Below are 144,179 nucleotides of genomic sequence, written 5' to 3'. Positions count from 1 at the left end.
CGAGAGGGCCGCTATCTGGACCCGAAGGGTACTGACTTTTAGTCCCATGTCTACCCCATCCTGGAGGAAGTCCAGGATAACCGGGATAGAAGTTAAGGATACTTGTTTTTTCTTACCCCAGGAACAGAAGGTCTTCCACACCTTAAGGTAAATCTTTTGAGTTACTGATTTCCTGCTCATGAGGAGAGTACTAATGACCCTCTCTGAGCAGCCTTTGCGTTCTAAGATCTGGCGCTCACTAACCAGGCCGCTAGTTGAAAAAATTCCGGCTTGGGGTGAAGTACTGGGCCCTGCCTGAGGAGATCTGCCCTGTACGGGAGTTTTATTGGTTCCCTTATCGCCATGGATCTTAGGTTTGCGAACCAAGTTCTTCTTGGCCACCATGGTGCTATCAGAAGAATCTGGCCCGGGGACCTGCTGAGTTTTTGGAGAACTCGCGGGATAAGTATCACCGGCGGAAAAGCATAGGCCAGCCCGAAGTCCCAGGTCTGGGATAGTGCATCCAGACCCTCCGACTGTGGTTCCCTGGAAATCGAGAAGTACCTTCCCACCTTCCTGTTTTGTCGGTTGGCAAATAGGTCTATCTCTGGATTTCCGAAGAGCTGGACCAAAGTTTGAAAGACCTCTGGGTTCAGTTCCCATTCCTCCTGCCTCAACTGGTAACGGCTGAGGAAGTCCGCTTCTGTATTGTTCGTCCCCTTTATGTGTATGGCTGAAATGGAGACTACTCTTCCTTCTGCCCATTCCAAGATCTCCTTGGATAATTCTAATAGGGGGCTGGATCTGGTCCCTCCCTGGTGGCCTAGGTACGCTACCACTGTGGAATTGTCGGAGCTTACTAGGACTTCTCTGCCCCTGATGTCTTCCTGGAAGGCTATTAGGGCTTCCCCCACTGCTCTGAGTTCCCTGTAGTTGGATGACCTGCGAGCTAGTGAGCTGTCCCATTGCCCCTGAGCTTTTTTCTTTTCCAGGTGGGCGCCCCACCCCCAGGAACTGGCATCGGTGGTAACCTTCACTGGGTTCCACTGTGCCCATGGTCGCCCTTCCTTCAGGTTTTGGTGAAACGTCCACCACTCCAGGGAGGTCAGAACCTGGGGGGTGAGCAGAATGTCCTGGTCCAGGGACTCCCTCTTTTTGTCCCATGAGGACAGGAAGAAGAAATGCAGTGTCCTGGCATGAAGCTGCGCCCAGACCACTGCTGGAATGCTGGCTGACATAAGGCCTAAGACTCTCAGAACACTTCTTCTGGAGAGTCTGGGGTTCTTTTTTAGGGCCCCTGCCGCTGAGGCTAGCTTTAACACCTTGTCTTCTGGTAAGAAGAGCTTCTGCTGCCGAGTGTCCACTATATATCCCAGGAAGGTCTTGACCTGCTCTGGTTTGAGGGAGGATTTTTCTTTGTTGACTATCCACCCTAGACCCTCCAGGACTGCTATTACCCTGTTGGTGTCCAACGAGACCTGAATGGCAGACTTTCCTGATATCAGTAAGTCGTCCAGATAGGGTATAAGGGATATGCCCTGTAGGTGTAGGAATGCCGTAGCTTCCGCTAGGATTTTTGTGAATATTCTTGGGCTGGAAGTTAGCCCAAAGGGTAGTGCCCTGAACTGCCAGTGGAGGATTTCTCCTTCCACTACAACCGCAAACCTCAGGTATGCCTGGTGATCCACATGAATTGGCACGTGAAGGTAGGCATCTTTGAGGTCTAGGGTCACCATGAAGGCTTCCTTCATGAGGTTCTTTCTTACCGAATAAATACTTTCCATAGTGAATTTTTTGTATTCCAGAAACTTGTTCAGGTTTCTCAGATTCACTATTAAACGGTATTTTCCAGAAGGTTTGCGAACCACGAATACATGGGAATAAAATCCCCGGTATTGCTGATCCTTTGGTACCGGCACTATCACTAGTTGTTCTGCTAACTCCCTTATGCCCTGTAAGAGGGCAGATCTCTTCAGAGCATCCCTGGGAAGATGTGTAAGCGTGACCATAGAGGGGGGTGTCGTCAGAAATTCTAGACGATAGCCCTTTTGAATTATTAGGCGAATGTAGGGACTGTTCGAAATTTTTTCCCCATTGGGGAAGGAAATGGGACAGTCGACCCCCCACTTTGATCTCGACGTCACTTGGATTGCTTGTCGCCGGCTTTTGGAGGAGGGAAAAGCAGGTTGTTCCTCTTATTCCCTTTACCAAAGTTCCAGCGCCTGCAAGGTTCCTTTTTGGATTTTTGTTTACCCTGCCCCTGGGGGCCTCGAAAAGTTTTTTTGAAAACTTCTTTTTTGGGTTTAACTGGAAATTTTTTGCCTTTTTCTGATGACCTGGCCAGGACATCATCTAGGTCTTTGCCAAACAACAGGGAACCCTGAAAGGGGATACCACATAATTTACCCTTGGATGTTACATCTCCTTCCCAGGCTTTAATCCAAACTGCCCTCCTGGCTGAGTTAATGAGGGCTGCTGTTTTAGCTGATGCTCGTGCAGATTCAATTGCTGCATCTGCTAGGTAAGCAATCGCTTTCCTTATCACTGTAAGTGATTCAACTATTTCTTCTGCATCAGTATTCTGAGCCATGTGCTCGGTGAGCGTTTCCACCCATATATCGGTGTTCCTAGCTACGCATGCTGCTGCTAGAGCTGGACTCAGTGCTGCCGAGTTGGCCTCCCAAGCTTTTCTAAGGAGAGATTCTGCTCTACGGTCCATCAGATCCTTGATGTTACCCGCATCCTCAAAGGAGAGATCAGACAATTTAGTGACTTGCGACAAAGCCGCATCAAGTCTAGGGAGTTTAAAAAAGACCTCCTCGTCTTCCTGGGAGAAGGGAAACCTTCTTTTCCAGGTTTTTTGTTTGATAATCCTCCTTTCAGGATCTCTCCACTCCTGTAGGACTAATTCCTTGAGGGACTGGTGTAGGGGAAATACTTTAGATTGGGTGTCGCCCAAACCCCTATAGACCTTATCCTGTGCTGATGCTGCTTTAGGGGTCTCTGGTATCTCCTCTGTGGCGTAAATTGCCTGGAGGAGACCCTCCAGATCTTCCACGGCAAAGAGGTGTCTCCTAAGACGTGCGTCTTCCTGAGACCGACTAATTGGGTCCCCTTCTACCTCTCCTGAGCTGTGCCGGGACCTGGGTAAGCTTGCTACCTCACTTTCTTCACCCTCTATCTCCCCCAGAGGGGGAATTTGCGGTGATGTGAAGAAGGCACTTGGGCCCCTAGAAAAGGGGTTTTCTTGTGAGGAAGTGCCTTCCCTGGGGGTAAGATCCTCTGTCCCAGTCTGAGCTGTCTGACCAGCTGCCTCCTGGAAAGCTTTTACTGTTGCTAACATTTCTGTTTGCATAGATGTAAGAAAATTCTTCATCATTGCAGCAGCCTCCTTCCCTGCTAAAGTATTAATACATTTGTAGCAGAAAGGCTTAGAGTAAGATTTGGGGAGTTTCTCTCTGCAATTCCCACATTTCTTAGAGGAACTATGCCCTGTAGCGGCAGGAGACTGAGCTGAGGCCTCCTGGGCTCCGCTGGGGGATTCTGAAAGACATGAGGTATACACACATTACTCTGTCTTTTTTTTTTCCCCAAAGACTGCTGGCTGTACTGGGGAGGAGAGAAAGCAGAGTAGAAGAAGGGCCAGATCCTGCACTGGTCGTTCCCTAAAAGTTTGGGAAATCTTCACTGCTTCCCTCCTCCCTTTCCAGGGGGATTCGTACTTACCGACCCCCGACCTGGATCTGCCAGCGGTCGCATCTGTCTTTCCGTCCTCTTCCATGAGGAGGGTGACTTGGTCCTGGCTGTCGATACTCCTACACGAGTCGTCCACAAGCCGACCTGCCCACCGCTCAGCGCTGTGTCACGTTGCCGACAGGAACTTCCGGGTTACGCCGCCGGGAACCGCCCACTTCCTGTGATGCGGTTCCTGTTCCCAGAACGAGGCTTGGAACGCAGCGTTTGAATTTTGAAGACCCGGGAACAGCCTTTTCGATGGCGGTGGTTTCAACAGCACTCAGTGATGGCTCACCTCCCCGCAGCTCAGAGCACTGGTGTGTATAGGGGGCGACCTGTGAGTTTGGACCGAAGTCTACAGGTTAGTTCAGCCCTCCCCGGCCTCCCTAAAACCTGTCTCACAGGGGTACCTTCGACCCTCCCCGGTCTCTAGGTTTTCTTAAAACAAATAAACGTGTCGCTGTGTTCGGAGAAACACAATCAATACTGGGGAGCAAGGGGAAGGGTGGGGCTTTTTAAACTGTCATGTGATTGTGTTTCCTGCAGGGAGGAGCCATCATCTCTCGGGTGCCGTCCTGGAAGGTGATAAGAGAAATTTACTTTTCAGGTGAACCTCCACTTTAAATGAGAACACAGAAGAACAGAGGTGAGTAGGTCTGACACTCCTTAACAGCCTGCTTGTTCCAGGTGTGTAAAACACCCCGTCTGTTTCAGATATAGGCCAGTAATGGCAGCCCCCCTACTTCTCTCCTGACACTTATTTCAAGCTACACCATAATATCAGATTTTACCAGCATAGGGAATTCTGATCCTATGGATACAATCCAGCTGTGACAGGGTGGCTCTGGTTTATTCTTCTGAAAACCGATGTGCTACTTCAAAGAAGTTCCACAATTCCACAAGAGAATTAAACAAATGATTGCAGGAAAATCCACATTTTAAATGTCATCTCTTTAGGGCAGCAGGCTGCAGAGAAGACGGCTCTAGTGACAAGCACCCAACACAGCAAGACCTAAAGCGGAGGAAGCCTTCTGATGCTTCTCATGTTGGTTCAGATTCTACTGCAGATGACTGAAAACCTCTAGATAGGTTACAGTTCGTATATAGTAGAATAAGTGGAAAGCTATACTGCCCAAAGAGTAAAAACCACAACAGGTGTAATCTCAAAAAGTCTCTGCCACCAATTGGGTTATTTTAGGTCCACAAGTGCCAAGAATAGGTTTGTGGATGGAGAGGAAGACCAGAGATGACAGATGATTAGACAAGGTCATATCCTCACACCTACCTCATCATCTTTTGCTTCTTGGCTGCATCCTGGAAACTGCGGAATTCCTCCCCTGCTTTTATCTCATAAAACTGAGGCTTGAGGGTTGTTTGTTGATCTTCTATCTCCCTTTCCTGCCTCCTGACTTTTTCCTCTTGGCGTAGGAGCTTGCGCTGTTTCCTGACCTCTTCGACCCAAGCCTTTTCATCATCGGAAGATTCAGAGCTCTCTGCATCACTTGGTTTTCCTTCTGGCTCTTCCTCTTCCTCCTGGTGACAAAATTAGAAACCAATGACAACTATGCAAGTGGCTTCACGCGCTTTAGACTATTTATATTCCAAGTAGGATAGAGATATAAAAAACCTCTTCCTCAAAGGAGGCAACACCTGCACCACACTTTTCTTTGGATATAAAACATGAACTACCATACAAAACAGAAATTACGTTCAGTGTATATGAAAAACCCAAGCTCTAAAATCTCATATAAGTGTTAACATAGAAAAGTAACTTCAAAATGTGAGTTTCAATATGTTTAAATCTGCAGCTTTCATTAAAATACTACTTCCTATTCCAGTTGCTGTGTTTTCACCCTGTTACCTGTTCTCCCAATGGAGTCTACAAACAGGTGCTCCAGGAAAAAGTGTACAGGCCTAGTGCACAGTTAAATAACATTGTGTGCTAGTATAAAGTATCTCAAGCCACTTGCATATAGAATGCTAGCCCCTGATGGTGGCGGTCCCTTCTGACAAAACGCGTTTGTGGAGTTTTGAGCGTGCAGACGTCACACACTGCTAGTGATGACACAAGTGCACATGTGAGTTATATTTCAGCTTATAATGTATTTCCAAATATTTTAATAAAAGGATAATGCACCAGTAGCAGTGTTCTTTCTCATCTATAGTTTGCCCAGTACGAGATTACTTATTTTTCCAAAATAATTCCAAGTGCAGTTTTACTGATCTTGTAAACGCTTACTGACCTCTCAAATGCTGTGAGGTCTGGCAATACAGTGAGATTTCACTTGGAGGTGACAGTGGTGGTCCCTTCATAGTAGTAGTTTTAATCGGCACACAGTATTGGAGGCCACTAATTTCTCGTACTTTCCACTGAGCGGATCGGTTCGGGTTGGTTCGGTACGCCATTTTGAGTGTTTCCATTATGAAAGCGCCCCATACAACCGAACCATACCGCACTATTCAGGGTCCTGCTTCAGATGTGGGGGCCATAGAAAATGGTAAGGTTAGGGCGGAGCTACTGGCGTCACACAATACATTGAAACGTATTGGTGCACACTAAAACGTCAATGCTCACGTCAAAGGAAAGCGCAAAACAAATACCACATTGCCGTTCAGTCCAGATAATAGGAGAAGGATGCCTGCAAACAACAGCAGGGTCTGGTCGTTTCAGGAACTATCTACTTTCCAAACTATAATTAGTCATAGCGTTATTCAGAGTGAGCTTGATGGATCAGTGAGAAATGAAAAGGTGTATAATGAGGCATGGCAGCCAAGGGATTTGAGCGGATGTCGGATCAGTTTAGGGCAGGGATCCCTAAAACTACAGCCCTCCAGCTGTTGCAGAACTACACTTCCCATGAGGCATTGTAAACCTCTGACATTCACAGACATAACTAGACATTATGGGAATTGTAGTTCCTGAACACCTGGAGGGCCGTAGTTTGAAGACCCCTGGTGTAGGGCAAGTAAAGAAAAGATGAGCTGCTGGATGACCTCCATTGTTGTTGTTTGTAGGGTTACTTTTGTTGCACTAGTGCAAAGCCACGCTAGGCATTTTTTCTAAGCCCCGTATGGGCCCTGGCGGTCCAACTTGCAGTGGAAACGCTCACCCGAATAGGCCGGCCATTCTAACCCTTCCAAATTGTACCGACCCGAACCTATATTTTCCTTTTTTATTGATGGCTAGCACAATACAAAATGTGAAGTGATATCAGGCATCTTAGTAAGATATAATAATAATAATAATAAAAAAAGTCTCTGTACTGCACCTGGTCCTTGTTCTGCAACTCCACCATTTCTTTCAGCTTCTTCTTCCTTTTCTGGCTGATTTTAGACACAAGAGGGTTAAGCAGCCGGAACTCCTCGCTCTTCTCATCCACTTGGAAGGCTGGATCCTCAAACATGGCTTTAAATCTGTCATCGTTGAGTAAGTTTGGCATTTTCTAGAGAAAACGATAAAGGTTTAGTCCTGTATCAAATCTGTTATTTTTTTTAGGATTGGTCACAAAAAAGGGATGAGTGTTAGAAAAACTTCAGGCTTTCAGAACGGCTTCTCTCCCTATGCAAGTCTATGGGAATATAAAAGCAAGTCAAGTGCAAGTTAACCTCACATGCAATGAATACCAATTTCAGAAGTATCTCAAAATAATAAAAGCCAACTGCATTTGCCATTTGAAACCCAACACAAGTCTTTAGCCTTACACTAGAACGATAGGTCTCATATGACTGAATTTTAAGCTCTGCCTCTCTTGTATCCCAAGTTTTGCCATGACATACAATTGCATTGACAGGAAACAAGTCAAAATGCTGAAAAATCTGTGCCGTTAGAGTGTCTCAGTTTTCACACTGTCATTCAATGCCATGCCTTCATTTTCCAATTTTTAAAAATGAATGAGCAAAGGAATTAGGTGGACCTTCCACAAAATCATCGGCACGCTCACCAGGCACTGAAAAAAAAAAATCAATACTAAGTGATAGCAATAAAAATTGGGGGGGGGGGGGGGGGGGGGGGGAAGTATAAAGATACATAGACCCCAGCCATTTCTTGTAGGCACCGGTAATGTTAGTAGGCCTCACCACAGGAACCCAAATCTGAGGACCTCACATCCCATTAAAAGATCCGACAACTTCAGCTTTTCTAGGATCCTACGAGAAGTCTCAATGATGTCACATTCGCCTAGCAAAAACTTGCAGGGAGTGCGCAGCGCAAAGTATTTTTTACGTTTTTCTTTCAACTATTTTTTTCTTTACTGGCTTTTCACAAGCAAGGATCATAAAAAAAAAAAAAAATCAATCATTTTGGCAATATGAGAAATGACATTTGAAAAAAGAAATCCTGTGCAACAGTTAAAATTATTCTTCATAACAATAATTCATTCTGAAGTTGGGGGCTCCGAGCTATAGGCACAGAGAAGTGTGCCTGCCAGGAACCCCCCCCCCCCCCCCAAAAAAAAAAACATGAGACCTGGAGGAAGATGACAAAAGACTTTATGGATCACTCGTTTACAATTCCATCTTGAACTGAAGATGGGGTGGGGTTGTGTAAGGGATTCAAAGAACTCCTTTCAAGTTCACAGGGTTAGGGGCAGGTCAAAAGTCACTAAAAGTACCCAATAAGTATAGCTGCCTGAAAATGGAGATTGGTCCAGCTGTGACTCTGCAGCTGATAGTGTAGTATCCCAATGCAAATCCTCATTCACAGTAAGGGCCCTTTCACACGGGCGGATCAGTAATGATCCGCCTCTGTGTGTCCGCAAAAGCTCAGTGGGGATCCTCCGTAAAATCCCCGCTGAGCTGGCAGCTGACAGGGCGGTCCCCGCACACTGTGCAGGGACCGCCCTGTCTTTCCTCCGCTCTCCCCTATGGGGGGATCGGAAGAACACGGACCGTATGTCCGTGTTCATCCGATCCGGCAGACGAAAGAAAAATAGGATTTTCTTCCGTCCGCAAATGCGGATCTTTGCGGAGGCGGACAATTACGGGTGTCAGCGGATGGTCATCCGATGACACCCGTAATTACATAGGGACCCATGTATGTCCTGTTTTCATCCGCAACGGACGGATGCAAATGCGGACATACGGTCCGTACATGTGAATGGGCCCTAGGGGTCAGGAAAACATAGCATGACACGTCCATCATGAGTTCCTTAAAGCGGATGTCCACGTTTCCTTTCACTTTAAATTGTTAGTTTGGACAAAACTGGTTCAAACTAACTATTTCCTTCACTGAGTGCTGCACTGGCTCCAAACACTATGTGCCACAGCTTCATACAGTACACAGTGCTGGGTTCCCCACTGTGAGACAGACTTCCCATCTTACAACCGCAACAAAACACAGTTGGTCTGAGCATTTCTCAGACATTCATAGGCAGCTTTGTATTCTGTGAATTGATACAAAGCTTCCTCTGATTGGCTGAGGCAAAGAGGTGGACTTATGACATTACAATCTGACTCGGCCCATCAGAGGAAGCTTTGTATTTATTCACAGAATACAAAGCTGACTATGGATGTGTGAGTGCCGCTCAGACCGACTCGCTTACTTTGTTCCGGGTGTGTGACAGGAAGTCTCTGTCTCACAGCTGGAATTCAGCGCTGTGTACTGTATGTAGATAAAGTTATATACAGTTCATACAGTGCTCAGAGCCAGCGTAGCACTTAAGGAAATAGTTTGTTTAGACCAGCTTCGTCCAAACTATTTAAAGTGACAGGACAACTGGAAATCAGCTTTAACCGCTTAACATCCGCCCGCCGTCAAATGACAGCGGGCGGAATACCCTGTTCTGACAGGACGTCATATGACGTCCTGTCATTTAAAGCCGCTAGGGGGCGCGCACCCCCGTCACGTTACTGGGAACACAATGCGTGTGCCCAGTAACTGAGCAGGACCGTGGATCTCTGTGTGTAAACACAGAGATCCACGTCCTGTCAGGGAGAGGAGACCGATGCTGCGTCCCTTGTACATAGAGACACAGATCGGTCACCTCCCTCCCCCTACAGTTAGAACACTCACTAGGCTACACATTTAGCCCCTTCTCCGCCAGTCACATTTATACAGTAATCAATGCATATTTATAGCACTGTTCACTGTATAAATGTGAATGGTCCCACAAATGTGTCAAAAGTGTCCGATGTGTCCACTATAATGTCGCAGTCCCGAAAAAAAAAAAAAAAAAAAAAATCGCAGACCGCTGCCATTCCTAGTAAAAAAAACAAAAAAAAGGGGGGGGGGGGGGGGCATTTTGCGATTTTTTTTTTCTTGCCAAAAATATGTAGAATACGTATCAGCATAAACTGATACATTTCTTTTTTTTTTTAAATGGGATATGTTTATAGCCCAAAAAATAAAAACTGCACAGGCGATCAAATACCACCAAAAGAAAGCTCTATTTGTGGGGGAAAAAAGGACGTCAATTTTGTTTGGGAGCCACGTCGCACGACCACGCAATTGTCAGTTAAAGCGACGCAGCGCTGGAAGCTAAAATTTCGTCTGGGCAGGAAGGGGGTGTAGGTGCACAGTAGGCAAGTGGTTAAAGATGAAGTATACATAAAAAATAAAATCAGTAGATCATGGGTGCAATGCACAGGCTCTTGCAGACTCTTCCATCAGCTCCCTGTCAGCACAAAGATAAAATCTTTCAGTTACTGAGATGGAGGAGGTGTCAATGGACTACGGATGTACTTGTCACACTGGTATTCCATTGAGTACTACATGTCTGTGTCGCAGTACCAAATGGATCTTGTGAAAAATAAACGATGCGGCTGTGCGGGGTTCCGGCAATTCTAAAATTGACAGCAGCTGAGGGGGAGAAAGGGGTCATTCTAGGGGTTGGAGAGATAGCGTAACATGTTACATTCTAAATACAATACAATGAACGTGTTGCAAAAGGTGGAGTTAGCCTTCAACACTGCCTGACCCATTGACAGTAACCCTTACCTTCTGTTTCCTCTTCTGCAATGGCCGCTCCTCCTCATCTTCTTCTATTAATTTAAGAGCCAGTTCTTTGTTCACCTTTGGTAGTTTCTAGAAAAGAAAGAGTAAATATGTCAGACTCCAAAGCTGCACCAGGCAGATTTATCAAGTGCTTTTTTTTTTTGACAAACCTCAGCTCACAAATTGTTCAGATAAAAGCATCCACCAGGGTATAATAGAAGCATCACTGACATGTTTACACATTTTTGAAAGTCAAGACCACCTTAAAGGGGAGTTCCAGCCTGTTTTTAAGTTTATTAAAAGTCAGCAGCTACAAAAAGTGTAGCTGCTGGCTTTTAATAAAAAGACACTTACCTTCTCCACGGTTCCAGCGACGTGCCCGCCGGGGCTCCGCTCCTTTGCCCCCCTCTTCATTCCTAGTGTGGGCACCTGGCAGTGACAGCTTTCGGCTTCACGGCCGGGCACCCACTGCGCATGCGCGAGCGGCACTGCACATGTGCGGTGCCGTCCGATTGGACAGGCGCTCGCCTACAGGGAGGGGCTGCAATAAGGCGATTAAGCCATTCGCCTTACCAGCCCCTCGGCGGAAGGAGGAAGTGGGACAGGAAGTCCCACTCCTCCTGAAGTCCCCCCCCCCCCCCCAAAAAAAATTACATGCCAAATGTGGCATGTAAGGGGGCAAGCAGTGGATTAAACGGAAGTTCCATTTTTAGGTGGAACTCCGCTTTAAGCGGATTTTTTCAGCATTGGCTTAAAGCAAGTGAGGTGAAGCACACAACTTCTAGATGAAAATAATCTCATGCTATATCCTATAGATTTACAATACAGGGGTGTTGCATCCTTATGCCACATACAATCAGATCCAGAGAAAGGCCTCTTATAAGTTGTGAAGGTATAATGAAATGGAGAGGTGAGGACCTTCTCACTGCTTTACATTCGGAGCTTCATCTCAACAAACTAAACTGATCATTTGTGCCTTCTCTGCACTACAAGTAAAGGACACATTCATGTGCACAGCACAGAGGGAAGATGGTATGCACCACTGTTATAGCTCTGATAATGGCCTTCAATAACAGCCCCCCTGTTGTTGAAGGCCATTATCACAGATATAACAATGGAGATGAGCACTGTGATAGAAAGCAAAACCAAGCTGCTCCAGGGGAGAGCAATCCCAGGCTTCAACCTCACTGTGCAGGTCCAGTCCTCAATCTGGATAGGAGCCACTGGAACAGGAAAAGGTTTGACTGCACTCACAGGTTTAAAGCAAAGGTGAAAAATGTATTGGTAAAAATAATCAGACAACATCGTAGACATCAATGCAGACCTGGGAGAGATTAACGCGTTTCATGAATTGAAATTCGCTTAGTCATAGTCTGTGCACTGTGTAGGTGGCATGTGACAAACTGAATTCAATCCATTATTTTTCTATAGATATATCTGTATGTTGTTACACTGTCACTGGAAGACCACCTGGCTAAATACAAAACCTGGGAGGGTGGGATTTTTTAAAGCAGGAGTTCCAGCCGTTTCTGTGTATAATAAAAGTCAGCAGCTACAAAAAGTGTGGCTGCTGACTTTTAATACACACTCACTTGTCCCAGGATCCAACGATTGCGGCCGCCTAAAGCCTCGGTTCTGCCCCCCCCCCCCTGTGCACTGCGCGAGTCACGCTGCGCTTCCTGAATGGCCGGGCAATCTTTTGGGACCTGTGACATGTCCCAGAAGATTGCAGGGATTTGGCAAGAGTGGAAGTGCTAAATGTGGCATGTCAGGGTGCAAGGAGTCCTTAAAGCCCTCAAAAGCATCTGTTTGGGATTGGTTTGACCAAATGCTTTACAAACTTTACAGCTTGTAAACATCACACTGAAACCGGAAGCAATGAAATCCTTGGGTCACTGGGATTTAACAGTATTAGCATGTTTTCTATTGTCCTAGCTGGTAACTTACAACCGGCCTACATCTGCAGCACCCCAGAGACAACCAAATGCCAGTGGCTCAGCACACTGTATGGTAGCCAGTATGTGCTTTACTCACCTTGATCTGAACGCGCTGTGCCCGGGTTTCCTCTATCTTCTGCCTGATTTTATCCCTTCTGTAGTCTTCATAGGCAAATGGATTTACCATCGCTTTCACCTGAAAATACAAATATGAATATAACAATACAATTCTACACGTCAAACTCAACCATCTCCATAGATCACAAATATACCTTAATAAAAGAAACTGCGTTACCTTGTGATACAAGCGTATATCAATAAAGTAGCCGTGCATATATGCTCGGAGCAAGGGAGACCCAATCAGATGTGCGAGACCTGGTCAGTGAACAATAAAACATGTCTAGTAAGAGTAACAAGTCTGATGGAATACAATATATAACCACTTACATAGTATGCCAAAAAAAAAAGCAGAGCTAATAAACAATAGAGAGAGAAAAAAAAGGGACAGCTGTAACCTACAAACAACCATAAATTTCATTTTGCATTGGTCATAAACCAAACTAGCGAGACCCACATCATATTCCGTAATAGACTTTCTAGTGTATTTTTTGTTTTGCTGGGACTTACGAAGGTAATTTAACTTTTGTCTTTGATGCTGGTAATGATGTACCAAATACAAGTTGGGTGTTAATTGGCACTGGAATGTGAGCTGAAAAGGGTTTGTGAAGTGCTGTTGAAAGCAAAGAAAGAGAAAGCCTGTGGGGAAGGAGGAGGTAAGTGTGAATCATAAGAACTCCTCAATAAAAGGTGAATGATCCGTGTAAAACCCCCAGTCTGGGAACTACTAGGAAGCGTCTGTCTGCTCTGTCATCTAGCTGGGTGTCTGAAATACCTGAAATCTATTAAAATAAGAACAACCCAAAGCAAAGCTCTATAAATGTATGGACAAAGAATTAATCACTTGCCCTGAAGAAGATTTATCCCCCTTCATGACCAGGCCATTTTTTGCGTTACTTCAATGGACAATTGAGCTGTGCTACAACGCTGTACCCAAATAAAATGTATATCCTCAGACACCAATCACTAAATGCAGGTAACTGCTTGGTGTGCGGCTACTGAACGGCAATGGCTACTGTCAGCCTGTTATTACTTTGTACAGACTGAGCTGCGCCGCTAATCTCATGCACCCGTCTTCCATCCAGAAGAATCTGCTAACTCTTGGAGAGGAATCAAGTGTATACAGGTTAACCCCCATGTGAAGGAAGCCTAAGTCCTGTTGTGGGGTGAAAACACTGAATATTTTGGAGGACTGGGGTCAATGCATTTGATTCATTACCATCAAGTTTTCAAAAAGATTAAAGCGGATGTGCCACTAAAAAAATATATTAAAAGCCAGCAGCTACAAATACTGCAGCTGCTGACTTTTAATATAAGGACACTTACCTGTCCTGGAGTCCAGCGCCATCCGCAGCAGATGACGAGCGATCGCTCGTCACCCTGCTGCTCCCCCCGCCATCCACGCTGAGGGAACCAGGAAGTGAAGCGCTCCGGCTTCACTGCCCGGTTCCCTACGGCGCATGCGCGAGTCGCGCTGCGCCCGCCGATTGCCTCCCGCTGTGTGCTGGGAGCCGAGTGTTCCCAGCATACAACGGGGGACGGACGGGAAGAAAGGAAAAAACATGTCTTTTGCCCGTATCGTGTGGCCGGAAGTGGGTGCAGATACCCGTCTGTAGACAGGTATCTGCACCCCCCTCCCCCCTGAAAGGTGTCCAATGTGACACCGGAGGGGGGAGGGTGCCGATCAGCGCGACTTCACTTTAGAGTGGAGATCTGCTTTAAGAAATATATGTAGCACACCTCCTTAAGGGCTGCAGATAAACTGGGATCCTGCACAGCCAGGAACACCATGTTTTCACAAGCACTTCAGACTCGGAACTGTTTTGTTATTTATTGAGGGACAATAACTTGGATAGGGATGGTAGGCTATGGGATGCCCACTTGACGTCAACAACAAACTTCAGAGACAACTTTCTATATAATCTATATACAGCGTCACTTCTTCCTCCAGCACTCACTCGCTTGCCGAACCCAGCTGGGTCACTGTGTGAAGATCTGACAGTCACTCAGTCAGATGATAGCAATGGCCCATTACAGGCAGGAACCCAAACCCCTAGTGGTGTAGCAGACATTCAGTGTCCATCTTACATTACTCCTGTGGCTACTGACCCCCAACACCAGCTCTTCAGGCACCGACAACCCACCTGGCTGCAGCTTTCCCTTTCACTAGCCCTCCAGGTCAACTTCTCCATACAGTCCTCCAGACTGACACTAACCAGCCCACCCGGCTGACTTTTAGGAGATCTCCCAGTAGTGCGGATCTGCTCCCACTGTCCTCTCCCCGTGTTCCCATTGCCTCCAGGAAGGGCTTCCTCCCTGGGTTATGGAGGATCTTTCCAGCGCCAGAGCCCCGGCCCTAAGTCACACCTCCAGACTAGGTGGCACCCCTGAGGGCCACCAACAGCCTCCTCAGCACTCCATTTGCCACCCGTGCCGTTTCCAGGAGCATTTGCCATAACCGGCGGCTCCCACGTGCATGTGTAGGGGTGACTTCATGAGGCTCTGGCCAGTCACAGAGCCAGAGTCTGCGGCCCCTGCAAAGAAGATGGGCAAAGATGGATGCGGAATGCAGCGGGGACGACACAGGCTTCATTTGCAGGTGTCATATAATGTGCTAGTATGCGATGCATACTAGCACATTATACCTTTACTTTGCAGGGAAGAAGAAAGGAAGGAAAACCCAACAGGGTTTACTTCCTCTTTAAATAATGCATTACAATAAACTAAACCCATAAGTATGTAGTCGACTAAAATACAGCTAAAACAATTCAAAATGACTAAAATATGATTAAAACTAAATTGGCATTTTAGTTAAAAGAATATGAGTAAAACTAAATTTAAATTTGACTTCAAAATAAACATGAGTGGAGTGTGGGGTGCAGTTGCTGCAGGGACGAATGGGCAAGTAACTCTCCTTTTAATTTTCCTCTAGGCCAGTGATGGTGAACCTTGGCGCCCCAGATGTTTTGGAACTACGTTTCCCATGATGCCCAACTACACTGCAGAATGAATAAGCATCATGTGAAATGTAGTTCCAAAACATCTGGGGTTCCAAGGTTTGCCATCACTGCCCTAGGCATAAACAAGCACAGCCCCACTGCAAAGGGATCATTGTTTTATTTGCCTGGAGTTGGGCTTTAAGTTTCCTTGATGTTACTCACCAAGGTCATCCAGATCCTTTTTAGTGACAAACTTGTAATCGTCATACACAGTTGTCTCTGGGTTTTCTTCCAGCTCTTCGGTGAGGTTATCCAAGAATGAACACCACTTCGGAGCAGGGCCCAGGGCCTGCAACCACAAAAATGCATTAAGTTAAAAAAAAAAAATCATTGTCACTACTAAATCATCCACCAATAGAATTCTATTATTCTACCGATACTACCAGCCACACCTGTACAGTACACAAACTGTATTATAAAGACCTCACATGGGAGACTAATCTCTTCTGAAAACAAGGACAATACAAGCATTTGTTCCTATAGTGGAGGGTTGCGGATGGAACATTGCGATCATTAGAGTGCCAGTAGTTCACATAAATGGCAAGCGATGAATCAGTTACGTGTGGAGGTGTTTACACAAATTGGAGGCGACTGCAGCGATGTAGTCCCTGATCTAGCAGTGGGGTCCTGGAAGATTTCATTTTTAAAAAACAAATTACAGCGCGCTCTGTTTACACAGTTCTTCTGCCAGCGATTAGTAAAGACATTAGGTCAATGCATTTATAGAAGACTCAATGTGCGTCTTCTTGAAAGGCTGCAGGAGGAAATCACTAGGATTTCCTGACGTTGGGTCTGACTTACTAATATCTGTTAATCCCCTTGAACATGTTTGGTCTGGCGTAGGATGCACATGTTTCCATTCTGAGCTAGACACAAGCTGTGCAGTCATTAACACATTGACCTATTTCCTCCTGAACTTACCTAACACATCTGTGCTGATCCCATCCAGAGAGACATAAATACCCAACTACTGATCACTTGTGGATGTTGACAAGACACCGTGAAGCAGGCAGGAAAACAATGAGACATCTGCTAAAGTTTATGGTGGAGAGAGCCAAAAGGAACCAGAAAGCCCTCCAAATCGCTAACATTTTATGCACATTTCACTTAAAGTGGTTATAAAAGGTAAATAGTTCATTACCTTCATGCATTCTATACATGAAGGAAAAAAGTCTTCCGTGAACTGCTCCACCCACCCAGCCCTCCCTTTTACTAACCTGAGCCTGATCTTGATCCAGGGCTGTGCACAAGTGCAGCATAGCTGCTCCCTCTCCTTACTGGCTCCTGCTACTGCCAATCACAGCTAGTGAGGAGGAAGCAGAGGACTGGCCCGAGCGGCACTGTGTGTCTATATGAACACACAGAGCCAGCTCGGGAGTGGGCCTGCATGAGTGCCCCCATAGCAAGTGGCTTGCTTTGGGGGCACTAAACAGGGGAGGAGTCAGGAGCACCGGTGGGGGATCTCAGGAGAGGAGGACCAGGGCTGCTTTGTGCAAACCCATTGCACAGAGCAGGTAAATATAGCATGACATTTATAGGTAAAGTTGATCCAGGGTAAATCCGATTGCCTCTCGGGGGATCAGAAAGGAATTTTTTCCCCATGCTGTAGCAAATTGGATCATGCTCTGCTGGGGTTTTTTGCCTTCCTCTGGATCAACTGTGGGTATGGAGTTGGGTGTATGGGATTGTATTGTGTTTTTTATTTTGTTTGTTTATATTTTTTTTTTGTGGTTGAACTTGTGTCTTTTTTCAACCTGACTAACTATAACTATGTTTGCGATTTAAAAAATGTTTCCTTTACAATTACTTTAACCATCTGCCTCTATCTGCACTTTTGTTCAGTTAAAATGTATTGTATAGACTGATTGTGAGATGGCGAGATAAAAAAAAAAAAAAAAAATCTCAATATATAAAACAAAATATGTTTCAGTTAAGTCTTTTTTTTTTTTTTTTAATCATACTTACCTAGGTGGATGCAGCATCAGTCCGATGCTACATCTGTCCGACGGCTCAAACACTGAAAACACCACTGATCGCTCAGTTCTCAGTGAGAGGTGGTGAATGTCAGGCTTGACTGTGGAGTGGGCGGAAGAGCTGCACGATTCTGGCTAAAATGAGAATCACGATTTGTTTGCTTAGAAGATAGATCACAATTCTCTAACGATTGTTGCTGCGTAGCATCATCTTTTACATTAAAAAAAAAAAAAAAATAGGTATATATATATATATATATATATATATATATATATATATATATATATATATATATATATATATATATAATGTTTTCTAGGGGGGGAAAAAATGAAGATTTTAACTTAAAGGGGTTGTAAAGGAAAAAAAGTTTTTCCCCTAAATAGCTTCCTTTCCTTTGTCAGGAAGACGTGTCAGAAGGGACTCATGATAACAAAAGAACTAGGCAGCAGAGAGAAAGCACACTTAAGTATAGACTGAGCAAAATTTGGTTGGATTAGTAGGAAATGGATGAACTTTGATCTGTCTATGGGCTTGAACTTGGCCCTGCCTCTCTTTACAGGATTCAATTGACAGCATCAGGAACCAATAGCTCCCGCTGCTGCTCCATTCTCCTGTGTGACTAAGAAGAGGATAGAGAAGAGATGCAGTCGGGCACCTCGCTGGATCAAGAGAGGACTCGGATGAGTGTTTGAAAGGATGCACAACAAGTGGTAAAATATTTTTACCCTAATGCAGGGAATGCATTAAGATAAAAAAAAGTTATAACTTTAGAACCCCTTTAAGAAACCAGACCAGGACTGCTTTGAGATATATATATATATAAAAAATAATTACAATGCCTTCAGCCCCTTGATGCTTCGCTCAACCGTTTGGCTAGGATGAGAAGTAGCCCAGTGTAAGCTTCAAATTGCAACTTGACATTTTTGCAGAGCTGAGGACAGTGACAGTGCTGGTTGCCTGGGGAGCCAATAACCAAACAGTGTGGTCACATGCTTCTCATACCCAAAAGTACTAAGCAACAAGGGAGCGAAGGGCAAGTACATAAAAATGGATAGTAAATCTGGGCAAAGCACAAGTTCACTTTTTACAGCACTGTATGCCTATGAACAAAACTGAGAGCAGCAAGTGTGTATGTGTAAGTGTGTTACTGTATGTGTATTATTAAGGGGTTAAAAAAAAAAAAAAAAAGACTCTCACCACTATGCCTGTCAACATTCTATGTGTTAAAGCAACCTGCATTTTTAATATGACAGCCAATTTGGAGATGAAAGGTTTCTGAGTAAATTGCACAATTGCAGGTAACAGGATAATTCCTATATTCCCCGGATGCCACTTATTGTAGTTTGCTGACGTCACCCAGTTTAAATATAGGGCAATGTGCATCATTCCCACATGTCCTTTCATGTTACATCCATGATTATTTCACATCAGAACCCCTACAATGATTAAACATGCATCCTGTCCTGAATTTCCTACACACCCAGAGATCAGCCACCAGCTGAATGGGAACAGACGTCATTTTGCCCAAATTTTCATGAGCTTCCTGCCATGACCAGATCCAACTGGATTTATCTCAGCGGCAGTGTTTGAGGCTCGGCAGGCAGCCTGCAACATTTAAAGGGAATCCATCCTAACATCCAGACTAAAGTCAGAAAGTCCACTCCGTTCAACTCTCTCCTGAATTTTAGTGTGCTTCTGTGCTTTAGTGTGCTTAAAGCGGAGGTTCACCCTAAAAAACATCTATATACCATTACATCCAGCATACTTCCCGGCTTCTCTGGAGTGGGGGGAGACGTCTGTGGATATTACAGAGGGGGGAGATGTCTGTGGATGTTAGAGGGGGGAAGATGTCTGTGGATATTACATTGGGGGGGGGGGGTGGTATTTCCTGGATCAATGATATACAGTATTATTATTATTATACATATTAATAACCACTTATACTTTGTAAACTCAAAAACACATCCAGATCTTTCTTGAAGCAATCTACAGCATTGGCTAGAATTTAGCCCCACACTATATAAGGCCGCCTGCAAGGCAGCCGCGTGTAGTGTAGTGTGTTGCGGCGTTGTTAAAGAAAATAAGTCAGTCAGTCAGTCAGTGAGAGAGTGAGAGAGAGAGAGAGAGAGAGTGAGAGAGTGAGAGAGAGAGAGAGAGAGAGAGAGAGAGAGAGACACACAGTGTCTTTTCTACCAGATAGATAGAGCAGGCAGGCTAGTCAGTTTAGTTAAATTTACAGTGTGTAGAGGATATATATACATCCTAGGCGTTGTACATATATGTATACACTGTATAGCTTAGCTAGATCAGCTATTCCTACTTGTTAGGCAGTAGATTGTGCTAGCTGCAGTGCTCTAACGTGTTGTATTGCCTGTATGCTGTTTAGTTTACACCTAAACATAGTACTCAGTGTTAGTGGACATGTGCTATTTAATTGCACATGAACGCATTAGCTGTTACTGCACGTGTGCTATTTAATTGCACATAAATGCAGTTGCTGTTAGTGCACGTGTGCTATTTAATTGCACATACACGCAGTTGCCGTTACTGCACTTGTGCTATTTAACTGCACATAAACGCAGTTGCTGTTACTGCACGTATGCTATTTAATTGCACATAAACGCATTAGCTGTTACTGCACGTGTGCTGTTTTTTTGCCCATAAACGCAGTCGCTCTTACTGCACGTGTGCTGTTTTTTTGCCCATAAACGCAGTCGCTTACTGCACGTGTGCTGTTTTTTTGCCCATAAACGCAGTCGCTCTTACTGCACGTTTGCTGTTTTTTGCCCATAAACGCAGTCGCTCTTACTGCACGTGTGCTGTTTTTTTGCCCATAAATGCATTAGCTGTTACTGCACGTGGGCTATTTAATTGCACATAAAACACAGTTGCTGTTACTGCACGTGGGCTATTTAATTGCACATGAAACACAGTTCCTGTTACTGCACGTGGGCTATTTAATTGCACATAAACACAGTTGCTGTTACTGCACGTGGGCTATTTAATTGCACATAAACGCATTTGCTCTTACTGCACGTGTGCTGTTTTTTTTGCCCATAAACGCATGTTGTGCAGGGACATTTCTAAACACGTGCCACTACTATAGACACCCAGCAGGTACGAAATTTAAAGGAATTTTTGATTTTTTTTTTTCACTTTAAAAGGGTTGTAAAGACAAACATATTTTCCTCTTAAATTAAAGTCGGATAGTAGCTGATAAAGTAAAAAGTAATGTTTTGCATTATAACTAGTTTGATACCTGTTGAAATCGAGCCGTTTTATTCACTTCCGTCACTCCTGAATCATTATTCTCACTGACTTCCTGTTTTGCGGTGCACATTCATTCTTGCTATATCACGGCCTAATGGGAACTACAGTTCCCATTAGGCTTAGCCTCCACGCCTGTGAGGGATAAGAGAGCATCTTCACACAGGGCTGTAGTCATAGGGAGGGGGTGAGCACATTCTGCTTTCCACCACGCAAAACGGCTCAGATGCTGATGGAAAGCAAGAAGAGGAGTGACAGGAAATGGCATTTTCAAACCTGGATTACTGTATTTTGGAGGTCAAAAGGAAAAACGAGGTAAGTGATATTTAAATGCTCTAGCTTACAGCAATCAATTGATCTAATAAAAAACGAACCTTTAGTGTTCCTTTAAGCATCATTAAAATCGCTGCTCCAGAAAAAAATAGTTTTTAAAACTTTTTTTTTCCATTGATACATGTTCCCTGGGGCAAGACCCGGGTTCTCAAATACGTTTTCCAACAATAACTTGAATATTGGGCTTTAAAATTAGCACTTTTGAATTCGAACGTTCGAGTCCCATAGACTTCAATGAGGTTCTAAATGTTCGATCGATACGTTCGAAAGTTCTGGTGCGAACCGAACGCGGGTATGTTCGGCTCATTCCTACTCATAACCCCTTTAAATTTCCTTGATTTTAAAGGAGAATAAATGACACTGTAGGAAGTCTGATGGGGAAACCATTGTCACAGATGGACTATTTTGAAAATGTGTGATCACCAATTATTTACGTAGTCATGGATTAACTCCTGAATAGATAATCCGTTAATCTTCACATGAACTGCTCTGCGTTGTTCTCACAGTTCAGCTGGGTAGAAGATAGGAAATGGTGGAGTGCTGCAAGTACTCAAGAGCTATATAGTCTTTGTCTAACTGCAGTTTTCAATTGTAGTGGATCAGGGGTTAAAGAGGCGCAGCAATCCTAACTTAAAGTGTTTGTTACCCCACCAAAAAAAATAGATCCTGTCCCTCTTAAGCATAACAGCACAGTGCTTGTGCTGTCTAATTTGGCCCCCTGTATCACCTGAAATACCTGGCTGATCCTGCCTGGTGCTGCCCCTCCCCCTGTAAACTGACCACTGTTTACCATGGCTGCTGAGCCCTGACACCGTGGTCACTTTACGTGCCTCTGTCATCCGCAGCTCTCCTGTCATCCTCTCCCTGCCTGTCAGCTCTCGACAGTGCCGCTCCTGCTGCTATAAAACCACCGTACTATCATGCCACCCCCTCTGTTAAATAAGGACATGTGCCGCACATTATGCGTTTTATAAAAACAATGCAGATTTCTACCTTCTTTCAGAGCGTCTCCCAGCACTCACGTGACTCCTAGGCTTTCTCCTCCTCCTCCTCTTGGCTGATGTCAGCAGGAGTGCTCAGCCCCACCCGCTGGAGCTGTCAGCCCAGAAGAGGAGAGGGAAGAGGAGGTCACATGAGTGCTGGGCGACACTCTAAAAAAGGTAGAAATCTGCATAATTTTTATATAAAAACGCATACTGTGCGGCACGTGTCCTTATTTAACAGAGGTGATGGCATGATAGTGGCTTTACAACCATTTTAAAGTGGAACTACACTGCATCTGAGCACCACAAACCCCCCCCAAAAAAAGCTATTTAAATAATTTTTAATATTCAACAGAAAAAACTCCCCCATCCATATTCACCATGCTGTATTTTGCTGAGAAATCATTTTGAAAAACACCCCCTAGCATTTCTGGCTGTGGCTATTTTGAGTAAGAGCAGATGATTCGCATAGCAGTTACTTCCTGTAATCCATCTGCCCTTAGCTAAGGCATGGGCTGAGCTGAGAACCCCTTCCCCTCCCCTCCTAGGATGTATGACATTATTTGTCTAGGAAAAAAATCAGAAGTAAAGAAATGCAAAAAAACAAGTAAATCTGATATACTTTCCTATATAAATGTTAGCAGCATAAGGATTGGAAACAGTCCATGTTGATTGAGAAAGTGAAGCTCTGCTTTAAACAGCAGTCAGGATTTGCATACAGCAAGCACATATGTTCAGATACATTTAGGCTGACTAGCCACAGCCCGATGAACCCATTTAAGTTGCATTCACACCTGGGCATTTTGAATCGCAGGAAGATTGCATTCACACCTGGGCGTCTTGAATCGCAGGCAGTTTTGCTGCGATTCTGCCTGCCATTTCAAAACGCCCAGGTGTGAATGACAAACACAACGCACATTTCAAGTGTCATTTCGTTTGAATGGCATCTAAAAGCGTAGTGCAGTTCCACGGTGACTGTCCCAATCGTAATCGCGGCAAACTGCATCGCATGTTGCCCAAAAGAAGCTCCTGAACTTTTTTTGGGTGACAAGTTTCACGCGATGCAGTTTGCACGGGACAATCGCACTGCATTTTTAGGTGCCATTCAAATGAATGGCATCTGAAATGTGCGTTTTGAATTGAATTGCGTCAAATCTGCCTGTGATTCAAAAACACCCATGTGTGAAGTTTCAGGCCAAGCAGATATCCTGCCATCACTATTCCTGGTAAGAATTTTGCCCATCTTTTTATGTGCGTAGGGCTACTTTAACAGTCAATGGAAGGCATCATAGTTAAAAAAAAAAAAAAAAACAGCAGCAACAGGTTTACTTTAGTGTCGGCTATATATCACACAGAAGGATCTTTCTAATGAACATACCGGAATGTAGTAGACGTTCATTTTTGGAGCTTCGTTAGCAGTGAACAGCATTCCTGAGGACACAAACAGCACAAGCCATAAAAACATGTTTATACAAAACACTGGACACCCCTTGCAGCTGTGCTGGGCTGAGCATGGGAAAGGTCCGTGTCACACAGTACATCCACCACCACTGTCAGCAGGGGACACCAACCAGGTACAACCAACATATTAAACATTACAAAAAAAAAAAGTATCGGTAAGTACTTGGGGGGGGAAAAAAAACTAAAAAGATCGGCACTTGTGTCTTAAAGTGGTATTGGTGCAATCCTAGTTTTAGTAAATCTCAAGGAAAAATCTAAATAAAATTGTATCATGTGTAGCCAGCTTTAGGGAGGGTTATAACCCCTGTCAGTTTTTTATTTTGCGCCGTCTGTGTCCCTTTGTGAAGATTTCCCTTCACTTCCTGTCCCATAGCCAAACAAAAAGCGAGAGGAAATCCCAGCAAATTAAGTTAATTCCTTGGGGACCCCCATAGAGTCCCCATTGGAAGATTTCCCCTCTATTACTTTACTGGAGTTTGGGGTTTTCTTTTACTTTCACTTTTAATGATAATGGTACAAATACAGGACAAATGGAGAGGGTGAATCAAAAACTGAGAAACATTCTAATCCATCTTCACTCTATCCAAAACAAAAACAAAAAAAAGATTTGCCTTTAGTTATACTTTAAAGCGGTTCTCCACCCTAAAGTGGAGTCCCGCTGATCGGAACCCTCCCCCCCTCCGGTGTCACATTTGACACCTTTCAGGGGGGAGGGGGGTGCAGATACCTGTCTAAAGACAGGTATTTGCACCCACTTCCGGCCACACGCTACGGGCAAAAGACTGGTTTTTCTGACTTCCAATCGGTGGGCGCAGCGCGACTCGCGCATGCGCCGTAGGGAACCGGGTAGTGTAGCCGGAGCGCTTCACTTCCTGGTTCCCTCACTGAGGATGGCGGGGGGAGCAGCAGAGAGACGAGCGATCGCTCGTCCTCTGCTGCGATTGGCGCGGGACTCCAGGACAGGTAAGTGTCCTAATATTAAAAGTCAGCAGCTGCAGCATTTGTAGCTGCTGGCTTTTAATATTTTTTTCCCATGGCACATCCGCTTTAAGTATAAAGCATACTTCTCAGTTCTGCTGTCAGAAGGTTCAGAGGAAGAAAGAACACATCTCAGTATTCCTGATTGCTCCCTGACCAATTAGAAGATGGCAGCGGGGAGATAACACTGCTCATTCTCTGTGCAATCAGGGGTTTGGGACAGAGGTGAGTGACACTGCTCATTCCCTATGCAAATTAGTAGGCAAGGGCAGGGAGGTGACACTGCTCATTCCCTATGCAAATTAGTAGGTAAGGGCAGGGAGGTGACACTGCTCGTCCCCTATGCAAATTAGTAGGTAAGGGCAGGGAGGTGACACTGCTCGTCCCCTATGCAAATTAGTAGGTAAGGCCAGGGAGGCGACACTGCTCGTCCCCTATGCAAATTAGTAGGTAAGGGCAGGGAGGTGACACTGCTCGTCCCCTATGCAAATTAGTAGGTAAGGGCAGGGAGGTGACACTGCTCATCCCCTATGCAAATTAGTAGGTAAGGGCAGGGAGGTGACACTGCTCATCCCCTATGCAAATTAGTAGGTAAGGGCAGGGAGGTGACACTGCTCGTCCCCTATGCAAATTAGTAGGAAAGGGCAGGGAGGTGACACTGCTCATTCCCTATGCAAATTAGTAGGCAAGGGCAGGGAGGGGACACTGCTCATTGTGCAATTAGTAGGTAAGGGCAGGGAGGTGACACTGCTCGTCCCCTATGCAAATTAGTAGGCAAGGGCAGGGAGGGGACACTGCTCATTGTGCAATTAGTAGGTAAGGGCAGGGAGGTGACACTGCTCGTCCCCTATGCAAATTAGTAGGCAAGGGCAGGGAGGGGACACTGCTCATTGTGCAATTAGTAGGTAAGGGCAGGGAGGTGACACTGCTCATTCTCTGTGCAATTAGTAGGTAAGGGCAGGGAGGTGACACTGCTCATTCTCTGTGCAATTAGTAGGTAAGAGCAGGGAGGCGACAACTATATTCCTGGCCTGTGAAAAAGAACACACAGCCATATTTCTGGTTATACAGAGAGGCAGTGGTGGAATATACTGTAGATATGAATATTTTGGCTGGTAAACATTTCACACATATTTCGACTGCAAATTTGGCAGTTTATCTGGAGCTCAGATTTAACCCTTATGGGGAAGGGGGATCATCATTCAGGCTAGGTTATTCAAGATAAAGTGGTGCGTCTCGCTACTTGCATTAGACCCCCTTGTCTAATGTCATGGTGAGACTGAGGCTGTCCACAACAAGATCTTACAATCCTCAGATGCTCACATGTAATCCTCACAGTGCTGACATGTTCTAACAAACAGGAATCTGACAAAAAAAAAAAATTCTTCTCAGTAAGCCCCACAATCCCATACATGGCGGGATAAAGAGGCTTGAAATGATCATTAGTTGCTCGGGAAATTCAGCCTAAACTATGAACCATATGAAGACAAACTCCCACTTTTGTTTAGTTCTGGATAAGGTGGTAATTGGTTTGTTTGTGTTCAGTTTTTACTTGCAGTCTGTTGTCCCTATTGTGCAGATTTCCCCGGACTTCAAATCTACCCAATGGGAAAAATACTAAATAATTACGTCAAATGGGGAAAGGTAAAACTGGCTACACACTGATTAAAATATGGCCAATTCTGCTGGGAACGTCAACCAGTGTGTGGTCATCATTGCTTGACTTCTGTCACTTGGGTCACAGACTACAGACCTTGTGAATGAACATAACCGAGTTTTACAAATTAAACGGTATGCTGGCAGAGAAAAAAAGGTTATACTTTGTTGAGGGCATAGACTGTATGTTGTCAGTACAAGAGATCCAATGAAAAAGTATGCAGCCTGCAGAGGGAGGGGGAAGAGGGCAGCCTGCAGAGGGAGGGGGGAGAGGGCAGCCTGCAGAGGGAGGGGGGAGAGGGCAGCCTGCAGAGGAAGGGGGGAGAGGGCAGCCTGCAGAGGGAGGGGAGAGGGCAGCCTGCAGAGGGCAGAGGGAGGAGAGAGGGCAGAGGGAGGAGAGAGGGCAGAGGGAGGAGAGAGGGCAGAGGGAGGAGAGAGGGCAGAGGGAGGAGAGAGGGCAGAGGGAGGAGAGAGGGCAGCCTGCCTGCAGAGGGAGGGGGGAGAGGGCAGCCTGCCTGCAGAGGGAGGGGGGAGAGGGCAGCCTGCCTGCAGAGGGGGGGGGGAGAGGGCAGCCTGCCTGCAGAGGGAGGGGGGAGAGGGCAGCCTGCCTGCAGAGGGAGGGGGGAGAGGGCAGCCTGCCTGCAGAGGGAGGGGGGAGAGGGCAGCCTGCCTGCAGAGGGAGGAGGGGGGAGAGGGCAGCCTGCCTGCAGAGGGAGGAGGGGGGAGAGGGCAGCCTGCCTGCAGAGGGAGGAGGGGGGAGAGGGCAGCCTGCCTGCAGAGGGAGGAGGGGGGAGAGGGCAGCCTGCCTGCAGAGGGAGGAGGGGGGAGAGGGCAGCCTGCCTGCAGAGGGAGGTGGGGGAGAGGGCAGCCTGCCTGCAGAGGGAGGTGGGGGAGAGGGCAGCCTGCCTGCAGAGGGAGGTGGGGGAGAGGGCAGCCTGCCTGCAGAGGGAGGTGGGGGAGAGGGCAGCCTGCCTGCAGAGGGAGGGGGGAGAGGGCAGCCTGCCTGCAGAGGGAGGGGGGAGAGGGCAGCCTGCCTGCAGAGGGAGGGGGGAGAGGGCAGCCTGCCTGCAGAGGGAGGGGGGAGAGGGCAGCCTGCCTGCAGAGGGAGGGGGAGAGGGCAGAGGGAGGGGAGAGGGCAGAGGGAGGAGAGAGGGCGGCCTGCAGAGGGAGGGAGGAGAGGGCAGCCTGCAGAGGGAGGGAGGAGAGGGCAGCCTGCAGAGGGAGGGGGGAGAGGGCAGCCTGCCTGCAGAGGGAGGGGAGAGGGCAGCCTGCAGAGGGAGGGGGAAGAGGGGAGAGGGCAGAGGGAGGAGAGAGGGCAGAGGGAGGGGAGAGGGCAGAGGGAGGAGAGAGGGCAGAGGGAGGAGAGAGGGCAGAGGGAGGAGAGAGGGCAGAGGGAGGAGAGAGGGCAGAGGGAGGGGAGAGGGCGGCCTGCAGAGGGAGGGGGGAGAGGGCAGCCTGCAGAGGGAGGGGGGAGAGGGCAGCCTGCAGAGGGAGGGGGGAGAGGGCAGCCTGCCTGCAGAGGGAGGGGAGAGGGCAGCCTGCAGAGGGAGGGGGAAGAGGGGAGAGGGCAGAGGGAGGAGAGAGGGCAGAGGGAGGAGAGAGGGCAGAGGGAGGAGAGAGGGCAGAGGGAGGGGGGAGAGGGCGGCCTGCAGAGGGAGGGGGGAGAGGGCGGCCTGCAGAGGGAGGGGGGAGAGGGCGGCCTGCAGAGGGAGGGGGGAGAGGGCGGCCTGCAGAGGGAGGGGGGAGAGGGCGGCCTGCAGAGGGAGGGGGGAGAGGGCGGCCTGCAGAGGGAGGGGGGAGAGGGCGGCCTGCAGAGGGAGGGGGGAGAGGGCGGCCTGCAGAGGGAGGGGGGAGAGGGCGGCCTGCAGAGGGAGGGGGGAGAGGGCGGCCTGCAGAGGGAGGGGGGAGAGGGCGGCCTGCAGAGGGAGGGGGGAGAGGGCGGCCTGCAGAGGGAGGGGGGAGAGGGCGGCCTGCAGAGGGAGGGGGGAGAGGGCGGCCTGCAGAGGGGGGGGGGAGAGGGCGGCCTGCAGAGGGAGGGGGGAGAGGGCGGCCTGCAGAGGGAGGGGGGAGAGGGCGGCCTGCAGAGGGAGGGGGGAGAGGGCGGCCTGCAGAGGGAGGGGGGAGAGGGCGGCCTGCAGAGGGAGGGGGGAGAGGGCGGCCTGCAGAGGGAGGGGGGAGAGGGCGGCCTGCAGAGGGAGGGGGGAGAGGGCGGCCTGCAGAGGGAGGGGGGAGAGGGCGGCCTGCAGAGGGAGGGGGGAGAGGGCGGCCTGCAGAGGGAGGGGGGAGAGGGCAGCCTGCAGAGGGAGGGGGGAGAGGGCAGCCTGCAGAGGGAGGGGGGAGAGGGCAGCCTGCAGAGGGAGGGGGGAGAGGGCAGCCTGCAGAGGGAGGGGGGAGAGGGCAGCCTGCAGAGGGAGGGGGGAGAGGGCAGCCTGCAGAGGGAGGGGGGAGAGGGCAGCCTGCCTGCAGAGGGAGGGGGAGAGGGCAGCCTGCCTGCAGAGGGAGGGGGGAGAGGGCAGCCTGCCTGCAGAGGGAGGGGGGAGAGGGCAGCCTGCCTGCAGAGGGAGGGGGGAGAGGGCAGCCTGCCTGCAGAGGGAGGGGGAGAGGGCAGCCTGCCTGCAGAGGGAGGGGGAGAGGGCAGCCTGCCTGCAGAGGGAGGGGGAGAGGGCAGCCTGCCTGCAGAGGGAGGGGGAGAGGGCAGCCTGCAGAGGGAGGGGGAGAGGGCAGCCTGCAGAGGGAGGGGAGAGGGCAGCCTGCAGAGGGAGGGGAGAGGGCAGCCTGCAGAGGGAGGGGAGAGGGCAGCCTGCAGAGGGAGCCATGCTCAGCCACAATGTAATTCTATATACACAAGACTTACCCGAATTGGGATACAGGCACACATCATTCAGATCATCCTCTGGTTCAATAGATGTAAAGATTTTGCCCTATGTGAAGGAAAGTTTGGACGTTAGTCTCATGATCTTTACAAATAGCCATGGACGGTGATGGAAGGTCCATGCAGCAGAAAGTGCAGGCACCAAATTCTGACTTCAGAATGTGGGATTTCTATAGACTGGATTTATAGAAAGTACCACAGATATTTTATATTAGAAGGTTGCTGTATTAAAGCACACATATTAATCATCACACTTACATTATCTTTATTCCACATTTTGATGATTCGGGAGTCCGCAGTTATGACCAGCTCTAGGGAATTGTGAAACTGGATGGACTTGATGGGTAACCCGTACTGGTGATCTTTCACAATCACGGGGCGGTTGGACCGGAGATCATACAGCAGCACCTGGACACAAGCAGGAAAAGATTCAAATCAGACAGATTGCGTAAAGTTGGCCATGTGCAGGCCAGCTGAATGAAAAAAAAGAAAAGATTCCTCCATCCATACTACACAGTGCGGATGGACAAATTCCTCCCTGAGGTTATTGTATTTTGTTATCCAGCCCTACCAGCTGTCAAAACAGTCTGGATCCGATTGGATACAGGCACGGTTTGGCCAACAATTTTCCACCTAATTGCTTCTTTTTTTCAATCAAGCGATGTCAGGCAGGAGGCAGCCAGCAGAGCCCCTTTCACACTGAGGCACTTTCCAGGCGCTATAACGCTAAAAATAGCACCTGCAAAGCACCCTGAAAGTGCTCGGGGGCTTTCACACTGGAGACGTGAGCTGGCAGGATGCTAAAAAAAGTCCTGCTAACAGCATCTTTGGAATGGTGAAGAAGTGGTGTGTATACCGCTCCTGACCATTGAAATAAATGGGCAACACGGCTATACCGCCGCTTTGCGGGTGGTTGTAACCCTATTTCGACTGCTAGTGGGGGTTAAAAGCGCCCTGCTAGTGGCCGAAAAAAAAACGCAAATACGATGGTAAAGCACCGCTAAAAAAAGCGGCACGTTACCGCCGACGTCTCGGTGTGAAAGCAGGCCTGCCTTACTGAGCAAATTTAGGCCAGTTTGCTCTTTAATGGTGTACACCTTCTTCTAATATGTGCTGCACAGTCACCAACCCCAGCCTTGCTGTTCTGATATGTGATGGATGTGTTTGGCCGCAGTTGATCTTCTCAGTGACTTGTGCTGTCTAAATAACCTTGCCCCTGTGCCTACTGGTCCTATTAAATGTTTTTCTGCCCTGCATGGCGGCTTTTCTTGTTGTCTGCAAATTTTTATACCACCAAAAAAAAAAAAAAAAAAAAGATAAGCCACTTCCGGAAATGACTAAAATTCGCTCCAAGTTATAAGAATTTATATTTACAAAGCAGAGATAAGAAAACAGATATAACAAGTCATTGCATAGTGTTTAGGTCTGACAGAGAACGAATTACACTGAGGCCGGATTTTAAGGAAAAAAAATTCTGCAATGTGTACCGTATTTGCCGGCGTATAAGACGACCCCCAAATTTTCCAGCTAAAATGTTGGTTTTGGGATATACTCGCCGTATAAGACTACCCCCTTCATACTAGTCTGTCTGGAAGCTGAGGGGTAGACAGAACAACCGCTGACAGGAACAACCGCTGACATAAACAGGATTTTTTCAGATCTCACTGTGCCATTACATGCCTCACGGTGCCATTGCCTACCTCACTGTGCCATTAGGAACATGCCTCGATCTCCCTACCTCCTGTATGCACAGTATGTCAGATGGCGGCCATCCATGATTCAAAAGCCGCGCCTCCTCCTCAGGCTGTTCCGTGATAGGCGGAACACTCGTTTTCCCAGCAGAGCCTCTGTTCAGTGTTCCACCTATCACAGATGTCCTCTCGTCCGAGGCCGAGGAACCTTTTTTATCCAATATCTAATGTAATCTGCATATATTACATTTCACAAATGAGAGCATGCAGGGAGGTAACCTATGTATCACACTGTCTGTACCTGGCCAGTTGAAGTGCCTACAGCCATTTGTAGAGGTCCATTAAATTTCAGAGCAGACACAGATGGTAAGCCATTGATTCTGAAAGAAGGAGATAGCAAAAAAGCATTAGATTTTTTTACCTAGCATAAAGTCATACAAACACATGATACAGTATATTAGAGTCCTTGGCTTAGCAGCTTATTCAGTCTTTAGTGTTAAAAATAACTAAATATGGATCGTGGAGGTCTCCCACAATTGTGTTTGAACTGTTAAAAGCCAAACTGTAATAAATAATGGCTGAAGAAGGCATCGGCTATCTTGCAAGATACATTTTTTGAGGAAAATATGGGGTTCTTGGATCAAATACATATATGATGCCACTTAAATATATCTTATATGTTGTTTTCTATCTCCTATCCCATTTTTTCCTTTCCTCCTCTCACATTTCGACTTGGTACTTACTTTAAATCATTCCCCCACCTACCAGGAGCATTGTCTGACTGTACTTACAGTGGACAAGAGCTTGAGGCCCCGGGGGCCTGGATGCTCCGAGGGGCTTGGGCATCCATAGTTATAGCAAGATTTGCCTGTGTACCAGAAGTGGTTACATTACAATGCCTTCTGCATCACGGAAATGATGTACCGGTAGTCGTTTCTATCCTTCTATTATCTATACTCTTCTGTAATAAGTTGTGGACTGTGATTACCGTATTTATCGGCGTATACCGCGCACTTTTTTGCCCTGAAAATCAGGGCAAAATCGTGGGTGCGCGGTATACGCCAATACCCGAGCCGAGTTTGAATACTGCGCCGACATATACCGAGCGCAGTACACTCGTGTATTGTCGGGCAGTCTCGGCTCCTCCCGCGCTGACGTCCTGGACGTACAGGATGTCAGCGCGAGAGTAGCCGAGCATTGCCGACAATACACGAGTGTACTGCGCTCTGTATATGTCGGCGCAGTATTCAAACTCGGCGCGGGAAACGAGCGGGGAGGATGCCGCAGAAGGACGCCGGACCCAACGAAGAGGACACCAGAAGCCGCAGACGGACGCCGGACGCGACGAGGCCGCCAATGGACGCCGCGCAAGACACCAAAACTGTAAGTACAAAGAAAACTTTTTTTCCACAGGATTCGGGCAACTTTAGGGGTGCGCAGTATACGTGGGAGCGCGCTATACCGCGATAAATACGGTATATGCTATGACATCTGTACTTTTTGAAATACTTATTGAAAATTATTGGAAAGAAAAAAGAATTTAACTATATCCACAAATGAGCATTTATGGAACACTTGGAACCGGAATTAAAGAATAAAATATTAATAAGGATCTGTACTGTGGAAGTTTGCCAAGCAGAAGACAAAGGTCTAGTCACCAGTAAGGACTAAACTAAAGTCTCCCTGCAGTTGATCTTTTCTCCATTATCAACAGACAATGCCTTGTTCTACATTATGCCTCTGTGTGGAGGTGGCCATCTTGGTAGAGAAGCTGTTTTCTTCCACACGCATAGCTCCCAACTGTCCCTGATTTCGAGGGACTGTTCCCGATTTGTCCCTCATTTGGGTCTGATCTATATAGATGTATATAAAATGCACTTTTTATCTATCAAAAAGTGTTTTCTAGTGCTAAATCTTTCATCCAAATTCTAAATTGCTGCATTTGTAAATGTTAGAAGCCAATATAAAGGAGTAGTAGTGGTAAAAAAAAGCCCTTGTATATTTAATTACATTTTTGGGGGGTTAGTTCTCCTTTAAGGGAGTGTGGCAGGGGCGTGTCCTATGCCTGCATACGTTTGGTAGTAGGCGTCCCTCATTCCCATCTCAAAATGTTGAGAGGTATGCACACGTCAGTACTGACCTCCTTGAGGTTGGTGACCCGATGCCTGGTAGGAAATAATTTAAAAGCAGCAGCAGCAAAGGTCGAGGAAGCAAAGATATGCACATTGCATAAAGCAGAAGCAGGGAAAACCTTGCACTGCAGGTCTTCAGGTACAGCTTCCTCTTCAGTAAGGAGAACAGAGAGCAGCACAGTAGTGACATTACCAAACAGAATATAACTTCAAAGCTTGTGAGACTTACAGAGAGAGAGGCTGCAGTGCCTTAGGTGATCTCACACTGCAGATATTAAAGTGGTTGTAAACCCCACTTTTTGACTTTTACCTACAGGTAAGCCTATAATAAGGCTTACCTGTAGGTATAAAGAATATCTCCTAAACCTGTACGGTTTAGGAGATATTCCCCTCGCAATGCGCCGCTGATTGCAGCGGCGCATGCGCAGGGGGGACCCTCGGCTGAAGGGCCGGCCACCGCCGGCCCTTGCCGGAATAAAAACTCCCGTGCGCATGTGACGTCATCGCCGGTCCAGCCAATCACATCGCTGGAGCGCCGATACCCGGAAGACACGCCGAGTCAAGATGACATCTCGCTCGGCGTGGACCAGGTAAGTTCTCTTCTCCTCGTTCCGAGGTAAGTATTTCATAATGAGCTAGTATGCGGTGCATACTAGCTCATTATGGCTTTTGCCTTGCAGGTGTAAAAAAAAATTGTATATGCGGGTTTACAACCGCTTTAAACTATGCTTTAGGCCCAAGCCATTTCAGGAAGTGCACTTCTGTTTTTTCATTAAGAATTCAAGACACAAGATATATTTTTTCAAGGTATTGCTTAGGAACAGTTAACATTCCTAGACATTTTCATATAAAAACAGCAAATTCAGGCCCACTTTAAAAAAAAAAATAAGTCCAAGCCTTAGGCCCCTTTCACACTGGGGCGTATTTCAGGCATTTTAGCACTAAAAATAGCGCATAAATACTGCCTGAAATAATCCTGCCCCAGCATTCTCAATGTGAAAGCCCGAGGGCTTTCACACTGAGGCGATGCGCTGGCGGGAGAAAAAGAAATCTCCTGCAAGCAGCATCTTTGGAGCGGTGAGTATACTGCTCCTTCCCATAGGAAACAATGGGACACCGCCGTAATACCCCCGCCAGTTATCCCTTTTCAGCCAATAGCGGGGGTTAATAGCGCACCGTTATTGGCCAAATACCGCCGCAATTCTGACGGTATAGCGGCGCTAAAAATATCGGCGCTATACCGCCACCACACATACTGCCCAGTGTAAAAGGGGCTTTAATGTGGAGCTTTGGCCAAAACTGTCCTAATGAGTAGAAACAAATGAAAAGAAGTACGTTTTTTTTTTAAACGTTAACACACATGGGAAGGATCATTTACATCTAGCTGATCTCATTCACGTGTTTTTCTGAACTCTCAAGGGGATTTTATATGGAGACCAGTTCAGAAGCTGGTATATGCTCCGATCGAAGATTTAATTTTGTGTGAATAATGGCATCTAAATATAAAAATGTACTTGTTTAACCTACTCTGTATCCTCTGTAACACTGCTCAAGGCGCAGTCCAGAACCCCCACTCGTGTTCTTGTCCGTGGGTCCCAGCATTCCACCTTACCCTAGAGGAGAATAACCCAAAAAATAAAATCAGAGTATTATTTTAGGAAATACATGGCAGGGTAGTAATTTGTAATTCCAAGTGTTGTGGAAATGATTAAACTTATTAAAGAGGATGTTCAGGCAAATTCTAACCAAAGCTAAACCTAGCCCCCCCCCCCCCCATTCTAAAACTATTCTATCTAACCCTGTAAAGAAAAGATCTGTATGCTTACCTATTCTGTAGCCGCTCTGGTCACATGATCTCTCCAGAAGCAGCTTCAATGTAGAGGAGGGACAACGGATGTCCCATAATAAGCCTATGGGTGATGTCATCTCCCAGGCAATCCCTCCTCTACACTGAAGTTTCCGCTCATGTGACCTTAGCGGCTTCATAACAGGTAAGTATATACATCTTTTTTTACAGGGTTAGATAGAATAGTCTTAGAATGGGGTGGGAGTAGGATTTGCCTTCCACTTTATATACTGTATACACAAATTAAAACAGTTCTATGTCCAGTCTGCTTTGTTACTAGCCTCCTACCCGCTCAAACAAAATTAGCTGAAAAAATAAATGAAATGAAGATGTGGAGAAAAAAATAAACCTTACTTTGGTCTTTCAAAGGCTCCAGGGGGCAAAGTATGATGTCACTGCACTTTATTGCTGCCTCCTGGGTGCTTAATGGCATTTCTACAATGGCCTGTGGTGCATTCTTATGGTACTGAGGGCCCAGCTTTCCTAGGATTGAGGAGTTGTAATGTCCACTGTGCTACTTAAAGGGGTTGTAAAGGTAAAAATGTTTCCCCTAAATAGCTTCCTTTACCTTAGTGCAGTCCTCCTTCACTTACCTTATCCTTCCATTTTGCTTTTAAATGTCCTTATTTCTTCTGAGAAATCCTCACTTCCTGTTCTTCTGTCTGTAACTACACACCGTAATGCGAGGCTTTCTCCCTGGTGTGGAGAAAGCCTCTTGAGAGGGGAGGGGGCGAGCAGGAGTGTCAGGACGCCCACCAACACACAGCTCCTTTCTTTATCTGCAAAGTAGAGAGTGTCCTGCCTTGCCTGCTCGTCCCCTCCCCCTCAAGAGGTTTTCTCCACACCAGGGAGAAAGCCTCACATTACGGTGGTGAGTTACAGACAGAAGAACAGGAAGTGAGGAATTCTCAGAAGAAATAAGGACATTTAAAAGCAAAATGGAAGGATGAGGTAAGTGAAGGAGAACTGCACTAAGGTAAAGGAAGCTATTTAGGGGAAAAAAATGTTACCTTTAGAACCCCTTTAAAAGATGGGACCAAGGTAAGTTTTTTACCTTTATTTTTAACCACTAGCCGACCGCGCACCGCCGTTCTACGTCGGCAGGGCTGGGCGAGAGCACGTAGTACAACGTCCTCTCTCTCAGCCGCCACTAGGGGCGCGCGCGCGCCCCCCGCTCGCCCCCGACTCCCGTGCACCCGGCGGGCGCGATCGCCGCCGGGCACACGCGATCACTCGGTACAGAGCGGGGACCGGGAGCTGTGTGTGTAAACACACAGCTCCCGTTCCTGTCAGCGGGGGAAACGCTGATCTTCTGTTCATACAATGTATGAACAGAAGATCAGTGTTTCCCCTGGTGTGGCCACCCCCCCCCCCACAGTAAGAACACACCCAGGCATACTTAACCCCTTCCCCGCCCCCTAGTGTTAACCCCTTCACTGCCAGTGGCATTTTTATAGCACTGATCGCTATAAAAATGCCAATGGTCCCAAAAATGTGTCAAAAGTGTCCGAAGTGTCCGCCATAATGTCGCAATACCGAAAAAAAAAAATCGCTGATCGCCGCCATTACTAGTAAAAAAAATATATTAATAAAAATGACATAAAAATACCCCCTATTTTGTAAACGCTATAACTTTTGCGCAAACCAATCAATAAACGCTTATTGCGATTTTTTTTTACGAAAAATATGTAGAAGAATACGTATCGGCCTAAACTGAGGAAAAAAAATGTTTTTTTATATATTTTTGGGGGATATTTATTAATTACAGCAAAAAGTAAAAAATATAATTTTTTTTCAAAAATGTCACTCTATTTTTGTTTATAGCGCAAAAAATAAAAAACGCAGAGGTGATCAAATACCACCAAAAGAAAGCTCTATTTGTGGGAAAAAAAGGACGCCAATTTTGTTTGGAAGCCACGTCGCACGACCGCGCAATTGTCTGTTAAAGCGACGCAATGCCAAATCGCAAAAAGTACTCTGGTCTTTGGGCAGCAATATGGTCCGGGGGTTAAGTAGTTAAAGTGGTTGTAAAGCTTCATATTTTTTTTTTTAAATAAAACTAACAAACATGCCTATACTTACCAGCTCTATGCAATGGTTCATCGGGTGCCCCCAGGAAAAGCCACTTTCCCTGGGGTCACCCTTTCTTGCTCGCTCCCGAGTCCTGCTGCGGTGTCCATTTACACAGACAGCGGGACTCGGCCCCGCACCCACGTCACCAGATTTGATGGACAGCAGCGAGAACAATCGCTAATTATTACGAATATTATAAAATCGGACTGGACATCAATACTTGAAATATTATGGGAACATCTTGGGAACGTAGACTGAATGTCCTACGACTACAAAACAATCAAGATTAGGATGATTGGTTACATTTTTATTAGAATGAAGGGTTAGGTCTGGTGCCAGTGTAATTTTTAATTGTGGTTTGCGCCCCCTTTGGGGCGATTTTCTCTCACTTTCAGTCCTGGTGATAACTAAGGCATGGATGTGAGTGCAACTTTCTTTTTCTCCTCTATGAAATGTATTCTTGCTGGAAAATGAAAATACACCAGTGGCTGCCAACAATGGGTCTGTGTAAACCATATCATCTGACCCTTTACCATAAAAAGGAAAAAAACAAAAAGTGGCTACAATTCTACGTAAAGCTATACTCTCTCCTATGTAGATGACTAGCCAGGAATAAAATGATTGCAATACAATATCCTGGTAATCTTTATTGCTGCATGTGCAGTATATAATAATTAACACAACATAACAAACATTCTGGTTTAAAGTGAAATTTTAGTCAGAAAATAAGGTCCTGCTAGATCACTTCAGGCTGGCCCCTTTTGCAGGTATAGCTATGTAATACAGTAAAAATGTGTCTATACTGTTTAATATCCAGTAATACACGGTCTCACCCTGCTTTGCTCAGCCTCAGTTGCTCTCCATTTTTAGGCACTGTGCTAAATTTGTAGAGGCTGATTTGCTGACAGCCTTAAGATTTATTGCTGCTCAGGAGCTCTGAGCTTCAGGAAAATGGTAGCCTCCAGCAAGAAGAAACAGGAGCAATGCTGGAGGCACTTTACAGCACACACTCATTTTGGTAGCTTAATTATTAAAGGGGTTGTAAAGGTTCGTCTTATTTTCTAAATTGGTTCCTTTAACCACTTAACCCCCGGACCATATTGCTGGTCAAAGACCAGAGCATTTTTTGCGATTTGGCACTGCGCCGCTTTAACTGACAATTGCGCGGTCGTGCGAAGTGGCTCCCAAACAAAATTGGCGACCTTTTTTCCCCCATAAATAGAGCTTTCTTTTGGTGGTATTTGATCACCTCTGCGGTTTTTAGTTTTTGCACTATAAACAAAAATAGAGCGACAATTTTGAAAAAAAATAATATTTTTAAATTTTTGCTATAATAAATATCCCCCAAAAAAATATATAAGCGTTTATTGATTGGTTTGAGCAAAAGTTATAGCATTTACAAAATAAGGGGTATTTTTCTGGCATTTTTATTAATATTTTTTTTTTACTAGTAATGGCGACGATCAGCAATTTTTTTTCGGTACTGCGACATTATGGCGGACACTTTTGACACATTTTTGGGACCATTGGCATTTTTATAGTGATCAGTGCTATAAAAATGCATTGGATCGCTATAAAAATGCCACTGGTAGTGAAGAGGTTAACACTAGGGGGCGGGGAAGGGGTTAAGTATGTTCCCTGGGTGTGTTCTAACTGTAGGGGGGGGGTGAACTGACATGGGGAAATGACTGATCTTCTGTTCATACATTGTATGAACAGAAGATCAGCATTTCTCTCCCCGACAGGACCGGGAGCTGTGTGTTTACACACACAGCTCCCGGTCCCCGCTCTGTAACGAGAGATCGCGTGTGCCCGGCGGCGATCGCGCCCGCCGGGCACGCGCACGGGAGCCAGCGGGGGGCGCGCGCCCCTAGTGGCCTGTGAGAGCCGACGTAGAGCTATGGGCTCTCGCACAGGGGAGCCGACCTGCCGCCGTAAAATGACGGCGGCTGGTCGGCAACTAGTTAAGCTAGTGCATTGTTGGTTCACTTACCTTTTCTTTGTCTGAATTTCTCACTTCCTGTTTCTCCTCAGTAAGCTTTCCACCATCATCTGAGTGGTGGAAAGTCATTCAGAACAGCTTACTGAGGAGGAACAGGAAGTGAGAAATTCAGACAAAAACAACATTTAGAAGTGACCCAATAATGCACTAGCTTAAAGAAACCCATTTAGAAAATAAAAAATGAACCTTTACAACCCCTTTAATGTGGTATGTTCCTTGCTAAAGAACATATTTGTTTATCAACGTTATGGGTAAAGTTCTGCTTTAAATAATTTCCCTCGCCATTAGACGATTGGGGACAGAACATAAGCTCCAGTATCTAGTGCAGGTGTCTGGATACAGGCTCTGTCTTATAAAGCAGGTAATTCAACCATAAATGTAGAAAAAATTAATTCAAAAATGTTACCTCTGTTGTGCCAGCAGCAAATAAATGGTGTTCAGAATTGATGTCACAGACATTGACCTGTCTGAAAGAGAAGAAATGTTCAAGGCATAGGTTTGTAAACACCTAACAATTTAACCCATAAAGAAAATAAAGAACATACTGAACAACAGAGACACAGGCCAGATCCCATGAAGTGTAAGGCACTGTGATCTAGTGTCCAAGTACTGTACTTCTATTTTATCTGCCACTCTAGCACCATCTAGTGGTTCAAACACAACACTGATAACTTGACGTTCAGAGGACATTTACTTACGAGCCATCAGTCTGGAGGGAATTCAGAAACCGTCCCTGTTCTAAGTTTAGCCGAAAGACCTCAGAGCTGGTGGAAAAAAAAAAAAAGTATATAAACATAACTTCACCAAATATGTTAGCGTGAAACAAAACTGGTACTCGTCTTTAATAAATACATTTCTACAAATTGGTTTAGTCCCTCCTTCCTAAAAAAAAAAAAAGGAGTACGTCATATGTGGCCTTTATGAGCTCTGTGCCTAATATATCAATAAAACTTCACCAATAATGAACAATTCCTAGGCCTATAGTGAGTAAGGCTCATTGGACACAAGCTGTATTTAACTTATTATATATTTTATATAAAATGTTTTCCACTCAAGCATTATCTAAGGATCTTGTTGCTAGTGACAGCTTGCCAATAACAGGATGGCTATACACCAATTGCCACACATCACCCCCTCAATGCCGGATGAGAGAGGCAACAGGCAGGTGACATTCTGCAGAGTTCCCATCAGCCGGAGAATGAGCATGGAAACGGGTATCTTCTCGGTGATCCTGCCACTGACTAGTATCGCCAGCGTGCCCTAGGCCTTAGTCAAGAAATAGATGATTAGGTTGAACTGCCCGAAGCAGCTCTATAAAATTTGCAGGTTTCATATGTCCCATTACAAGTCTTCATATTAGTCTCCTTTTATCTCCTGCACAGCAGTACCCAGAAAAGAAAAAGGAAGTGGAGACCTAGGAGCCAATCAAACTCTGCTGCAATGTACATGTGATAACAGCAAACATTATCATAGGAGAAAAATAGCAAAGTGAACACGCCGATTGGCTCATGCTTGGCGTTGTTGTGAAGGACAAAGGACAAAGTTGTCATATGATGGCTGGATCACAAAATAAAACATTTGGGCAGTTGAACCACTTCAATACTGGGCACTTTTACCCCCTTCCTGCCCAGGCCAATTTTTAGCTTTAAGCGCTGTTGCACTTTGAATGTGCAGGGACATTCAACACTCTACCCCAAATTTTTTTTTATCATTTTGTTCACACAACTATAACATTCTTTAGATGGTATTTTTGCAAGATATCATTTTGAAAAAAAAACAAAAAAAAAAAAAAACATGTTTTTTCTTAAAGTCCAGCCTGAGCTTGTTTTGCTGGGCTTTTCCTATGGCTCACAGGAGTGCAATTTGTTTTGCACTCCTGTGACTCGTTTTCAGCAGAGTGGACTGAAATCCGCTTTGCGCTGAGGTCACAGGAATCAGTCCAGGAAACATGTCGTCCCGACAAAAAAAGTCTGAATCCACCAGCTGCCTGGACTGATACCACTCTCAACCTCTCAGCGAGTCGCCGAGTGCCTGTGATGGCCGTTCCCCGCCCCTCCACAGCTCAACGCTACAATGAGCGTGGAGAAGAGCTGCTGATTGACAGTCACCAGCTCTCTGCTCAGGGAGCCGAGAGAACCGATCCATCGGCGGTGTTCAGTCGCTCAGTGAAGAGGCGGTGGGGGACAGATGCAGCATCGGCCCGAGTATAAAAGGGAAAAAAATTAAATAAAACAAATACCATACTTCTCTTTTAATTTTGCAAATAAATAATTGTTTTAAATTAAAAAAAAAAAAAAAAGATATCTAAATGTAATGTGATTACATTTAATGAAGGTACAACATTTAGCAGCTTATTGCTACACTTAGAGCCGCCTCTCTTCTCTTTTATACCCTGTAAAAAAAATGCTTTGATATACAAGTGCTTTGGATTACAAGCATGTTTCTGGAACTAATTTTGCTCGGAAACCAATGTTTTACTGTATATTATTTAGTCTACAGAATCCACAAACTATGATATATATAATGGGATTTTGAAGGTGCAAAACAACGCAAATAAACACATCAAAAATAATTTTATTTATACAAAAATTAAAATGTACAAACATCAAAAAGAGAACAGTTTCAGAATGTGAAAACAGACAAAACTCGCAACATGTTTCACTACTAACGTAGCTTCTTCAGGATTTATATTTGTTGCGCACTAATTACTGAAATATAAGGAAATAAAGATGAAACTAAATATAATACACAATCATTACAAAAGGTGATAAATGCATATTCACACAAAAGTAAATCCCAAAATCACTGGGTACACTACCAATGAGCAATATACGAGTATGCCAATTACGCAGGTAATTACTGGCTCATATATTGAGCATTGGTAGTGTACCCAGCGATTTTGGGATTGACTTTTGTGTGAACATGCATTTATCACCTTTTGTAATGATTGTGCATTATATTATATTTCATTTTTTTTTCTTTATATTTCAGTAATTAGTGCGCAACAAATATAAATCTCCTGAAGAAGCTACATTGGTAGTGAAACATGTTGAGAGTTGTCTGTTTGCACATTCTGAAACTGTATGTTCTCTTTTTGATAGATGTTTGTCAATTGTAATTTTTGTATAAATACAATTATTTTATATATTTGCGTTATTTTGCACCTTTAAAAATCCAATTTTTCTATCTATCTAAAATATTATTTCAGTTTAGAGCAGCCTTTATGTAATTCTATGTTCTGGAATAACCAAAAAGATAAAGCTGAGGGTGAAAGGAAAAAAGGCACTTCAGGTTCACCACGTTTTGATTAAAGTGGTTGTAAACCCACATTTTTGACTTTTACCTACAGGTGAGCCTATAATAAGGCTTACCTGTAGGTATAAAGAATATCTCCTAAACCTGTACGGTTTAGGAGATATTCCCCCCGCAATGCGCCGCAGGGATCCTCGGCTAAAGGACCGGCAGCCGCCGGACCTTGCCGAATTGAAGTCTCCCGCGCGCATGCGCGGGAGTGACGTCATCCACTGCTCCAGCCAATCACAGCGCTGGAGCGGCGATACCCGGAAGACACGGCGAGTCAAGATGACATCTCGCTCGGCGTGGACCAGGTAAGTTCCTCTCACCTCGTTCTGAGGTAAGTATTTCATAATGAGCCAATATGCGGTGCATACTAGCTCATTCTGACTTTTGCCTTTCAGGTGAAATTTTTTTTTTTATCGCGGGTTTACAACCGCTTAATATTGTTAAGGGAAATAATAGGTACAGACTTATTTAGGGCCAATTCACATCAAAAATGTGGGATGGGAAACCTGTGATCTGTGCGTTTCCCACACTGCGTTCAAAACGCACTGAACTTGTGATCTGAAGCGGGTGTCAGTGCAATGCTAACACCCCAAACGAAGTGCGTTTACCTGCACCGGACTGGAATTCTGTACCATGCGATCCCGTTTTTTGTGCACTTTGTAAAGTAGTGTACGCACTACTCCTGCTGCGGTCCGGTACCATTTCAGCCAAATTCAAATGAATGGGCTGAAATCGCACTGCACCCGGATCGCATGTGAATCGCCACAGCACGTTCCCGTGCAATTCATGGTGTGAACCGGCCCTAAAACAACGTGCAGCCACAGTAACCACGGTTTTAGGAATATTTTACATAATAAAGAATAACTGTATGAAAGCATAGTCCTTAAACTGTATTGCCGCAAAACAGCCCAAGAATACAATATAGGTTGTTATCTCACAAACATTTACCAGTATTTCATTACCTTGCTCCAACAAAATACAGATCACAGGACGGGTAATGATAGGAAAAATCTCTGCCGAATTTGGGTATCCTAAGCCTGTAGTAACGGCCGTGCTGAGAATGGAATTCTACATATCTGTCACTCTGCAGGAAGACGATCTGGGGGGAAAATAAGAAAATTTGTGTTAAACTTGCACCCTACTAAAGAACCAGAGATAGCAAAAACACACGGCCCAAGGGCAACAAAGGAGTGGCTCAAGAAGAAGCACATTAAGGTCCTGGAGTGGCCTAGCCAGTCTCCAGATCTTATGTGGAGAGAGCTGAAGGTTCGAGTTACAAAACGTCAGCCTCAAAACCTTAATGACTTGAAGAGGATCTGCAAAGAGTGGGACAAAATCCCTCCTGAGATGTGTGCGGATCTGATAGCCAACTACAAGAACGTCTGATCTCTGACTGCCAACAAGGGTTGTTTTTTTTTAAATATAATTCTTTATTCAAGGATTTTCCAGTTACAACAAAACATACAAACAGTATCAGCAATATCAAGGGAGGGAATAAGCCCTTGTTACATTTCAAAGAAACAGATCTAGGCATCTGTCCAAACTGGAAAAATAGATACAATCAGCAATTAAGACCTACAACATCAAATTAACACTTCATAGACTTAAATTATGCCCTAGTTAGAGTATTACTACTATTGTTAACCTAAGTAACATTCCCTTCCTTTTTTGCCCATCTCTTTCCTTTTTTCCTCTATTTATTTATATTTTCCAAATGAAAGGCCAGATAAACACAAAAACAAAGGGGCATACAACTAATTTGTTACAATATTTCCCCTTATTTATACACTTATATTCCTCATCCATTCTCGTATTTACCTCGCCCACTTTGCCTAATCCTTCGGTAACGGCTGGCTAGAATCTATGTCCTCCATGTTAAGACTTTAAAATAACCCTCCAATTCTTGCTGGTTAAATATTTAAATATCGGGTCGCCACTTACTCATCCCTTTTTCTTTATATCCCCCCCCCCTATCTCTCTCCCCTCCCCACTCCTCCCTATCCCACCCACAAAAAAAGGAACCCTTTTGCTATAATAAATATCCTAAAAAAGATAAAAAAAACTTTTTTTTCCCTTCAGTTTAGGCCGATACGTATTCTTCTACCTATTTTTGGTAAAAAAAAAAAAAGCACTTACCTGTACATGCGTGAACGGCACACGCGAAAGTGGTTAATTTGGGGAAATGTGACACGCATGTACAGGTAAACAATGATGCATTTTTATTTTTCAGTTACTTCCTGAGTGTTTGGCCTAGGATTAAATAATATCTTACTCCCAGAAGTCTTCATGGGCATTTTTTCCTTTCATCTGGAGGGGGGGTTTTCTCAGCTAAGCACACCCTCCTGCCTGCATTTTTGATGAATTCCAGGAAGTAAATGCTACATGAATCATCTGCCCCTTCTCTTAGATTCCCCATACTTAAAGCGGTCCTCCACCCTAAAGTGAAGTCCCGCTGATCGGACCCTCCCCCCCTCCGGTGTCACATTTGACACCTTTCAGGGGGAGGGGGGTGCAGACACCTGTCTAAAGACAGGTATTTGCACCCACTTCCGGCCACACGCTACGGGCGAAAGACGGGCATTCCGTCACATCCCGTCTGTCGCCCGTTGTGTGCTGGGAACACTCGGCTCCCAGCACACAGCGTGTGAGCCAATCCGTCAGGGCGCAGCGCGACTCGCGCTTGCGCCGTAGGGAACGGGCAGTGAAGCCGCAGCGCTTCACTTCCTGGTTCCCTCACCGTGGATGGAGGGGGGAGCAGCAGGGTGACGAGCGATCGGCTCATCCTCTGCTGCGATCACCGCTGGACTCCAGGACAGGTAAGTTTCCTTATATTAAAAGTCAGCAGCTGCAGTATTTGTAGCTGCTAGCTTTTAATATATTGTTTTAGTGGCACATCCGCTTTAAAGGGGTTGCAAAGGTAATTTTTTCCCCCCCCTAAATAGCTTCCTTTACCTTAGTGCAGTCCTCCTTCACTTACATCATCCTTCCATTTTGCTTTTAAATGTCCTCATTTCTTCTGAGAAATCCTCACTTCCTGTTCTTCTGTCTGTAACTCCACAAAGTAATGCAAGGCTTTCTCCCTGGTGTGAAGAAAGCCTTTTGAGGGGGCGAGCAGGAGTGTCAGGACGCCACTAACACAGCTCCTTTTCTCTATCTGCAAAGTAGAGAGTGTCCTGACTTGCCTGCTCGCCCCCTCCCCCCTCAAGAGGCTTTCTCCACACCAGGGAGAAACGCCTTGCATTACGGTGTGGAGTTACAGACAGAAGAACAGGAAGTGAGGATTTCTCAGAAGAAATAAAGACATTTAAAAGCAAATGGAAGGATGAGGTAAGTGAAGGAGGACTGCACTAAGGTAAAGGAAGCTATTTAGGGATTTTTTTTCTTTTACCATTACAACCCCTTTAATTGCAGGTGCCTTGTCCCACACTCCTGTCTTGGGGTCCAAGAGCCTGGCTCCTTGTGGATCATGGGCTCACCGAAGTGTGTGAAGGGGACATATGGATATACGGGCATTCTGGGGACCACCGGAAGCAAACGTTGTTTTGCAACCCTGGCTTTGCGATACATTTGCACCTTCTCAGTTCTTGAATGGTAATATATCATCAAATGTATAGAGATGTAATTCTTGAAATTATATGCAATGTCAAACAACGTTTTGTATACTGTAAGATATTGTTAATGTTGTCTAAACTAGAATTTTCTAATAATATTTTCCTAGGAAAAAAAAAAAAAAAAAACCTGAAGAGACGATAATGAAAAGGTAGAAATGCATCGGGAGGTATTCATGTGGACGATAATGTTACTAAACAAAATGGAAATCCAGGACTCCTTGGCCAACTGTTTATCATGAGTGATGATTTTTTTTCTGTTATCTGTGTCGTAGACCAGTGATAATACTTAAAATTCTCTGCACATTTGAACTTATATTTTGATAGAACAAGATCAATGTGCGTATTTATCCATTTTAAATTCTTATATTTTGTGTAGGCCACACACTATATATATATATATATATATATATATATTTATATATATATAATATATATATATTATATATATATAAAAAATCATATTTTTATTGGATATACATCCATGTTATGAATTTAATTCTTAACTCATTGTACCTCCGCATTTTAATTGCTTAAAGTCCCAAATTTCCCTTCTTTATTAATTCTCAAGATGGCTATGGCTAGAAATGCTAGGGATGTGATTTCTTAACAAATGGGAGGTAGTTTGCTCTGAGTATTAAAATAATAAATGGCGTTTTCAATTTGTGGTGCTCAGATGCAATTACTTTCCACTTTAAAATCTGGTCACACTAGGTATTGTAGATAAGGCGGGCAATGGATGAAGAGTTGATCAGGGCAATATCTGCCATAGGTGTTTAGGAAAATGGCCTGAGCAACAACTATGGGAGCCAGCTGCAGAGAGACATCCTATAAGAAAAACATTTTCAAGCCTAGGCCCTTTCACACGGGCGGACGTATGTCCATATTTTATCCATCCGTTTACGGAAGAAAAAGGGACATACATGTATCCCTATGAGTTATCGGGTGTCAGCGAACGATCTCATTGGGAATCCGCATGTCTGAAAGGACCCCAAAGAGGCAACTGATATGTTTAATTTTACAGAAACAAAACACAATACCTTTGAGTAGTCCTCAGATAAGATATCAAACTTGACCACTGAAAAACAAAACGCATTAAAGTAAAAAATAAAACAGAAACATACAAAAGTGCATACAATGCAGATTTACCATGACCCCCAAAGACTTTAGGCCCCATTCACACCTCTTGAGCTTGAAGCTCCCAAACCGCATAGAGGAGAAAATAATCAATTCATCTCTATGGAGATGGTTCACATCTCACTACAAGTCGCCTGAAGCCAAACGCCTGAAGCTCCAGGACGTTCTGGAGCTTTTTTTTTGTAGCTCGAATTAGGCAGATTGGTGCATTTTTTTTTTTTAAAGTGTTTTCTTTGTTCCACAGAAATGCTTTATACAAGGTTTTTTTTTTTTGCACGTTTTTTTTGCTCAAAATTGCAATAATTATAAACAGATAAAAAACAACCACCCTAACCTAGGGGGTCTCCAAAATGTTTTAACAAAGAGCAGTTAACTGTCCCTCAAACTTTAGGGGTAGCAATGGGAGTAGAAAATGCCCTGGCATGGACTGGAGTAAACAATGTCAAAGGCTTGGTGGTCAGTGGGAGAAATTTTTTTTTTACATCATTGGTGTCAGTGGGGGAAAATAGTGCCCCACCATTGGTGTCAGTAGAAGGAATAGTGCCCAAGGGCCAGATAAAGGCAAGCAAAGGGTCAAATCTAGCCCACCCGTTATTCCTTAACAAAACTCTATACCCCAATATTAATCCCTAAGCTAATAAATAAGTAAACAAACAAATGAATTAACCCTAGCCCTTTACACAGAAAAAAATAAAAATTAAAGGAAAAAAAAAATAAAAGAACAATAAAGAATAAAAGTGGATCATTAAGCTAAAAAACATAGCAACAAATGACAGATCATATTATTCCCTATAGGTAATAAAAAATGCCAAAGTTTAAAAACACTCAAAAAACGTGCATACAGACGCTTAAAATACGCCAGAAAAAACCCCTCCAAGACATGCTCAGGTGTGAATGCAGCCTTAAAGAGGAAGTAAAAGCCTCTGGAAAAAATAAATAAACCCTGCAAGACAAAGGCATAATGAGCTAGTATGCATAGCATAGACCTCATTCGATCTCAGATCAGATCGAAGCCCCCGCAGCGGTCCTCGTTCGCCGCCATTACTCCCGGAGTGACTTCCGGGTATTGCGGCTCCAGCACTGTGATTGGCCGGAGCCGCGATGACGTCACTCCCACGCATGCGCGGGAGCCGTCAGTCATGGCACGATCGCCTTCACTAACGGCACGCTCCGTGCAGTCTTTTCTGCAAATATCTCAAACCTTGTAGGTTTAGGAGATATTTCTTGTACCTGCAGGTAAACATGGTCTGTTTGGCTATCCTACCGTGTGTACGAGGCCTGAGGACAATGGTCTGAAGGACCGTTTTCATCGGTCAAAACCGATCGTGTGTGGGCCCCATAGGTTAGTTAACCTTAGGTTAAAAAAATAGGAACTTGCTTTAAAATTGAACCGATGGACTGCTAAGGATAGGTCAAAATCGATCGTTAGTAGGCACGACCATCGGTTAAAAAACCCACGTATGCTCAGAATCAAGTCGACGCACGCTTGGAAGAATTGAACTTCGTTTTTTTCAGCACGTCGTTGTGTTTTACGTCATCGCGTTCTGATACGATCGGGTTTTTTTAACCGATGGTGTGTAGGCACATCAGACCATCAGTCAGCTTCATCAGTTAACCTAAGACAACGGTCCTTCAGACCGTTGTCCTCTGGCTAACCTATCGTGTGTACGAGGCCTAAGGGTCTACAACCACTTTAATGCTGATCTCTAGGAAAAGCAAATATTGTTGAAATACAAGAATCCTTTCTACTCTCACATGTGCCTTGGTCTCCTTTGTATTTCCTCCATTCCTGTGCTGTCAATCACACAGCTACTGTGCAGAAGCTTCCTATAAATAAAGACCGGTCACTGCTGCTCTCTCTCCTTGTACAGGATGACTGGTCTCGTCTCCGCCCCCTTCTGTCCTTTTCTGCAGGCAGTCTGTAGTGAGTGGACCAGCTAAGTCCTCCCACTGCTCGCCTCTCTGCACAGGCTACGTGGCACAATCACGACCTCACACTACTTTTACAAGATAACTACATTTGCAAATGTATTGGTGCACAATGACTATATATAATTTTCTTCTTTTTTGGGATACTGAAGAATATATTTAAATAAAAATGTTTTCCCAGGGTCAGTTTTAAAGGTAAAAACCCTCAGCAAGTATTAGAGTGAGTGTTCAGTTCTTATCAAACCCCCTCTATACACAAAAGCACAGCCCACACAATGTTACGCTGCACAGGAAATTACCCATTATATAGATTCTTATGGAACTGGATTTTAAATACACTACTTTGGACATCTCAGGAGTACATTACCACCAGAAATCCCTAACGGACCTCTGGCCGGAGGCAAGCGTTGGACTATATGAATCCAAGCAGTAATAGGAGGAATGGCCATAGCAGAGGCTGAAAGCTTCTGTGATCATTGAGAATTATTCCAACAGAAAATAACCAGTCCTCCAGCAAGATACCACGTTATAGGCGGAGCTTGGGAGAACGGTGACGGGTGGTCCTTATGAGCCGGCAAAAGCGGAAGTCATTGCCAAGCAACATTTAAAATAATCATACTGTTAGTAAATTTGATGAAAGTCCTGCTATGGCCTGGAAAGGAGATTCATCTCTACAAAAGTAAATTATGATCTAGGGTAGTGGTCTCCAAACTGTGGCCCTTTTCTTGCCTTTATTTGCCCCTTGGGGCACTATTCCACCACCTCACATCTATGGGGCACTATTCTTCCCATCGTTACCAACAATGGGGCACTATTTTTCCCATTAAAACCAAAGGATAGAGCACTGATGTTGAGGCATTTTCTACTCCCACTTGCCACAGTCTGAAGGACAGTAAACTGGCCCTTGACTTAAAAAGTTTGGAGACCTCCGATTTAGGGTACAGGGTAAAAAACTAAAAATGTGGTCTTGTTGTAAAGACCTAAATCTCATAACCTTTGACACCTTTACAAATATTTCAAATGTAATTTTTTTTACATTTGCAGCTTGCTTTTAAAGTGATTGTAAAGGCTTCACTTTTTTTTTTACCTTAATGCATTCCCTCTATTAACGTAAAAAATGTCCCTGCATTTGTATCGCCCCCTCATCCTGATCCTCACTCGATCCAGCACTGTGCCCGTCTCTAGTGGCTCTCTCCTCTCACTCCCTTCATTCACTGGACAGAGGCAGCAGTGGATCAGCCAAATGGATCCTGCTGCTGGCAATCAAATCCTCTGAGGGGGGGGCGGGGCCGAGCCGCACTGTGTGTGTCTAAAGATGCACACAGCCCAGCTCAGGATCCAGTCCACAGGTGTGCCACCATAGAAAACAACTTCCAATGGTGGCACACCAAGAAAGTGAGGAGTTAACAGCACCAACAGGGGACCTCAGAAAAGGAGGTTTAGGGCTACTTGGGCAATACCTATTGCAGGGCTCGACAAATAGGGTCCTGGCTTGGCCTGCAAGGGGGGCTGAGCTGGCGCCATCTGGTGGTGAGCCGTTGGTATTACAAGTTATTACCACCAGATGTGTACATTGTATGAACAGAAGATCAGCATTTCCCCCTGCTTCCCCCCGATCCCCGCTCTGTAACGAGCAATCGCGGGTGCCGGCGGCGATCGAGCCCGCCGAGCACACGCACGGGAGTCGGGGGCGAGCACGCGCCCCTAGTGGCCGCTCGAAGAGCGGACGTATAGCTACGGGCTCTCGCCCCTGGAGAGCCGACCTGCCGCCGTATAATGACGCGTGCGCGGTCAGCTAGTAGTTAAAAAATCTACAGGTTGCATGTTTTGAGTTACAGAGAAGGTCTAGGGCTAGAGAATTATTGCTCTCGCTCTAACAATCGCGGCGATACCTCACTTGTTGTGGTTTGAACACCGTTTACATATGCGGTGCGCTGCTCACGTATGTGTTCGCTTCTGCGCGCAAGCTCGTCGGGACGGGGTGCGTTTTCTGGCTCCTAACTTTTTTAGCTGGCTCAGAGATTCCAAGCAAATATGTCAAACCCTGACCTAGGGTTAAACCCTTGCATCGAGAAGGTAAGTATAACATGTTTATTAAAATAAAAACTACACCATAAGGCTGGATTCATACCTATGCATTTTCTGTTATGTGTTCTTCACTGAAATCAATGGAAATGCATCTGTTAAGATAAGTGCCAACCCATCAAGATCTATCTGCGCTGTGATGCACATTGGCATTCAAAGTGCATTGCAATGCGACATACATTTTGATACATTCCCAATGCTTTAAGTTGAAAGTGAATAAAAACAATGGCAACTTTCTATGATAAGCAAAACTATAGCAAAAAGTCATCCTGTTAGGGTTTAGATCTACATTAAGATGCAAAATTAATATATATATATATATATATATATATATATATATATATATATATATATATATATATATATATATATATTATATATATAAAATCACACACACACAAAATACATGTAATTTCACAAAAATGCTCAAAGGAAAAAAAAAAATGAACACAGAGGGTTATCCCCAATCAGGATAGAAAAGTCCCAGTGTACAAGTACAGTTCTACAAAATGTCCCACTATAATAAAAGGGATACTGACCATCCGCATCCAAACACCTTTCAAATTTCAGAGACAGTTGGTAAGTGTCATAACAGCGAATGCGTGGCTTGTATGTACCTAAAGAAAAAAAGTGGCAAAGTAGAATTACCAAGTGAGAACATAGTTAGTCTACAAGTCTTACAGACTAAATATTGATGGATATGAAAGGTGTAAAGGGAGAGAGAGATCTATCTGTTCAATATAAAGAAAAAACAAATCAACCCTATTGAACCCAGTACACTTTACTCTTCTCTCACACACACTATATCAGCTCTGTCGACTACAAAACACTTACCCCCATGTTTATGGAGATAAGGAAAGGGTACTTTCTGTAGCTCTAACACACTTCCTGTCCTAAAATAAAAACGCTACTCCTTCATATATACCATGGGTGCTCAACCTGTGGCTCTCCAGCTGTTGCAGAACTACAATTCCCATGAGGCATTGGAAGCGCTGACAGTTACAAGCATGACTCTCAAAGGCAGAGGCATGATGGGACTTGTAGTTCCGCAACAGCTGGAGAGCAGTACAAAAAGTGTTTAGCATAGGAAGTGTGTTGGTCTTGATAGTAACAAGTACAAATAAAGAGAAATAAAAACAAATGCAGCCACCACATCCAAGGACTGGTAAGCTGCAATAGATTACATTTTTGTTCATCGATTTAGATGCACCTTAATGCGGAACTAAAGTTTGCTATACTCACCTCCCTCCAGCACAATATCTACAAGCTGCATCAGCATCTTCACCCAGTCTTCTTCCGTATCTACACTGACCTGTCCAAGACATATGCGCATAGCACAGGAATAAGTTCATCCCAGCACAAGGGCATGCTGAGATTGTTAAATAAAAACCTGAATTAGCATGTGGCCCTCTCGTCTTTCCCCATATGACAGCATTTGTGCCTTGTGCTTGGCTCGATCACTTCAGAGTAGATAAGGAGTCCACAGCCCTGTGCAAGCTTGGTTTGGAGCATACACAGGGTATTCTTTCCCTAGTTCTACCCACCAAGTGGTAAGGTCAGCACATACTGCTCTGGAGGCAAGGTTAAAGCCCAACTCCAGGTTTGATTACATTTAGTGAATGAAAAAGTTAATTTACACCAACGGGTGCCCATGCTATGAGTGCTGTAAAAACTATTTGTAGCGTTGGCTACATTGAGTATACAGCTGTGTTCCGCCAGCACTACGTCCTGTCCTGTTTCAAAGAGGTTCACGATGGTGATCAGGGATTTTTATTTAATTTTTTACATGTTGTACAGTGATCATCACTGCATAACCAATAGTTTAAGAATCCATGAACAGGTTCCCATTCAGAATAGCTTGCTTATGGTTGTGATCTATGATTGACTACAGCTAATCATATGGTACATGTAACCAGGTACCATGTGATTGCTGTGGGTCAATCACAGATCACAACAGTAAGCAACTGTTCATGAATGGAAAGACATCCATAACAGGTTGTTTACATTGTTACTTGGTCATGACCATAACATATCATAGCAACCACATGATACTCTGTTACACGGTCACAGGAGCATGCTCCTAACCTGGAAGAGGCAGAATCATGTATATCTACACATATGACCGAGCCTGCAGTTGCCACCCTGCCACAGTAAATAAACTGTGACACAGCAGCAAGTGGTTAAAGCGTACCTAAACCCCAAAGAATAAAACAAAATTTTATATATATATATATATATATATATATATATATATATATATATATATTATACACACACACACACATACATATATATACACACTGCATGATTCTGGCTAAAATGAGAATCACAATTTTTTTTGCTTAGAAGATAGATCACGATTCTCATGGCGTAACATCATCTTTCACATTAAAACAAAAAATAAAAATTGGGCTAACTTTACTGTAACTTTTCTCTGCTCCTCCATGCTCATTGGAGCGCTAAGCTGTGGAGGGGGGAACGGCACTCTCAGGCTCTCAGTGGCTCGCTGAGAGCCTGAGATGGGTAACAGTCCAGGCAGCTGGCGGATCCAGACTTTATTGTCGTTATGACGCGGTGCCTGGACCGATTCCTGTGACGTCAGCGGAGAGCGGACTTCAGTCCAATCTCTGCTGAAAACGGTTCACAGGAGTGAAAAACAAATTGCACTCCTGTGACCCATAGGAGAAGCCCAGCCAAACAAGCTCAGGCTGGACTTCTCCTTTAAGCTTCGACATAAAAAATCCTGGAAGCCGATTGGTTTCTGTGCACAGCTGCACCAATTTTTGCACTCTCCAGTTTTAGTAAATGAACCCCAGAATGTCGACACACATGATGGCTATTATGAATCAGCTGTAGTCTAATAATTGTAAACAAATAATGATATCATTTCTGTGCCAGTCAGATCACAATATCCCAATTGGAATTTAAACTTGCTATTCTATCATAAATAAAATATTCTCACCGGCTGCCATGATGTACTGTCCATCTCTGGAAACTCGGATGTTGGTGCTGACTGTGGGCATGTCAAAGTCCTGAATAAGCTCAATTCTCCTCCGGACGTCTATATGCCAAAACAAAGACAATTATTCCAGTGATTTGCAGTAAGAGCCAGACAATTCCCCCTACTATGAAGCGTTATTTCTTCCTAAATGTTAACATTACTTACCCACATCTTTTTTCTGTAGCGCTCTCTTTCTACGATCTGATAGCCACTGAAATGCAGAAGTGTAAAAAATGTTAAGGAACAGATCAAGTATACACATAAAACATTCACAAATGTTGCACTATAAATCATATGAAACTGTATAATGCATGCCCCCGACAGTATGAAATGTATGACAGATGACTAATCAATAGAGTGTCCCCCCACTGTGTACACCCCACCATGGGCTGTCTGCTTGCATAGCATCACACCCCATACCAAATTGAGCATTGGGGTTTAAAGGAGTCCAGTCTGTACAAAGGACCATGACGCAGACCGAAGTCCTGCCCATACAGAGGACCGTGACGCAGACCGAGACCTGCCCGTACAGAGGACCATGACACAGACCGAAGTCCTGCCCGTACAGAGAAACCATGACGCAGACCGAGTCCTGCCCGTACAGAGAACCATGACGCAGACCGAGTCCTGCCCGTACAGAGAACCATGACGCAGACCGAGTCCTGCCCCATACAGAGAACCATGACGCAGACCGAGTCCTGCCCTACAGAGAACCATGACGCAGGACCGAGTCCTGCCCGTACAGAGAACCATGACGCAGACCGAGTCCTGCCCATACAGAGAACCATGACGCAGACCGAGTCCTGCCCATACAGAGAACCATGATGCAGACCGAAGTCCTGCCCGTACAGAGGACCATGACACAGACCGAGTCCTGCCCGTACAGAGAACATGACGCAGACGAGTCCTGCCCGTACAGAGAACCATGACGCAGACCGAGTCCCTGCCCATACAGAGAACCATGATGCAGACCGAGTCCTGCCCGTACAGAGGACCATGACACAGACCGAGTCCTGCCCGTACAGAGAACCATGACGCAGACCGCGCCCTGTCTGTACAGAGGACCTTATACACACCACCATGGGCTGTCTGCTAGCAGAGTATCACGGCTCCTATTCCAAATTGAGCATTTGGGGGCTAAAATGAGTGCTGCCCGTACAGAGGACTGCGGCGCGGAACTCGTCCCGCCCCCACAAAGAGGACTGCAGCGCGGAACGCGTCTCGTCCCCACAAAGAGGACTGCGGCGCGGAACGTTGTCCGCCCCACAAAGATGACTGTGACATGGACTGGACTAAGTACGGCAATCAGCCACTAGACTTCTGAAGGTATGGTATCTGGCACCAAGCCATCAGTAGTAGATCCTTTAATGCGATAGTAAACCCGCTGTCTTTTTTTTTTAAACCTGAAAAACAAAAGCCATAATGAGCTAGTATGCACCGACATACTAGCTCATATGAAATACTTACCTCGGAACGAGGTGAGAGGAACTTACCTGGTCCACGCCGAGGGAGATGTCATCTTTCCTCGGCGTGTCTTCCGGGTATCGCCACTCCAGCGCTGTGATTGGCTGGAGCGGCGATGTCGTCACTCCCGCGCAAGGTCCGGCGGCTGCCAGGCCTTTAGCCGAGGATCTCCGCTGCGCACGCGTCGCTGCAGGTTTCGGAGATATTCTTTATACCTACAGGTAAACCTTATTATAGGCTTACCTGTAGGTTAAAGTGGTAGTACAGAGTATACTACCACTTTAGGTCCTGTAAGTTGTGAGGTGAGACTTCCATGGATCACACTTGTTTTTCCAGCACATTCCACAGATGTTCTATTGAACCGAGATCTGGAGAATTTGGAGGCCAAGTCAACATCTCAAAGTCTCTGTTGTGTTCCTCAAATCATCCTTGATTCAGCAGACCAGGCCACCTTCAATTGCTCTGTAGTCCACTTCTGATGTTCACATTTCCATTGTGGGTGCTTTTGGCTGTGGACACAGGTCAGCATTAAGGATGAGCTCAGGCGTGTTTGCAACCCGCACGTGAAGAGCCCGCCAGGAGTCGGCACTGCACAGCGCCAATCACAGGCAGGGAGACCATTTTCCCAAACCGCGGCTGCAGAGATGGAGAAACGTCTCGCTGTCTGTGACTTCCTGCCGGGCTCTGCTCAGGCAAGTTGCTAACACACCTGAGATTATCCTTAGCATGGACTAAGGATGAGCTCTGGCGTGTTCGCATGCTACACGTGCAGAGCCCGCCAGGAGGTGTGCACGGCGCTGCGCTAATCACAGCCAGGGAGGACATTTCCGATCTCTGCAGCGGAGCATCGGGACAATGTCTCCCTGGCTGTGATTAGCTCAGCGCCGTTCACCACTTCCTGGCGGGCTCTGCACGTGTAGCATGCGAACACGCTAGAGCTCATCCTTAGCATGGACACCCTGGCGGTCTGTGGCCACATACACAACAAACTGCAATGCACTGGGTTCTGACGCCTCTCTATGGGAACAAATATTAACTTTTTCAGACAAGTAGAGTAGTGCATTTATTGGATTAGACTTTACAAACCAGCCTTCCCTCTCCGTAGTCCTCAGTGAGCCCCTGCCAGCCTGTTACACCATCAGTTCACCACTCTTCCTTCCTTGGACCATTCTGGTCGGTCCTGACCACTGCCAGACTGGGAACATCCCACACAAGTTGCAGCTTTGGAGGTGCCCTGACCTGGTTGTCCGGTAATCTGCCGATATGGTTCCGGCTATCGTGAAGTTCCTGCGCAGGCGCAATCTGATCTGCCGAGATGGTTCCGGCTAACGGGAAAGTTCCTTCAAGGACTGTGCAGGCGCAAACTTCCCGACGGAAATCTCCGAACCTCGGCCGTCATCCAGGGCGACGTGGATTTCGAGTGGCCAGTCGGCCTCACGTCCTCGCTTCGCTTGGACGGCTCACTTGGCCTCCTGGCTCTTTTTTTTAACATCCTCCAATCCACGGGGATGTTAAAGAATGAGTCTGGATGCCGGGCGAGGTTCGGAGATTTCCGTCGGCAAGTTTGCGCCTGCGCAGTCCTTGAAGGAACTTTCCCGTTAGGGGAACCTTAAGGACAAGTCACCGTCCATTACACTTGTCCGCTGTTTCTGCTTTTAACAAATCAACTTCAGGGACAACATGTTCACTTGCTGCCTAGTCTATCCCACCTACTTTTAGATGCCTTTGTAATGAGATAACCAATGTTATTCACTTCATCTGTCAGTGATCATAATAAGTGTACATGGACTATGAGATGTGCAGTAATGTAGTATACACAACACCAGATAACAATGTCTCACCTCCGGCAGAGATTTCCCGCAGCTCAGATTATAAATCTTCACGTCATAATATTGGAGACCTGCATGGCTGAGCCTGGCCAGCATTACACTCAGTAGAACATACACCGGAGCCCGCATGTACACAAAACCGGATCTCAGGAAGTCACGTGTACCGGAAGGAGGAAGCAGCACACATTTGGCTGGCAGCGCCATCTTGTGGTTGTCTAAGGGCTGTATATGGCTTTTGGTTGTCTAAGCTCAGTAGATCGCCATCTTGTGGTTGTCTAAGGGCTCTAGATTGCTTTTGGTTGTCTAAGCTCAGTAGATCGCCATCTTGTGGTTGTCTAAGGGCTGTAGATGGCTTTTGGTTGTCTAAGCTCAGTAGATCGCCATCTTGTGGTTGTCTAAGGGTTGTAGATGGCTTTTGGTTGTCTAAGCTCAGTAGATCGCCATCTTGTGGTTGTCTAAGGGCTGTAGATAGACTTTGGTTGTCTAAGCTCAGTAGATCGCCATCTTGTGGTTGTCTAAGGGCTGTAGGTGGCTTGTTGTGGATGGCACCAGCAATGTGAATTGTTGATACAGTGACGTGCCCGGCTGTAATGTTTCATAATGGTGGTCACATAGACATGATGGATGGAGATGAGGGGGTTAATATGCAGGGGAATGGAGGTCAACGCATCCATATAACCATCCCATAATAAAACGTCACAGTTCTCTTAGGATAAGTTTTGACCTGAGTCACTCTAAGCCTATACTCCTCTGAAAAGCGATCCTGTTCAGATCCCTTTGCAGAGATTGACAGTCAGCGAATAGGTGATGTGACGCCTCTTCGCCACCTGTTCTCACGCTGTGCTGCTCTCATGGGGTCTCCCTTCGGGGGAGCCCCACCTAGTACTGGAGGGTTCTGTTTCGGCAGTCCCTCCGAGGAAGTTGGGTCCGTGTCGGCTTCGGTTGCTCGGACCACAGTACCTCAGTCCCCGTCTGGAGCCTAACGCCCCGGGGGATCAGGGTTTGGGTCCCTCTTCACAGGAGGACCACTTGACGTTGCACCCGTCTGCACGTTTTTGTTGAACACTCTTTATGTGTGTGCACATTTTTTCTGCACCGGGTGGAGTTTTTTGGGTGTGTTCACACGCCATAGGCTTTTCAAAAAAAAAAAAAACCTGTTCTCACGCTGTAATTGCCGCAACAATGTGCCACATGCATTGCACCCGTTTGTGGCACTTCCCTATTCACTTGAATGGGTCAGTTCGGCGGGCTTGCTGCTCAAAGAATGTGACAGGAACAAAAATGTTTGCTGTTGGCGAAAGCATTGTGACCGTGGCAAGTGAATGCCCCTTTTTTTCTGTCTTTGCAGCTTAAAGTGGAGTTCCAGCCTCTAAGAAAAAGTCAGCAGCTACAAATACTGTAGTATTGAGCAGTGAGCAGTGAGCCGTTGGTGTGAACCCAACCTCATAGCTCCCAACTGTCCTGATTTGGAACAATGTCCTTCTGTCCCTCATTCCCCCTCATTTGTCCCTCATTTTGGTCTGATCCAGTGTTGCCAACCTACCAGATTGAAATTTACTGGCACGACACCCGAAATTTACTAGCGCAGCCACGTTTTTACTGGCATTTTTACTGCAAATTTCACTATTTAGGCTACAAACAAGTACGCTAGGTAAATAGCGATGTGATTTAAGGTAGATATTAAGGTAAAAAACATTTTTATTTTTTTTTCGATAGAATAAGGGCAAATTATTTGGTCACATCACCCCCTGCTTCCATCCCCCTCTGCCACCAACACCCCCTGCCTTCGCCCCCCTCTGTGGTGCCACAATCTCCCCCTACCTCCAATCACCCTCTGCCTCCAATCTCCCTCTGCCTCCAATCACCCCCTGCCTCCAATCACCCCCAGGCCCCCTGCCTCCAATCACCCCCTGCCTCCATCGTCCCCTGCCTCAATCCCCCTCTGCGGTGCCACCAACAACCCCTGTCTCCAATCACCCCCTGCCACTAACACCCCCTGCCTCCAATCTCCCCCTGCCTCCATTGCCCCCTGCCTCCATCCCCCACTGCGGTGCCACCAACAACCCCTGCCTCCAATCACCCCCTGCCACTAACACCCCTGCCTCCAATCTCCCCCTGCCTCCATTGCCCCCTGCATCTCCCACTGCGGGGACACCGCAGCCACCATCACCCCCTGCCTCCAATCTCCATGCGCAGTTCCAAGCCGAACCGATCTCAGCTATTTTTACTGGCACATTTCTGCAACCACGGACATTTACGAACAGGGGAGAAAAGTGCCCGTTTTTACGAACTGTCCGTAAAAATACGGATGGTTGGCAACACTGGTCTGATCTATATAGTTGTATATAAAATGCACTTTTTATCTTTCAAAAAGTGTTTCCCAGTGCTAAACCATCCATGTAATTTCTAAATTGCTGCATTTGTATCTTTTAAAAGCCAGTATAAAGGAATAGTAGTGGTAAAAAAAAAGCCCTTGTGGATTTAATTAACCTTTTTTTTGGTTAATTCTCCTTTAAGGGGGTGTGGCCTATGCCTACATACGTTTGATAGTAGGTGTCCCTCATTCCCATCTCAAAATGTTGGGAGGTATGCAGCCTCACCGGACAGCTTGATCTGTATATACTGTATATATGTATTGGTATATAATCATAGCTCCCAACTGTCCCTGATTTGGAGCAATGTCCCTCTGTCCCTCTTTCCTCCTCATTTGTCCCTGCTTGGGATCAGCTTCTAGAATTGCAGGCCCCAGCCAGCATAGCTGGGCCTACTAAACAGCAAAGCAACTCTGGGCCAACGTGGCCCCGAATTCGGGCTCACACACACGCACACCTCGCGCCAGGAGGGCCACAAGGTGAAGGACCCCAGAAAATGGCGCCTGCCCCTTAAAGTGGAGGTTCACCCTAAAAACATGTATATACCATTCCATCCAGCATACTGCCGACATGTACAGTATGCTGTGTTTTTTTTTTTTTTTCGCTGTACATACCGCCGTATAGCTATTTCCCCCCGGCTTCCGGGTAGTGGATCCCGCGGGACTGGACGTTCCTATTCAGAGACTAAGTGATTGACGTGATGACAAAAGCTTCCCCCCGGCACATAATGCGCGTCACCAGTTTCTGAAAGAAGCCGAACATCGGTGCGCAGGCGCCGTATAGCGCCCGTATAGAGCCGACTCGCAGTTTGGCTTCTTTTGGAAAGTGGTGACGCACTTATGCGCCGGGGGAAGCTTTTGTCATCACGTCAATCACTTAGTATCTGAATAGGAACGCCCAGTCCCGCGGGATCCACTACCCGGAAGCCGGGGGGGGAAATAGCTATACGGCGGTATGTACAGCGAAAAAAAAAAAAAAACACAGCATACTGTACATGTCGGCAGTTTCCTGGATGAAATGGTATATACATGTTTTTAGGATGAACCTCCACTTTAAGTATCCCTCCCCAGCGTGCACAGCGGGGTCACCACTCCCACTGTGCCGCTGCCGAGAAAGGACACCCAATACACCATGGTACACCCGTGTTCCAACATAAGGCCGAGATTGCAACACCACCTACAGGCAACAAGGGAAACTACCAAGTCGTACCATAGCCAGAACAGAGGCAAATTTATGTTAATCAAGCAGACCCAGACTTCCCTTAAATTTGAAATAGCGCTCCCTAGTTTTGGGGTGGGCGCTACGTAAGTATGTATGTATTTGTATATTGATCTGTATGTACTGTATGTATTGGTATATTGATCTATATGTATTGGTATATTGATTTGCATGTATGTATGTATTGGTATATTGATCTGTATGTACTGTATGTATTGGTATATTGATATGTATGTATGTATGTATGTATTGATATATTGATTTGTATGTATGTATGTATTGGTATATTGATCTGTATGTACTGTATGTATTGGTATATTGATCTGTATGTATGTATGTATTGGTATATTGATCTGTATGTACTGTATGTATTGGTATATTGATTTGTATGTATGTATTGGTATATTGATTTGTATGTATGTATTGGTATATTGATCTGTATGTACATATGAAAGAAATGTAGCAATATGAACTACAACTGTAAAGTACAGTGATCATCCAGTGTTTCCATGCATTGCGTGTCCCTCTAGTGATCAGTATTACCAGGCAGGGCCACCATCAGGGGGGTACAGGCAGTACACCTGTAAGGGGCCCGGAGGTACCCAGGGGCCCAGATGGTAAACCCTTTTTTTTTTTTTTGTAAGGGGTCCGGAGGTCCCCAGGGCCCTGGATGGCAACCCCCTTTTTTTATTTTATTTAAAAAATATATATATTTATTTTTTATTAAAGGGCACAGAGGTTCCCAGGGCCCCGGATGGCAACCCCCCTTTTTTTTCAAAATTGTCGCTCTATTTTTGTTTAATAGCAAAAAATAAAAACCGCACAGGCGATCAAATACCACCAATAGAAAGCTCTATTTGTGGGAAAAAAAGGACGCCAATTGTGTTTGGGAGCCACGTCGCACGACCGCGCAATTGTCAGTTAATGCGACGCAGTGCCGAATCGCAAAAACTGTCCGGGTCCTTTAGCTGCCTAAAGGTGCGGGTCTAAAGTGGTTAACTATGCTTGATTTAATACAAATTGAAGTAGAACTATGGCAATCCATAGTTAAAAAATATGTACTGTAGCATTTACAGTCATCTGCCTGCACAGATCAATGAATAGCTGTTGAGTTTTCCAGTAGAGACCAGAAAGGTTCACTGTGAACCCCTAGTCCAGCTGAACCTAGATGGAAGCTGTCAGTGCTGACCCAATCCTCGTCCGGCAGCTGCATGTACACCAATCAGTCTTATTAGGACTTGGATTCCACTTGTTGCACATTTTTGCACTAAAGGATTGCTTTTACACATACATTTTAGTAAGTTTGCAATTTTTTTTACACAGATGTATGAATTATGATGGGGGTTATTTATGAAAGGCAAATCCACTTTGCACTACAAGTGAAAAGTGCACTGAAATTGCACTTGGAAGTGCAGTCGCTGTAAATCTGAGGGGTAGATCTGAAATGAGGGGAAGCTCTGCTGATTTTATTATACAATCGTGTGCAAGCTAAAATGCTGTTTTTTATTTTTCCTACATGCCCCCCTCGGATCTACAGCGACTGCACTTCCAAGTGCACTTTCACTGCACTTTGCATTTGTAGTTTGCACTTGTAGTGCAAAGTGGATTTGCCTTTAGTAAATAACCCCTGATATGTTATATGCACAAAGAAGAATAATTATTTAAATATTAGTTTATTGATTGATTTTACACCGTTTTTATTGGATTTATATGATTTGTAGTTGCCTAATTAAATGAATGTCTATGGAAACCTTTGACAATAATGTCATGACAGCAGGACATCAGCAGAGGTGAGCAGTGTCTAGGATGAGTGGAAGGGATAGCCCTGGGCTGGATCACACGTCACAAAGGTACCACCTTCCAGATCTACAGATAAAGAGCACCTGAGCTACAAGCCACACACTTGTTTGAAGGAGAAGAGCAGACTGCACTGCTTTCCCTGCCCCTGGGACTGGCAGATCATACGGCTGGCACTGTGACCAGGCAGTGCATTCAGGTAAGAATTATTTTTTTGTAAATTTGTAGGATAAGCTGTATAGCATTCCATCAGTTGCACTGATCATCTTAATGCTAACTTTATAACGAACGGAGATCATGGTATTGTTATAATAAGGATGGTGCAATGCTGTAACACTGACTGTATTCATAGGCTGTCAGCCTGCAGATCTCTTCCTGAGATGGCATGCTGACATTTGTAGTTCTTCTGAAACTTTTGAACTTTAGGTTCTGCAAACCTACATTAATAGATTAAAAGTTTCCCCTGGAGTAGGTGTTACATAACCCGGCTCTCTGACACCCCAGCAGTCTGAAGATGTCAGTAATCCCACACCTTGCTAATATCACAGGTACCAGACACCTGATCTGTGACAGCTACATTGTACACTGACAGCAAATGAACTTGTCAGCTAACTGTGCAGGTTATTATAATATTAATATATGACTATAAAGTGAGTAAAAGCAAAAGCAGTTTTCATCTCCTCGTCTTGCAGCACTGGGGTTCCCTGCTTAATTCCCACCCTATCTGCATTGAATTTGTATGTTCTCCATTTCTTCAACAATCCAATATATTCTACAGCTTAACTGGCTTCTCACCAAATAAACTTTAGTGTGACCATTCTCACCCAGAACCTTATGGTTCCTCTAGGGCAGTATTTCCAAACCAGGATTCTATGGAACCTCAGGCCTCCTACACATGACGGGCGAAACACGTCGTTTTGCTCGTCGAGTTCCTTGTTAGGCTGTCGAGGAACTCGACCTGCCAATTTTCTCCATTCCCGTCGAGGAAATAGAGAACATGCTCTCTTTTTGGCTCGTCGAGTTCCTTGACAGTTTCCTCGTCTAAAAATGTACACACGACCGGTTTCCTCGGCAAAAAAAAAAAAAAAACAGCAAGTTTCTTGCTGGTTTTTGCCAAGAAACTCGGTCGTGTGTACGAGGCCTCAGGGTTCCTCCTGAGCTTCCTAGGGGTTCCGTGAGCAATAAGCAACTTTTGACTTTCAGACAGTAACCACTGACACCACTGATCTCTTTAGTTATCTGTGCATAGGGCAATCTTCCTAATAACCAAAAACATAAGGACTGACCATCACACTTATGAGCTGTAGATATAGTAATCATTAGCAAGGGTTCCCTTAGACCGGGAAGTTATTTCAAGGGTTCCTCCATGTTAAAAGGGTTGCTCTAGAACAGGGATCTCCAAACATTTCACCCCTAAAGTCCTTCTGACTTTAGGGGTGCCATATTGTGACCAGCGGGGGGGTAGAAATGTCCTGGGCCAGCATCAGTGAGAATAAACATGGTCTCAGGGTTGGTGGTGAGTAGGAGGAGAAGCAGTGCCCCATCATTGGTATTAGTGGAAGAAATAGTGCCCCCTTGTTGGTGTCAGTGGAAGAAATAATGCCCATCATTTCAGCGTAAGGAATAGTGAACCAAGGGCTATGTAAAGGTTAACAAAGGGCCACATCCAGCCCTCAAGAGACCCCGGCTATAGAAGAAGCTAGGGGTACCTTGAGCGATGGCAGGCTAATCTCCAGCCTGGCAATGCCTTTATAGTTCTGCCACCAATGTATTTCATCATAGTCGGTGACATGAGACCACTGGAGCATCTTCTCTAGTCTAGTCTCTCAAGGAAATAACTACTAATCCAATTATCTTTTTAGCTGCCACTGACCACCAAGGTAAGGGAGATTCTTAGCAATGACCACCAATCTAAGGCTGTCGGTCTCCATTGACCACCAAAGTAAGGGGAACTTTGCCACCAATGTCAAGGCACAGTACAATTTTTCACTGTTTGCATTTCTGGCTATCATTCTTTTTTGATTATTATTTATGGAAATATTTGTGTCAAACTGTATATTCCTATGCATCATTATAATTTTCACCATCTTATTCATGTGTGCTGTGTATATAACAATTGTTAATAGGTGTTCCTCAAGACCTGAAAGTTATTTCAAGGGTTCTCCTAAGTCAAAAGGTTGAGAAGAAGCCCGCTGTAGAGAATGTGAGAATGTGTGACAATGGCAGATACATTAGATTGTCAGCTCTATGGAAGGATAATGTTAATGGCCAGTGTACTTCATAAAGCTGCATACATGAATAAATATAATGTACACTATTCTAAAGCAGCTATAGACTAGAATTTCTATTATACAAGCAAACTTATTTTCTGGAACTAGCCAATCAGTGCCTCTGCCATATGCTAGAGCTTGCCTTGCCCCGCCATGGCAAAGAGAAGGAGATTTCAGAGAAGTGGTGGCCATTTAAACCTGGAAGGAGCCCCCTGTGAGTAGTTAATTGACCCTACTTGTATATTTTGGATAGGAGCAATGAGAAGGACCACTGGACCTTGCGTTTGTTTCTTACTTTAGGTCCACTTCAAACTGGTAACAGAAGAAATTGATTGATTTGTCAGATCAATAGAATTTACCAGCAATTGCGTTATGTGGCTGGATATATCCACCTGAATATAATTTTAATGGATTGTTTCCCTCTACATCGTCCTTTCTCAAACTTTTCACCACAGAGGAACCCCTAAAATAACTTTCCGGTCTCAGACAACCCCTGCGAAAAGTTACTACAACTCATGATACATCAGTGTGATGGTCAGTGGGAAGAATGCTCTTTACATTTGAGGTCATTGGGTAGAATTCCCCCCTGAGGCCTCGTACACACGACCGAGTTTCTCGCCAAAAACCAGCAAGAAACTTGCTGGGAGATATTTTTTTGCCGAGGAAATCAGTCGTGTGTACATTTCCGTCGAGGAAACTGTCGAGAAACTCGACGAGCCAAAAAGAGAGCATGTTCTCTATTTCCTTGATGGGAATGGAGAAAATTGGCTTGTCGAGTTTCTCGACGGCTTCACAAGGAACTCGACGAGCAAAACGATGTGTTTCGCCCGCCGAGTTCCTTGGTCGTGTGTACGAGGCCTCACAGATAGTTAAAAAGATCAATGGTGTCAGTGGGAACTTATCTGAGAGGCAGAAATTGCTTATTTCTCAAGGAACCCCTAAATAGGAGGAACCCTAGTTTAGAAACCCTGCTGTACATTAGCCATTCCGTGATTTGATACAGATGGAATGGATTGATTAGTTGTGTCTCCGATTATATCATTTTGGTAAGGAGATTGTACACTCAGGTTGTATAGTGTATGACCACCTATAGATAAAGAAGATCTCACCACTGGAGTCCTCAAGAATCATCCAAGCAGAGGGTCATATAGCTCACAAGTGTCAATGGATTAAACATCTGTTTTCAATTAACTAATTTTTTTAATTCATATTTGACCTGTAACAATTGTAAAATAATAAATACCATAGGTGTGTACAGCCTACTGCATTAGGGTGTGCACCCCAAAGTGCATATATGTGTGTGTGCATGTGTATATATAATGGCGTTGTCAGTAAAGCAGTGGACAGTGTCATTAGGGCAGAGATTGGTGAAAGTAGGGCAGTGGATGATGTCAGTCATTTTTTATTTTTTATTATTTTATTTTCAACAATTTTATTTTTTAAATAATGTTTTACAATTGTTTTAGGAGCCCCATTAGGGGCTTTTGTGAAATATCAAGGGTCTAAACAGGGGAAATCCGTGCCACACAGGGTGATTAGGTGTGCCCAGGCACACCTATGATAAATACATTATTTGACCTTTTGTAACACATGTCGGGTTAGTTCCTAACTATTTTTTATTTCTAAAAGCAAATTTAGTGGGTGCTTCACAATACAATTTTTGTTTCCAGCTATTTGGAGATTGATATAGAGCTGGAAGATGGAGTTCTGGTTAATTTCTGTTCCTGGAGATAAAACCAATCTGACGGCCCTGGAGAGAATGAATACCGTGACATCCAAAGCCAACCTGTCCAGCAATTCAAAATTTCTTATACCCGATCTGAAGGTAAGTACACAAGTCATAATATCTTAGACGGGGAAAACCTTTTCTGTGGGGTGAAGACCAATGTGTCGGTAAGCGTGGTGTCCTGTCCTGTAGCGTCCATTTAGTTAGGCATCAAATGAACTCTACTAAACAAATTACTACTTTTGGGTGGATTGTCATCATCACAAACCTGTGAAAACCTAATGACAGTCTATGTAGTCTCCTGCTGATTTCATCTCAGGGTTACAAAATTACAGACTTTTCCTTAAGGTATGAGGTATGAGTTATCCTTAAAGAGATTTTTAATTAAGGTATGAGGTATGAGTTATCCTTAAAGAGAAGGAGAAATGAGAAATAAACATTTATATATATATATATATATATCTATTGGTAACAGAGGAGGTGGAAAAGTGGAACCCTTTTGGGTCCCTGTAGTCAGAAGATTTTGTTGATTACGTATATACTCGAGTATAAGGCGACCCGAATATAAGTTGAGGCACCTAAGTGTACCACAAAAAAACTGGGAAAACGTATTGACTCAAGTATAAGCCTAGGGTGTCAATCTGCATGCCTCACTGTGCCTCACTGTGCCTCACTTTGCCTCATAATGTCCATGTGCATGCCTCATTGTGCCTATGCCTCACTGTGTCCATGACTAGACTGACGTTTAACATGGGAGTCTATGGAACACTTGTAGAGGAGAAATGAGGCTACATGTGTGCCAAGATCTGGGTCTGGATCTAGGGGACCTACGACCGGCCAGTACCTGGTCCCCAAAGTCACCGGAGAAACATGGGAGTGTATGGAAGGTGTTACCGGCTTTAAAAAATCGGTGCTCCCCGGCCGTAGGTCCCCCAGACAACAAACTTTGCACACTAGAGGAAGAGTGGGGCTACATGTGTGCCAAGTTTGGGGTCCAGAGGACCTATGGCCGGCTGGTACCGGGTCCCCAAAATTCCAGGAGATCAGGAGCAAAAAGGTGACTCGAGTATAAGCCGAGGGGGGGCACTTTCAGCACAAAAAATATATGCATCAAGGTGAAAAAACATCTGGTGTTGCCGCCCCCCCCCCAGCCCCCGTTTTACTTACCTGATACGTCGAAAGTCCTGCGCAGTCCCGAAATCCTCTTCGCCGCTCAACCTGGCCGCTGATTGGCTAGAGCGGATGGATTGAGAGCAGCGCAGCCATTGACTGGCGCTGCTGTCAATCACATCCAGTGATGCAGCGCGCCAAGTGATACAGTGAGTGGCTATGGCCGCTCGCTGTATCACTGGAGCGCGCCCACAATTACTGAATACCATGCAAGCTCTCGCATGACTGTGGTGAGTAATTGCGGGGAGGACCAGAGACAGCCGCTGAGGGACCCCAGAAGACGTGGATCGGGGCCACGCTGTGCAAAACGAACTGCACAGTGGAGGTAAGTATAACATGTTTGTTATTTTAAAGGAAATTTTTTTTTCCTTTACAAACGCTTTAAGTTGCTTACCTGCTTCAAGTATTCAAATCAAGGTTTCTGACTTATCTCTGACTTTCCAGATGGTTAAGGTATTGAAGGGGGTCAGAATAACGACAAGGCAGCTAGAATTTTCAGAAGATCAGTCATTTCAGTGCTGGTATTTCCACCAAGGCAGGTTTATTTTAGGAGGGGATGGGCTCTGGAAGTGAAGAGGTTAAAAACAAAGGTTTACAGAAAACAGTGCGTCTTTGCAGTAAATGTGTACAATGTTCATTACACAACAGTGAGGAAGGTGTTCACAACACAACTGCATTTGTTGTTAAATAGTTTGCAGTGAAAACAAGAAGTGACCTTTATCTCCTCACATCAGGCTACAGACAGGATAAGGCTACCAGCAAAGACCTGAAAAACCGAAAATTCGATTTGGATTCTAAAAATCTTTTTTGTTTTATTTTTAAATTGGACTTTAAAGTGTTTTTATATATATATATATATATATATATATATATATATATATATATATATATATATATATATATATATATATATATATATATATATGTATATATATGTATATATATATATATATATAATATATTTTTTTATATATTATATATATATATATATATATATATATATATATATGTGTATATATGTTTATATATATATATATATATATATATATATATATATATATAATATATATTTTTTTATGGGGAATGACTTGAACCCTATCAACGTTTTATTTATGTCTATATTGTTGTAGCATATTTTCCTACATTGTGATGGTGACCATTAAATTGGACTTTAAAGTGTTTATTATATATATATATATATATATATATATATATATATATATATGTGTATATATAAAATATAATATATATATATATATATATATATATATATTATATTATATTATATTATATTTTATACATACATATATAATATATATATAATAAACACTTTAAAGTAATGTATTATATATATATATATATATATATATATATATATATATATATATATTTTTTTTTTGTGAAGAATAGCTAGAACCCTATCAACGTTTTATTTATGTCTATATTGTTGTAGGAGATTTTCCTACATTGTTACGGTGACCGTTGTCCAGGGGTTCAAATTCTTCCCCACTCAAACTAAAAAGGAAAAAAAAAAGTTTTGGCTGAACTTATACTTTACATTTCTTATGTTCTTTGTGTTTTTTTATGTGAAAAGTATAAATTGGTAATCTAGTGTAGCATTCATTTGGAATAGAATAAGCGAGGGTTAGAACCTTTGTTAGGTCTTTGCTGTGGAGATATCCTCTCTCCCCCTTTCTGTCTCTTTGTTATATTCTTTGGTAGGCTTTTGACGGTGTTAATGTTGACATGAAATTTCAATTTCGCTTTAGTTATAGTTTTTTGACTAAATCACCATTTTAGTTTTAGTCATATTTTTAGTCTTTTGACTAAAATGCCATTTTAGTTTTAGGCCCCTTTGACACTTGTACGACTTGTCCCACGATTTGGGACTGCAAAGTAGCATGACAAGTCGTTCCCCATGATTTCCAATGACAACCAATCATATTAGTATGACTTCAAGTCGTGCCGACTTCAAAGTAGTCCCTGCACTACTTCGGTCCAACTTTGATGCGAGTTACACAGTCATTCCCTGAAATCACATCAAAAATCGCGGCAAAATAGCGCAACTTTGAGTTGTACCTACTTCAAAGTAGTCCCTGCACTACTTCGGTCCAACTTTGATGCAAGTTACACAGTCATTCCCTGAAATCACGTCAAAAATCGCAGCAAAATTACGCGACTTTAAAGTAGCGCTAGTGTGAAAGGGGCCTGATTGTATTTTAGTCATCTGAGTTGTTTTAGTTTTAGTCATATTTTGGTCGACTAAAATCTCCAGTACATTTTAGTTGACTAAACTTTAATGCCCTGTACACACGATCGGTTCGTCTGATGAAAATGAACCGATGGATTTTTTCATCAGATATCCAATGAAGCTGACTTTCATCAGTCTTGCCCACACACCATGGGTTAAAGATTCGATCGTGTCCAACGCGGTGACGTAAAACACAACGACGTGCTGAGAAAAACGAAGTTCAATGCTTCCGAGCATGCGTCAACTTGATTCTGAGCATGCGTGGATTTTTGACCGATGGATTTCCCCACAGACGATCGTTTTTTTCTATGTTTTTTTTAACCATAAGAAAAATTTAAAACAGGTTCTTTTTTTTTTCACCAATGGGAAAAAAACTGATGGGGCCCACACACGATCGGTTCGTCCGATGAAACCGGTCCATCGGTCTGTTTTCATCAGACAGACCGATCCTGTGTACAGGACATTATGGGTTTAGTTACATTTTTAATGCATTATTTCTTTTGAACTGCCAAACATTATATATTGGAGTAAAAATCGAATAACATGTTTATTATTTATGGTATTAAGGTTTGAACATCCACTACAGGCACAGATTTAGCCATTGTGCTATAAATTCAATTTAGTTTTAGTCATAAGATAACTTACTTTTTTTTTTTCAAATCCACAAAGAATCCATGCCGTAAGTTACGGCGGCGTAGTGTATCTTTGGTGGCGTAATGGCGCGGCATTCAAATCTCTGTGATGGGGGCGTGTTTTATGTAAATACGTCGTGACCCGACATAAACAACGTTTTTTTTTAACTGCGCATGCGGGGGTATCCGTCCGTGGGGGTATCCCAGTGCGCATGCTCGAAATTAACCCGGAACAAGCCAATGCTTCCGACGGTGATGTCATTCTACGCAAATCCCTATTCGCGAACGACTTACGCAAACAACGTAAAAATTTCAAATTTCTACGCGGGAACGACGGCCATACTTAACATTGAGTACGCCTCATAACAGTAGCTTTAAATATACGCTGGAAAAAGCCGAACGCAAACAACATAAAAAAATGCGCCGCCGGACGTACGTTCGTGGATCGCCGTAACTAGCTAATTTGAATACTCAACGCGAAATTCGATGGAAACGCGACCTAGCGGCCGCCGAAAAATTGCGTCTTAGATCCGACGGCGTACTAAGACGTACGCCTGTCGGATCGACCCGAGATGCCGTCGTATCTTGTTTTGAAGATACAAAACAAAGATACGGCGCGGGAAATTTAAAATTACGCCGGCGTATCAATAAATACGCCGTCGTAATTCTTTTGTGGATCTGCCCCATAGTCTTTTGATTAAAATGTCATTTTAGTTTTTTAGTCGTATTTTAGTCATCTGAATTGTTTTAGTCTTATTTTAGTCAACTAAAATAGTATTAATTTAGTTGACAAAAGTATTTTAGTCAACAAAATGAACACTGGTTCTTGAGAAGGGTTGAATGCCTTTTTTATTTTTGCTATTTGGGGAGATTTGCTTATTTCCTGTCCTCCTGACTTGGAGAGGAAGGCCCGGATTCAGATACATTATCGTATCGATCGGCGGGCGTAGCGTATCTCAGATACACTACCCTGCCGTAACTTAGGGCGCAAGTTCCGTATTCAGAAAGAACTTGCGCCCTAAGTTACCATGGCGTAGTGTAAATGTGTCGGCGTAAGCCCGCCTAATTCAAATGTGGATGATGTGGGCGTGTTTTATTTAAATTACTTGTAACCCCGCGTAATTTACGTTTCTTACGAACGGCGCATGCGCCGTCCGTGAACGTTTCCAAGTGCGCATGCTCCAAATTACGCCGCAAACTGTCAATGCTTTTGACGTGAACGTAACTTACGTACAGCCCTATTCGCGAACGACTTACGCAAACGGCGTAAAATACGACGCTGTTCATACGTTTCCGACGTCCATACCTAACATGACTTACCCCTGCTTTATGAGGGGTAAATTTACGCCGGAAAAGGCCTTTCGAAAACGACGTAAAAAAATGCGCCGGGTGGACGTACGTTTCTGAATCGGCGTATCTACCTAATTTGCATATTCTACGCGGAAGTCTAGGGAATCGCCCATAGCGGTCAGCGTTAATATTGCACCCTAAGATACGACGGCGTAGGAGAATTACGCCGTTTGTATCTAGGCAACATTGAGGCGTATCTGATTCTATGAATCAGACGCCGAGATGCGACGGCCCGCACTCAGAGTTACGACAGCGTATCTCCAGATAACTGCTTTCTGAATCCGGCCCGAAGTGAGGAGAAATCTCCCCAGTGATGACACAGTCAGCAATAAAAACCTGAAAGACGTTCTGACTTTTTCCTATTCTGTAATAAGTTGTGGTTTATTGTTATGCAACTTTGGAAATTTGCACATTTTTGCAAGCTGTCATATTCATTTTATATACAACGTAGCTGAACACACCGGCAATATCAGAACGTTTTCATGTTTCAGTGACAATTACATATAAATCACATCACATCATTCTTATATATTTGACAATTATAATATCATATTCATATTAAATGCAGACAGTGGAGTGATTTACCAAAGGAAAATAGACTGTGCAATTTGCAAGTGCAGTTGCTCCAGAGCTTAGGGAATAAGGGGAAGCTCTGCTGACTTCCATCATCCAATCACGTGCAAGCAAAAATGCTATTTTTTTTATATACCGTATTTATCGGCGTATACCGTGCACTTTTTTGCCCTGAAAATCAGGGCAAAATCGTGGGTGCGCGATATACGCCAATACCCGCTTTCCCGCGCCGAGTTTGAATACTGCGCCGGCATATACCGAGCGCAGTACACTCGTGTATAGTCGGGCAGTCTCGGCTCCTCCCGCGCTCACGTCCTGGACGTACAGGATGTGAGCGCGACAGTAGCCGAGCCTGCCCGAGTGTACTGCGGTATATATATGCTGGCGCAGTATTCAAACTCGGCGCGGGAAAGCGGGAAACGAGCGAGGAGGATGCCGCAGAAGGACGCCGGACCCGACGAAGAGGACACCGAAGCCGCAGACGGACGCCGGACCCGACGAGGCCGCCGATGGACACCGCGCAAGACACCAAAACTGTAAGTACAAAATCCTTTTTTCCACAGGCATTTCTGGCCAACTTTAGAGGTGCGCGCTATACGCGGGAGCGCGCTATACCCCAATAAATACGGTACCTTGCATGTGATTGGGTATTCTTTGCAAAGAAAAGCTTCACCTCATTTACTAAGCTCTGGAGCTATTGCACTTGCATAGCCCGTTTGCCTTTGGTAAATCTACCCTTTTATTTTTTTCACTTTTGAATATAAATAACGAATATAGATTAAAGATGTCTCATCCTATCTATTTACTTTGTCTCCTGAACAGGTGGGGACTCTGGACGCATTGATTGGACTGTCTGATGATCTGGGGAAACTGGATGTCTTTGCTGAAGGGTAAAGCATAGCTTGTTTACTGTACACAAGGTCAGAGGGCCTGTGGTTTACACATACACACAGATCCTGATTGAACCAAACCCTCACCCGATTCTTCGATCTAGAACTAAACACAAGTGACTAGGATCTGTCACGGGCTTGTTTACATATGTGTACACTAATCACAACTGAGTAAAAGGACAGAACTTACCGGCTGCTATAGAGAATGCTAGCGGTGTGGCTCATGATTCAATACCGTTCCTTTTTTGGACCTAAATTGTGTTTTGGACCTCAGTCGGCTGTTTATGTTGCAGATCTAATGTTAAAAACTGACTTTGGGTTGTCTTTGCTGCCACAATAATAAAAAAATAAAAAATCACAAGAACAGTGCTGATTATAACCAATAAAAGAACAATCTATAAATCCATATGTGAAAAAATGTTTGTGCCAATAAAACATGCAAACAAAAATAGTAATAATAATACTTCTATATATATATATATATATATATATATATATATATACACACACACACACATTGGGGTAGATTCGGAGAGAAGATACAACGGCGTATCTCCAGATACGCAGTCGTATCTATGCGCCTGATTTATAGAATCAGTTACGCATAGATTTCCCTAAGATCCGACCGGCGTAAGTGTTTTACACCGTCGTATCTTAGGCTGCATATTTACGCTGGCCGCTAGGTGGCGCTTCCATAGATTTAAGCAAGGAATATGCAAATGAGCTAGATACGCTGATTTAGAAACGTACGTCCGGCCGGCGCATTTTTTTACATCGTTTACGTTAGGCTTTTTTCGGCGTATAGTTACCCCTGCTATATGAGGCGTATCCTATGTTAAGTATGGCCGTCGTTCCCGCGTCGAGTTTTGAAAATTTTACGTCGTTTGCGTAAGTCGTTCGCGAATAGGGCTGGACGTAATTTACATTCACGTCGAAAGCATTGACTATTTGCGACGTGATAAGGAGCATGCGCACTGGGATACGTTAGGTGGGCACTGGACATAGATGGGCACTAAGAGGTGGCACTGATGGACACTGGGTGGCACTGATGGACACTGAGGGGTGGCACTGATGGCATTGCTGGGCATCATTCCAGCCAGTGCCCATGTTGCCAGTCAGTGCCCATCTCAGATGTAAAGTGAAAGAACTAAGGTAACAGAACATTTTCCTGTACTATGTGCTCCTTGGCTTTCTGTGTGCCGCTGCAATAGGCTTTTATACAGAAAACTGCCTGAATGTGTACAATATGTGTACCGGGGGACAGCACAGCAAGTCCAATTTCACGGTGAACTGTCCACCCATCGCTTGTGATCACATGTGGATAGTGTGTCAGGCTGTTTGTAAACAGAGTAGAGCACAAGAATTGAACTCCCCGAGCTGTGTGAAATGTGTGCAATCAAAGTAGACCTTTCAATATTTAATCAGGAAAAGAATAGGCACATCCTTCATTGGAAGAAGGTAAAATGAGGTGACCTTGTGAGGCAGCTCAGTCACTGGCTCACTCCATGCTAACACCAATGACACAGAGTTGTGGAATATTTCTAAGAGTAAGCCCCTAATATCACTGTTACCCCCAAGGTAGTGATCTTCTCCCTTGTGAGTATCTTGTAGAACGTCTATAGGTTCGTTCAATATCAGGTACTCTTGCGCACATTTAGGCACAGCTGCCTGTATTCCACTATTTACTGCCCACTTCCTGTCAGCTGTATGTCTTCTTATGTCTAAACTGAAACGCCGTCTAATCATAGCCTTCATTTAGTAAATACTTAAAGAGTTTGTAAACCTTTCTGTTTTTTCACCTTATTGCATCCTATGCATTAAGGTGAAAAAACACCTTCTACTCTTGGGCCCCCCCAGCCCCCCCCCTATTTACTTACCTAAGCCACGAAACTCTGTGGGCTCGTTCCCGCAATGGTTTCCCCCTGCTTGAGGTGGCTCGTCATTGGAGATTGATAGCAGTACGCGCCAGGGGGCGGGGCGAGTGATAAAGTCGGCGGCTATAGCCGCCGGCTGTATCACGGGAGCGCGCCCGCCAGCTAACCCCCTTGGGAGAGAGCTTGCCATGAAGGGGGTTAGCGCTTGCGGGGAGGCGCAGAGACAGCCGCAGAGGGACCTCAGAAGACCAGGATCGGGGCCACTCTGTGCAAAACGAACTGCACAGTGGAGGTAAGTATAACATGTTTGTTATTTTTTTTTTTTTTTTTTTTAAACTGAAGCCATACAACAAAATGTACATATTGCCATTTTTCTAGTCTGGGCTAAAATGTGGAATGGCTAGTACCACTGATAACATCTTGTTGCTGAAATTAGGGAGGCAATAAATACTGTTCACCCACAGCCATGCATAGCTAATACCTAAGGGCCAGATTCACAGCGGAATTACGACGGAGTATCTCAGATACTCCGTCGTATCTCTCAGAGTATCTATGCGACTGATTCATAGAATCAGTTACGCATAGATAGCCCTAAGATCCGACAGGTGTAATTGTTTTGCACTGTCAGATCTTAGGATGCAGTACCGTGGCCGCCACTGGGAGGAGGTTGCGTCGTAAACCAGCTTTGGGTATGCAAATTAGGAGTTACGGCGATCCACAACGTTTTTTCGCGTTCGCTACGTCGCTGCTAGTCTAGTTTCCTGTCGCAAATGTAGTCGTCGTTTTGGGTGCCCTAACATTACACAGCACACGTATGTGCTGTATAAAGTATGGCCGTTGTTCCCGCGTCGAAATTTAAAAATTCTTTATTCTGAGATGTGGATGTATCCAAATTTCTGAATCACAACAGTAATGAATTTCAACGAATCCAAACTAAATTATAATGAAACTAATTTTTCCAATTTGAAAATGATTTCAAATTTGAATTCAAGTATGATTTTGAATTTAAAAATTATTTTGAATTTGAGAATGAATTTGAAATGGAAATATATTGCAATAAATACATAGTATAAATAGTGAGGTATAAAGATGAAATAAGATGATGATTTTTTACTTAGGGTTCTTTATAAAATAGAAAATAATGGAATAGAATAGTATGGGGTAAAAAAATTTGAATGCAATAAAATAGAAAATGAATAGAACAGAAAACAATAGAATAGAATATAAAATAAAGGAATAGAATATAATAGAAAAATAAATAAAATAGAATATCAAATAAAAGAATAGAATAAAACTGAAGAGAATGGAAAATAATAGAAAGTAAAAGAATATATTGTAATAGAAAAGAATAGAATAGAAGAAATAGAATATAATAGAAAATAAAAGAATAGAATAAAACTGAATCGATTAGAAAAGAATGAAAGATAGAATAGAAAATAAAAGAATAGAATAAAATGAAATAGAATAGAAATATTGGGAGTAAAATAGAATAGAAAAGGGTAGAATAGAAAAGAATACAATACAATAAAATATAATGAATATAGCCGTCTTCCAAAATTAGAATTTCGAAATTTGAATAGATCTGAAAAAAAGGAATATATATTTGAATTTCTAATGGATTTAAAAATAATAAATATACAAAATAAATTCCAAAAATGAATCATTCTAATATGACAAAACAAAATGAGTAACTTGACTAATCCAAAACTAAACAATTGTTTTTTGTTGTGCGCATCTCTAATTATATAGGGACCTATTTATTTATTTATCTAATTATATAAGGACATAAAGGCTTACCAATATACAAATATATTTAATAAAAATGCTGTGTATATTACTAAAGCTTTGTATATTTGGTCCTTTATATAAGTTTTCATTGCTGTCTATGTCTCTGCCACTCCACTGGTAGATGTCCACAGGATAAGCCAGTGTGTTTCAGGGGGGCTATGGGAGTCCCCTTCACGGATTAAATCAGAAGATTTGATTCTAGAATGGGCTAAGAAATTAGTGAATACCTTATACATAGAATATATACCTTCATAGAATTTATACCTCCTCCAAGGAGTATAAAACTCATCCATAGAAAGATTACCTCCTCCTTAGAACATATGCCTCCACAGAATATAAAACTCCTCCATAGAATATATACTTCCTCCATAGATTATACACTTTACCTCCAACCAAAGATTATATACCTCCTTCATAGAATATATAACTCATCCATAGAATATATACTTCCTCCATGGAATCTTTACCTCCTCCATGGAATATATACCTCCTCCATGGAATCTTTACCTCCTCCATAGAATATATACCTCCTCCGTGGAATCTTTACCTCCTCCATAGAATATATACCTCCTCCGTGGAATCTTTACCTCCTCCATGGAATATATACCTCCTCCATGGAATCTTTACCTCCTCCATAGAATATATACCTCCTCCATGGAATCTTTACCTCCTCCATGGAATCTTTACCTCCTCCAAAGAATATATGCCATTTCTTCTAGCCAAACCCAAACACTTTAGTGGTGCATGGCAATTTATGTAGTATACACTATAGGACTGTAAAAGACCTGGGACACCTTTGGGTGCCACAAGTAGAATAGTATTGTGGCATGAGTTGCGTCCTGCTGTGAACAGTGAGTATGGCCAAATTGCGTTAACATTGGGTGGGGCTTAAAGGGGCATGGTTCAATAAAACAAAAGCATTCTTGTACCCTTAAAATATGCTTAGATCAATAAAAAAAACTGTACTGTACTGTACTGTACTGTAAACATATAAACAGCCAACTTTAAAAGTGGAAAGTATCATCAGTAGAGCAGTGGACAGTGTCAGTAGAGTAGTGGATGTTGTAGTGGATGGTGTCAGTAGAGTAGTGGATGTTGTAGTGGATGGTGTCAGTAGAGCAGTGGATGTGGTAGTGGATGGTGTCAGTAGAGCAGTGGATGTTGTAGTGGATGGTGTCAGTAGGGCAGTGGATGTTGTAGTGGATGGTGTCAGTAGAGCAGTGGATGTGGTAGTGGATGGTGTCAGTAGAGCAGTGGATGTGGTAGTGGATGGTGTCAGTAGGGCAGTGGATGTTGTAGTGGATGGTGTCAGTAGGGCAGTGGATGTTGTAGTGGATGGTGTCAGTAGGGCAGTGGATGTTGTAGTGGATGGTGTCAGTAGGGCAGTGGATGTTGTAGTGGATGGTGTCAGTAGAGCAGTGGATGTGGTAGTGGATGGTGTCAGTAGAGCAGTGGATGTGGTAGTGGATGGTGTCAGTAGGGCAGTGGATGTGGTAGTGGATGATGTCAGTAGGGCAGTGGACAGTGTCAGTGAAGCAGAGGACAGTGTCAATACAGCAGTGGATGGTGTCAGTGGAGCAGTGGATGGTGTCAGTGGAGCAGTGGACGATGTCAGTAGGGCAAAGGATGGTATCAGTCAGTAAAGCAGTGGATGGTGTCAGTAGGGCAGTGGACAGTGTCAGTGAAGCAGAGGACAGTGTCAGTAGAGCAGTGGATGGTGTTAGTGGAGCACTGGACGGTGTCAGTAGGGCAGAGGATGGTGTCAGTAGAGCAGAGGTTGATGTCAGTAGGGCAGTGGACAGTGTCAGTAGTTTTTTATTTTTTTTTATTTTTTTAACAGCCCTGTTGAAGGGCTTTGTGAAATATCAGGGGTCTAAACAGACCCCTGATATCTCACTTTTGAGACAGGGAAAGGGACTGAGGTTCCTCTGCAGCCTCAGATGCACTGGACAGTTGATGAATGGGAAGTGCTCTGTGATGAGAGAGAGGGAGAAGACGAGAAGCTTTCAGCTGCTGTAGGAGGAAAATACAGCCAATTGGTTCTAGTAAATGCCACCCCCACTGCCCCTCTTGTCAAGGTGTCACAGGGAGGATGCATGAGCCCCCTGGAGCATAGGGAACCACAGTCCGGTTTGAATAATGTGTCAGAGTGTCAGGTGGACTGGAACCCGGACAAATGATTCAAAACCCATACAAATGATTCAAAACCCATACAAATGATTCAAAACCCATACAAATGATTCAAAACCTGGACAAATGATTCAAAACCTGGACAAATGATTCAAAACCTGGACAAATGATTCAAAACCTGGACAAATTATTTAAAACCCGTACAATTGATTCAAATCCCGAATTGTCTGGGTGGATCCCGGAGAGGTGGTAAACCTAACTCTAATGTACCTATTGAATCAAAATTCCAGCAATCTTTCCTCCGTTTACTGTGTTTTTAACTCACCTTTGTTCACATATACATAATCAGCCATCTAAAACAATTTAAACTGTCTATATAAAGCCTAGCTAACTGCATGCTGGAACTTGCAGTCCTTTATACAGAATTCAGAAGCCGGGACCAGGACTGGTGTTATCAAACAGGCCTGTCAGCACTGTTCCCAGCCAGTATAAGAGAGAAGACTAGAGGTGCTCAGACTGATGTTCAATCTACTGTCATTATTTATTTACTGTGGGCAGTCTCTGAGTGTTTTTCCATGTCTCTCTTGGACAGTAGACGGGTTTTTGAGACTTTGTGTCCTGTTCCACTTCAACTCACTTCCAATTAAAGCCTGTTTGCACCGTGCCCCTTTAGTTACAGTGAGATTGGTTGCTGGGCTATTGGGCAACAAAAGGGCACTTTTCCTTCCAGGACAGACATTCTCTTATCACGTTCTACCTGTTTACAGCCTCCATGACCATAAATTTTGTTTATCTGTCTTTACATCTATTTTTTATATTGGTTCTGATCAACACCATTCTTCCTATTAAATACTTCCCGACCTGCCGCCGCCGTTCTACGGCGGCAGGTCAGCTCCCCTGCGCGAGAGCCCGTACAATAACGTTGGGTCTCTCTGCGGCCACCAGGGGCGCGTGCGCGCACCCCGCTCGTCCGTGACTTCCGTGCGTGTGCCCGGCGGGTGCGATCGCCGCCGGGCACCCGCGATAGCTCGTTACAGAGCGGGGACCGGGAGGTGTGTGTGTAAACACACAGCTGCCGGTCATGTCAGGGGTAGAAATGCCTGTACAATACTGTGACGGTATCGGTATGATATCCCCGTCAACGTTCCCTTCTTCCCATAACGAAAATCACCCCAATATTCCACGAGGAGGGATATCCCTGGAATCGCCCAGAAAGCCACACATGAGACCAGCTTACTGCTTGAACAACACAGCCTTTAATGTTATAACACACAGCTTATATGTCATTTCCAAAACTGTTACAATGACAAATCTCCGCCCCCCTCACACTGGGGCTTCCATACAGATTATAGGCAGACACGACGGGGCCGATGCTGAAAACACATTTTCTTTAGACAATGACATCAATGACGCTGAGCACTAGCTGTACTGAATACATCAACCAGACCGCTCGACCCCGCATATAGAGAGATAATTACCACAATGAAGCAATCAGAATAATTAACCCAAGCCACTTAAACCCAGCTCTCCTTCACACAACACAATAGATCAATTAACCTTTAGAAATAGTGAGGGGACATTAGCACATCAATAACCTGGCTAGCAGGGAGCAGTAAACTGAGACATATAGGCAAATGTATCACAATGGCCCCCCTTTTGCTCCCTGCTCCGGCAAACCCGGTTGGACCTTCCCTGGTCCAGTAGGGTTGACGGGTTCAGAGCTATTAGTCAGAGGTTAACTCCGTTTGGCATGACTGACCTCCCTTGGCAACTGCTTCAGACTCAGGTATGTCACCGGGTCGTCAGATCACACGCCGGTCAGTCCCCAAGTCTTTGTGCGATCTGCAAAGTCACCAGAAGTCAGTGTGAAGACAGCGAATGGGTCTGTGCGCCGCCGTCTAGGTGTCCCGCTATGGGAGGGGGCAGGTTATGGCTCTGAAGTGACAATCCCAGGAGATTCATAAAAAGAAAAAGTTATATTTGTTGAAATGCTGTAGCACTGGTGCTCAGAGTCCGGGGGGGGGGGGGGGGCGGGGAATCAGAGCCCCATAAGGTCAGCCACCCCCTGCTCCCTCCGCAGCCGCCGGTTCTCCTCTTGGAGCTTCTCCAGCTCCATCTCCAGTTCATGCTGCTGTGACCTCAGGTGGTTGTTCTCCTCCTCCATGCGGCTTATGCACTCCTCCAGCTCTATGTACTCACGGATCAGCTCCTGCTTGCTCATGTCCTGCAGGCTCTCCACGTGGTCCTTCATCATCAGGAACTGGGTGGTGGTGTAAGGGGCCACCGGTGGGCCCTTGGCGAACATCTCGGCACGCATCTGGGACGCCCGCTGCGACTCCCTCTCCTCCAGTCGCTTCTTCTCCTCCCAGGTCAGCTTATTATACGGCTTCCAGGACCTCTTCTTCTTGAAGGGTGGCCGGCGGTGCCTCTTTCTGCCCAGCTCCCTCCAGGGCCCCTCCGGCTCAGGGCTGTCGCCCATGACCAGCTGACAATGGTGTTCCCTGTTGTCCGTAATAACAGATTGTACCATGAGGGCTTCGTAAGGGGTGCCCAATGGTTCTTCCTGACCCAGCTCCTTTGGATCCCAAGCCGAGTCTACACAATGGGCTGCTGCTGGTGGGCGGTACCCAGGTTGAGACCAATTTGACCTGGTGTTGTCATTCATGGGGCAATTCTGCTTGAAGTGACCCAGCTGTTTGCACCGGAAGCACCCTTTTGCTCCCTGCTCCGGCAAACCCGGTTGGACCTTCCCTGGTCCAGTAGGGTTGACGGGTTCAGAGCTATTAGTCAGAGGTTAACTCCGTTTGGCATGACTGACCTCCCTTGGCAACTGCTTCAGACTCAGGTATGTCACCGGGTCGTCAGATCACACGCCGGTCAGTCCCCAAGTCTTTGTGCGATCTGCAAAGTCACCAGAAGTCAGTGTGAAGACAGCGAATGGGTCTGTGCGCCGCCGTCTAGGTGTCCCGCTATGGGAGGGGGCAGGTTATGGCTCTGAAGTGACAATCCCAGGAGATTCATAAAAAGAAAAAGTTATATTTGTTGAAATGCTGTAGCACTGGTGCTCAGAGTCCGGGGGGGGGGGGGGGGGAGGGGAATCAGAGCCCCATAAGGTCAGCCACCCCCTGCTCCCTCCGCAGCCGCCGGTTCTCCTCTTGGAGCTTCTCCAGCTCCATCTCCAGTTCATGCTGCTGTGACCTCAGGTGGTTGTTCTCCTCCTCCATGCGGCTTATGCACTCCTCCAGCTCTATGTACTCACGGATCAGCTCCTGCTTGCTCATGTCCTGCAGGCTCTCCACGTGGTCCTTCATCATCAGGAACTGGGTGGTGGTGTAAGGGGCCACCGGTGGGCCCTTGGCGAACATCTCGGCACGCATCTGGGACGCCCGCTGCGACTCCCTCTCCTCCAGTCGCTTCTTCTCCTCCCAGGTCAGCTTATTATACGGCTTCCAGGACCTCTTCTTCTTGAAGGGTGGCCGGCGGTGCCTCTTTCTGCCCAGCTCCCTCCAGGGCCCCTCCGGCTCAGGGCTGTCGCCCATGACCAGCTGACAATGGTGTTCCCTGTTGTCCGTAATAACAGATTGTACCATGAGGGCTTCGTAAGGGGTGCCCAATGGTTCTTCCTGACCCAGCTCCTTTGGATCCCAAGCCGAGTCTACACAATGGGCTGCTGCTGGTGGGCGGTACCCAGGTTGAGACCAATTTGACCTGGTGTTGTCATTCATGGGGCAATTCTGCTTGAAGTGACCCAGCTGTTTGCACCGGAAGCAGCGTTGTTCGTTGCCCTCCTGGCGATGATAGCGAGGGCTAGATGTCACCGGTCTGTTAGGAGGTTGGTATCTAGCGGTTGGTGGGTGTGAGGGCACCGTTTGTGGTGGAGGTTGTTCCTGTGGTGTGACCTGGTTCGTCTTGCGAGTATCTGCATATTCATCCGCCAACTTTGCGGCCTCTGGTAGAGTCATGGGCCTGCGATCTCTCACCCAATCCTTGACGTCTGTCTGGATGTGATTGTAAAATTGCTCCAGGAGCATTAGTTGCAAAATGTCCTCTGCGGTGGTGGCCTGGCTGCTGTTAGCCCAGTTAGAGGCCGACCGGGACAATTGGCATGCCCATTCCGCATAAGAGTCTTTCGTGGTTTTGCGTGAGTCCCTGAACTTCTGTCGGTGGGACTCTGGGGTTACTGCATAACGAGCCAGGAGCACTTCTTTAACCCGGGCGTAGCTATGAATATCCTGATCTGGCACGGTCCGGAAAGCATCAGAAGCTTTGCCTGACAGTTTGCCTGACAATATTGCAACCCAGTCTCCTCTAGCTATTCGGTGCAGGTTACATTGTCGCTCAAAATCCGCCAGGAAGTTATCAATCTCACAGTCCTTTTCATCAAAAGCTTTAAAAGCGCTAAACGGAATCTTCCTTGCGTCTGCTGTGCTGTACTCACTGTTCGTAGAAGGTGCGGCTGCTTGTTGGACTGCTGCCAGTTTTAACTGTAGCTCTGCGTCCCTTATTTGTTTATCCTTCTGTAGCTCTGCGTTTACTAACATGTCCATCACTTTCAGTACCACATCTGGCGTTGGGTTCGGGCCGAACCACGCTAGCTTCTCTCTCATTAGCTTGTTGGCTGGCGATTCCTCCTCCTGAATCACTGGTGTCTCCATCTCTTGTACTGCTGGCGTTGCTGCAATCCCGTCCTCCTGGTCTAGCTCCATTGATTCTGCTATGATGACCCGCTTGGTTTTGTTGCTAGCAATCCTTCCACGAACTTCCAGTAGTTCTTCCAGTGTCTGCTTGGAATCCGGGTGTGAAGGGGAATAGAAGGGAAAAATCCCACCGCTGCCAACCAATTTGTGACGGTATCGGTATGATATCCCCGTCAACGTTCCCTTCTTCCCATAACGAAAATCACCCCAATATTCCACGAGGAGGGATATCCCTGGAATCGCCCAGAAAGCCACACATGAGACCAGCTTACTGCTTGAACAACACAGCCTTTAATGTTATAACACACAGCTTATATGTCATTTCCAAAACTGTTACAATGACAAATCTCCGCCCCCCTCACACTGGGGCTTCCATACAGATTATAGGCAGACACGACGGGGCCGATGCTGAAAACACATTTTCTTTAGACAATGACATCAATGACGCTGAGCACTAGCTGTACTGAATACATCAACCAGACCGCTCGACCCCGCATATAGAGAGATAATTACCACAATGAAGCAATCAGAATAATTAACCCAAGCCACTTAAACCCAGCTCTCCTTCACACAACACAATAGATCAATTAACCTTTAGAAATAGTGAGGGGACATTAGCACATCAATAACCTGGCTAGCAGGGAGCAGTAAACTGAGACATATAGGCAAATGTATCACAAATACAATGTATGAACAGCGATCAGTCATTTCCCCTAGTGAGGCCACCCCCCCTTCAGTTAGAACACACCCAGGTAACATACCTAGCCCCTTCACCGCCCCCTAGTGTTAACCCCTTCCCTGCCAGTGGCATTTTTATAGTAATCCAATGCATTTTTATAGCACTGATCGCTATAAAAATAAAAATGGTCCCAAAAATGTGTCAAAAGTGTCCGAAGTGTCCGCCATAATGTCGCAGTACCGAAAAGAAATCGCTGATTGCCGCCATTACTAGTAAAAAAAATTTTTTTAATAAAAATGCCATAAAACTACCCCTATTTTGTAAACGCTATAACTTTTGCGCAAACCAATCAATAAACGTTTATTGCGATTTTTTTTAACGAAAAATATGTAGAAGAATACGTATCGGCCTAAACTGAGGGAAAAAAAATGTTTTTATATATATTTTTGGGGGATATTTATTATGGTAAAAAGTAAAAAATATTTTTTTTTTTCAAAATTGTCGCTCTATTTTTGTTTATAGCGCAAAAACTAAAAACCGTAGAGGTGATCAAATACCACCAAAAGAAAGCTTTATTTGTGGGGAAAAAAGGACGCCAATTTTGTTTGGAAGCCACTTCGCATGACCGCGCAATTGTCAGTTAAATCGACGCAGTGCAGATTTCACAAAAAGTGCTCTGGTCTTTGACCAGCAATATGGTCCGGGGGTTAAAGGAGTTGTAAAGGAAATTATTTTTTTTCATAATAAGCATCCTTTACCTGCAGACATTTCTCTTTTCACTTCCTCATTGTTCGTTTTTGCTCAGAAGTTGCTCTATTTTTTCTCTGTTCTGTTCACTTCCTGCTTGTCTGATTTTGCTGACCACCGTGAAGGGAGGCTTTACTGCGGTGGTCAGTGACGTGCTCACCCCCTCCTGGGAACTACATCTGTGTGGCAGGACTCTCTCTACGTGTTAGAGACTTCAAGGAGGTGTGAATTACTGGGCGTGCCGCAATTCATACTGGGAAATGTAGTTCTACATGAACGAGCGATGCAAACCAGGAAGTGAATGAGAGAACAGAAACTAGAATGCCGGAGGTGATATAGATGAAGGAATTTAATAGGTATTTACTAGTTTTTTTAACAGAATCATTACACTATTCTGTCTGTCTACCTTGCAGACATTAATTTTAGGCAAACAAATGTTTTCCTTTACAACTCCTTTAAGTGGTTAAGGAAAACAAATAACTTATCACAATACTGTACATGGCTAAACCTTTGTGGACTCAAATGATTGAGTTTGGGTTGTTCCATTGAAGGGTACTGTTAGAGCCAGTTCACACACAGGCAGCACGACTTTGGGGGCGACTCGTCAAGGCGATCTGAAGAAGACTTTAGAGGCGACTTGCAATATGACTTCTGTATTGAAGTCAATGCAAGTCGCCCCAAGTCGCCCCCAAAGTCGTACAAGAACCTTTTTCGAAGTCAGAGCGACTTGAGTCGCTCCTATTAGAACAGTTCCATTGAAGAGAGCGGAGCGCGACTTGTCAGGCGGCTGAGTCGCCTGATGAGTCGCCCCAGTGTGAACCGGAGCTTAATGTTACGTCATATAAAGACATTTTAAACAATTGTGTGCTTCCAAGTTTGTGGCAAGTTTGGGCCCTTTTTTTATTTTCAGCATTACTGTGCCCCTTCACACAAAGTCAGGTCCATAAAGACACAAGTTGTTGATTTTGGTGAGGAACTCATGTGGCCCACACAGAGACCTGACCTCAACTCTACTGAACATGTATGTAATGAATTGGAACACCGTTTGCAAGTCTGGTGTTCAACATCGGAACTTGAATTCACTTGAGTTCTCTTTTTACAGAATGGCCACAAATTCCCATAGACACACTACAAAACCTTTCCAGAATATTTTGGGCTGCTATAGTTTAAAAAAAAGTGCGTGTGTGTTAAAACAACACTAATGCCCTGTACACACGATCGGAATTTCCGATGGACTTTTTCCATCAGATTTTCCGATCGTGTGTAGCCCCATCTGAGTTTTTTCATCGGAAGTTCATATCTGCATGCCGGCGGGACCTTACTGTCTGCCACGCGCAAGGGCTGTTAAGCAGTGTACACACGATTGGTTCGTCTGATGAAAACGGACCGATGGACCGTTTTCATCGGACGAACTGATCGTGTGTGGGCCCCATCGGTATTTTATCCATCGGTGAAATAAAATAGAACCTGTTTTAAATTTTACTTATAGATAAAAAAAAACAATAGAAAAAAACTATCGTCTGTGGGGAAATCCATCGGTCAAAAATCCATGCATGCTCAGAATCAAGTCCACGCATGCTCGGAAGTATTGAACTTCATTTTTCTCAGCAAGTCGTAGTGTTTTACGTCACCGCGTTGGACACGATCGGATTTTTAACCGATGGCGTATAGGCAAGACTGATGAAAGTCAGCTTCATCGGATATCCGATGAAAAAATCCATCGGATTAGATTCCATCAGATATCCGATTGTGTGTACAGGGCTTTACACTTCCCTCTTTCAACTTGGGATTCTACTGGGAGTTGTGATAGTTCCCTATACGGGACATCTACATGCTGACGGACTGCTGTTAACCCCTCCTCACCTGGATTCAGCAGTGGTATCGTTGTATACGTTTTTATACCAGTGTCATACTTAGCTACATGTTTTTATGACTGCTTTTGCTACCGTTTGGTATTACTCACACCATTTTTACAGTTTATGTAGCTACATCAGGGCTCGAAAAAATCCGGGCGCCCTTTTGCAATTGCCCGGGGAAGCTAAGGACGGCCGCGACCGGGGGCGCACGGAGACACAGGATCCTGTGTCTCTGTGCACCCCCACCTCCGCCGCCGCACGATTGCGATGGGCCCGCCGGTAATTGAGGCCACGGCTTTGCAGCCTTCACAGAAGGAAGCTTAGGCCTGCAGAAGGCCGCAAAGCCGCGGCCTCAATTACCGGCCGGAGCGGGCAAAGCCTGGACACTAAACAGGCCCAGCGTCGTGAAAATGGTAAGACAAGGTTTCCCTTTAGCTTTGCCTACATTGGTTCCTAGTTATATTTGTCTTGAGGGATCTGTAGTGAACTCTACATTGCATCCTTATCCAATGCTACAGACTTTAAAATTGCTGTTCTTTTCTTCCAATTGGCTACCAGAAGTTTCCCTCTCGCCACTGATGTAGTACTTATGAGTCCACACTTCACACTTCTAGCCAATATTTTCTGCTGATGACAAAGTGATAATTTGCCATCTCACCGGTTGCCTGATACTTCAAATAAACAGCCATAGGAACTCTGTTAGAGCCTGGGTTATTGCAAGTCCTTTATACTGGACACATCCTCCTCAGTTCGCATATCTTTTGTGAGTAGAATATTCTCACTTGGCAATGGTAGCTCGGGAGCAAGAACACATGGGACAGAAAGTGGTGATTCTGCTGCAGGCCCTGAGGAGAGAATTCAAGTTTCTCTCAAGCCTCGTACACACGACCGAGTTTCTCGGCAAAAACCAGCAAGAAACTTGCTGGTTTTTGTTTTTTTTGCCGAGGAAACCGGTCGTGTGTACATTTTTCGACGAGGAAACTGTCGAGGAACTCGTCGAGCCAAAAAGAGAGCATGTTCTCTTTTTCCTCGACGGGAATGGAGAAAATTGGCTCGCCGAGTTCCTCGACAGCCTAACAAGGAACTCGACGAGCAAAACGATGTGTTTCGCCCGTCGAGTTCCTCGGCCGTGTGTACGAGGCTTCAGTTTGCTAGCTGTTCACTTGTTCCCAGAGCAAAATCACACGTTGACAAAACTTTAAACTAAAAAATATGACACCAGTAAAGTTAGCCCAATTTTCTTTATATTGTGAAAGATAATGTTACGCCGAGTAAATTGATACCCAACATGTCACGCTTCAAAATTGCGTCCGCTCGTGGAATGGCGACAAACTTTTACCCTTTAAAATCTCCATAGGCGACGTTTAAAAAAATTCTACAGGTTGCATGTTTTGAGTTACAGAGGAGGTCTAGGGCTAGAATTATTGCTCTCGCTCTAACGATCACGGTGATACCTCACATGTGTGTTTTGAACACCGCTTTCATATGCGGGCGCTACTCATGTATGCGTTCGCTTCTGCGCGCAAGATCGGCGGGACAGGGCGCGTTCCTGGCTCGTAACATTTTTAGCTGGCTCCTAGATTCCGAGCAAATTTGTCAAACCCTGAGCTACATCGATTTTATCTCCAGTGCAATATTTATTTTGTTACCTACTTGAAGACTATAAAAGTTTTAATGCTATTCCCATCAAGCGCTGCCTTTGTGTGTTTTTTGTATCCTGCTATCCATTTTTCCAGTGGTTGGTAGCTGCACTGGGAATCAGCCTGCAAGGAGATCAGCTAAAAGTAGTGCAATATAATTAATCAAAATTAATCGATTAAAAAAAACGATTAATCGAACACGAAAATTTTAATCAGTAACAGCCCTAATTTATATAGATGTTATTATTATTATACAGGTCTTAGATAGCGCCAACAGTTTGCGCAGCGCTTAACAAAATAAATGAAGACATTACAGTTACATCAGAGGGCCTTGCTCATTAGAGCTTATAATCTAAAAAAGGAGGGTCAATTGATATAAAAGGTAATAGCTGTGGGGGACGTAAAACAGTGTTAGTTAGAAGCAGGATAGGCTTCTTTAAAGAGAAGAGTTTTCAGGGATTGGGGTAGGGAGTTCCAAAGGATGGGAGAAGCTCTGGAGAAATCCTGGAGGCGAGCATGGGAGGAGGTGATAAGGAAGTTAGAGAGCAGGAGGTCTTGGGAGGACCGAAGAGAGCGGCTTGGTTGGTATTTTGGGACTAGGTCAGTGATGTAGCTGGGGGACGAGTTGTGGATGGCTTTGTAACTTATTGTTAGTACTTTGAATATGATTCGTTGGGTGAGTGGAAGCCAGTGGAGGGATTGGCAGAGAGGGGTGGAGGACACTGAATGGTTGGTAAGGTGGATGAGTCTTGCAGCGGCATTCATGATGGACTGAAGGGGTGATAGTCTATGTAAAGGTAATCCAATGAGGAGAGAGTTGCAGTAGTCGATGTGATGGTCAGATATCCATGAACTTTAGCCATATCGTGTTTATTATAACCACTGAGAGGAGCACTGCAAGCAAACCTGCCTTACCAGAATGGGCATTGAAGATGGCACCATATTGGGAAGAATCTCAGGGTCAAGATAGATAGAAGATTTCCAAATAGAGACATGCCAGTTAGGGCTCACAGGCAATGATTTGTGGAATGGTTTGTGTTTAGAAAAAAGGGTCTGTGGCCATACTTGGATCCATCACTGGATGTAGCATTAACCATGATCCCTACTAAAGGAAGGATTTGGAGGCCCCCTGCCTACCATCATGATCGTCACAAAGCTAAAACCTGCTGCAATTGCCATGCCTATTTAAAAGTGAAAGTACTGCTATAGTTCTTCTCATCTAATATATTTGTTAGTTTGGGGGGGGGGGGGGCACTTTTCCTGTACCTACTCACACTTTTACAATTCTCGCCTAGGCAAGAACTATAGAAGTTTGACCACCCATTATACCAAATCTCTGGATTGAAGTTGAATATTGCAGCAAAAGTTTGTTTTGTTATCTTATTTTTAATTTGCTATTTGTTTTATCTTGTTATTTTTTGTCTGGAGCTTTATATTACTCAGTATTTTGAAGTTGTAAATTCTGCATTGTCTAAACTTACAAAAGTATCTGTATTTTTGATATATTGATTGCAAAGTGAAAGCGATACCAGCTGTGGATGAGGTGCTGCACACCCCTGATAGAACTTTTGAGGAAAGAAAGATTACCCCTAGGGGCTTTGTGTTGCAGCAATAAGTAAAATAATAAAAATGAAATTTGTAAAAAAGTATACATTTTATTAACCTTAGTATTCGTAAGTGATAGAAAAAAACTATCTGATAGGAATCAGGACATGAGCTCAAAGAACATCAACACAGGCCATGACATATGTATAAAAGACAGTCAATAAATGTGGGTACAACATTATAAAAGTACTCATAAACGCAAAATCCCCAACGAGTTTCGACCTGTTGTGGCAATGGTGGTTTTCTTCAGGGGGAGAAAAGATTTGCGAATATGGGTTCTGTTAATGAAATAATACATATCAGTAAAAAAATGAGAAAGGCAACCAAAAAAAGAAGGGAACATGTGCACCCCTATGCCTACACATGCATGCCTGTGCACATGATTCCCATGTATAAATACAGTCATTGTTGGTAACAGTAATCAAATACATACCAAGGTGGGTGTCAAGAGCCGGGACTAGCGGTCCACCTATAACCATGCCCCCAGACCTACGAGAGGTTGCAAAGCTAGGCGTCTGGTGCGTGGACGCCTAGCTTTGCGACCTCTCGTAGGTCTGGGGGTGTTTTTTCCTCCTGCTCCACAAACTGGCCTGAGTCACCCTTTTGGCCCGTATTTTTTCTCTGGTCCTTTTTGGAGTTCTTTTGGAGTCCTTCGCTCTCGCCCGCATGGTTATAGGTGGACCACTAGTCCCGGCTCTCGACACCCACCTTAGTATGTATTTGATTACTGTTACCAACAATGACTGTATTTATACATGGGAATCATGTGCACAGGAATGCGTGTGTAGGCATGGGGGTGCACATGTTCCCTTCTTTGTTTGGTTGCCTTTCTCATTTTTTTACTGATATGTATTATTCCATTAACAGAACCCATATTCACAAATCTTTTCTCCCCTGAAGAAGACCGCCATTGCCACAACAGGTCGAAACACGTTGGGGTTTTGCGTTTATGAGTATACTTTTAAAATGTTGAACCCGCATTTATTGACTGTCTTTTATGAATATGTCATGGCCTTTGTTGATGTTCTTTGAGCTCATGTCCTGATTCCTATCAGATAGTTTTTTTCTATCACTTACGAATACTAAGATTGATAAAATGTATACTTTTTTTACAAATTTCATTTTTATTATTTTACTTATTGCTGCAATACAAAGCCCCTAGGGGTAATCTTTCTTTCCTCATTTGATATATTGATTTCCTATTGGTGGTATATGTTTTGGCTATGCTTTAACTGAATGAGAGTGATCGTTGATCATATGATCATATTGTACAACCTTCTCTTTTCTAGTGTCATTAAGAAGATTGCTCAGTATATAGGAGAAGTCATGAATGATTCTGCAGAGAAAGCCCAGGAAAACCTGCTGGCCAATGGAGGTAGGTCTGTGTTTGATAATCAGGAAGAAGTTATCAGGTGGATAGACAATTATAGAAGCATAAGACTATAGCTTCAATCTGTAAGAATAGTTGATAACATAAATAGCTCCCTGCTTGCCTGCTTCTTAGCTCGGTCAAAGACATGTAAAAGGTCTATTTATAAAAAACATTGCCTTGCAAATGTCTCAGCATTTGCTCAAAAGTCATTACTAATAACTGTAATGTTCGTAAAATGTCTGTAAAGTTAGTTTCTGTTTGTTGCCTTTTACCAAGCACATTCCCCAAACATTCTATCCTAACAGAAAAAAAAAAAAAAGCCGAAAGAACTTTTAACCAGAAAAGTTAAAGAACATTGGACCAAAATCACATTAAAATTGCATGTGCTGTTTTACTGCGATTTTGCTGTGTTTCTGGTGCGTTTTTGAGTTGCCTGCACCTGTGAAAAATGGACATGTGACTCAAAAACACACCAAAAATCTAAATGGTGGTGCGTTTTTACTGTGATTTTCATTCACTTCAATGGGAAGCTGCGTTTTTGGTGCAGTTTTTAAAACAGCACCAAAGATGCAGCATGCATGACTTTTTAAAAATGCACAGCAACCACAGCGCAGTGGTGTGAAAAGTCCCATAGAATTTAAAGTGAATAATTTTTCTTGCGTTTTCCTTGCAAGGTCAAAACCCAGGAAAAACGTATTAGTGTGAAAGGGACCTTACACTATATATAAACTGAGAACATTCAATCAGAAGAGGAAATAATCTGAGGGAGACCCTCTGCACAGTGTTTAAAGTGAAAAGCGATTCCTGTTCTCACCACCGACAGTGTAATGAATTAGCTTAGATTGTAAGCTCTAACGAGCAGGACTCTGTGATTCCTACTGTATTAAAGTGTATTGTATTTGTACTGTCTGCCATCAAGTTCTAAAAGCTCTGCGTAAACTGTTGGCGCTATATAAATTCTGTATAATAATAATTATAATTAGCCACGGCAGAGAGTTAATGGCTATACAGAAATTATACAATTTTGCAGAGACAGAACTCCCAAGTTTAAAGTGTAAGTTCACTTTCAGAAAGATTTTCTTAAAATTACACTATGCAATTCTATATCCAATGAATAGTACATAACAGAGCTCCTCCTGTTGTAAGTGGTTGGATAAAGAGGAGGGGGGCTCTAGTGGCGTGGTTTTTCTGAGGAGGCTCCCTATTAGCTGCATCTGTAATGGGAGGACCTGCATCATTTATAACAGCAGGAGCACTGGTATATTCTATTCACTGGATACAGGATTGCATAAGAGGATTTTTGGAAAATCTTCCTAAAGTAAGCTTACACTTAAAAGCAGTAGTAAACCACATCGCATACTAGCACGTTATGAAGGACCTACCTGAAAACTAAGCCCTCCAGCGGTGTGCTGTCACCACTGACAGGGCTTCCATTTTCGTCTTAATTTTATTTTATTCAAAGAGGATGTCCGCTGAAAAAAAAAATATTAAAAGTCAGCAGCTACAAATACTGCAGCTGCTGACTTTTAATATCGGCACACTTACCTGTCCTGGAGTCCAGCGCTGTCTGCAGCAGAGGACGAGCGATCGCTCGTCACTCTGCTTCCCCCCCCCAGCCATCCTCAGTGAGGGAACCAGGAAGTGAAGCGCTCCGGCTTCACTGCTCGGTTCCCTACGGCGCATGTGCGAGTTGCACTGCGCCTGCAGATTGGCTCCCGCTGTGCTCTGGGAGCCGAGTGTTCCCAAAGCACAACGGGGGGAGGACGGGAGCTGACGTCCTGCCCGCAGTCTGCCCACAGACTGTGGCCGGAAGTTGGTGCAAATACCTGTCTTTAGACAGGTATCTGCACCCCCCTCCCCCCTGAAAGGTGTCAAATGTGACAACGGAGGGGGGGCGGGTTCCGATCAGTGGGAGTTCCACTTTAGGGTGGAGGTCCGCTTTAATTTCAAAGCAAACAGGTAACAGAAACAAGAGAAGCACACGTATGATTTTAAAACAAGCAAATAACAGAAGAAAAAAAGGAAAACAAACATTGCAAATATGTACCAATATCAGCTTCAGAAGTTCAGTTTATATACTTCTCACATCCTGTGACCTCTCCTACCCTCTATAAACTCATAACTCTTCATATTATTAACCGTCAATGACCCAACCCTAGTCATGTTGCTCCCCCTCTTAATCCTTAAATTTCCATAATACCCACACTTGGGCATATGAACCCCCTCACCTCAAGGCAACCTCTTGTCCTCGAGACGGTGGAGAAACTTTCTATCCCTCTCTTATTCTATCTCCCTCTGCTTTTTACCCCCCCCCCCTCAAAAAAAAAACAGCCCCCCCCTCTCCTCCGCACTCTACAGCCCCAACTCCACATGCTTTAGTCACTTTACATCTATAAACGTTTTCCCCTCCTCTGAGTATTTAAAATGATTCCATTCCGCCCATGTCTCCAAATAGACCCCCCGATTCTGCCGCGAGGTCCATACCAAATTCTCCATTCTATTCAAGTCTTCCACTCGTTTAAGTCACATCCCTACTGACGGGGGCTGGGTCTGCTTCCACATCACTGGAATACAGGCTCTTGCTGCATTCAGAAAATGACAAACTACTGACTTCCTATACTGTCTGACCGAGATATCCGATTCCTGTAGCAGAAAAAACATGTCCACTCCCCCGGTAGCTCCTCCTCACTGAACTTTTGCACTATTTCCCCGCACCTTTTTCCAAAAACTCTTTATTTTAGGACAAGCCCAGAAGATGTGTATTAGCGTTCCTCCTTTTCTCCCACATGGCCAACATCTTTCTGACATATCTGGGTAGCACGTATTTAGGTGCGGTACCACTGTGATAAAATCTTAAAATTCATCTCTTGTACCTTTACACATACTGAGGATTCAAATACGTTTCGTAATATCTTATTCTTTTGCTCCTCTGTAAGGGTCCTACCCAGCTCCGCCTCCCACTTATTAAAGAAGGGTAGTTGAAAATCCTCTGCGGGTGCATTCAGCAATTCACTAATTTTAGACAGGGTATGTTGAAGCATCCCACTCCCGTTACAATACCCCTCAAATTTTGTTAAGCTATGCTCATATCTACTCGGTAAGTTCAAAGTGTCCAAAAAGTGTCGCAATTGCAGTGCCCTCCAAAAGTCCAAATGATAGGGTGTACATCCTGTTGTCATCTCCTGAATCGTTGGGCCATACTCCCGCCTTCAGAAAATGAGAGGCTTGAAACAGCCCCTATTCTATTAATCTACTAAACGGTCCCTTCATCAATCCTGGTTCGAACTGTGGATTCCCCAGAATGGGAAAGAGAGGTGAATCTACTGTTGATAATTTCCCTTTCACAAATAGCCCATATCCTATTCGAAGGGTAGGGCCTATCAGCGGGTGCCTTTTAATATCTGTCGACAGCTCCCTGTAACACCATGCCGCTCGCTGGAGCATATTGCTACATTGGGCTTGCTCTAATCCCGGACATACTTTCTCTCCAGTATATCTGCTCCAATCAATCAGCCGGCTCAGTAAAGCCGCCTGATAGTATCTATAAATGTCTGGGGCCGACACTCCTCCATCTCGTTTGGCTAATGATAATATACGTCCCTTAATTCTTGGATGTTTGTTTGCCCATATGAACCTACTGAACATAGATTGTGTCTGCTTAAAAAAAAGTTTGGGTATTGCAATAGGGACAGAAATTTCAGTAGAATATTAATTTTAATAATGTTACACCTCCCAAACCACAAATGAAACCCCTTCTGCCATCAATCCAGGAGGATCCGCACTTTAGCTAATATTGGAACAAAATTAAGCTTAAAAACTTGGGTTAGATCCGCCGGGATGGAGGTCCCCAGGTATGTCAACGCTGTGTCTGACCATTTAAATTTATAATTAGATTTCAAAATCTTCAGTTCTTTCTCAGAAATCGCCACTCCAATTGCTTCAGACTTTACGTAATTAATCTTAAAATTTGATAGATCTCCATATGTCTCCAGTTCTTGGAGCAGGTTAGGGAGGGATACCATCGGGTTGGTCAGATTATACATCATATCATCCGCGTATGCTGAGATCTTTTATTCTATACCTCCCAGAGACACCCCCTTAATGTCTGGATTCAATCGAATCCTACTCAATGAGGGTTTCACCGATAAAGCAAATAAAAGTGGGGATAGCGGGCACCCCTGTCTTGTCCCATTCGATAACTTAAAAGATGGGGACAATATTCCATTCACTCTAACCTGAGCCGTCGGATGGGTATAATTACTTGAAATCCATTTTAGCATCTTATTACCGAACCCCATGTGTCTCAATACCGTGAACATGAATTGCCAATTTATCAGATCAAAAGCTTTTTCCGCATCTGTCCATAGAAAGACACATGGGGTTCGGGATGAGCCAACCAAATGGACCAAGTTCAAAGTCTTAATCGTATTGTCCCGTGCTTCACGCATCTGCACAACTCCTACCTGATCTTTATGAACCAGGCCGGGTATATGCTGTTGTAACCGCATTGCCAAGATCTTAGAAAAGAGCTTCTAATCCATATTCAATAATGATATCGGTCTATAGCTCCCACATTGGGAGGGGTCCTTTCCTTCCTTAGGTATAACCGCTATCACAGCTTTCAAAGATTCAGTGTGAAAGGAACTTGTATCTCCTAAACCATTAAACATTTTTGCCATAAATGGTCCCAGAATCGGAAGGAGAAGTCTATAGTATTGAATAGTAAACCCATCTGGGCCCGGTAAAGGGCTTCCATTTTCACCTGGTCTTCTATCCGGGTTCGCGTGCTCTGGCCGCTAGAATCGTCAAACCGCGATGATGTCACTCCCACACATGCGCGCAGGGGTCACAGTTGCGGTCACAGTGGCGGCATAGCTCTCTCAAAGGACGACATGCTGTTCATTGAGAGTGCAGTGTTCATGCGCTGGTGACGTTACTAGCTGCTACTAAAGTAAATATCTCCTTAATGGTGCACATCTAGGAGATATTTACTGTACTGTAGGAAGAGGCGTAACTAGAACCTTTAGGGCCCCAGTGTAAGAAATCATGAAGGACCCCCCTGGCCCCCGATTGGGGCCCTTCCCACTGATCCTGGGGCCCTTTACTCCCATCATGGGACCCTTTATTAGGGGCTCGCAGTGGGCCACCTTCCTGTGGTGTTGGGGTCCCCCCATAGTGGTGGAACGCCAGAGTGCAGTCACAAGTGAGACCCTTGTTGTTCCGCCACTGGTGGCAGTCGTTTTTGATTTTTGTTTTATTTCCTATAATCTTTTTGCCATTTAATTATCTTATTTTTTTTACAATTTTATTCCCAATTATTATTATTTTTTTATTTAATTTTTTAGGACCCCCGTTGAGGGCTTTGGTGAAATATCAGGGGTCTCACTTAGAGACAGAGAAAGACACTGTGGATAGATTCTTCAGCCTCAGCTGCACAGAATGAATGAACAGGAATAGATGTGTACAGAGTTTCCTGTTCACTCATAAACTGAGGCATAAAAAACATTGGGGGTTATTTACAAAAGGCAAATCCACTTTGCACTACAAGTGCAGACTACAAGTGCAAAGTGCAAGTGCAAAGTGCACTTGAAATTGCCCTGAAAGTGCACTTGGAAGTGCAGTCGCTGTAAATCTGAGGGGTAGATCTGAAATGAGGAGAAGCTCTGCTGATTTTATCATCGAATCATGTGAAAGCTAAAATGCTGTTTTTTTCCCCCTTGCATGTCTCCCTCGGATTTACAGCAACTGCACTTCCAAGTGCACTTTCAGTGCAATTTCAAGTGCACTTTGCACTTGTAGTTTGCACTTGTAGTGCAAAGTGGATTTCCCTTTCGTAAATAACCCCCATAGTTTACTATGCCCTAGCTATGAATTCATAAAAAAAAATATAAAAAAAAGAAGCGTTATCGATCACTGACTCATCACTTCATTAAAACAAGGAAGGAGCCGGTAAATGACACATTTACCGGCTCCTTGACCAACTTGCTGCTCCCCTGCAGCGGCAAGTTGGTCAAATGTTCTTAGCCTATAGAGTTTGGCTATTATTTTTATTGACTAAATGTTCTTTACCTCTTCTGGTTGAATGTTCCTAAGGCTTTTTTTCTCTAAAGCCTCATACACACGATCGGACTTTTCCATGGATTTTGGTCCGAATGGGCATTGGCCATGAACTTGTTCTGCATACTGCATAGACATTTTCAGCCAACGTTCACCAAATCATGTGGTTTTTAAGCTCTTTACCGCCACCCTAGCAACTTCTGCTATTGATCTTTAGCATTGGTTCTGAGCATGCATGTTTGTACTTTAGTCCAATGGACTTGTGTACACAAGATCAGACTATCCTCCATCAGACATTTGTTGCTGAAAAGTCTGAGAGCATTCACAGCGAACATTTTTGCGATGAAAAAACGAAAACAATTGTCTGATGTAGCATACACACAGTCGCATTGTCCGATCAAACAAGTCTGTCAAATTGTTGTCAAAAAGTCAGATCGTGTATGGGCCTTTAGGCTTCATTCACACATGATCGCAGGAGGAATCACCGCAATTCCACCCCGCAATTTAAAATGGCTGCAAAACGCGAGGTGCATTTGTGATGCCATTACTTCTAATGACACCCCGAATGTGCCGTGATTTTGCCATGCAACAATTTCTAATGGCAACCCAATTGCGCGGCAAAATCGTGCAAACAAAATTGCAGGGTCGTGTGTCTCCCGAATGAAGTTTCGCACGCGATTATGTGTAAAATGGAACCTTAGGATCAAGTGTAAAGAAATGTTACATTTGCCCTGCAAAAAACAATAAAAATAAACTGGCAGTTTTGACTTATTACAACCATTATGAGTTTTATTCATGACTTTTATGGGAATGCTGAGATGTTAACAAATCAGCTCAGTGAACTCTCACTGGGTTCATTTGGAGTACAAAGAAAAGTGACGTCATAGTAAAGTGTTTCATTATTTCATTTTTATTTATTTTAATCATTATGCATACTGTATGTTTCAGTGAGCGCTATTTTACCTTATTATAGGTTCTTATACTATGGTTTGCTTGCTGTACGAATTGTATGTTTATTTTTGTTTTTGTTTTTAAATGTTTTTGTGAGTTTGATGACTTAAAATGAAAACACCACCCACTCTTCCTGGCATCATCTCTGCCTACAAACTACACAGAGGCACAGGTGCCTGCCTATTACAACCCAGACTGCTCTTGATTAATAATGGATTTGCAATGAGTACTGTACCTTTCAGTGCTATAGTAGAATTCCATGTTTAATTTGAGTGTCATGGCAAGTGTGAACTGGGCCTTCAGCATTTCTACTGAAGCTTTATAGTGTTGCCCATTAATGTGACTTTTGGTTTGGGCTGCTTATGTCTTAGAAGGACCTTGGGCCACTTACTAATAAAGCATGACTCTCACAGGTCATCTTTTTTCCAGGGAAAAAGAAGAAATTGAAACCAAACAGTATGTAAATTGCTTTGAGTGCTGTGTGCTTTTCTTTCAGCATGGATTTTGCAGGCTTCAGCCAATGAAGACATTAACACCCTGGTTGTAGGGGTACAGTGATCAGGTTACGATGGATGTGTGACTTAATGGCCTCGTAGCCTGGTCACCATATCCGTATGACTCAGACATCAACCGTGTCTTGTGTGGTTCATTTTTTTTTTTGCTATTTTCTTCTATTACAGCCCTATTTTAATACCTACAGTCAAGGTCACTGATCTCCATCAGTTTCTTAATCTAATAGCTTAGGGTCATTATTCCTATTACTATCCCACATGGCCATGGGTAAGGAAGCTGAGTCAGCTGTGTTAGGCCTCCCTGGCACCAGAAAGTTATTTTACTGGGCCTTACAAATGTTGCTGTAGCGGCGTTATGGCGACTTCCTGTCTGATGTTGGAACAAAACCGAGTCAGGATGAGTGCTTCTCAGCCATTTACAGGAAGCAATGTATATGTATGAATGAATTCAAGGCTTCCTCTGACTGACTGAGGTGGAGAGGCAGGTGGAAGAGGAGCTTTGTATTCATTGATAAAAATACAAGGTTTTCTGTGAATGGCTGAGAAGAGCTCAGCCCTACCTAATTTTGTTCTGGCAGCAGATCGAAAGTCCAAATATCACTGCTAATAAATAAGAATATATAAGCACTGGTGGGCATTAGGACACAATGAAAAGAAAATCCACTTTGCACTACAAGTGCAAAGGGCACTTGAAATTGCACTGAAAGTGCACTTGGAAGTGCAGTCGCTGTAAATCCGAGGGGTAGATCTGAAATGAGGGGAAGCTCTGCTGATTTTATCATCCAGTCATGTGCAAGCTAAAATGCTGTTTTTTATTTTCCTTGCATGTCCCCCTCAGATTTACAGCAACTGCACTTCCAAGTGCACTTTCAGTGCAATTTCAAGTGGATTTGCCTTTCGTAAATAACCCCCATTGTCTTAAAGTGTTACTAAACCCAGAACCTGCATTCACTATATCTGGTCTCCCACCGTACACAAAACATGGAAATGCAATTATTTCAGTAAATATAAACTGCTAAATGTCTTTTCTCATCAGCAGTATGTAGCAGTCTTATGACTTCTATCAGTGCCCAGCCAAGCACTGGTTATAGCTTGTAGGAGGATTTTCCTGACTGTCCTATGAGACTATAAGACCCTTGACCCTCTGTCTGGACAGTGCTGATTGGCCCTGTGTTGATCACATGCATCCTCCCAAGAAAAAAAAATAGCAATACACACCAAACTGAGCATGTGCAGCCAGACTCCATAGAACCTGTGTTATCAGGAAAATATTAGGGGACAGTGGAAGGAGGGGAGGATCTGTGCATACAAGATCAAACAGCCTTTTTAAACAATGCGGAGGATTAACCCCTTAGGTTCCACAGTGAGTATGACAAGTATGCTTTACTGCATATACAGACTGATTTTACTGTAATGGGTTTAGTAACACTTTAAGTTTTTAGCACCTATCCTTCGCACTTACAGTATATTAAGAAAGGTTTACAGTTTGACGAGAGTTGTAGTTAAGTCTACCTTTTCTATACATACTGTACATTTCAGGAGGAATGGAAACATTGCATGGTTGATGTCCTATGCAGGCGGTATCAGTTTTCTGGCTCCTTGTGCTTAACATGGAAAAGCAATAGCCAGGGTCAGCTATCAGTGAGAAAATACAACCCAGTACTCAGCTCATATCATGCTTCTCCTTCACCCGGACAGCAAAGACTTTTAACTTGTTCCTGCCATAGGTGCTTTTCACATGTGGACGGCTATTACTACAATGGATTTCAGATTTCTTTTTATAGGCCACAAATCCATCTCCTGCACAGTCCTATGCATAATATTCTGTGTATAGTGCATCCAAAAAGTATTTTCCACATTTTTTTATGTTACAGCCTTATTCCAAAATGGATTAAATTAATTTTTTTCTTCCAAATTTTACAAACAATATCCCATAATGACAATGTGAAAGAAGTTTGTTCAAAATCTTTGAAAAAAATCCCAGAAAAAAATTGCCATTTTCGCATCTCTCCAGGGATATTCAACTAGGTTCAAGTCTGGGCTCTGACTGGGCCACTCAAGGACATTTACAGAGTTGCCCCATAGCCAGTCCTGTGATATCTTTGCTGTGTGCTTAGGGTCATTGTCCTGTTGGAAGATGAACCTTTGCCCCAGTCTGAGGTCCAGAGCGCTCTGGAGCAGGTTTTCATCAAGGATGTACATTGCTGCATTCATCTTTTCCTCGATCCTGACTAGTCTCCCAGTTCCTGCCACTGAAAAACATCCCCACAGCTTGATGCTGCCACGACCATGCGTCACTGTAGGGATAGTTCAATCTTTGTTTCTTCAGACCAGAGAATTTTGTTTCTCATGGTCAGAGAGTCCTTGAGGTGCCCTTTGGCAAACTCCAGGTGGGCTGTCATGTGCCATTTACTGAGGCGTAGCTTCCATCTGGCCACTCTACCATACAGGCCTGATTAGTGGAGTGCTGCAGAGATGGTTGTTCTTCTGGAAGGTTCTCTTCTCTACACAGAGAAACACTGGAGCTCTGTCAGAGTGACCATCGGGTTCTTGGTCACCTCCCTGACAAAGGCCCTTCTCACCCGATCTCTTAGTTTGGCCGGACGGCCTGTTCTAGAAAGAGTCCGGGTGGTTCCAAACGTCCATTTGCGGTTGATGGAGGCCACTGTGCTCAATGGGACCTTCAATGCTGCAGAAATGTTTCTGTACCCTTCCCCAGACCTGTGCCTCGATACAATCCTGTTTAGGTCTACAGACAACTCCTTGGACTTCATGGCTTGGGTTTGTGCTCTGACATGCACTGTTAACTTTGGGACCTTATATAGACAAGTGTGTGTGCCTTTCCAAATCATGTTGTCCAATCAACTTAATTTACCACAGGTGGACTCCAATAAAGTTGTAGAAACATCTCAAGGATGATCAGTACACCTGAGATTAATTTTGAGTGTCACGGCAAAGGCTGTGAATACTTACGTACATGAGATTTTTTTTTTTTTTATAAATTTGCAAAGATTTCAAACAAACTTCTTTCACGTTTTCATTATGGGGTATTGTTTGTAGAATTTTGAGGAAAATAATGGTTTGAATCCATTTTGGAAAAAGGCTGTAACATTTCAGGCATAGCACTTTCAGGATGCACTGTAACCACACTTGCTTCTTCTAAGGGCATATTATTATTATTATTTATAGCAGGCTTTTACGAATCACATGTAACAAAATGTTGCAGGATTCTTGCCAAATGCAGGCAGGGAGCCATACTGTAGCTCATGTGACCTTAGATAGGCACATTGTATTTATCCTCAGAGGGTATGTAAGTACAAATTTTAGGGGTTTGGTCCCTCTAAAAATTAAGTTTTTAAATACTTATAGCTGACGCAACTTACTTGCCCACTTTTTTGCTGGTGTTTTGGAGATGGCATCTGTTAGAATGAGTAGGCAGGACAGTCCCGATCATCAGCTGTCATACAGTTGGTGCTTGCTAGCTTGTCCTGCTGAGATGACATGTGTAGCATCCAGTATTCTGAAAAGTAAGAGTGTATACAGGACAAATCTATTTAAAGCGGAGTTCTGCCGTAAAAATTGACTTTCTATTAACAGCTTGCCTTTAATGTAAAAAAATATATAAATGTTTTACTCAATTCTATCTGGCTGTTACTAAGCAGATTTCATAATCTGCCTAGTTCCTGGTCCTAGGTGGGTCAACTTCCTGTCATAAGACCCCCATTGCCTCCTGGGAAATGATGACACTCATTTCCCAGGAGTCTCCGGGCATTACTGTGCCTAAAAATCGCCCAGCATGCACCTCTCCCTGAAAACCAGGAAGAAAAATGCCCATACATATGATGGATACGGCCACAACATGAGCTAGAGGATATAAGGCAAGTAAAACGTACTACACAAGGTAGTGACAGGGCGGACTTTTTCAGGCAATCACAGGGACATGAGGATTTAGAAAAAATTATAAATTTAATTACAAAAAATTGTTACATACAATAACTTCAATAAAATACAGTGAAACAGTACAGGATATACATTCACAAGCAATATTATCTTTCGTCTCGCCTACGCGTTTCGCCTAGCGGCTTCTTCAGGACGAGTTTGAGAGAGAGTTTTTGACAATAGAATATTGCTAGTATCATAAGTCAGTAAGACTGCTAGCCATCCACGTGCATCGAAAAACCCAAATGGGATCGCAGGTGTATAGAAGATATATAGCTTGTGAGATAAAACTCAAGATGGCCTAATAGGAAAAGAAAAAAGATTTCCTATGGTTGGCGGCAGGCCATGATGTATCAAAATTACATAAATAAATTCTGAAATGAAAAGAGACCCAATCCAGACCGGGACCAATGAGGCACGGAGCAGGGGAGAGGACACAGGCTACACCCCCCGGGACATACGATACTCCTTCGCAGAGGCCTCCAACTCTCGGACTTGTCCTCTATTGGACATTGCAGTGTGGCTGTCCAGCATGTGGATCTAATTTCCACCCTGGCTCCTCTCCCCTGCTCCGTGCCTCATTGGTCCCGGTCTGGATTGGGTCTCTTTTCATTTCAGAATTTATTTATGTAATTTTGATACATCATGGCCTGCCGCCAACCATAGGAAATCTTCTTTTTTCTTTTCCTATTAGGCCATCTTGAGTTTTATCTCACAAGCTATATATCTTCTATACACCTGCGATCCCATTTGGGTTTTTCGATGCACGTGGATGGCTAGCAGTCTTACTGACTTATGATACTAGCAATATTCTATTGTCAAAAACTCTCTCTCAAACTCGTCCTGAAGAAGTCGCTAGGCGAAACGCGTAGGCGAGACGAAAGATAATATTGCTTGTGAATGTATATCCTGTACTGTTTCACTGTATTTTATTGAAGTTTTTGTATGTAACAATTTTTTGTAATTAAATTTATATTTTTTTCTAAATCCTCATGTCCCTGTGATTGCCTGAAAAAGTCCGCCCTGTCACTACCTTGTGTAGTACGTTTTTCTTGATTCAATATTTCGGATGTTGGCAAATGTGAGTGCCTTTATGTTTTTCCCCTCCCCTTACCTTTTTGATATAAGGCAAGTGTTTGCAATGATTTCTGGAATGTTTGGGGAGCTATCAATATGTTTTAGGGAATATTTAATGTGATTAATTTTAGCTTGCAAAAAAAAAAAAAGATTTATGCCCGGAACCCCGCTTTAACTATGTGAAACACTTTTTCGGACTGGGCACTATCCTAGTCTGCACAGTAAAGCATTTTGTTTTACTGTGCAGGCTAGTGTGAACCTAACCTAAATATATTTCAATGTATTCCTTTCCTCTATAATCAAAAAAGTATTTAACATGCGGAACACATAGGGATTTAAAGGAACTCTCCTCAATGTTAAATGGGTGGCAACAAATAATCAGACAGGAGCTTTAAAGTAGAACTATAGGCAAACTTCATTCTGGATAGAGTAAGGGAGGGTTTATGCCCTGTCAGTTTTTTTTTCTGCCATCTGCCATTGCAGAGATTTCCCTTCACTTCCTGTCCCATAGCCAAAAAGGAAGTGAGAGGAAATCCCTGCGAATTAAGGGAATTCCTTGGGGACCCCCAGGTCACCAGAACTAGTGTCCCCATTGGAAAATTTCTTCCTCTTTTACTTTTCTTGGGACAACCCAAAATTTGGGGTTTTCTTTTACTTTCAATGATAATGGTAAACAGGACAAATAGAGAATGTGAATCTCCATAACAGGGTCACAGACAGCAATAAAATCTGACAGGGGTTGTAACCCCCCTACGCTAAACCCCCAAAAAATGTTTTGTCTTTAGTTATATTTTCACTCTTCCTTACTCTATCCAAAACTAAAAGAAAAGTTTTGATTCTATATGCACTTTCAATAGGTAAGGGCTTGCTGTGTCTGAGCCCATTTAGAAAAACATTTACCCTAAAGGAAAAATTTAAATGGATGCCATTACACCATTGTGTACTTAAAAGTGGAGTATGCCTGTAATTACTTGCTCCTTTGTTCTTTACACTTGCTTTTGGGTATGCTTTTCTTTCCTGTCCCTTCTCAATGGTCTGAATACGTCCTGTGAATGCTGCCTCCTGCTGGTCATGCCAGACACATGTTATACTTTATATTTTGCACTGTTCTTGACGTATGTATTATTCTCTTTTTAAGTGGATCTCGTGAGCTACTTAGCCCGTTTTGAGTGGGACATGGCTAAATACCCTATAAAACAGCCACTGAAAAATCTAACAGATTCTCTGAGCAAGGTAAAAGTAATATTTATCATCATCATCATCACTATTTTGTGTAAAGGACTGTGCTTACATGTAGCACTGTCTATGACACTTGGCTTCATTCACCCGGCTTCAGTAGCAGTTAAATACTCCATTACATGTGATATATATCGATTTAACGCCTATGCTAGAGTGCCTTCAAAATGAACTTGTACTTTGCTCACTATTTATTCTACCCATTTCCCTAGCCTGGGGAGCTCTGCATTGTGGGAAGGGACTGGCAATGTGTTCCCCTATTCCTGGAAGTAGTTGACATTTTTGTGGTTTGGCAGTGGATCATGGTGGGAGCCCAGATAGCAAGCAATTGTGCTGCAAGTTTGAAAATGACTTGCTAAGCTATTGCTAGACTTGACAGGCTTCACAAGTTTGTTGTTCAATTGCAGAAAGTCCGCATTTCATGACCCCGGGTCAACTTTCTTTGCAAAAATTCTGCAAGTTTGCTGCAAGTTCTGGTTCAGTTATGTTGTGTAATAGTCATCCCACCACAGGGGTCACTGAGGCTGAATTTCCATGCTGTAGACTTGCAGAGCTCTTGCTATTGGCTCACCACTGCAACTTTGCTCTTGCTAGAGCAGTGGTCATCAACCCTGTCCTCAGGGCCCACTAACCGGCCAGGTTTGCAAGATAATGGAAATACATCGCAGATGATATCATTTGCTGCTCAGTGATTGCAGTATTCTAGTCTGCATCTCTTCAAGGTAATACATAAAATCTGGCCTGTTAGTGGTCCCTGAGGACAGGGTTAATGACCACTGTGCTAGAGACTTGCCATGCAAATTTGCTACAAATTGGAAAAGTGACAACTAGAACGTGTGCTTCAAGTGCTCTGCAAGTGTACAACTTGACAGTGAAAATGTGCAGCCAAGTTAAGTCAACACAGCCACAAATTTGTGGAAAGTTATCCTTTCTATCTGGGAGAGTGCGTGGAAGGTAAGTACAGTGGGGCAGATCCACAGAGATCTGCACCGGCGCAGCGTATGGGAGATACGCTACGCCGCTGTAACTTACTTTTTGTTGCTTCGAATCCAGAAAGAATTTGCGCCATAAGTTACGGCGGCGTAGTGTATCTCTTGCGGCGTAAGGGTGCCTAATTCAAATCGAGAAGGGGGGAGTGTTTCATTTAAATGGAGCGCGTCCCCGCGCCAAACGAACTGCGCATGCGCCGTCCCTAAATTTCCAGCCGCGCATTGCGCTAAATGACGTCGCAAGGACGTCATTGGTTTTGACCTGGACGTAAATTACGTCCATCCCGATTAACGAACGACTTACGCAAAACAAAAAAATTCAAATGAAACGCGGGAACGACGGCCATACTTAACATGGCAAGTCTAACTATACGCCGCAAAATAGCAGCTTTAACTATACGACGGAAAAAGCCGACTAGAGACGACGTAAAAGAATGCGACGGCCGCGCGTACGTTCATGGATCGTCGGAAATAGCTAATTTGCATACTCGACGCGGAAAACGACGAGAACTCCAACCAGCGGACGCCGAAGTATTGCATCTAAGATCCCAAGGCGTACGAAGCCATACGCCTGTCGGATCTAACCCAGATGCCGTCGTATCTTGGTTTGAGGATTCAAACCAAAGATACGACGCTGGAAATTTGAAAGTACGCCGGCGTTTCAGTAGATACGCCGGCGTACTCTCTTTGTGGATCTGCCCCAGTATGTTTAAGGCTCGGTTTACACCTAATGCCGATGCGGCTCCAAGCAGGGGTCCTGTAAATCCTGGTTTACACTGTTTCGGGTCCGATATCAGCCTGAATTTTGGGTTGAATTCGGACCTAAAATTAACCAAAAGACGCACAGGGCTCCTGTGCAAATTCGCACCGGAGTCGCATCGGAAATATTTGAACTGGCTCCATAGAGAGTCTGTCAGAATCTCCTGCTATTGCGAATTGGATGCGCACTATATAGACTCCATCTTAGGTAAACCTCAGCTTAGGACCTTCAGCTTAGGTGACAGTATTGTCACGCAGCTGTCCTGTAGGAAAACCTGCAGCAATGAACACAGAAGTTCTTCAGTGCAGATTTCAAATCCTTGTGAGAATGTGCTCTTGTACAGTTGATTTGCCATGAGCAGGCAAAGCTAAGATTCAATCTGAAGTTCTTCTTAAAGCGGGAGTTCACCCAATTAAGTATTTTTTTCTCTTTTCCCCTTAGATGGATGCTCGTTTTGTCTAGGGGAATCGGCTAGGGGAATCGGCTAGTTGTTTTAAAATATGAGCCGTACTTACCGTTTTCGAGATGCATCTTCTCCGTCGCTTCCGGGTATGGGTCTTCGGCAGCGGGCGTTCCTTCTTGATTGACAGTCTTCCGTCACTAGTAGCCGAAAGAAGCCGAACGTCGGTGTGGCTCTATACTGCGCCTACGCACCGACGTTCGGCTTCTTTCGGAAAATCGTGACGCGATGGATGCGACCGTCGGAAGCCTCTCGGAAGACTGTCAATCAAAATAGGAAGGCCCAGTCCCGCAGCCCATACCCGGAAGCGGCGGAAGAAGATGCATCTCGTAAACGGTAAGTACGGATCATATTTTAAAACAACTAGCCGATTCACCTAGACAAAACGAGCATCCATCTAGGGGGAAATAGTGTCATGTGAGGGTGAACCTCCGCTTTAAGTGGACCTGTTACCTAGACCAGTATAAGCCCCCTCCCCTCACACACATTACTATCAGCCCATCATAGTGGTGGACAGGGCAGGACTTAGGGTGGTGGGGGCCCCTTGGCTTGAGTCACTTTCGGGCCCTACCTTCTATACATTACTTTAAATAGAACAAAATGATACATACACAAGCTATGTATTCTCCCACTTCAAAAGGGTATGCCTAGGGAAGCAAAACAGCATAAAATTAATGGGGATAAAAAATCCAATATCACCACAAAGAGCCTGGCAAGGAAAGAGCTTCCGCTGTACCTGTCAGATGGAGAGGGATCATATAATTCCGCCGTATGAGCCGTCATGTCTGTCCATCGGTAGTCGCCGCAGCTATAAATAGTGTCATTCGGATTCCCGCATATGTGCAGAAGAATGACCGGGCGTAATGACGTCATGGTGACCGTGTCGCATAATGATGACGCGTAGTCATTAATAGTAAACATAGCGTTGTCCCGAAGGACATGATGTATACTGCGCATGGGCACAAAAAAGCACTGACACAAGTCAGAGTGCATTGTATTCAAAGGGCAAATCCAGCAATTGGAGCCAAAGTAACATGCCACATCCAGCAAAAGGACAGACACCGGGCATAATATTGCAAAAATAGCTTCACAAGGGTAATAATAAAAGAAAGACAGTTTGTCTACTTGGACGGAAGACAAAAATTATTAATGTCCCTAGAACAGGTAAAAATGCTAGACCAATCAACATACTTTAATTGAAAAATTAAATGACTGGCATAGTATTGGTTTTTTTTAAAAAGTAAACGGGTGGGGCCCCCTATTAGGCGGGGGCCCATGGGCTTTCGCCCAGTCAAGCCCAATGGTAAGTCCGGCCCAGGATATGATGTATACTGCGCATGGGCACAAAAAAGCACTGACACAAGACAGAGTGCATTGTATTCCAAGGGCAAATCCAGCAATTGGAGCCAAAGTAACAACATGCCACATCCAGCAAAAGGACAGACACCGGCCATAATATTGCAAAATAGCTTCACAAGGGTAATAATAAAAAGACAGTTTGTCTACTTGGACGGAGGACACAAATGATCATTGTCCCTAGAACAGGTAAAAATGCTAGACCAATCAACATACTTTAAATGAAAAATTAAATGACTGGCAAAGTATTGAAAAAAAATTAAAGAAAATGGGCGGGGCCCCCTATTGGGGCGGGGCCCATGGGCTTGAGCCCAGTCAAGCCCAATGGTAAGTCCTGCCCAGGTGGTGGACCACTAGGAATGTAGGAGGTGGAAGAGAACAGGCAAGGTCAGACATTACACTTCATGCAAATAGAACATTTTACATTTGAGTGCAGTAACTGTTTTACGCATACAAATGTTTACACCCTATGCCTATATAAATGTTTACACAAGGTTTTTATGGAACATTGTACAGTACTCAGGATCTTTTGATTAACAAGGTCCTGAATATAAACATCAGTAAATGATTATGTCTGTGCAAGAGGTCAGCTTCTGGTAAGGAGTCTCTTTAATCAGTCTTTTTTTTTTTCTAAAGAGAAAGTTTCAGCTGTACATATATTTTAAAACAACTTCGGAGTTTAGGTCTTTAAATAAAATTGTAAACACATTTTGTAAAACACAATTTCACTCCCGCAAGTCAGTCCTGACTTTAGACGCTATTTAAGAGACATCTGTGCAGGTTTCTGCACAGATGTCAATGTAAATCGCAGCCTGAAATTGCAAAAAGTAGTACAGAAACTACTTTTTGAAATCGGTGCAGCGCCACTGATGCAGCGTCGCACCGATTAGGATGGTGCCATTAACGACAATTACCACCGATTTGACATGCGATTTGACATGTCAAATCGCATGTCCAAACGATCCAGTGTAAACCAGGGCTAAAACCTGGATATTGATTGGTTATTATGCACAGCTCCACCAGATTCTGTGTGCACCAGTTTTAGTACATCTCCCCCATTGGGTCTTGATATTGTGTTGCCTTCAAGAAGTACCAAACTGTGGAAGCTGTGCCCAAAAAAAGACAGAGGGAAGGCAAAGAACCAGTCCCCAGTATTGCTTGTGGTCTCCCAGCAGCTGATCTTTTTCCTTTTAGTGACTCAACATGCCTTGTCTGCTTGGTGTATCAGTATGAGGATGGCCATCTTGGCAGAGGCAGGGTGTTGATTCCTCATAGCAGAGCCTCCAGCAAGAAGAACAGTGACCAGCACAGTTAGGGTTGCCACCTCATCCCTTTAACCACTTAAGACCCGGACCATTATGCAGGTTAAGGACCTTGCCCCTTTTTGCAATTCGGCACTGCGTCGCTTTAACTGACAATTGCGCGGTCGTGCAACATGGCTCCAAACATTTTGGTGGTATTTGATCACCTCTTCGGGTTTTAATTTTTTTCGCTATAAACAAAAATAGAGCGACAATTTTGAAAAAAAATCAATATTTTTTACTTTTTGCTATAATAAATATCCCCCAAAAATATATAAAAAAAATATATTTTTTTCCTCAGTTTTGGCCAATACGTATTCTTTGGTTTGCGCAAAATTTATAGCGTTTACAAAATAGGGGATAGGTTTATTGCATTTTTATTAATATTTTTTTTTTTTTACCACCAATGGCGGAGATCAGCGATTTTTTTCATGACTGCGACATTATGGCGGACACATCGGACAATTTTGACACATTTTTGGGACCATTGTCATTTTCACAGCGAAAAGTAATATATATATAATATACTGCGAAAATTACAATTGCAGTTTAGGAGTTAACCACTAGGGGGCACTGTAGGGGTTAAGTGTGACCTCATATGTGTTTATAACTCTAGGGGGCGGGCTGGACGTGTGACATCAGTGATCGTCTTTCCCTATATCAGGGAACAGACGATCGCTGACTTTGCCGCAATGAAGAACGGGGAAGGTGTGTTTACACACACCTCTCCCTGTTCTTCAGCTCCGGTGACCGATCGCGGGACACCGGCGGCTATAGGGTTCGCGGGTCACACGGACGCAGTCACGGAGTTTCGGACCGGCGCCACGCTCACGACCCCACGGCTGGGCAATTAATGAGGACGTACGGTATGTGCTTGTGCCCAGCCGTGCCATTCTGCCGACGTATCGGGGTGAAGGGGTCCTTAAGTGGTTAAACCAGTACACATATTAATTACACATGTTCTGTGGCTGATTAAGGTGCTAATTAAACTCACTTGGTGCCTTATCTGCATTTAGTTAGCATCAGATTGTAATTCAGTGTAATTCAAAGGTGTTCGGGTTTAAAGGGATGAGGTGGCAACTCTAAGCACAGTATCCTTATGCCCGTACACACAATCGGAATTTCCGATGGAATTTTTCCATCGGATTTTCCGATCGTGTGTAGCCCCATCTGTGTTTTTTCATCGTTTTTTTCATGAATTTTATCGGACTTTAGATATAGAACATGTTCTATATTTTTCCAATGGAATTTCGTTGGAATTCCGATGTGATTTGGCCAGGCAAAAGCATGATCGTGTGTACGCGGAATTAGACTATGAATCAGAAGCAGATTATATACTGCAAATATACTGTGCCTAGGCGCCCTCACATACCAGGAAGTATTCAAGACTAATGTTAGAAGTACTGATTAGGCGCACTATTACTTTTGGATGTTCCCTACAACATACCAAATCTTCACTTTATGAGTTTAGGCCCACTATAATTGCAAGTCTGCAAATGTGTTATGTTAAATATTGCCTTGCTATCATTCCTGTATTACATTTCCAGTTTCTTTTTTAGCACTGTGGTATTGGGGAGATTATACTAATGTGGTAGATGTGTTTCCAATGACTTGCGCCAGACAGGCTGCACCTGGTAAAATCCGGACACAAGACTAGGAATGAGCTCGGGCGTGTGCGCACACTCCATGTGCAGAGCCCGCCAGGAAGTCGGCACAGCGATGCGCTAATCACAGGTAGGGAGACATTCTCCCGATGCTCGGTTGCAGAGATCGGGAAATGTCTCACTGCCTGTGATTAGCGCAGCGCCGCGCCAATTTCCTAGCGGTCTCTGCAAATGAAATGTGCGAACACGCCTGAGCTCATCCCTACACAGGACTAGAGGTTCCAATCCAGAACTACAGAATCCGGAGAAAACGGAAAACACAGCTTTCTCTGTTCAGAAACGATAGTCTGGAACCTCAAATTAACCCCCAATGAGAATCCTGTGTCATGTTCTGCTTCACGGTGAAGGATCTTGCTCTGACACAGTGCATCTCCGCCACTTCATGTCCACATTCTTACCTCTACAAGTATCTTGCATTTTTTTTTATTGCAGCAAATGACACAGATTGACACAGACCTAAAATCAAGAGCCCAGACCTACAACAATATAAAAGGCAACCTGCAGAGCCTGGAAAGAAAAACCGTGTATGTATAGCTGTTTATGTGAGTCACTTTGTACTTCTTAGATTAATTTTTTCTCATATATAACAGAAGACAAAGTTAAAGGATAAATAAAAGACGGGATAAAGAATGGGATTTTTTGGGCCCTATGAAATTTAATGGGAGCACCTGAAAAATGCCAGAAAACACCAGAAATTTTTCAATCCTAGACAACAGTCGCCTTCTCATAGTAAATAGCTTTTCATTGAGTAAAACAAAAAGGCTCAAGCCTGAAAAAAAATGCCCAAAAACTCACAGAAAATGCTCCAAGCGCTCACCTGATAAAGCTAATGTTTAGGGATGGGCTTAGGTTATCCTAATCTAAACCCACCTAAGGTGTCCTGCCAGGAAGCTGCCACTGCACCAAGCCAATCGTAATTAGCCAAGGCATTTCTTGCCTCACAGCCGCACATGTACATGCCCCTTGTGTTCATGCAGCTGTGGGTCAGGGAATGCCTCGGCCGCTAATGTTGGCTTTGTGCCTGGTAGGATGTCTTATGTGGGTTTGGACTAGGATCCGAACACTCCTGAGCCCACCCCTACTCACATTGAAGTGTGAATGCAGCCTAAGGGCCCTTTTCACACAGGTGCCTTCCAGGAGATCTTTCCACTGATCAGAGCAGATCGGGCAGATGACAGGCCCGTATTAAGTGAAGGGAAGAAAGCACCAATTTGGCGCTTTCTGCCCTTCCTATTTTACAGTCTGTGGGTTTCCAGCCCACCTATGAAAGCAGCATTGCCAGCACCACTGGGTCAGCCATTTTCTACTAATTGACATTTTTATTCCTATACCTCCAGGAATAAGTATCTTTCAATACCTCTTTTTTAACCTGGTACATGCCATTTTATCACTATAGGATGGGCACAGTGTCAGTGCTGTAGTGTTTTCTTGGGAAAAACAGGTCCGTGTCCACTCAGTTTATGCAGACTGGACACAGACAGACCCTGCTCTGCTCTATTACCGGCCGGGAGTAAACAGACTCTGCTGTCCATTTACACCAGGCTGCCTTCGATCTGGTTGGTCCACAGTCCTCCTCTATTCAATTTTTTTAGCAGGCCTGATTGGACCCGGAGATAGGTGGGTGTAAATGGACCATTCCATTTACACACGTCCATAAGAATGCATGGACCTTCCGATCAGGTCCACCTAAAAGACTGCCAGGCAGATCTGATTGGATTGCCCGTGTGAAGGGGTCCTAAGGGATAAAGTCTGTTTTAGTTTTTTTTCCCCTCAGTGTGATGTTCATCAAAATTTTGCAAGCTTCATTCAAATACAGCACGCAGAGCATGCTTCAATCCATTCTGGTCATACCATCCGTTTTATTAACAATATTTAAAGGCAAACTACTGCCTATCAATGCAGATCCTAAATAAAGGTTGTACAAGTATGACATTGTTCTTTGGTATAAATGTATTGTTTATTAATACCATTTTCTCTCTATCCACAGGGGCAATCTTCTAACCCGAACCCTAGCTGATATTGTAAATAAAGATGACTTTGTGTTGGACTCAGAATACCTCATTACTCTTCTAGTAGTTATCCCAAAGTAAGTTATGTGTGCCTTAAAGTGGACCTTTCAGTAACTGTACAAGTCTGTACACATTCCTGACATGTCACACTATACAGTAACAGTATTCGTTGCCAAAAAACTTCTATCACATGACAATAAAAAATAAAAACAGCCCTTGACTTCCAGTCCAATGACTTTACCTAGCCCGAGATGATATCATCAGTCTGCTACAGGCATGAGGAAGCACTTCCCCTGTCTCTTCTTCCCCTTATCTGATATAGGAAGCCCCTATATTGGGGGGCGGATTAAAAATTCATACTCTGGATGGTCTAAGGTTGTTAGTGGTGTACCCCAAGGTTGGCTGTTGGGACCCTTACTTTTTAATATATTTATAAATGATATAGAGATTAGGATTAGTATTTCTGTGTTTGCAGACACCAAACTATGCTGTGGAATAATGTTCCTACAGGATATCTCCAATGTACATGCATACTAGTCCATTATGCTTTTACTTTGCAAGGAACAAAGAGGAAGTAAACCCCAAAAGGGTTTACTTCCTCTTTAAGTTTAATGTTGATACATGTAAAGTTATGCATTTGCGGGTTAAAAAACATGCATGCATCAAACTGTACTTTTTAGAAGTAAACCAGTTGAGGAGTCAATGGTGGAGAAGGATCTGGGTGTTCTGGTGGATCATAGACTTAATAATGGAATGCAATGCCAAGCTGAAGTTTCTAAAGCGAGCAAAATACTTTCTTGTATTGGAAGAGTTAAATTCCCCTTCCCCATCCCCACTTGCAGGTCACCTACCCATCCTCAAAGTATAATGCACCCTGCCCTGTGCACTCCCTCGCTCCCATTTACTTCCCCATCCCCACTTGCAGCCTGGCGAAACCGCCAATAGGGTTTACAGTTTTTTGTTTTGTTTTTTATATTTTATATACACTTCTGTTTGTCAAAAAGCTATATTTTTGTTTGTTTATGAAACTTGGTTTTATTTATAAAGACGTAATATATCACAACGGCTAAATCTGTGTCTGTAGTGCATGTTCAAACCCTAATACCATAAATAATAACACATTATTAGTCATTTGCTCGAGGAGTATAGGACTTTGGTAATTCTAGAGCAATTCTAGGTACAAAAAAGCTAACATGTTTCACATCATGGATAGATGCTTAATCATGAGCTATGACTAAGCATCTATCCATGATGTGAAACATGTTATCTTTTTTGTACCCTATGTCCACTTTTTACCATTGATTGCAGTGTTGCATGATTTTTTGGATGTTATACAGCTTTGGATTTTATCCTTTGTTTATTTTCTTTCAATAAATCGCCTATCAGAGTGCGGCAGTCCAGGAACATTTCTTTTTTCCACGGACCAGCGCAGAGTCTGGACCTGTCAGTACTACAGGGCCAGAGCACAGCATAGGTCGCAGGGCTTGGAGCGGTACTCTTTTCCAAGAATTTGTTCTAGCCTGCTCAGTTGATGGATGCATTCCTAAATGCACAAAATATACCTGGATATTGAAATGTATAGGTACTATCACCAGAGATTGTTGATCCAGGGAATATGTGATTGCCTTGGGGGATCAGGAAGTGTTTTTTCTCTGTTGAAGCAAATTGGATCATGCTATATAGCATGGGTGCTCAACCTGTGGCTCTCCAGCTGTTGCAAAACTACAATTCCCATAATGCCTCAGCCTTTGGGAGACATGCTTGTACCTGTCAGCGGCTTGCAATGCCTCATGGGAATTGTAGTTCCGCAACAGCTGGAGAGCCACAGGTTGAGCACCCATGCTATATAGGGTTTTTTTTTTTGCCTTCCTCCAGATCAATTGTTAATATAGTTGTTTTTTTTTGGTTGAACAAGCTGGAGGTTTACATTCTAAATATATAATGTTTCTTCTGCAATAAGAAGCACAATATACACATATTTATTGAGTAAATAGAATTAGACCACTTACTGTACAGATGTTCTGCATTTACCATACTTTATTAATTGGCTTGCACAAAAACAATTTATTTATGGTTGTGGCTTTGTTCAGATGAGAATAATAACCGGTAATTTTTTTTTTCAAAGGACAAGCTACGGTGCATGGCAGAAAACGTATGAATCACTGTCTGATATGGTTGTACCTCGTTCAACCAAGTGAGTAGAAACCTTTCAGCATGCTTTTTGTTTTTTGCTGAACTTGGATTCAGCTGTTTTCAGATGTAATATAAACGAAGAATGGAGCTTACTAGAAACTGTTCTATAATTAAACTACAATATGTTCCATATGTATCTTTTTTTCCTCAGTGATATCGCTACTTGTGAGTCATATAAAGAAAACATTTCATAAAAACTAGATATTAAAAGAATCCTGGACTAAGAGAAAACGCAGTGGCCTGCCATTCCTGATACAGAACAAGCATGCAAACAGTGAAGACAAAACTGATCTGCATACATTTTTTACGGACAGTGACTCAGAAACTCATGAGACCACTAGCTCACCATAAGATCCAGGCAATTTATATTTTTCGGAATAGCCCCCATCTCCCCCCCCCCCCCCCCCCCCTCACAGCACATATTTCCTTTATTACTAAGCAGGTTATAATCCTTCAGCATTTCTCAAACACATGCACAAAAAAAAGTGTGAAGCCTCGTACACACGGCCGAGGAACTCGGCGTGCCAAACACATCGAGTTCCTCGGCCAGTTCAGCACTGAAGCCGCCGAGGAGCTCGGCGGGACGAGAGCTCCCATAGAACAACGAGGAAATAGAGAACATGTTCTCTATTTCCTCGCCGAGCTCCTCGTCGGCTTCCTCGGCCGAAAGTGTACACACGGCCGGGTTTCTCGGCAGAATTCAGCCAGAAACTCGGTCGGAAGCTGAATTCTGCCGAGGAAACTGGTCGTGTGTACGAGGCCTTGGGCCCCTTTCACACAAAGGGTCCCATCAGGTCCGCCTGTCACTTTTCAGTTGGACCTGATCGGACCCTCCATTCCCCCCTATGGATAGGCGGGTGTAAATGGACATTTGTCTGTTTACACCCGCCTACTTCCAATCCAATCTGGTCCACTAAGAAAAAAATGGAAGAGAATCTGTCCTTCTCTGTCTAGGCGGATCGGATCAGAGGTCAGCAAAGTCCGTTTACTCCCGGCTTCCCATAGAGCAGAGCAGTCTCGGTCCATGTCTGCTTTGCATAAACTGTGGAGAGGGACCTGTAATAACTGACAATTTTGATGTCAAATTTCGATTTCGTTTTAGTCATAGTTTTATTTTACTAAAATACCATTTTAGTTTTAGTCGTATTTTAGTCATCAGAATTGTTTTAGTTTTAGTCATATTTTGGTTTACTAAAACCTCCAGTACATTTTAGTCAACTAAAATCTCCAGTACCCACCTGAAATTTTTCTTTCTTCGGAGCTACGCCTGTCTGTTAAAGCCCCAGCCTCCTGCAAGCTGTATTGCAAGCTGTATTGGCTAAGAGACACAGGCTCCTCTGTCTGCCTTATGCCTAGAACAGCCTCCCCAGACTGTACAGTTCTCTGCCCTGTGTACTCCCCCACTCACATTTACTTCCCCATCCCTACCTGCAGGTCACCTCCCCATCCCCAAAGTACAATACAACCTGCCCTGTGCACTGCCTCACTCCCATTTACTTCCCCATCACCATTTGCTGATCACCTCCCCATGCCCAAAGCATAATGCACCCTGCCCTGTGCACTCCCTCACTCACATTTACTTCCCCATGCCCACTTTCAGGTCACCTCCCCAACCCCAAAGTATAATGCACTCTGCCTTGTGCACTCCCCCACTCCCATTTACTTCCCCATCCCCACTTGCAGGTCACCTACCCATCCCCAAAGTATAATGCACTCTACCCTGTGTACTCCCTCACTCCCATTTACTTCCCCATCCCCACTTGCAGATCACCTCCCCATCCTCAAAGCATAATGCACCCTGCCCTGTGCACTCCCTCACTCCCATTTACTTCCCCATCCCCACTTGCAGGTCAGCTTCCCATCCTCAAAGTATAATGCACCCTTCCCTGTGCACTCCCTCACTCCCATTTACTTCCCCATCCCCACTTGCAGATCACCTCCCCATCCTCAAAGTATAATGCACCCTTCCCTGTGCACTCCCTCACTCCCATTTACTTCCCCCATCCCAACTTGCAGCCTGGCATTACAGCCAATTGGGTTTACAGTTTTTTGTTTTTTTATATTTTATATACACTTCTGTTTGTCAAAAAGCAATATTTTTATTTGTTTATGAAACTTGGCTTTATTCTGTGTCTGTAGTGCATGTTAAAACCCTAATACCATAAATAATAACACATTAGACTTTTGCTCGGAGTATATAATGGCTTTGGAAATTCTAGAGAAATGCTTAAATAATGCATTACAATTTAACTAAACCCATTAGATTCTAGTAGATTAAAATGTACTAGAGCTTTTAGTCGAAAATTGTAATTGGTTTTAAATGAAAATAGATTTTCGTCATAGTTTTTTTACTTTCGTTTTTGTCACTGAAAACATGCAGAAAACTATGACGAAAATGTTTATGTCTACGAATTGCCTGTCATCTACCTGGACTGCTCTGCGCAGTAGGGGATCAGTAGACAGATCCTCTGCTGATCAAATTGGAGTCCACTCTGTGTGAAAGGGCCCGAAAAATGAGAAGGTGAGTAATCCTAGAAGAAAAGAGAAAGGGAAGACTAGAAGAGAAAGGTGAGAGCTAGGATTGGATAGAGGCAAGAAAGAACGGGAGGGTGCCCTGGGTCTTATAGAAACCTAAAACATCCCTAGTTTTGGGTGGTTGTCTTCCTTAAAGCTGAACTCTGGGATAAGCAAATAATGTCAAACTACAAGAGCCATAAGGCCTCATGTACACTTCTGCTGGTAAACGGACATTTAGGAGCAGTTGGGCATTTTTTTCAGCTGCCTCTGAACACTCCTCTGTGTTATCTTATCAGTACATGTACACAGGGTCGTTTACAGTCATTTCTAGGCAGTTGAGTTTAGAGGCTTTTTCGGGAACCCCAAAAAAGCGCTCAGAAGCTGTGTTTAGAGGCATTTCAAGCGCCAAACGTGGCTCAACGTGATAACTTGCATTCAGCAGTGTTTCATTTACAGACGTTTTTAATTTTAACCCAAAAAAAATTAACTTTTTTCACAAACGCTTCTAGATGCAAACGTGACATGTAAACGCGGCTAAACGACCGCTTTTAGGCCCCATGCACACGAGACGCAGATGCAAACTCATCTAAACACACGTTTTTAAACGTAAAAAACAGCGTTTAAAACGCACATTTTGCCGCGAATTTCGCAGCGTTTTACCGCGTTTGCGTTTATAAGCGTTTAGTTAAGAAACATCATAAGACCCTCCCTAAGCTCAAAAAACAGTATTATTTAAGAGCCAGACTCGGGAATACCGCCAGGGGGGTTAAAGACACAATTCTGCTGCGCGACAATCGTGTCAAAATCTCAACGTGTTTGAGGTTTCATTTAGGATGAATGACATCCAAACATGTGTTGCATGTTTTACAGTGATTGCCGTGCGGTTTGGAATTGCAGGCAGAATTATAGTGGTTCCGCTCACTATACCAAATCTGAGTGTGAATGGGGCCTTATCCAGTTGCTATACTAATAGACAAGGTACACATCTGCTGGTAGGTTATTTGGCTTCTGCCTAAATTGGCCCTAGTATATGAATGTGAGTTAGGGACCTTAGATTGTAAGCTCCTCGAGGGTAGGGACTGATGTGAATGTACATTGTATATGTAAAGCACTGCGTAAATTTAACGGCGCTATATAAGTACCATAATAATAATAATAATCATTCTGGGTCAGAGGGGAGTTGTCTGTGCGTGACTCTATTATTTATAGTGCTGTTTGTCCTTTGTAGGATGATTGCAGAGGATGGAGAAGGAGGTTTATTTACTGTCACTCTCTTCAGAAAAGTCATTGATGAATTTAAAGTAAAAGCTCGAGAAAACAAGTAAGATCTGTGTATGTGTTTTGTTACTTGCGCTCACTAGGCAGATATTGTATATATGTAAATGTCACCAGAACAGAAATAGAAGAGAAATCTTCCAGTGGGGACATCCCCTCACATTAAAGAGATTTCCTCTTACTTCCTGTTGTGGCCGTGTGATTGATTTACTAAAACCGGAGAGTGCTAAATCGGGTGCAGCTCTGCATACAAAACGATCAGCTTCTAGTTTTTTTTGGGCAAAAGTTAAAGTGGAGCTCCACCCCAAAAGGGGAAGCTCCTCTTGTCTGCCCCCCCCCCTCCACTGCTACATTTGGCACCTTTTGGGGGGAGCGGGTACCTGGTTTTGACAGGTACCCGCTCCCACTTCTGGTTGAGTTCACTGCGGCAAACTGAGCCAGAAGTTCAGCCCCCTCCTACTTCTCCCAGCCTATTCACAAAGTGCAGTCGATATGGCGGCAGCAACACCCGATAGCTGATTGAAAAATCAGTTTGGGTGAGGACACTACTGGGTTCCTGTACAGGAAAGTGCCCTAATATTTAAAGACAGCTGGTATAGTATTTGTAGCTGCTGACTTTTAACCTGGAACTCCTCTTTAATTGAATAAGCTGAAGTTAGAAGCTGATTGGCTACCATGTACATCTGCATCAAATTTTGCACTCTCCAGTTTTAGTAAATCAAGCCCTATGGGACAAGACGTGAAGGATAATATCTCCCCAATGGGACACTGATGGGGAAAAAAATGATATGAACAATGGGGCTATGTAACCAGGACAGGATAGCACCACAACTTTCACACCTTTCACTCTGCTGTTGGACAATTACATTTACAAATGGCATGATGTTTGGATTAAATTGAAAGTGGAACTATACTTACCTTCACTCCAGCGCTGCGTCTTCTGTCATTTTTGGCCCAGTTTATTTCTGGATACCGATCTTCAGCCATTTTCATTGGCCTGGCCAAGACGCATGAGTTGGTGTTCATTCATCCTAGGATTGCTATAACTGTGCACAAAGTATGTCTCTTCTGCATTAAAAACTGACCTGTTCCCCATTTTTGTGTTTGTTTCCTAGAGTTGCACTTTGAGCTGTTTTAATGAGATTTAGTCTCCCCAAGTTTTTTTTAAAGTCAACAGCTGCAAATACTGTAACGGCTGACTTTTAATAAAAGAAAACTTGCCTGTCCAGGGATCCAGTGCTGTTCTTCAATCATCTTCGGGTCCCGTCGCAGGCATCTTAACTAAATGGAAACCACTAGTGAAGTATTGCGGCTTTACAGCCAGTTTCCCACTGTGCACGCTTTTTTTATCCTATGTGCTAAATCTTACTCTCCTTTTGTATATGGCATTACCCGGGTCCTCCTGGACACATTTGGAAACAATTTTTTTCTTTGGGGTAGTAAGTAGCTGTTCCATAAGGTATTGTCATGCTTACCCCTAATGCAGGTGGTCAGACATTATAGCTGACTACTGCGATCTTCACCTATAGCAGCCCCCTTTCCCATAAGGCAATCAGGTCTATCGGTACTTGGTTTCCCCCCGGACTTATATACAATGCTATAGTACCTGGCTACCACACCAGGGCAGGTGCGAACTGAGCAAATCCAGCAGGTACTTGCAGTTGGCAGACAGGCAGAGTTGTTCAATGACAGTCCAGGTAAAAGTCAGGCAGAGTTCAGAAAATAGTTGATATCCGATCTGGCTATACACAGGGAAATCCAATCTAGCAGGGCAGACAGACAAGGGGCTTGATCAGGTATTACACATGCTAACACAAGCATTAGACTGCAGGCTTGGCTGGCTTAAATCAGGTTTGGTCTCCACCCAGATTCTGGTCACATCAATCACCTTGCAGGTGGATAGACAGACAAGGAGAATGCCACAGCCAGGATGCTGGAATAAGGAGCAGGAGCACTAGATGCTAGATGCTCCTGACAAGTACTTAGGCGTTTGTTGGATTTGCCCCCCTCCCACCCACAGCCTCCTGGGATATATCACCCCTACATCCCAGGACGCTTTGGGACAGTCTTTCACAACCCACGTATCTCAAGTATGCGCAGTGGGGAGCAGCTGTAACTGAACAGGAAGTCACAGCAGGCTCCCGAATCGTAGACAGCAGCATGGGAATGAAGACAGTGAGTGACAAGCATTTCAGGTTGGGTAATAACAGCGCTGGACACTATGGGATAGTAAGTACCTGTTTTGTAGAAGTCAGCAGCTACAGTACTTATAACGGCTAACTTTTTGCAAACCCAATTGAACATCCTCTTTAAGTGCAGTACTCATCAAACCAGAATTCAATCTATGGAAATCCAATCAGTGTGAGATGGATTCTGATTGGTAAATTGCAGCAATTCAAGTGGAACTTAACTCCCTTAGTCAACATAGACTGTTTTGAATCCTTATGCTGGTGGCATTAGTAAATAGATAGGAAAGTATATTATATTTACTTGTTTTAAATAGTTTTTTTTACATTTCTGTAGTTACTCCCTAGTTTTCAGGCCTAGGCAAATTATGTCATACATCACAGGAGCCTTCAAGAAGGGAGGAGGGGTTTTCTCAGCTAAGCACACCCTCCTGCCTGCATGCCTGAGCTAAGGGCAGGTGGATTCCATGAAGTAAATGCTACATGAATCATCTGCCCTTACTCAAGATGGCCACGGGCAGAAATGCTAGGGGGTGGTTTTCAAGTGGAGACATCGATGGATGGGTAAGTTTGCTTTGAATATAAAAAATAAATTAAACAGTGCTTTTTTTTTGTGGTGCTCAGATATAGTCTATTTCCGCTTTAAGTATTATTGTGTAAAAATAAGATTAAAGTCTATTTAAGATAAAAGTGTATGACCGGGGAGTTCCTTCCTACACCATTGTCATGTGGTTGTGTACACTAGCTCTTCTAATAGGCCATTAATATTCATTTCATTAAATTCTATTATATTTTGCTTTATCTCTGTACTCAATTCCAGGTTCATAGTGCGGGAGTTTTATTTCAATGAGAAAGAGCTGCAGTCAGAGAAAGCTGAAATCATTAAGCTGGAGGCAGATAAGAAGCAGCAGTATGTAAGTATTGAACACAATCAGGTCATGTATAGATGGCTGGACAGAAGTAATGTGCTGGTATGAGCAGTGCGCGGTCTGTTACAGATTGTGCTGAACCATTCATTCATCAAAAAAATTTGAATATCATTAAAAAGTTTATTTATTTCAGTGATTCAATTCAAAAAGTGAAACTTGTATATTATATATAGATTCATTACACACAGAGTGATATAGTGCAAGCATTTCTTTATTTTAATTTTGATGATTATGGCTTACAGCTAGTAAAAAAAACTAAATTTCGGTATCTCAGAAAACTTGAATATTACATAAGTACTCAATGCTTGGTCAGGGCTCCTATTGCATGAACTAGTGCATTAATGCTGTGTTGCATTGAGGCGATCAGCCTGTGGCGCTGCTGAGGTGTTATGGAAGTCCAGGTTGGCCTTCACCTCATCTGCATTGTTGGGTCTGGTGTCTCTCATCTTCCGCTTGACAGTACCACACAGATTCTCAATGGGGGTTAGATCAGGCGAGTTTGCTGGCCAGTCAAGCACAGTGATACCATAATCAATAAACCAGGTATTGGTATTTGGCAGTGTGGGCAGACGCTAAGTCCTGCTGGAAAAAGAAATTGGCATCTCCATAAAGCTGGTCAGCAGAGGGAAGCATGAAGTGCTCTAGAATTTCCTAGAAGGGCTGCGCTGACTTTGGATTTGATAAAACGCAGTGGACCAACACCAGCAGATGACATGGCTCCCCAAATCATCACTGACTGTGGAAGCTTCAGACTGGACCTCATGCAACTTGGATTCTGTGACTCTCCACTCTTCCTCCAGACTCTGGGACCTTGATTTCCAAATGAAATGCAAAATATACTTTAATCCAAAAAGAGGACATTAGACCACGAGCAACAGTCCACTCCTTTTTCTCCTTAGCCTAGGTAAGACACTTCTGACATCTCTGGTTAAAGCGGAGCTCCACCCTAAAGTGGAACTCCCGCTGATCGGATCCCTCCCCCCCTCCGGTGTCACATTTGACACCTTTCAGGGGGGAGGGGGGTGCAGATACCTGTCTAAAGACAGGTATTTGCACCCACTTCTAGCCACAGTCTGCGGGCAGACTGCGGGCAGGACGTCACCCCCCCCCTCCCCCCCCCGTTGTGTTCTGGGAACACTCGGCTCCCAGAGCACAGCGGTAGCCAATCAGCAGGCGCAGCGCGACTCGCGCATGCGCCGTAGGGAACCGCGCAGTGAAGCCAGAGCACTTCACTTCCTGGTTCCCTCACCAAGAATGGTGGTGGGGTCAACAGAGCGACGAGCGATCGCTCATCCTCTGCTGCGGACAGCGCTGGACTCCAGGACAGGTAAGTGTCCTAATATTAAAAGTCAGCAGCTGCAGTATTTGTAGCTGCTGACTTTTAATATTTTTTTTCAGCGGACATCCGCTTTAAGGAGTGGCTTGACACAAGGAATGCGACAGTTGTAGCCCATGTCCTGAATACGTCTTGGAGGCTCTTGAAGCACTGACACCAGCCATAGTCCACTCCTTGTGAATCTCCCCCAAATTCTTGAATGGCCTTTGCTTCACAATCCTCTCAAGGCTGCGGTTATCTCTGTTGTTTGTGTGCCTTTTTTCTACCACACTTTTTCCTTCCACTCAATTCTCCATTAATATGCTTGGATACAACAGTCAGCTTTTTTAGCAATGACCTTTTGTGACTTACCCTCCTTATGGAGGGTGTCAATGACTGTCTTCTGGACAACTGTCAAGTCAGCAGTCTTTCCCATGATTGCGTAACCTACTGAACCAGACTGAGACCATTTAAAGGCTCCGGAATGAATTAGCTGATTAGCGTGTGACGCCATGAGTTTACAATATTGAACTATTGAACTAATATTCTAATTTTCAGAGATACAGAATTTTGGGTTTTCACTAACTGTAAGCCATAATAATCAAAATTAAAAGAAAGAAATTATTGAAATGTGTCACTCTGTGTGTAATGACTCTATATAATATATGTGTTTCACTTTTTGAATTGAATTACTGAAATAAATTAACTTTTTGATGATATTCTATCTTTTTCAGATGCACCTGCATGTGTATGCTGATAACTCCCTCTAGACCAATGTTTTTCACTCCTTTTTGGTAAAGGCATCCTTTAGAAACATGAACAATCTTAAGACATCCCAGTCTAAAAAGTAAAATAGTAAACTAACAATCTTACATTTACCTAAAACAAAACAATGTCAGCTCTATATACCAAATGTAGGCTGCTAGCAACAACAAGGATTGACATATTAATCCTTATGGAATGTATAAACAAATAATTTCAGTGCCAGAAAAAAAATGTGTGTAAATGAATGAAATAAATTAATATGTGAAATGAATCCTAATGAATTCAAAGTAAAAATAAGATAATTGCGATATGTGAGTGTAGTTATACTCAAAACCAGCCTTTTTCACCCTGGGGTGACTTCAGGTTTCTTCAGGGGTGCCTTGGCAAATTGCCCAAAAATTGTATACAAGCCAGCGGGTGGATCAAGCCTGTCTTTTAAATTGAACAAAAACCATGCAACGCTTCACCATTAACACAAAAGTATGAATGAAAACACTTATCTGAAACCGTATACTCTATACAAAAAAGAAAATATTCAATAAGTGATCAAGCCCATATGTGAAAAGTCCATAAGTGCCACATTTAAGATAGATGATAAAAAATATATGTGTATAAAAAAATTGATACAAGAATTAAAATAAATATAAAAATATTAGAGGTAGTGTAGACCATAAACTCTTTGGCCCAGATTCACAAAGCACTTACGCCGACGTATAACACGTTACGCCGACGTAAGTGCAAATGTGCGCCGGCGTATGTGTGCGCCAGACCCACAAACTAATATGCGCCTAAAAACAGGCTACACCCAGCCGACGTAGCTTGCACACGCCGGCGTAGGGTGGGCGCACATTTAGGCTGGACGCATGGGGCTGCTCCCATTGATTAGCCATTCAAACATGCAAATGTATGCTGCCATGGAGGCACCAGGAAAATGCAATATTGTATCATACTTACCGTAATATTCCTTTCCTGGTGCATATCCGTAGCAGCATACCACATGTATGCTGCCATGGAGGCACCAAGAAATGCAAAATTGTATCATACTTACCGTAATGTTCCCTTCCTGGTGCCTATCCGTGGCAGCATACATGTGATATGCTGCCATGGAGGCACCAGGACAATCTGTAACAGCATTACATTTCTGACAGGGGTTCTGGCTTTCCAGAACTCTGAAAAACCAACTATTTTTGTATTCTATCTGTGTTGGGTAGGTGACTAGTCTATTTGCTAAGCAGCATGATGGAGTGAGTGGCAATGTATTATGCTTATCATTACAATATTACCAGTAAGTATGGTGGAAAGTTTACTACCCTGAACTCCTTGACATCAATGCATTCCACCTGCCCACCTTGCTGTCTTAATAGTGAAGTACACAGGGTAGAAGGACAAAAGGTCTTGTTTATGATTGCTTAGGTACAGAACACTGACTTGTGGGAGGTGTAAGAGTATCCTGAGTGTCCTGTGCTTGGAAGTACCAGTTGGTTTGGGGGGTGTTATGTGGTTCTAGGTTAGTAGGTAAACATAGACATTGTAGAAGTAGGCACCATATGGTGCTTGCCACCCAATTTCTGCTGTATCTTCTATTTGTTATTAATTTTTTCATGGTAGTACAGAGACATTGTATGCAAGGAATGTTCCCTGATATAAAAGTAAACAGTAGGGGAGCATTTATACATCTACATATAAAATACAATAATTGAAATATGGACTATCAAGTAACAAAAATATGCAATTGACATAAAAAATAACTTTCAGGTAAGTGCTGCAAATATAACTTAAAAATGTGATAACTTATGCCGGCCATATATGGTTTGAATCCCGGCCGATTTAGCAGGGACCAGCCGAGACTTGATCGATCTATGGGTAGGCTGATTGCACCCAAGTTGATCCATCCATCGCCTTTGTGTACTACCAGCATGTCAGATTTCTAGCATGCAATTATTACCAGTGGATATAACTGCTAGCAATAATCATTGTGTTCTCCCAGCATGGACGGCTCCCTGTGCCACCCCGCTGGGAGAATACAATAGTTCCACGGGACTGTGTTGATGGGGGAACTATTTTCTTTTCTGCAACCACACATAATCTATGGCCTGCCTTGAGAAAACTCAGCATAATAGGAATGGTTACTAAGAGCTGAGTTTACTCTTCTGAACAATAGGAAGTTTATTGGGTACTTGATCACATAAAGCCAATGACATTCCAGTGACAAATCAGAAACCCTGAGGCTGGACCTGGAAATCAGAGACAATTGCCAACTGGGTTTGATTAGTAAAACTATTTTGTTTTCCAGGGTCCTCTCCTGCGCTGGTTGAAAGTAAACTTCAGTGAAGCATTCATTGCCTGGACTCATATAAAAGCCTTGCGGGTATTTGTGGAATCTGTCCTCAGGTAAGGACCAACATGACAAGTCAACACATGAAGACAGGACGCCAGGAATACATTTACATTGTAACGTTTGAGGGAGGAGTGAAGGGAAATACTATACAGGCATACATCACTTTTAATTACACAATGGGGTTTATTTACTAAAGCTGGGAAGCACAAAATCGGGCTCCCTTCTGCACAGAAACCAATGAGATTCCAGGTTTTATTACAAGGCTTAATTGAACAAGCTGAGGTTAGAAGCTCATTGGTTTCTATGCAGAAGTGAGCCTGATTTTGCGCTTTCCAGCTTTAGTAAATAAACCCCATTGCGTAATTAAAAGTGGGGTATGCCTGTAGTTACTTGAGTCACAACTTTCAGTCTGCTGGGGTTGCTGAGATCACATACAAAATGGCAGCACCAGGGCTTTTGAACGTACACAAGGAAGGCCTTTAAAGATGAACTACTTTCTATAAAAGACAAAAAAAAGGAGCAAAAGTGTGCCTTTTAGTTGTTGATTGGGAAATGGGTAGGGGAGCTCTGGTGTGGAGGTACAGTGATGAGGTTTCAGGTGGTGGTGGGAAGGGGGGGGTAAAAACACAGTGGTGATTGAGGGGCGGAGGGGGTGGTGGCGCAGTGATGATGAAGTGGGTGGTTGCAGGTGTGGTGGTGAGTAGTGCCTCTCCAAGGAGCTGTCAGCTGTAATTCCAAATGCAATCTTCCCTGCCAGCAAAAGAGGCGGGTAAGGGTAGGTTACAGTGCCTGTGTAAGCTACAGCAGAACGTGGGGAGTAGGAAGGTGGAAGGTGTGAGCTGGGGCCATGCCGTACTGCAACACAGATTCTGTAGTCCCTTGCTGTAGGGACCTTTCTGGATGTGATTTCCCCTGGATATGGATGTTGTAGATGATGTTTGCTTACATTTAAATGTGTAATGTTACCGCACATGTGTAGTAGCGACGCAATGGGATTGATAGACTAAAACTGGAGAGTGAAAAATCTGGTGCAGCTGTATATGGTAGCCAATCAGCTTCTAACTTTTTCAATTAAGCTTTGCCAAAAAAATAAAAATAAAAGCTGATTTCGCACTCTCCAGTTTTAGTAAATCAACCTCAATGTCATTACCTGCATATGTCAATGTGGGAGGGGTTAAATAATATATCCAATGACTGCCAATTAGGAGGGGGGCTACATAATATTGTCACTGACCACCAGTGAAGGGGGGGGGGGGGTTACATGATTTTATTATGGAATATTATTGGGTCCACTGACACCAGTGCTAAGGACTAATTTTAGGGCCCCTAATACCAAAGCTGGAGGTTATCATTGCTGCCTTTGATATAAATTATTGATATAAAGTTATTATTGGGGCCACTGAAACCAATGCTGTGAGTTATTATTGCGGCCACTGACACCAATGTGGGGGGTACATATTTCATTTACTAACACCAATTTTGGGAGTCATTGACACCAACGGGGTTATTATTGTGGGCACTGACAACCACTACTTATTATTGCAATTGCTACTACTACCAGTGTCAGGGGATATTAGGATATTATTGCGGTCATTGACACCAATGCTGGGAGTTGTTATTGTATCCACTGACACCAAAGAGGCAATTCTTATTGCATCCACTGGCATCAATGCTTGGGGTTATTATTGTATGGTTAATCATGATGACTTAAGTTCGAGTCACAATCAGCACTTCATGAAATCTGGCCCTCTGTTCTCTTAAAGAAAAACTGAAGTTCCCTTATAAGAAACAGCGAGCAGGCAGTCTCCTTATTGCAAAAGAGACATGCAATGTGTTTTCTGCAATAAAATGCCCCTACCTGCCTGCTTGCTGTCTTCTCTGGAGCTGTAAACTAAGATGCGCATGCGCAGCTCAACTTACAGTGCTGGGCTGGTCCCTGTGTGCCAGGACGACTGGGTCTTGCACATGTGCAGGTGTAATGTCATTTCATGCTGACCAAAGAAGAAGATGCAGATGCTATGCTAGCAAGGGAGCATTGGAAAGGTGGGGTTAACCTCTTTAGTTTAGGTTTAAGTCTTGTTATTATGACTTGGAGTATATACCAGGGGTCTCCAACCTTTCTAAATGAAGGGCCAGTTTACTGTACCTCAGACTTAAGGGGGGCTGGATTCAGGGCCATCTTTTCCATTGGGCACGCTGGGCAGTTGCCCGGGGGCCCCGCTTGCCTGGGGGGCCCCACCGGCTGCCCAGCAACCCCAGTAAAAAATTATGGAGAGTGACGGGTTAGAACTGCCCATGCCCAGTTCGCGGAAATCACAGAGAAGATCCGGTCCTCCACGAGTGCGGGGGTTGCTGATGTAAGGGGGGAGTGAATGCAAAAATGTAAGGGGGCACTGATATAAAGGTTCCCCCTCCTATATTAGTGACCCCCCTTACCTTAGTGTATTTAATCTAAGGAAGGTGGTCTCTGGTCACCAGAGTACCCCCCACATCAGAGTCTGCAGGATTCCCCCTTACAATGCAAGGGGGAACTCAGTCTGCGGACCCTGATGTAAGTGGGAAAGAGAAAGCAGTGGACTCTGATATAAGGTTGTCTCTGGTCACCAGAGCCCCCCTCCACATCGGACTTCCCTCCATAGATCATGATCTGCAGCGTTCCCCTTTACATAAGAGTTCCCTTTCACTGTAAGGGGGAATCCTGCAGACTCTGATGTAAGAGGAAACTCTGTGCTGGCTGGGTTATAGTAACCTGACCTTCATGTCAATGAAGACATTTTTTTTTTTTTTTACTTTTGTTTAACTTAAACACATTTCTAATAGCACTAGCTATATGTTTATAGTTTAAATACTGACATTTGCATTGTTGGGCACTGAAAACTGTAATTTTAGGTACTTTTTTTGCAGTGGCAGTAAAAAATGTGGTTCTGGCAGTAAATTTTATAATTTTTGTCAGTAATTCTCGTGCGTAATTGTGTAGACAGGGCCCCAGTGCACTGTATTGCCCGGGGGCCTATAATGCTCTTAAGATGACACTGGCTGGATTGTGGCCATCGGAAGCTATAAAGGTTCTGATGTCAGTGGGAATAAACAATGCCCCATCTTTGGTGTTGGTAGGAGGAATAGCATTCCATCGTTGGTGTCAGTGGGAGGAATTATTCTCCATTGTTGGTGTCATTAGGAGGAATTGGGTCCTATCATTGTTGTAATTGGGCCCCAATGTTGGTGTCATTGTGAGGAACTGTGCCCCATCTTTGGTGTCAATGGGAGGAACTGTGCCCCATCTTTGGTGTCAATGGGAGGAACTGAGACCCATCTTTGGTGTCAATGGGAGGAACTGTGCCCCATCTTTGGTGTCAATGGGAGGAACTGTGCCCCATCTTTGGTGTCAGTGGGAGGAACTGTGCCCCATCTTTGGTGTCAATGGGAGGAACTGTGCCCCATCTTTGGTGTCAATGGGAGGAACTGTGCCCCTTCATTGGTGTCAGTGGGGGAAACTATGTCCCATTGTTGGTATGAGTAGATGAAAATAGTGCCCCAAGGGCCAGATAAAAGAGAGCAAAGGGCCGCAGTTTGGAGACCACTGGTACAGGTGCATTTCATAAAATTAGAATATCATCAAAAAGTTAAGTTATTTCAGTAATTCAACTCAAAAAGTGAAACTCATATATTTTATATAGCTGCGTTACCAGGGCCGGCGCTAGCAATAGGCGGGTCAGGCGGCTGCCTAGAGCGCCAGGGTAGGGGGAGCGGCAAAATTCGGATCCCCAGCCACTTGCTGGGGATTCAAATTATTTAAATACCTCAAGTACCGGCATTTTTTTTAAATACATGCCTTATGGCGCATTGGCGCCAGCCGCCAGGCTAGGGGGCGGTTGCGCCTGTGACATCCCGGACGGACCGCTCTATCCCCAACCTGCAGTGCCGCCCTAGTAGCGTAGACAGTGAGGAGATGTGGGGAGAGAGCCGGCCGGAAGTGCCGCCTGATCGGTGGAGGAGGATGAGATGGAAGCCCTGCATGCACTAACTACAGAGGGCTTGCCGCGATATCCGCTCCCCCCCCTTCTCCTGGGCACCCGGGATCTAGTGTGCAAGGACAGACAGGCGCAGCGCAACTCTCCTGGAGACTGGAGTAAAGTAATCCCCCACATCTGGCTCAGGTATAGTGGCAACACTACAGGCAGCACTCCAGTCACAAAAAATTTAATATTGACTTCTTTTAAGTGAATAGCACATTGCACTGTGTACAGAGGGGGAACTGATGTGTGTGGGGGGAACACAGACGTGCAAGGGGGTACTGATATGTGCAGGGGGGGATAGATATGTGGGGGGGGGGACAAACGTGCAGGGGGTACTGATATGTGTGTGTGTGTGGAGGGGGGGGGGCAGACATGCATGGGGGTACTGATATGTGTGTGTGGGGGGGGGCAGACTTGCAGGGGGTACTGATATGTGTGTGTGGGGGGGGGGGCAGACATGCAGGGGGTACTGATATGTGTGTGTGGGGGGGGGCAGACATGCATGGGGGTACTGATATGTGTGTGTGGGGGGGCAGACTTGCAGGGGGTACTGATGTGTGTTGTGTGTGTGTGTGTGGGGGGGGGACGGGGACGTGCAGGGGGTAATGGTATGTGTGGGGGGGGGGGACGTGCAGGGGGGTACTGATATGTGTGTGTGGGGGGGAGACGTGCAGGGGGGTACTGATATGTGTGTGTGGGGGGGAGACGTGCAGGGGGGTACTGATATGTGTGTGTGTGTGGGGGGGGGCAGACGTGCATGGGGGGTACTGATATGTGTGTGGGGGGGACAGACTTGCAGGGGGTACTGATGTGTGTGTGTGGGGGGGGGGGAGACGTGCAGGGGGTAATGGTATGTGTGTGGGGGGGGGGGGACAGATGTGCAGGGGGGTAATGGTATGCGCAGGGGGGGTAATGGTATGTGTGGGGGGGGAGACGTGCAGGGGGGGTACTGATATGTGTGTGTGTGTGTGGGGGGGGGGGGGGGGGAGACGTGCAGGGGGGTACTGATATGTGTGTGTGTGTGTGTGTGTGTGGGGGGGGGGGGGGGAGACGTGCAGGGGGGTACTGATATATGTGTGTGTGTGTGTGTGTGTGTGGGGAAAAGACGTGCAGGGGGGTACTGATGTGTGTGGGGGTGGGGTAGACGTGCAGGTGGGTACTTATATATGTGTGTGTGTGGGGGGGGGGGGAGACGTGCAGGGGGGGTACTCATATGTGTGGGGGACAGACGTGCAAGGGGGTACTGATATGTGTGTGTGGGGGACGGATGGACAGATATGTGTATGGGGGGGACAGATGTGCAGGGGGTACAGAGGGGTAGCAGAGGTGTGTGTGGGGGACAAATGTACAGGGGGGTACAGAGGGGGAACAGATGTGTGTGTGTGGGCAGATGTGCAGGGGGTACAGAGCGGTAGCAGATGTGCAGGGGGTACAGAGCGGTAGCAGATGTGCAGGGGGTACATAGGGGTAGCAGATGTGTGTGGGGGGAACAGATGTGCAGGGGGGTACAGAGGGCGTGATGATCAGACCTGAAAATACAGGAATTGGGGCCATTTGAGGTGTTAGGGCCCTTTCACACTGGTGCATTTTTGCCACGTTTTCGCGGTAAAAATAGCGCTATTAAAACGCTCCCCATGCCCCTCTCCATTGAAATGAATTAAAAACGCTGTAAAATCGCTGTTTTTTACCGCGATTTTAACGCTCCGTTTTTACAGCTGTTTTTAATTCATTTCAATGGAGAGGGGCATGGGGAGCGTTTTGTGAGCATTTTAATAGCGCAATTTTTACCGCAAAAACGCACCAGTGTGAAAGTGCCCTAACAGTTCAAGTCCACCTTTTGTAAAAAAAATAAAATAAATCCAGATCTTTTTGCAGATACAAAAATGTGCATTTATTATTGTTTCTAGTAAGAACCTGTAAAGCATTGTCAGCATATCTGTCTGCTTGTACAGACAGGCAGTTACACAGTGGACTGTGGACCACGGCTGGCGTGAGGAAGAGCTAGTGCCATCCACGATTTGTCTTCGGGCCGGGTCCAGAGGCACATGTGCAAGCCTGTGGACCACGGCTGAAGAAATGGGTGCCGCAAATTTTTTAGTGAGGGGCAGAGCGTGCGTGCTTGGGGGGGGGGGGGGGGGGGGGCGCAAAATTAGGTTTCGCCTAGGGTGTCAAAACTCCTTGCACCAGCCCTGTGCGTTACACACAAAGTGATATATTTTAAGCATTTTGTTTTCAATTTTGATGACATCTAGTGAAATGCCAACATTCAGTATCTCAGAAAATGAGAATATTACATAAGACCAATAACAAAAAGGATTTTTAACCACTTGCCACCATCATCACTGACTGGAAAATGTTGCATTTCATTTGGAAATCAATGTCCCAGAGTTTGGAGGAGATGTACAGAATCCAAGTTGCATGACGTCCAGTGTGAACTTTCTACAGTCAGTGATAATTTGGGGTGCCATGTCATCTGCTGGTGTTGGCCCACTGTGTTTTATCAAGTCCAAAGTCAGCTCAGCCCTCTGCCAGGAAATTCTAGAGCACGTTATGCTTCCCTCTGCTGACCTGCTTTATGGAGATGCTGATTTAATTTTCCAGCAGGACTTGGCACCTGCCCACATTGCCAAAAGTACCAATACCTGGTTTAATGATTATGGTATTACTGTGCTTGATTGGCCAGCAAACTCGCCTGACCTAAACCCCATAGAGAATCTGTGTGATATTGTCAAGAGGAAGGACGATGAGGGACACCAGACCCAACTATGCAGAAGAGCTGAAGGCTGCTATCAAAGAAACCTGGGCTTCCATAACACCCCAGGGGTGCCACAGGCTGATTACCTCCATGCCTCATCGTATTGATGCAGTAATTTATGCAAAAGGAGCCTTGACCAACTATTGAGCGCATACTATACTGTACATGCACATATTTTTCAGTAAGCCAACATTTCTGTAGTAAAAATCATTTTTTTTTATTGGTCTTATGTAATATTCACATTTTCTGAGATACTGACTTTGGGGTTTTCACTAGCTGTAAGCCATAATCATCAAAATTAAAAGAAAGAAATGCTTGAAATATATCACTCTGTGTGTAATGCATCTATATATAATATACAAGTTTCACTTTTTAAATTGAATTACTGTATATACTCGAGTATAAGCCGACCCAAATATAAGCCGAGGCGAGGCTAATTTTACCACAAAAAATGGGAAAACGTATTGACTCGAGTATAAGCCTAGGGTGTCCATCTGCATGCCTCACTGTGCCCATGTCTCACTATGCCCATGCCTCACTGTCCATGACTAGACTGACGTTTAACATAGGAGTCTATGGAAAGGGTGCCCGGGTTTGAAAAATCGTTGCTCCCCAGTCGTAGGTCCCCCAGACAACAAACTTTGGACACCTTTTAGAGGAAGAGTGGGGCTAAATGTGTGCCAATTTCCGGGTCTAGGGGACCTACGACCGTCCGGTACCAGGTCCTCAAAGTCACCAGAGGAATTACCATTTAACATGGGAGTCTATGGAAGGGGTGCCCGGCTTTAAAAAATCAATGCTTCCCGGCCAACAAACTTTTCACACTTGTACAGGAAGAGTGGGGCTACATGTGTGCCAAGTTTGGGACCTATGGCTGGCCGGTACCGCGTCCCCAAAGTCCGGGAGATCAGGCTCAATGTAGAGGAGGGCATTTTCAGCACAATGTGCTGAAAAACCTCGGCTTATACTCGAGTATATACTGAAATAAACAAACCTTTTGATAATATTCAAATTTTATTAAACACAACTGTGTATACAATATAGACAACTGTCATTTAGCTAATGGTGGAAAGAAATCTAAGCTAACTTTGTAGAAATTGCAATTTATCAACAGCTAGCCTACAACCAGGGCTGGACTGGGACAGAAATTTGGCCCTGGACTTCATCCAGACTGGCCCACTTTGACAGGTCTCTCCCCAATGGTGGCCGGCCAAAGAATCAGTTCGGTGCCCCCCTTATGGGACAAGATTAGGCAGAAGTGAGAAACTCCCAGGCCATAGCTGTTGAGTCAGCTGTTTGTCCCCTCCCCCCATGCTCCTCTGTCGTCCCACCATGCTCCTCTGTCATCGTCCCTGCTCCTCTGGTCCTCCCCCTGCTTCTTTGTCCCCCCCCAGGTGAGCGCTGCAGGGAGGGAGAGACAGAGGAGCAGAGGGGGGCAGCAGTCCGCTGTCACTGAAGCCAGCCCACTGAGCCATCGGCCCACCGGGAAACTCCCTGTAGTCCCAATGGCCAGTCCATCCCTGCCTACATCTGTCTTTCCACTTATGTTGTAAATGGAACCGGCTGCTTGGTACTTCTTGTAACTCATATTAAAATTCCTCTTTGGCTCAGGTATGGCTTACCAGTGAATTTCCATGCAATGATTTTGCAACCGAACAAGAAATCTATAAAGCGACTGCGAGATGTGCTAAATGCCCTTTTCAGACACCTGGATGAGGCAGCTGCTGCCAACATGAAAGATGTAAGTAAATCCAGAGATCACAGATGGCCCATAACACATTGCACTAATAAAACAAAATCTTCCATGCAAGTGAAAGTAGATATACAGTAAACCCTAACTAAAGGGCATTTAATTAGCTAAAGTGGGTACCCTAAAAAACGAACAAACAAAAAACTTGTTTTAAGCTTTTTTTCTATCCAGCGTTCCGTATTGGGAACGTGGAAAAAAATTGGCAGATAGACAAGGATGGAGCATTGTCAGACTAAAGCCTCATACACACGATCGGATAATCCGACTGGAATTGTGTGATGACAGGCTGTTGTCGGATAATCCGACCGTTTGTATGCTCCATCGGACAATTGTTGTCGGATTTTCCACAGACAAATGTCGATAGCTTGCTTTAAAATTGTCAGCCAACAAATGTGTGTACACAAGTCCTTTGGACAAAACTCCAAAGAACAAACAGGCATTCTCAGAAGCAATGCTCACCATAACACAACACTAGCAGAAGTTGTCCAAAGGGTGGCGATAAAGAGCCCGAAAAACCACATAATTTTCTGTTTGTGACCGACAATTCTTTGCCGTTTATATGCAATACAAGTTCACGGCCAACGCCCTTTGGACAAAAGTCCTGTGCTTTTTCCACAGAAAATCCGATCGTGTGTATGAGGCTTTAGTGACTTTTTACATGACATTACCATATACATCTTACATGACACTTTGGTAATTGGGTGTACAACTACTTTGAGGGCTGCAAATTAAAATCGCAGGGCCCCCAAGAAAATATTGAAGCTATATTTCGCTAAAAATACAATAAAATTATTAGCAGACACAAATGCAACATAACTCACAGAATTCCTGCTAAATCTAAAAGATAAAACTGAGTTGATAAATAAAAATGAAGATGGGATGAAAAAAATATACAGGCTGGGCATTCCCTCTGTCAGAGAGACAGAGGGAGAGAAACAAAGTTACAGAGATAACAAACTCGGGAGCAGAGCTAACATTAGAGCTAACGCTGAGGGGGGGGGGCCCAGGGAGGGGCTTAGTGAGGGACAACTTCTCTTTCTCAGCAGATAAACGCTGACAGCAGGAAGAAGGGGAGAGACCAGCTCCCAGCTGCTGGAGGAAGAGAGACACAATTGTCATCCATCACTAATCCCCTTCCCTGTGTGCTCAGGCCCCCTATAAGAGGACCGGTGGTCCCTCCCCTATCAGCAGTCCTGATTACTTTAATGAATGTAGTGCATTTTTTTCATTACTTGTAGTAACATTGGAAACCTTTGCTGCCTATAGGAGTTTTACGTGGTTTTTATGTGGTAACAAAACGCAACTGTGTTAAAGGGGTTGTAAAGGTAAATACATTAAGGTGAAAAAACATCCGTGGCTCACGCTGCTGTCAATTACATCCAATGACGCGGCGCGCCAGGGGCGGGACAAGTGATACAATGAGCGCTATAGCCGCCGGCTGTATCACTGGAGCTTTTTTTTTTTTTTTTTATGTTATCTTTAGTGTTCCTTTAATTTGTGTCTTTTATATATGCTTGGAATTCAGCTTTAAATAATGTAGTCCAATGTATTTTTTCAATGTACTAACTACAGTTGATGTTTTCTCAGGTTAACATGGATATCCCTGGCTTACAGCTGAACACGCAAGAATATTACCCCTATGTCTGTTTCAAGATTGACATGACCAGTATAGACTTTGATTCTTAGTGCTAGAACATTCCTTAGAAGATGTAATAGTGAACTCCAGTTACTATCAGACCAGTTACACTGTTATTAATGCCTAGTCTGTTATAGCACCAATGGACCCCGTCATGCTCTGAGCTACAATCACTATGTAATGCCAGTAATATGTGATCAAGCTGCAGCTGCTGTCATTGTCCATCATGCAGACATAACTGCAAAGTATTTATATGTAAATTATATTTTAGAATATTTGTGAGAGGCTGAATGGCCACTTGTCTCTCTTAAGCTAATCATGTATGTAAAATGTATAGTTTATGTGTACTGAACAGTAGCACCACAATGGGTTAATGTGTATAACGTCATCTTGGTCATGCTAAAGCCATACTAGTTTTCTTTTAGATTCCAAGCAATACAGTTATGATGCAACTAGCGTGTCTTCTGTGTCCTGTCTCCAATCATAGAAAACATACAAAAGGATGGTATATATAGTAACAGAACCTGGAGAGCTTTAAAGCACATGGAACTGAAAATAAGTGAAGTCAAAACCACTGCCTTGATGTCCAGGGGAGTGGTAAAAAAAAGGTGTCTGAGCTGTGGTTTTACCATCCACTGACTGCCCACTGAATCTCTAACATTACAGCCTGATAGGACTGTACACACACCTCAGCAATTTTAACTCTGGCTGCAGAGTTTGAACTGCAGCATGTCAAACTTGCCTATTGAGATCAATGGGGTCACGCTTGTGTGGTCCCACAATGTGAAATTGTCATTCAGCTAAAAAAAAATTATGTAATAGACCAACACAAAGTGGCACATAATTGTGAAGTGGAGGGAAAATTATGAATGGTTTTAAATTTTTTTACAACTAAATACCATATTTATAACCCCTGCACAGTACGCAGCCCCCCTCCCAATGAACAGTGCACAGTCTCCTCACAGACCCCCCAGTCTCCTGGGACAGCATGGCCAGCATACTCTACAGTTAAAAAAAAATTCATTCCCAGCCCCTTCTACACTGACCCTCCTGTGTCATTGTAAAATGAAGCTTCTAAATACCTCAATAGCTCAGTTTTTTCAATGACCCAGTCACATGACTGCTCAACTCTGATGTTTCATAGATGGTCATAAGACCACTCTCCTCCGTAAATCTAAAGCTACACTCAGAGGAGGAGGAACGGGAGGAGAAGAACAGCCAGGAAAAAGTGAGCAATTGAGGTATTTAGAAGCTTTGTTTTACAATGAATTTGACACAGGAGGAGTAGTGTATTTTAGAAGGGGCTGGCAAGTGATTTTTTTTCTCAACTTTAAACTATGCAGGAAGTGCTGTCCCAGGGTCAGGAGTGGCGGGGCAGCAGGCCTGACACCCCCCCCCCCCCATTGTGCAGACCGCCCAATCCCTGCCCTTGTTGGTAAAAAAAATTATTGGTGCATAACGCCTTCTTTCAACAATGGCTTTCTTCTTGTCACTCTCCCATAAAGGCCAGATTTGTGGAGTGCATGATTAATAGTTGTCCTGTGGACAGATTCTACCACCTGAGCTGTGGATCTCTGCAGCTCCTCCAGAGTTACCATGGGCCTCTTGGCTGCTTTTCCGATTAATGCTCTCCTTGCCCAGCCTGTCAGTTTAGATGGACGGGCATGTCTTGGTAGGTTTGCAGATGTGCCATAATCTTCCCATTTTTAATATGGATAATGGATTGAACAGTGCCCTGTGAGATGTTTAAAGCTTGGGATATTATTTTTAGAACCTAACCCTGCTTTAAACTTCTCCAAAACGTTATCCCTGACCCATCTGGCATGATCCTTGGCCTTCATGATACGGTTTGTTCACTAAGGTTCTCTAATAAACCTCTGAGGGCTTAACAGACACAGCTGTATTTATACAGAGATTAAATTACACACAGGTGGACTCGCCAATAAAGTGACTTCTGAAGGCAATTGGTCCCACTAGATTTTAGTTAGGGGTATCAGAGTAAAGGGGGCTGAATACAAATGCACGCCACACTTTTCAGATATTTATTTGTAAAAAAAAAAAAATCAAAAAACATTTATCGTTTTCCTTTCACTTTACAATTATGTGCCACTTTGTGTTGGTCTATCTCTATCACATAAAATAAATTACGTTTTTGGTTGTAACATGACAAAATGTGGAAAGTTTAGAGGCGTATGCATACTTTTTCAAGGCACTGTACCGTGCACAAATATTATTCAAGATTGAATTAAAGTAAAAGCACCTTATGCTGTTAGCCAAGTACATTAACAAGTAAAGTTCCTAACACTTAATTCTCTTCCTGAAAAAACGTTATTTCCTAAAACGAGTCTCCAGAGAGACCCCTGCCTTGTCCATTCAGGGTCAGTAAGAAGTTTACCCAATGACCACCTTCTACTCATCTGCCCAGTGCTCCCTTCGCTGCTTGGGTAGCGGCAGAGAAGCAAAAGGTGAGTTACAAGTGGGATCTTAACAGACATGACAGGGTCAGTTTACTTCTAATTTATACTCAAAGGGCCACTTTACAACCTGGCATCCAGGTATGTTGTGTTACTAACTACAAGTGTGCTAAAGCAGCCCGTTAAAATAGAAACCACACACCTCAAAACAACGCACAAAAATATGGTTATAAATAATAGTGCGCTAAACCCAAATATAAATGTGTATAATACAATATATGATCTAATATAAATGCAAACAAGTGTGTATAATAGTCCACATGCAGACAGAAATTATATAAAAAAAATCTTCAGTGATTAGAAAACGTGAATTCAATTGTCTCCACACTGATACAAACAGGTGATAAAGAAGTAAGTAGTCACCACCACCTCTGTGTGCAATGCCTGCTCACCTCAAAGGAAGACCCCCTTGGGTCTAATCACGCTTTAGTACTAATGCAGAAAATCGGCCATAAAAGGAACTAAAAACACCAGCTGTTTGATCTAGGATCCTGCACACTTCTCCCCATATATTTGGAACCAAATTCTCCAAGTTTGTGTTCTCAAAGCAAACGAAAGATCACCATCGCGCAAGATTGTAAACAATACTTTATTTATAAAAAAAATACATGGATGCACTCACTTTGTATATTGGAAAAAAAAAAAAGCTCTCCTCCTCACTGCACTTCCTAGGATACGAGCCACTGGAAGTGTCGTCACCAGCTCCTCCCTACGTGTTGCGTCACAGGTCATGTGACTTTCTCAAGGGAACGAAATAGAGAATTTGGTTCCAAATATATGGGGAGAAGTGTGCAGGATCCTGGATCAAACAGCTGGTGTTCCTTTTATGGCTGTATTTCTGTATTAGTACTAAAGCGTGATTAGACCTAAGGGGGTCTTTCCTTTGAGGTGAGCAGGCATTGCACACTTTTCTTTATCACCTGTTTGTACCAGAGCGTGTCACAGATTTTGGAGACAATTGAATTCACGTTTTCTCATCGCTGAAGAATATATTTATTTAATTTTGTCTACACGTGGACTATTATACAAGTTTTTTGCATTTATATTGCATCATATATTGTACTCTACACATTCATATTTGGGTTTAGCGCACATTTATACACATCATTTCTAGTTGGTGTCGGATCACTTTTGAATAGTTGCAGCGGCCCCTACATCTTTTCATCACAATAAGCCCGTATAAGCGCTTAAGTACTGGTACTTTAATTTTGCAAAAATATGTTGCTGTGCATTGCAGAGGGTTACAACATGTGTGTTCACTGAATGCCTTGGGTGCCATTGAAAATGAATGACGCAACACGCTAACACATGTAATATGTACTCATTAATGCAATGCAACAGTATATACCCTGAATGGCAGTGTGGGCCCTAAAGGAAAACACAAAAAAATATATATATATAATGCTTCACAAACAATTTTATATGTAAATGTTATTAAAGTTGCCTTACTATTTCAATCTGCAGCTGTTATATTTTTTAAAAAGTGGCAAATTTTATATTGCAATACTGTATCCTAGGAGTATCCTATAGACCAGGGGTCTCCAAACTTTTCTAACATAGGGCCAGTTTACTACCCATCAGACTTTAGGGAGGCCGGATTGTGGCCAGTGGGGGTAGAAAACATCCCAGGCCCGGTATCGGTGGGAGTAAACAATGCCTCAGGTGTGGTGTTCGGTTGCATAGTACCGGTGGTCAGTAGGATAAAGGAATAGTGCCTCATTGGAGTTAGTGGAGAATAGTGCCCCATCATTGGTACTACAGGGAGGAATAGTGCCCTATCGCTGATATCAGTGGGAGGAATAGTGCCCCATTACTGCCATCAGTGGGAGGAATAGTGCTCCACCATTGGTTTCAGTGGGAGGAATAGTGCTCCACCATTGGTTTCAGTGGGAGGAATAGTGCCCTATCGTTGGTATCTGAGGAGTTATGCCCCACTGCTGGAACAGTACCTCAAATCGGTGGGAATAGTGCCCCATTGCTGATATCAGTGGGAGGAATAGGGCCCTGTCATCTGTATCACACCGGGAGGAATAGAGCCCCATCGCTGGCGTCAGTAGGAGGCATAGTGCCCCATCGCTGGTATCAGTGGGAGGAATAGTGCCCTGTCATTGGTATTACCGGGAAGAATAGCACCCCATCGCTGGCATCAGTGGGATGAAGTGTGCCCCATCATTGATATTAGTGGGAGGAGTAGTGCCCCATCACTGCTATCAGTGGAAGAAATAGTGCCCCACCATTGGTTTTAGTAAATGGAATAGTTCACAGTCATTGATTTAAGTGGGAGGAATAGTGCCCCATTGTTGGAGTTATGCCCCACTGCTGGTTTCAATGTTAAGAACAGTGCCTCAAAGGCCAGATAAAGGCTAGCAAAGGGCTGCAGTTTGGGGACCACTGTTATAGACTGTGTACAGAACATTAATGGATATCTTTTGTTTCGGTCACTTGGTTGGCTAATTCAGACCCGGGCGACTTTCTAAAGCGGACCATACACTATACCAGTTTTGACCAGTTCCTGATGAACTGGCCCAAATTCACCAAAGTTCCCCCATTAGGACCCCTCACATATGATTGCTAGCGGATGGCAGTGGCCGAGTCTATAAGCTGCTATTGGGTTAAATAGCGGTTATGGATCTGCCCACTGTCGTGTGCTATCAATTAACACAAAGGCGGACCTAATAGGGAACTTGTCTTAGTTCACCATAATACACAACTCCTGTATGGACACTCCTGCCTTAGTGCTGGTCTCTGACCGATCCATGCATCAGTCTCTGACAGGTACATAAATAGGTGCAAGTAAGACAATTTCATTGCGGAGGTCCAGTGGAATTCTAAAGCATGTCTGCAACACCCTTTAAGAATTTCCCCGTCCTTTCCCAGTGCACTCCCTACCCGACCACTGCGCCTGTCACAAACAAGACGCAAGGCCAAAAAGTTTTGTAGTGTGGTGGGTGGAGTGACAAAGAGATGAGGGCATTGCTTGCTGCTTCTCAGGCTGGGGTGGGTCAAGTACAACCTGGGATCTGAGAAAGGGGCTTGATGATGCTAGCCATCAGACAAAGAACATCTAGTGGAGGAAAGAAAGTACTGGCAGGAAAATCATTGGATTGAAAGTGAATATTCCAGTAAAATCTGTTTCAATATTTTAACGGGCTGTTCATTTTTTTTAAAAGTATTTTTGGGTTACGTTCTGCTTTAAAGGCTATAGAAACATTGTGCACTCAAAAGAAGGGAATTCCTGCATGGGGTGCTTTATGTTTCAGAACATTAAAATAAAATTGAAAGGAATGCTTCAGTGCAAAAATAGTCTACACCTTGAGAATGCTGCCAATCACATGACTGATATTCAAAGGGGACTTATTCCACTTAAAGTGGATGTAAAGCCACTCTCATCCTCTCTAAACTACTGCCATAGTGCTGATCTATAAGGATATAGATGCCTCCTGCATGTATCCTTACCTGTCAAATGTCTCCCCTCTGTCTGTTATAAGAACTGAAAAACTGCAGATTCTGTGGGTGGATCTGTTGTCTGGAGCTCTGTGGGTGGAGTCGTGATGTCATTAGACTCCCCGCCCTCCTCTTGTCAACATGCATTTTGTCCTGTGTATTTTTCTTACACTGAATTCTGCTATGATCAATAACATCCAGTCAAAATCCAGAAAAGTAACCACATGACTTCAGAAAAGGAGTGGGGGTGGGAATTAAAAAACAATGCCTGTCTCCAGGCTAGTGCATGAGATATGTTAATAACCTGTCACTC

The 144,179-nt window shown here is 44.2% G+C and overlaps 2 protein-coding genes across 2 annotated transcripts in view; one reads left to right on the top strand and one right to left on the bottom strand.

Annotated features, from left to right (window-relative positions):
- NOL10 (nucleolar protein 10) overlaps positions 1–57,544 on the bottom strand; it is a 102,827-nt gene extending 45,283 nt beyond the window's left edge. The window contains exons 1-19 of the mRNA XM_040348595.1: positions 57,338–57,544; positions 54,198–54,243; positions 53,994–54,092; positions 51,571–51,648; positions 46,921–46,958; positions 43,235–43,371; positions 39,668–39,733; positions 39,376–39,436; positions 34,576–34,661; positions 31,218–31,296; positions 29,484–29,633; positions 29,208–29,274; positions 23,637–23,689; positions 15,861–15,987; positions 12,878–12,957; positions 12,680–12,778; positions 10,649–10,735; positions 6,984–7,157; positions 5,000–5,247 (exon numbers count right to left, since the gene is read on the bottom strand). Coding sequence (XP_040204529.1) covers positions 5,000–5,247; positions 6,984–7,157; positions 10,649–10,735; positions 12,680–12,778; positions 12,878–12,957; positions 15,861–15,987; positions 23,637–23,689; positions 29,208–29,274; positions 29,484–29,633; positions 31,218–31,296; positions 34,576–34,661; positions 39,376–39,436; positions 39,668–39,733; positions 43,235–43,371; positions 46,921–46,958; positions 51,571–51,648; positions 53,994–54,092; positions 54,198–54,243; positions 57,338–57,529 — 1,967 coding nt within the window. The 5' untranslated portion in view covers positions 57,530–57,544. The remainder of the gene's footprint in view (positions 1–4,999; positions 5,248–6,983; positions 7,158–10,648; positions 10,736–12,679; positions 12,779–12,877; positions 12,958–15,860; positions 15,988–23,636; positions 23,690–29,207; positions 29,275–29,483; positions 29,634–31,217; positions 31,297–34,575; positions 34,662–39,375; positions 39,437–39,667; positions 39,734–43,234; positions 43,372–46,920; positions 46,959–51,570; positions 51,649–53,993; positions 54,093–54,197; positions 54,244–57,337) is intronic.
- Positions 57,545–62,805: 5,261 nt separating this feature from the next.
- ATP6V1C2 (ATPase H+ transporting V1 subunit C2) lies at positions 62,806–138,403 on the top strand. Its single transcript, XM_040348594.1, has 13 exons — positions 62,806–62,911; positions 66,653–66,807; positions 73,507–73,574; positions 91,880–91,965; positions 105,637–105,731; positions 112,697–112,788; positions 114,252–114,350; positions 116,399–116,467; positions 120,212–120,304; positions 123,265–123,358; positions 127,747–127,844; positions 136,174–136,303; positions 137,900–138,403. Exons 2-13 carry the CDS (start codon positions 66,682–66,684, stop codon positions 137,996–137,998), a joined length of 1,149 nt encoding a protein of 382 aa, XP_040204528.1. The 5' UTR covers positions 62,806–62,911; positions 66,653–66,681; the 3' UTR covers positions 137,999–138,403.
- The last annotated feature ends 5,776 nt before the right edge of the window (positions 138,404–144,179 follow it).

The sequence above is a fragment of the Rana temporaria genome, chromosome 4 (genome assembly GCF_905171775.1).
Source record: "Rana temporaria chromosome 4, aRanTem1.1, whole genome shotgun sequence".
Taxonomy (NCBI): Eukaryota; Metazoa; Chordata; class Amphibia; order Anura; family Ranidae; genus Rana; species Rana temporaria.
Note: the sequence above shows the minus strand (reverse complement) of the source record. Positions and strands in the feature narration are given on the sequence as shown.

What these genes read in the sequence shown, in the direction of transcription:
- ATP6V1C2 (XM_040348594.1), top strand. Translation starts at nt 66,682, where the DNA reads ATGGAGTTCTGGTTAATTTCTGTTCCTGGAGATAAAACCAATCTGACG. An exon ending in TAACAGATTCTCTGAGCAAG is followed by an intron (nt 105,732 to 112,696) that starts GTAAAAGTAATA and finishes TTTTTATTGCAG; the next exon opens with CAAATGACACAGATTGACAC. An exon ending in CTGCTGCCAACATGAAAGAT is followed by an intron (nt 136,304 to 137,899) that starts GTAAGTAAATCC and finishes ATGTTTTCTCAG; the next exon opens with GTTAACATGGATATCCCTGG.